This window comes from Mesoplodon densirostris, chromosome 1 (assembly GCF_025265405.1).
Source record: "Mesoplodon densirostris isolate mMesDen1 chromosome 1, mMesDen1 primary haplotype, whole genome shotgun sequence".
Taxonomy (NCBI): Eukaryota; Metazoa; Chordata; class Mammalia; order Artiodactyla; family Ziphiidae; genus Mesoplodon; species Mesoplodon densirostris.
The window spans coordinates 46245174-46369981 of NC_082661.1; the positions used below are offsets into that span (position 1 = coordinate 46245174).

General features: G+C 39.7%; 2 protein-coding genes across 5 annotated transcripts; both read left to right on the forward strand.

Annotated features, from left to right (window-relative positions):
• The first annotated feature begins 35828 nt into the window (after positions 1 to 35828).
• On the forward strand, positions 35829 to 68471 carry UBE2D1 (ubiquitin conjugating enzyme E2 D1). Of its 3 annotated transcripts, none has more exons than XM_060102742.1 (7): positions 35829 to 36076; positions 59990 to 60053; positions 60147 to 60178; positions 62716 to 62793; positions 63854 to 63959; positions 66768 to 66861; positions 67604 to 68469. In XM_060102742.1, the coding sequence occupies exons 1-7, from the start codon at positions 36053 to 36055 to the stop codon at positions 67647 to 67649; spliced, it is 444 nt and encodes a 147-aa protein (XP_059958725.1). In that variant the 5' UTR covers positions 35829 to 36052; the 3' UTR covers positions 67650 to 68469. The 3 variants fall into 3 exon arrangements, with proteins under 3 accessions (XP_059958725.1, XP_059958736.1, XP_059958719.1); XM_060102736.1 differs by lacking the exon at positions 35829 to 36076 and adding an exon at positions 36086 to 36245 and having other exon boundaries at positions 67604 to 68471; XM_060102753.1 differs by lacking the exon at positions 60147 to 60178 and having other exon boundaries at positions 36060 to 36076; positions 67604 to 68470.
• Positions 68472 to 89208: 20737 nt separating this feature from the next.
• TFAM (transcription factor A, mitochondrial) lies at positions 89209 to 102676 on the forward strand. 2 transcript variants are annotated; one of them, XM_060102765.1, is made up of 7 exons: positions 89209 to 89427; positions 90000 to 90118; positions 91372 to 91442; positions 91856 to 92005; positions 95450 to 95545; positions 100526 to 100582; positions 102421 to 102676. In XM_060102765.1, the coding sequence occupies exons 1-7, from the start codon at positions 89327 to 89329 to the stop codon at positions 102547 to 102549; spliced, it is 723 nt and encodes a 240-aa protein (XP_059958748.1). In that variant the 5' UTR covers positions 89209 to 89326; the 3' UTR covers positions 102550 to 102676. The 2 variants fall into 2 exon arrangements, with proteins under 2 accessions (XP_059958748.1, XP_059958759.1); XM_060102776.1 differs by lacking the exon at positions 95450 to 95545.
• The last annotated feature ends 22132 nt before the right edge of the window (positions 102677 to 124808 follow it).

The window sequence follows — 124808 nt, forward strand, 5'->3', positions numbered from 1 at the left end:
AATTTAAAGTAAAAGTTCTATTTCTAATCATCATCAAAAGGATAAGTAATTCAAAGGATTATGCTGAAACAACTAAATAGCCAGCTGGGAAGAAAGAGTCATTTTGGATACTTGCCACTATCTGAAATCTTACATTAATTGCTAATCCTCCTCCAAAATGTAAAGATGGTGAGAGGCTACAAAGTTCTGGAATAAAAAACAGGACAATATATTTTCATTCATGAAGTGGGAAAGACTTTTGTAACACAAAACACAGAGCCATCATTTTTTACTTCATTTTAAAAAACAAAAAAACTTTGCATGACAAACACCCAATAAATAAGATCAAAAGACAAACAAGAAACTGGGGATAGGCATAATGTTTGAACAGACATGTACGATGTTGTCAAATTTTGTATTAACAAAAAAGAAATGCTTTTTAATCTCACAGTAAAAATATTGACAAGAAAATAGAATTCTACAGATTCAGGAATTGGGGTAACTGTGAACAGGGAGGAAGGAGTATGACACTAAAAACAAGAGGATATATTAAACATCTGACTAGGAAGCTATAGACACCCCTCACCAAATTCCCTGCAAGGCTTTTATGGGCAGGTGACTGTTCCTCTTCCCCTCCCCCAACTCTCTGAAAGATGACTTGAGATTTACTCTGAGGAGAGGTCGTCATGAGTGGGCACTGGACTCCAGGATCCTAGACTTGGCAAGGGGCTGGGTTAAAAACAGAAGAGTTAAGTTGAAATCTGTATATTAATGGGGAGACCTGCAGCCCCTTTTCCTGATGGGTTGCTTATAACTCCTTTACATGTCCCCTCCCCACCTTATTCAGCTTGGGATGCTATAACAAGAATAACCATAGACTGGGTGGCTTAAATAGCAATAATTTACTTTCCACAGTACTGGAGGCTAAGATCAAGATCAAGGTACTCTGGCAGATCTGGTGAGAACCCATTTCCTGGTTTGCAGATAAACATCTCCTTGTTGTATCTACATATGGTAGAGAGCCAAAAGACAGGACTCTCTTCCTCTTCTTATAAGGACTCTCATCCCATTATGTCTCCATCCTCATGAATGAATTACCTCCTAAAGGCCCCATCTCCAAATGCCATCACGTTAGGGCTCCAGCATATGAACTGGGGGGTAGGGGTGGACACAAACATCTGCTTCATAGCACCACCCCAGCTCAGTAGAATAATTGAGGGAAAATACTGACAACTGTAAGTAAATAAATAATCTTAAAGTAATACCCATGGGTCTACAAACACTGCTTATACACTCAGAGGCTGAAGCCAGCCTTTCAGTACCTCCTCTTAAATACGAACCGATAGCCAATGATCACCAAGCCAAACCAACAACAGAGAAATCATTCGGGAGTTAATAGATGCATTATAAACTCTAAGACAAGTACATGTGATACAAGAAGAGAAAAAGTTATGTGTGGCTCTGCTGTGCATAATATTTACCTGGTTACAATGATTAAACCATTAATTTTGATTTTACCAAAACTGGTGGGAAAGGACAACCGTTTTCTCTTCAGAACCTTGTTGTATGACTTGACTATTAAAACTACGTTCAGATCTTGAATTGAGCTGTTTCGCGCGGCGCTTCTGCTCGTGGTGTGAGGTGTTGGCACAGCCACATTACATGAAGAACTCTGGTCTGAAAGGCTGGGTGAAAGCCTTTGCACGCAGCACCCTACGAGCAAGTAAAACTAGACTGTGCACAAAGGAAAAAAGGAGCCAGCGAGCGGGCGGGCGCGCCCTGCAGAGATACACGAGAAATACAGCTACACGTGGAACAACTCCTACAGAACACGTACTGAACGCTGGCAGAAGACCCCAGACCTCCCAAAAGGCAAGAAACTCCCCCACATACCTGGGTAGGGCAAAGCAGAGAGATTCCCGCACAGAGGAGCGGTGCCGAGCGGCACTCACCAGCCCGAGAGGCTTGTCTGCTCCCCCGCCGGGGCGGGCGGCGCTGGAGCTGAGGCTCGGGCTTCGGTCAGAGCGCAGGGAGAGGACTGGGGCTGGCGGCGAGAACTCAGCCTGAAGGGGGCTAATGTGCCACAGCTAGCCGGGAGGGAGTCCGGGAAAACTCTGGAGCTGCCGAAGAGGCAGGAGACTTTTTCTTCCCTCTTGGTTTCCTGGTGCGCGAGGAAAGGGGATTAAGAGCGCCGCGTAAAGGAGCTCCAGAGACGGGCGCGAGTCGCGGCTGAAAGCGCGGAGCCCAGAGACGGGCGTGGGACGCTGGGGCTGCTGCTGCCGCCGCCAAGAAGCCTGTGTGCGAGCGCAGGTCACTGTCCGCACCGCCCTTCCGGGAGCCTGTGCAGCTTGCCACTGTCGGGGTCCCGGGATCCAGGGGCGGATTCCCTGGGAGAAGGCACGGCGCGCCTCGGGCTGGTGCAACGTCACGCCGACCTCTGCCGCTGCAGGCTCGCCCCGCACTCCATGCCCCTCCCTCCCGCCCGGCCTGAGTGAGCCAGAGTCCCCGAAGAGGCTGCTCCTTTAACCCTGTCCTGTCTGAGCGAAGAACAGACGCCCTCCAGCGACCTACACGCAAAGGCGGGGCCAAATCCAAAGCTGAGACCCAGGAGCTCTGAGAACTAAGAAGAGAAAGGGAAACCTCTCCCAGCAGCCTCAGAAGCAGCGGATTAAAGCTCCACAATCAACTTCATGTACCCTGCATCTGTGGAATACATGAATAGACAACAAATCATCCCAAATTGAGGAGCCAGGAGTCAGTGCTGTGCCTCTGAGGTGGGAGAGCGAACTTCAGGACACTGGTCCACAAGAGACCTCCCAGCTCCACATAATATCAAACGGCGAAAATCTTCCAGAGATCTCCATCTCAACACCAGCACCCAGCTTCACTCAACGACCAGCAAGCTACAGTGCTGGACACCCTATGCCAAACAACTAGCAAGACAGGAACACAACGCCACCCATTAGCAGACAGGCTGCCTCAAATCATAAAAAGTCCGCAAACAAACACCCCAAAACACACCACCAGACGCGGACCTGCCCACCAGAAAGACAAGATCCAGCCTCATCCACCAGAACACAGGCAGTAGTCCCCTCCACCAAGAAGCCTACACAACCCACTAAACCAACCTTAGCCACTGGGGACAGACACCAAAAACAACGGGAACTACGAACCTGCAGCCTGCAAAAAGGAGACCCCAAACACAGTAACATAAGCAAAATGAGAAGACAGAAAAACACACAGCAGGAGAAGGAGCAAGATAAAAACCCACCAGACCTAACAAATGAAGAGGTAATAGGCAGTCTATCTGAAAAAGAATTCAGAATAATGATGGTAAAGATGATCCAAAATCTTGGAAATAGAATAGACAAAATGCAAGAAACAGTTAACAAGGACCTAGAAGAACTAAAGACGAATCAAGCATCGATTAAAAACACAATAAATGAAATAAAAAATACTCTAGATGGGATCAATAGCAGAATAACTGAGGCAGAAGAACGGATAAATGAGGTGGAAGATAAAATAGTGGAAATAACTGCTGCACAGCAAAATAAAGAAAAAAGAATGAAAAGAACAGAGGACAGTCTCAGAGACCTCTGGGACAACATTAAACGCACCAACATTCGAATTATAGGGGTTCCAGAAGAAGAAGAGAAAAAGAAAGGGACTGAGAAAATATTTGAAGAGATTATAGTTGAAAACTTCCCTAATATGGGAAAGGAAATAGTTAATCAAGTCCAGGAGGCACAGAGAGTCCCATACAGAATAAATCCAAGGAGAAATACACCAAGACACATATTAATCAAACTGTCAAAAATTAAACACAAAGAAATCATATTAAAAGCAGCAAGGCAAAAACAACAAATAACACACAAGGGAATCCCCATCAGGATAACAGCTGATCTCTCAGCAGAAACTCTACAAGCCAGAAGGGAGTGGCAGGACATACTTAAAGTGATGAAGGAGAAAAACCTGCAACCAAGATTACTCTACCCAGCAAGGATCTCATTCAGATGTGATGGAGAAATTAAAACCTTTACAGACAAGCAAAAGCTGAGAGAGTTCAGCACCACCAAACCAGCTTTACAACAAATGCTAAAGGAACTTCTCTAGCCAAGAAACACAACAGAAGGAAAAGAACTACAATAACGAACCCAAAACAATTAAGAAAATGGGAATAGGAACATACATATCAATAATTACCTTAAATGTAAATGGACTAAATGCTCCCACCAAAAGACACAGATTGGCTGAATGGATACAAAAACAAGACCCATATATATGCTGTCTACAAGAGACCCACTTCAGACCTAGAGACACATACAGACTGAAAGTAAGGGGATGGAAAAAGATATTCCATGCAAATGGAAACCAAAAGAAAGCTGGAGTAGCAATTCTCATATCAGACAAAATAGACTTTAAAATAAAGACTACTAGAAGAGACAAAGAAGGACACTACATAATGATCAAGGGATCAATCCAAGAAGAAGATATAACAATTGTAAATATTTATGCACCAAACATAGGAGCACCCCAGTACATAAGGGAAATATTAACAGCCATAAAAGGAGAAATCGACAGTAACACAATCATAGTAGGGGACTTTAACACCCCACTTTCACCAATGGACAGGTCATCCAAAATGAAAATAAATAAGGAAACACAAGCTTTAAATGATACATTAAACAAGATGGACTTAATTGATATTTATAGGACATTCCATCCAAAAACAACAGAATACACATTTTTCTCAAGTGCTCATGGAACATTCTCCAGGATAGATCATATCTTGGGTCACAAATCAAGCCTTGGTAAATTTAAGAAAATTGAAATTGTATCAAGTATCTTTTCCGACCACAATGCTATGAGACTAGATATCAATTACAGGAAAAGAGCTGTAAAACATACAAACACATGGAAGCAAAACAATACACTACTTAATAACGAAGTGATCACTGAGGAAATCAAAGAGGAAATTAAAAAATACCTAGAAACAAATGACAATGGAGACACGACGACCCAAAACCTATGGGATGCAGCAAAAGCAGTTCTAAGAGGGAAGTTTATGGCAATACAAACCCACCTTAAGAAACAGGAAATATCTCGAATAAACAACCTAACCTTGCACCTAAAGCAATTAGAGAAAGAAGAACAAAAACATCCCAAAGTTAGCAGAAGGAAAGAAATCATAAAAATCAGATCAGAAATAAATGAAAAAGAAATGAAGGAAACGATAGCAAAGATCAATAAAACTAAAAGCTGGTTCTTTGAGAAGATAAACAAAATTGATAAACCATTAGCCAGACTCATCAAGAAAAAAAGGGAGAAGACTCAAATCAATAGAATTAGAAATGAAAAAGGAGAAGTAACAACTGACACTGCAGAAATACAAAAGATCATGAGAGATTACTATAAGCAACTCTATGCCAATAAAATGGACAACCTGGAAGAAATGGACAAATTCTTAGAAATGCACAACCTGCCAAGACTGAATCAGGAAGAAATAGAAAATATGAATAGACCAATCACAAGCACTGAAATTGAAACTGTGATTAAAAATCTTCCAACAAACAAAAGCCCAGGACCAGATGGCTTCACAGGCGAATTCTATCAAGCATTTAGAGAAGAGCTAACACCTATCCTTCTGAAACTCTTCCAAAATATAGCAGAGGGAGGAACACTCCCAAACTCATTCTATGAGGCCACCATCACCTTGATACCAAAACCAGACAAGGATGTCACAAAGAAAGAAAACTACAGGCCAATATCACTGATGAACATAGATGCAAAAATCCTCAACAAAATACTAGCAAACAGAATCCAACAGCACATTAAAAGGATCATACACCATGATCAAGTGGGGTTTATTCCAGGAATGCAAGGATTCTTCAATATACGCAAATCAATCAATGTGATACACCATATTAACAAACTGAAGGAGAAAAACCATATGATCATCTCAATAGATGCAGAGAAAGCTTTTGACAAAATTCAACACCCATTTATGATAAAAACCCTGCAGAAAGTAGGCATAGAGGGAACTTTCCTCAACATAATAAAGGCCATATATGACAAACCCACAGCCAGCATCGTCCTCAATGGTGAAAAACTGAAACCATTTCCACTAAGATCAGGAACAAGACAAGGTTGCCCACTCTCACCACTCTTATTCAACATAGTTTTGGAAGTTTTAGCCACAGCAATCAGAGAAGAAAAGGAAATAAAAGGAATCCAAATGGGAAAAGAAGAAGTAAAGCTGTCACTGTTTGCAGATGACATGATACTATACATAGAGAATCCTAAAGATGCTACCAGAAAACTACTAGATCTAATCAATGAATTTGGTAAAGTTGCAGGATACAAAATTAATGCACAGAAATCTCTGGCATTCCTATATACTAATGATGAAAAATCTGAAAGTGAAATCAAGGAAACATTCCCATTTACCATTGCAACAAAAAGAATAAAATATCTAGGAATAAACCTACCTAAGGAGACAAAAGACCTGTATGCAGAAAATTATAAGACACTGATGAAAGAAATTAAAGATGATACAAATAGATGGAGAGATGTACCATGCTCTTGGATTGGAAGAATCAACATTGTGAAAATGACTCTACTACCCAAAGCAATCTACAGATTCAATGCAATACCTATCAAACTACCAATGGCATTTTTCACAGAACTAGAACAAAAATTTCACAATTTGTATGGAAACACAAAAGACCCCGAATAGCCAAAGCAATCATGAGAACGAAAAACGGAGCTGGAGGAATCAGGCTCCCTGACTTCAGACTATACTACAAAGCTACAGTAATCAAGACAGTATGGTACTGGCACAAAAACAGAAAGATAGATCAATGGAACAGGATAGAAAGCCCAGAGATAAACCCACGGACATATGGTCACCTTATCTTTGATAAAGGAGGCAGGAATGTACAGTGGAGAAAGGACAGTCTCTTCAATAAGTGGTGCTGGGAAAACTGGACAGGGACATGTAAAAGTATGAGATTAGATCACTCCCTAACACCATACACAAAAATAAGCTCAAAATGGATTAAAGACCTAAATGTAAGGCCAGACACTATCAAACTCCTAGAGGAAAACATAGGCAGAACACTCTATGACATAAATCACAGCAAGATCCTTTTTGACCCACCTGCTAGAGAAATGGAAATAAAGACAAAAATAAACACATGGGACCTAATGAAACTTCAAAGCTTTTGCACAGCAAAGGAAACCATAAACAAGACGAAAAGACAACCCTCAGAATGGGAGAAAATATTTGCAAATGAAGCAACTGACAAAGGATTAATCTCCAAAATTTATAAACAGCTCATGCAGCTCAATAGCAAAAAAACAAACAACCCAATCCAAAAATGGGCAGAAGACCTAAATAGACATTTCTCCACAGAAGATATACAGACAGCCAACAAACACATGAAAGGATGCTCAACATCTTTACTCATTAGAGAAATGCAAATCAAAACTACAATGAGATATCATCTCACACCAGTCAGAATGGCCATCATCAAAAAATCTAGAAACAATCAATGCTGGAGAGGGTGTGGAAAAAAGGGAACCCTCTTGCACTGTTGGTGGGAATGTGAATTGGTACAGCCACTATGGAGAACGGTATGGAGGTTCCTTAAAAAACTACAAATAGAACTACCATATGACCCAGCAATCCCACTACTGGGCATATACCCTGAGAAAACCATAATTCAAAAAGAGACATGTACCAAAATGTTCATAGCAGCCCTATTTACAATAGCCCGGAGATGGAAGCAACCTAAGTGTCCATCATCGGATGAATGGATAAAGAAGATGTGGCACATATATACAATGGAATATTACTCAGCCATAAAAAGAAATGAAATTGAGCTATTTGTAATGAGGTGGATGGACCTAGAGTCTGTCATACAGAGTGAAGTAAGTCAGAAAGAGAAAGACAAATACTGTATGCTGACACATATATATGGAATTTAAGAAAAAAATGTCATCAAGAACATAGGGGTAAGACAGGAATAAAGACACAGACCTACTAGAGCATGGACTTGAGGATATGGGGAGGGGGAAGGGTAAGCTGTGACAAAGTGAAAGAGCGGCATGGACATATATACACTACCAAATGTAAGGTAGATAGCTAGTGGGAAGCAGCCACATAGCACAGGGAGATCAGCTCGGTTCTTTGTGACCGCCTGGAGGGGTGGGATAGGGAGGGTGGGAGGGAGACGCAAAAGGGAGGGGATATGGGAACATATGTATATGTATAACTGATTAAATTTGTAAAATTAAAAAAAAAATTAAAAAATAAATTAATTAATAAATTAAAAAAAAAAAAAAACTACGTTCAGACAAGTCACTGGAAGTCCAAGTCAGTGTGAGAGGAGAGGGGGGAGAGAGGGAAGAGACTAAGATACTTTAAAAAGAGACAAAAGGACTGAAAAGGACAAACACAATTCTAGATGTCACTTTGTAATTTTCAGTCTCAACTGTGACTTTATAATTAGTCTTGACTTTGGGGTACTCATGGTGCCCTAAAGATTGTGGACTTGAAAATCTTGTTACAGTTAGCACATTTAAGATCATGTAATGTTGCTGAATACAAGATCTGGATACCAAAATCGATTATATTCTTATAAACTAGCAATAAATAATTACAAAAATGCCAAGAAATAAATTTCACGAAAGATGCAAAGATCTTTATGGGAAAAAAGTAAACCAATCTCAGTGAAGAACACATAAGACCTAAGTAAACTGGGACTACAGCATGATCAAGAATGGTAAGAATTGCCATCTCAACAATATCAATTTCTCTCTCAAACTAATCTTTACATTTAATGCAATTACAGTTGAAATCCCTACGGGTTTTTTCATGGACTTTGATAGGCTGATCCAAAAATTCATATGAAAAAGTAAAGAATAGGCAACATAGTTTTCAAGGCAAATAAGAAAGGGGCAGGAAAGCAAAACTCATTATGAAGCTAGAGTAATCAAAGCAGCATGGTTTAGTGTGAGACAAGAATACCAGAAAAAGAATAGATAACCCACACCAGAGCTGCGTATAGATGGGCAGGTGACAGAGCAATTGCCTAACCACATGGAGAAAGATAAGACTGGATTTCAGTATCATTCTGTACAAAAAGTCCAGGTAAATTAAAAACTAAATATAAAAGGCAAACTTTAAAATGTTTAGAGAAAAATACAGCAGCCTATTTTAGTGATGTTGAGATAGAGATTTCTTAAACAAGACCCCAAGAGCACAGACCCTGAAGGGGAAGATCTGATTACATAGATCACACAGATATTTGATTACACAGATATTTTAAAATTTCTGTTTCACAAAAGACAACCCACGTAGTATCCAGAATATATAAAGAATTTCTACAAATTCATAAAGAAAGAAAAGATTGAAAAATTGGCAAAAGATATGAAAAGTCAATTCACAGACGAGGACACCCATATGATCAATAATTAGGTAAAAGTTGTTCAATCTCTTGAGTAATTAGGGTAGTGCAGATTTTAAAATAAGTTGACATTTATCAGATTATCAGAAAAGACTGATAATACTAAATGTTGGGAGAGAATGAGGGAGTGTATGTTGGCACCACCAGCTTGGAGATCAGTCAATTTGGAAATATTGAGTCAAGTCGAAGATGCTTATACCATTATCCAGCAATTTCACTTTTGGAATTTAACCCAGAAAAACTTTTACTCAATTGTAAGATCCATAGAGCAAAAACTCTCAGTGACACATTATTAGTAATACTAAAAAATTGAAACAATCTAAATGTCCACTGACATGAACTAATGGATAAATTGTGATATATTTATCTCTAAAATACAGCAATTAAAATTACTTAAGCTCTATTTGCAAGAAAATGAATAAAACTCAAAAATATTTTTGTTGAGCAAAGAAAAGAAGTAACATAGTGTGATACCATTAATGTACAACTTGAAGACCCAAACCAATATAGCTAACATTTTAATATCTATAGACACATGAATTGTATATCTAATATTATATAACCAATATTATACACAGCTATGTGTTCATAAATGTCTAATAAAGTTATAAAAGCATGCACTGGGGTCACACAAAACTTCAGCAGAGGAGCTACCTCTTCAGAAAGAAGTAAGGGAATGAAATGTCTTTAACTTTACCTGTAATTTAAACACCACAAAATATAAACATTCATTATATCTGGGTGGTGGGAATAGGACTGTGGATCTTTTATATAATTTTGGTATTTTCTGTATGCTTAAAATATGTCATAATTTGGGACTTCCCTGGTGGTCCAGTGGTTAAGAATTCACATTTCCAATGCAGGGGGAGTGGGTTCGATCCCTAGTCGGGGAACTAAGATCCCACATGCCACGTGGTGTGGCCAAAAAAAAAAAACAAAGTCATAATTTAAAGAGAGAAGCAGACAAGCTTAATCTAGTACCAAAGCCTTAGTCATCTCTAGGAAGGAAAGATTTTAAGTAACACATGATGTTTCTACTCACATTCTTCATTGAGCCAAGTCTCCACTCTCCGCATGGGCTCATGACCAAGGGTTGCTGGGAAAAACTGGTGGTGAAGAGAGGGAAAGAGAGAGGGAGTGAAATTCTGTAAATATAAACAGAAAGTACAGTTTCTTTAAAATTCTAGGAGACATAGTGGTGCAGGGCATGGGTGGGCTAATTTTTTTTAATATACTCTTTCTTTTAAATATTTTATTTTTCATTTTGTAATTTCCATTTTTATTTTTATTTTTATTTTGGCTGCACTGGGTCTTCATTGCTGCATGTGGGCTTTCTCTAACTGCGGTGAGCAAGAGCTACTCTTCATTGCGGTGCATGGGCTTCTCAATGCGGTGGCTTCTTTTTGTTGTGGAGCACGGGCTCTAGGCGTGCGGACTTCAGTAGTTGCAGTGCATGGGCTTCTGTAGTTGTGGCATGGGGGCTCAGTAGTTGTGGCACACGGGCTTAGTTGCTCCGAGGCATGTGGGATCTTCACGGACCAGGGATCAAACCGTGTCCCCTGCATTGGCAGGCAGATTCTTAACCACTGTGCCACCAGGGAAATCCCATGGATGGGAAAAATTTTTTCTCATATTTCTTTTATGATTCCTGGTATGTACTAAGGTTGTGAAAATAGACAGGAGCCTTGGTAATGCAACTCAAGGCCAAGAAGGAGACAGACATCCTTTCAGCACATTGGAGCTATGTTGGCAGGAGGCGGCCATGGCTCACGGGCCCAGCCGCTCCGTGGCATGTGGGATCTTCCCAGACCGGGGCAGGAACCCGTGTCCCCTGCATCGGCAGGCGGACTCTCAACCCCTGCGCCACCAGGGAAGCCCAGGAGGCTAGTTTTAACAGCACAAAAGAATAGCTTTTTTTTATTTGGCTTGCAGGATCTTGGTTCCCCAACCAGGGACTGAACCCTGGGCCCTGGCAGTGAGTCCTAACCACTGGACCGCCAGGGACTTCCCAAGGCTAGCCTTCTTTTAGGTACTCCATCCGTCTTCCAGAGCCCAGAGTCGGCCAAGTGAGAGAGGTTTTTGGACAATATGAAGAGATTGGTCATGCAGAATGTTCCTAGAGCTGGGAACTGAGACCATGTCTGAGCACTTTGGACAAGACAAATAGGCATATTTCATACTCTCCTGCACAACACACAGTGCAGCATTAGGACACTGAGGGCTGCAGAAAACACAGTGCCACTTAAGTGCTATAGGGATCCAAGATATCGGTGGTTCCTTTCGGGAGGTCTAGTGAAAGCAGAAGTAGCAGGGCTCACTGCATATGACAAGTACCCAGTGGAAGCAACTCTCCTGAGGGCACTGAAGGTAACAGCAGGATGGCACCAAGCCCAGTGACAATACTGGAGTCAGGGATACACAAATTATACATAGTGATAGAGGGTTTCAAATGGAGGACTGTGGAGGATACTTTGGGAGGTGGTGGAGGGGTTCTATTGCATGGAGTTGGGTGATGTCCATGCTCTTGTCTATGCTGAGTCTGTGCCCCTAAAGGAGCACTGGTTGTTTTCCTTTCTTATGCATGGTATGTCTTTGCTTCTGGAGTTTCTAACTTTGGGATGGTCCTTGTGAAATTTTTTTTTTATCACTTTATGTTTTATTTTTTCCTTGTGAAACTTTTTTATGGGATGAGCAAACTGTCAAACTGTGGATCAAGCTTTATCATACAGTGGATTTCCTTTAAAACCTGTGTGTGTTGTTGTTGTTGTTCTTTGGAAGGAAAAGTAATATAGCGTTTCAGTACTTCTTTTCAGGCAGCTCAAAACTGGAGAAGAAAACTGAAGAGGGGCATTTGGCCCAATGGCTGAGCTACTGGCCCCACTGATCCCAGGAAACTATAGTTAGAACCTGAGGGGGCTCCTGGGTGGGGAGACTGGCAGGGCTGATGTTCAGGCCAGGAAGCACCAGGATGGGCATTCCAGATGTTAAAATATTGAAATTCCTCTGAACCAGTTGGCAAATGGCCAGTGCCCAGAGGAGACCCCCAAGTGCTGCCCCAGCTTTCCTATATGTTCTCCCAAACTCCTCTTCCACCCAGTTCCCTGTAACCCAGAAATGAAATGGCCTCCACAATCCTGTTCCAACATTACAGTCCAAAGGAATTAATGACCAGAAAAAAGTCTCTACTAATTCTACTTCAGCATTTGCATCCTTTCCTAAACTTTGTTATACCCTCTCCTATTGGATAAACTTCTTTTTTCCCCTCCCTTTTGTACTTAATATGTAGAAGTAGCTATTACTTACTATTTCCCTACACTTATCTCCACCGAGCCTGTCTTCTCAAGATAAACTTCATTAGACTAACAAACACCCTAGGAACTGCTGACACCAGCCCTGGGATCTTTTTTTTTTTTTTTTTTTTTTTTAATATAAATAGAATCCTTTCAAAATCTGTTTTAAAGGGCAGTTATTTCCTTTTGCCTCATTTATTTATTTTTTACTTTTGCTGTGTTGGGTCTTCGTTTCTGTGTGAGGGCTTTCTCTAGTTGTGGCAAGCGGGGGCCACTCTTCATTGCGGTGCGCGGGCCTCTCACTATCGTGGCCTCTCTTGTTGCGGAGCACAGGCTCCAGACACGCAGGCTCAGTAGTTGTGGCTCACCGGCCTAGTTGCTCCGCGGAATGTGGGATCCTCCCAGACCAGTGCTCGAACCCGTGTCCCCTGAATTAGCAGGCAGATTCTCAACCACTGCACCACCAGGGAAGCCCCCACCCTGGGATCTTTTATTTGAGAAATGCTCAGCATGTAGGCTTCATCCTGTTTCTTAGAGGCCTTGGATCAGCTTGTGCAGCTCTTGAGGAGGGTTGAGTAAAAAAAGGAGGGAGAAGTTTCTCGAAGAAAGTGCTCCTCCCAGTCCCTTTCCTTCCTGTCCTCTCAGTTCTGCCTTATTCTCTTCACCAGGCCTTTTATTCTTCAGTTTCTCTCCACTAGGCAGAAGTTGTAAATAAAAGGACTGCCAAGCCCTGGGGTGCAGACTTGAACATGCTGGACACCTGGCCTTTAAAGTGTCCTTTCAAATAACCCAATTTCATTCCTTTTTATGGCTGAGTAATATTCCATTAGATCTAGAGACTGTCATACAGAGTGAAGTAAGTCAGAAAGAGAAAAACAAATATTGTATATTAACGCATATATGTGGAACCTAGAAAAATGGTACAGATGAACTGGTTTGCAGGGCAGAAACAGAGACACAGATGTAGAGAACAAACGTATGGACACCAAGTGGGGAAGGTGGCGGGGGGGTGATGGTTTGATGAATTGGGAGATTGGGATTGACATATATACACTAATATTTATAAAATGGATAACTAATAAGAGTCTGCTGTATAAAAAATAAAATAAAATTCAAAAATTCAAAAAAATAAAAATAAAGTGTCCTTACATCTCCTGTATCTGTTTGGAATAGCCTACTTCTGTTTTCTCTTCCCTTTTTAAATAATATAAGGAATGGTTTCTTTTTCCCTAGTTTATTCAGCTACTTTTCTCTATAAAATATTTTCTATTTCTAGGACAGGTGAATTTTATAAAATGCATTTTCCCCAAAATAGACACTAGGAATACTCTTTAAATGAATGGTGTGTGTTCTATCAGAGCCTGCTAAAATGGGGTCAAGTCTCTATTTAAAGGATTATAAAAGTGAAATAAAAGCAAAATTGAAATCTCCCTTTATTTTAATAGATTAAATGAAATATGTAAAGTCTTCCCCATCCCCAAATAAATAAGTAGATTTTCTTATAAGACCTAACCAGGACTTTAAATTTAATATCTAATGGTATTTTTCCCAGATGATATGAGAGTGAAGGACTCCTTTACAATCAGGAATCCTTTCATATTTGACCCTAGTTAACGCTAGCTGGCATTGCTAGAGAGAACCATTAGCTACTGATGCTGCCGCTGCTCAGCTGAGTACACAGTATTTAGAGGTGCCCTTAGAAGAAGCAGCTTGGCTACAAGGAAATTCCTAAAATTAAAATCTTCCACCCTGGTTCATTATTTTTATACCCATTTTACTGTAAGTGAAGCTCAGAGAGGTTAAATAATATGCCTCAATTCACGTAGCTGTTAAGTAGAGAAGTCAGGATTCAAAGCCAAGTCTCTCTGACTCCACAAATCCAAGTGTTCCCACACAATTCCATTTTTCACTCAATCCTAGACAAAGATGCATGCTAAAGTTATTACTTGCTGTATTTAAAGAAGAGAGAGAGCATTCTGGACTAAGATTGGCAGAAAAGTCAGCTTAGTTCTCTAAAAAAGAGAGAAGAGAGTGAAGAAAGGAGATACTTTTTTTTTTTTTTTCTTTTGCGGTACGCGGGCCTCTCACTGTTGTGGCCTCTCCCGTTGCACAACACAGGCTCCAGACGTGCAGGCTCAGCAGCCATGGCTCATGGGCCCAGCCGCTCCACACGTAGGATCTTCCCGGACCAGGGCACGAACCTGTGTCCCCTGCATCGGCAGGTGGACTCGCAACCACTGGGCCACCAGGGAAGCCCAAGGAGATACTTTAAAACAAAGAAGATAATGAAGAGGAAAAAAAGGAACAGCAAGAGAAAATGCATAAGGTTATCTCTTATCTATTGCTGCATAACAGTATTATCAGAAATTTAGCAGCTTAAAACAACACACATTTATTATCTCACAGCTTCTGTGGGTCAGGACTCTTTATTTCAGGGTCCCATGAGGCCGAAATCAAGGTGTTGGCCTGGCTTTGGTCTCATCTCAAGGTTTGACTGGGCAAGGATCTGTTTCAAATACAGATGGTCGTTAGCAGAAATCAGTTCCTTGTGGCCTGTTGGACTGAGATCTTCAGTTTCTTGCTGTCAGCAGTTGCTGTCTTCAGTTCCTGGCTGGTTGTTGGCCAAAGGCCACTCTCAGTTGCTTGCTATGTAGGCCTCCCCAACATGGCCTTTGCTTCATCATGCTATCGAGATGGGCATTATACCTCATATAACGCAGAAGTGACATGCTGTCACCTTTGCAGTATTCTGTTCATTAGAAGCAAGTCACAGGCCCTACCCGCAATAAAGGGGAAGGGATTACACAAATGCATCAATACCAGGAGTTAGGGATCATTGCAGACCATCTTAAAGGCTGTCCACCGCAGGGAGAAAGGAATTTTCGGTCTCCAGACTCTAATTTGCTCTCTATAAGCCCAAAAGACGGAATTCCCTGGCGGTCCAGTGGTTAGGACTTTGCGCTTTCACTTCCGAGGGCATGCAATCCCTGGTCGGGGAACTAAGATCTTGCAAGCCAGGCAGGGCAGCCAAAAAAAAAAAAAAAAAAAGCCCAAAAGAAATCCCTGAAACCAACACCTCCTAAAATTATTTCCCCATTGCTTCACCTGCCAAATGCATAATCATCCTTCAAAACCTAGATCAAATATTTATTTAATGATGAACTTGGTTGTTTTTTCATGGTACCCCATCCATATGTTCTATTATTCCCTCCTTTGTGGTTCCATAGTGTTTTGTTCAAACCTTTAATAGAGATAGCACTTAACAATTATTTATTATTACCTGTTTATATGTCTCTTATATATGTCTCTTCCAGATTCGTCCTATTCATTGAAATAATACCAGAATGTAGGCAAGTGCCTGTTACATTGTAGAGCAGCAGTTGGTGTTCACTGATTAATTACTATATTAAATATCTTAAACTATAATAAGTCCTAGAGAAATGACATAGACAGTAAGTACCATAAACATTCAGAGGAGTGAGAAGTTAAATTTATTTCGTATTTAACTATGGATATTACAGTTGGATCAGTGGGTGAATAGTACAAGGAAAACAAGTTTAAGCTCACTATAAAGAGAAGTGTTGGACTTCCCTGGTGGTGCAGTGGTTAAGAATTCACCTGCCAATGCAGGAGACACGGGTTCAACCCCTAGTCCGGGAAGATCCCATATGCCGCGGAGCAACTAAGCCCATGCGCCACAACTACTGAGCCTGCGCTCTGTAGCCCACGAGTCACAATTCCTGAAGACTGTGCCCCTAGAACCTGTGCTCTGCAACAAGAGAAGTCACCGCAATAAGAAGCCCACGCAGAACACAGGCAGTAGTCCCCTCCGCCAAGAAGCCTACACAACCCACTAAACCAACCTTAGCCACTGGGGACAGACACCAAAAACAACGGGAACTACGAACCTGCAGCCTGCAAAAAGGAGACCCCAAACACAGTAACATAAGCAAAATGAGAAGACAGAAAAACACACAGCAGGAGAAGGAGCAAGATAAAAACCCACCAGACCTAACAAATGAAGACGTAATAGGTAGTCTACCTGAAAAAGAATTCAGAATAATGATGGTAAAGATGATCCAAAATCTTGGAAATAGAATAGACAAAATGCAAGAAACAGTTAACAAGGACCTAGAAGAACTAAAGACGAATCAAGCATCGATTAAAAACACAATAAATGAAATAACAAATACTCTAGATGGGATCAATAGCAGAATAACTGAGGCAGAAGAACGGATAAGTGAGGTGGAAGATAAAATAGTGGAAATAACTGCTGCACAGCAAAATAAAGAAAAAAGAATGAAAAGAACAGAGGACAGTCTCAGAGACCTCTGGGACAACATTAAACGCACCAACATTCGAATTATAGGGGTTCCAGAAGAAGAAGAGAAAAAGAAAGGGACTGAAAAAATATTTGAAGAGATTATAGTTGAAAACTTCCCTAATATGGGAAAGGAAATAGTTAATCAAGTCCAGGAGGCACAGAGAGTCCCATACAGAATAAATCCAAGGAGAAATACACCAAGACACATATTAATCAAACTGTCAAAAATTAAACACAAAGAAATCATATTAAAAGCAGCAAGGCAAAAACAACAAATAACACACAAGGGAATCCCCATCAGGATAACAGCTGATCTCTCAGCAGAAACTCTACAAGCCAGAAGGGAGTGGCAGGACATAATTAAAGTGATGAAGGAGAAAAACCTGCAACCAAGATTACTCTACCCAGCAAGGATCTCATTCAGATTTGATGGAGAAATTAAAACGTTTACAGACAAGCAAAAGCTGAGAGAATTCAGCACCACCAAACCAGCTTTACAACAAATGCTAAAGGAACTTCTCTAGGCAAGAAACACAACAGAAGGAAAAGAACTACAATAACGAACCCAAAACAATTAAGAAAATGGGAATAGGAACATACATATCAATAATTACCTTAAATGTAAATGGACTAAATGCTCCCACCAAAAGACACAGACTGGCTGAATGGATACAAAAACAAGACCCATATATATGCTGTCTACAAGAGACCCACTTCAGACCTAGAGACACATACAGACTGAAAGTAAGGGGATGGAAAAAGATATTCCATGCAAATGGAAACCAAAAGAAAGCTGGAGTAGCAATTCTCATATCAGACAAAATAGACTTTAAAATAAAGACTACTAGAAGAGACAAAGAAGGACACTACATAATGATCAAGGGATCGATCCAAGAAGAAGATATAACAATTGTAAATATTTATGCACCAAACATAGGAGCACCCCAATACATAAGGGAAATATTAACAGCCATAAAAGGAGAAATCGACAGTAACACAATCATAGTAGGGGACTTTAACACCCCACTTTCACCAATGGACAGGTCATCCAAAATGAAAATAAATAAGGAAACACAAGCTTTAAATGATACATTAAACAAGATGGACTTAATTGATATTTATAGGACATTCCATCCAAAAACAACAGAATACACATTTTTCTCAAGTGCTCATGGAACATTCTCCAGGATAGATCATATCTTGGGTCACAAATCAAGCCTTGGTAAATTTAAGAAAATTGAAATTGTATCAAGTATCTTTTCCGACCACAATGCTATGAGACTAGATATCAATTACAGGAAAAGAGCTGTAAAACATACAAACACATGGAGGCTAAACAATACACTACTTAATAACGAAGTGATCACTGAAGAAATCAAAGAGGAAATTAAAAAATACCTAGAAACAAATGACAATGGAGACACGACGACCCAAAACCTATGGGATGCAGCAAAAGCAGTTCTAAGAGGGAAGTTTATGGCTATACAATCCTACCTTAAGAAACAGGAAACATCTCGAATAAACAACCTAACCTTGCACCTAAAGCAATTAGAGAAAGAAGAACAAAAACATCCCAAAGTTAGCAGAAGGAAAGAAATCATAAAAATCAGATTAGAAATAAATGAAAAAGAAATGAAGGAAACGATAGCAAAGATCAATAAAACTAAAATCTGGTTCTTTGAGAAGATAAACAAAATTGATAAACCATTAGCCAGACTCATCAAGAAAAAAAGGGAGAAGACTCAAATCAATAGAATTAGAAATGAAAAAGGAGAAGTAACAACTGACACTGCAGAAATACAAAAGATCATGAGAGATTACTATAAGCAACTCTATGCCAATAAAATGGACAACCTGGAAGAAATGGACAAATTCTTAGAAATGCACAACCTGCCAAGACTGAATCAGGAAGAAATAGAAAATATGAACAGACCAATCACAAGCACTGAAATTGAAACTGTGATAAAAAATCTTCCATCAAACAAAAGCCCAGGACCAGATGGCTTCACAGGGGAATTCTATCAAGCATTTAGAGAAGAGCTAACACCTATCCTTCTGAAACTCTTCCAAAATATAGCAGAGGGAGGAACACTCCCAAACTCATTCTATGAGGCCACCATCACCTTGATACCAAAACCAGGCAAGGATGTCACAAAGAAAGAAAACTACAGGCCAATATCACTGATGAACATAGATGCAAAAATCCTCAACAAAATACTAGCAAACAGAATCCAACAGCACATTAAAAGGATCATACACCATGATCAAGTGGGGTTTATTCCAGGAATGCAAGGATTCTTCAATATACGCAAATCAATCAACGTGATACACCATATTAACAAACTGAAGGAGAAAAACCATATGATCATCTCAATAGATGCAGAGAAAGCTTTTGACAAAATTCAACACCCATTTATGATAAAAACCCTGCAGAAAGTAGGCATAGAGGGAACTTTCCTCAACATAATAAAGGCCATATATGACAAACCCACAGCCAGCATCGTCCTCAATGGTGAAAAACTGAAACCATTTCCACTAAGATCAGGAACAAGACAAGGTTGCCCACTCTCACCACTCTTATTCAACATAGTTTTGGAAGTTTTAGCCACAGCAATCAGAGAAGAAAAGGAAATAAAAGGAATCCAAATGGGAAAAGAAGAAGTAAAGCTGTCACTGTTTGCAGATGACATGATACTATACATAGAGAATCCTAAAGATGCTACCAGAAAACTACTAGAGCTAATCAATGAATTTGGTAAAGTTGCAGCATACAAAATTAATGCACAGAAATCTCTGGCATTCCTATATACTAATGATGAAAAATCTGAAAGTGAAATCAAGGAAACACTCCCATTTACCATTGCAACAAAAAGAATAAAATATCTAGGAATAAACCTACCTAAGGAGACAAAAGACCTGTATGCAGAAAATTATAAGACACTGATGAAAGAAATTAAAGATGATACAAATAGATGGAGAGATGTACCATGTTCTTGGATTGGAAGAATCAACATTGTGAAAATGACTCTACTACCCAAAGCAATCTACAGATTCAATGCAATCCCTATCAAACTACCAATGGCATTTTTCACAGAACTAGAACAAAAAATTTCACAATTTGTATGGAAACACAAAAGACCCCGAATAGCCAAAGCAATCTTGAGTACGAAAAATGGAGCTGGAGGAATCAGGCTCCCTGACTTCAGACTATACTACAAAGCTACAGTAATCAAGACAGTATGGTACTGGCACAAAAACAGAAAGATAGATCAATGGAACAGGATAGAAAGCCCAGAGATAAACCCACGGACATATGGTCACCTTATCTTTGATAAAGGAGGCAGGAATGTACAGTGGAGAAAGGACAGTCTCTTCAATAAGTGGTGCTGGGAAAACTGGACAGGGACATGTAAAAGTATGAGATTAGATCACTCCCTAACACCATACACAAAAGTAAGCTCAAAATGGATTAAAGACCTAAATGTAAGGCCAGACACTATCAAACTCCTAGAGGAAAACATAGGCAGAACACTCTATGACATAAATCACAGCAAGTTCTTTTTTGACCCACCTCCTAGAGAAATGGAAATAAAGACAAAAATAAACAAACAAACAAAAAAAAAGAAGCCCACGCACCACAACGAAGAGTAGACCCCGCTCACGGCAACTAGAGGAAGCTGACATGCAGCAACAAAGACCCAACACAGCCAAAAATAAATGAATAAATTTATATTTTAAAAAAAGACATCACATAGTTTAAAAAAAAAAGAGAGAGAAGTGTTACTGATAAAACGACCCCAGGAGCTGATCTTTTCCCAAACTTACTAGAGTTTCTTGTCATAACAGATCATTGGTCTGGGAATTCCTGTAGTTGTTGAAGTATGGGACCAAGTGACCCTTTAACATATTTTCCAAACTTCCAGTCCATAACTTTATAAAGTTACTGGGCTTTTGCTTCCAACTAGCATGTCATCTGTATTTTCTTCTTGGGTTTGATATATAAAGCGATCTTTTCTTGGAGGACATGATGAAGGAGCTGGAAGTAGAAAGAGCTCAGAGTTTTTTCAGCAAAGCAAACTCTAGCCTGCATGCAGATGATAGATTCATAAATCAACTATACTTCAACAAAAATTTTTTTAAAAAATGATCGATTCCCGCTACATTATGTATCCTGTCTGTTGGGGAGGGTCATGGGTTCAGGAATAAGAATTCCCATTTACAAATGAGGTAACTATCTGGCTAGGTTTGCACTAACCATTTGGTGCAGACAAGGAAAGAGGCAAGAAGAGGAAGACAAGATACCAGATGCTTTGACCTGTGTCTCAATAGAAGGAAAACAGAGAGGTCTTGAGTCTAGGTTGGTAGGGACCCACTGAAGTGGTTTTCAGCAGACAAAACTTGAGAGATAAATACGGGAAAGAGATTATAATGAACCTTTTTCAACAAACCCCATCCCCCTACCTTTTCCTGTATAATCTGCTTCCCCTTTCCTGGCCCCTAAACTGCCCCTCTCCCCACGAGCTTTCCTCTCTGCCCCCCAAGAAGCCCTTCTTCCTCACTGGTTCTCCTCCAAAATCTTCTCTCTCCTCTCTGTTGCCAGCCACCAAACTTTTTCTTAGCTGATCACCTTGATTGTGCTCATTTTCTCAGTGTACTTACCCAAGCTTGACCTCTGTTGCTGGAGTCACCTGCCTGTCTGAAGTCTGGGACAGCCAAGACCGCAACTTTGCCTGTCCCAGATTTCTCACAGCTTTGAGAGGGGCTTTGGAAAAAACACAAAAGGCCTCTTCTTTCAAGATTTCCCTGTACTTTCCACCTGTGTGAAAGTGGGTGTTTTGGTGCAGGAGCATTTTTTTTCTTCTCTAGTCTTTGCAATATGTCCCCATTTCTCCCCCTCAGTCCTTTCTCTTGCTCATTGTTTTAAGTTATGCATTGCACACAGCACAGGCTCCAGCAATATGGGCTGAAATGAATTGAATGCACTTTCATGGTAGGCTGCTTTGGTGGACCCAGCAGAGAGCACAAAGCATTAATGGATCAATCTTTTGTTTCTACAAGAAAATAATTTGGTTGCAGATAAGTTAAAAACTATTAATGCCAACCTCTATGAAGGAGACTTTGTCACTATTTTTAAATATTAAAAATTCAGGGCTTCCCTGGTGGCGCAGTGGTTGAGAGTCCGCCTGCCGATGCAGGAGACACAGGTTTGTGCCCCGGTCCAGGAAGATCCCACATGCCGCGGAGCGGCTGGGCCCGTGAGCCATGGCCGCTGAGCCTGCGTGTCTGGAGCCTGTGCTCCGCAACGGGAGAGGCCACAACAGTGAGAGGCCCGCGTACCGGAAAAAAAAAAAATTCATATACAATTTGATCCAGAAACTCCACTTCTAGGAATTTATCCTAGATTTACTTACACATAAGCAAAGGATATAGTTTTAAAGTTGTTACATGATGCACTGTTTGTAATGGCAAACCAAAAGAAACAACCTAAGGGTTAAAGACGATAGGATTCAGACAATGAAATAAAATGCTGCCATTAAAAGAAATAAGGCAGATCTTTATGTACGGATATGAAACTCTACAATATATGTTAAGTTAAAAAAAAAGGGTGCAGAAGAGTATGTATATGCTTTATCCATAACTATCTTTTCTGTGAAATGTATATTTGTGTGGGTGTATATCTGTGTGGATATGCATATACATATAACTAAAAATCATAAAGTTTCAAGAAAAATCAGTGCAAAGCTTTATCCATGGCTACTATGCTCGAAATATTTGTTACATTGAATATAGTGGCATGAGCTTCTGAAATCCAAGCCCAAACTTGAAGATGACTGGAAATGGTTGGTAGGATTTTGCCTCAGTTATACAGGTAAACTAAAAGGATATGAACTTTTTTTTCTTCTGTAAGCAGGTCCCTCTAAATCAATTAAATTCGTCACTTAGAATCCTGACAGTCAAGGAACAGACCCAGCTTTTCAGCTTTTCACATTTCCTCATGCAGATTCCTCTTTCTTTTATAGTTCTGTATATAAATACTCCCAGGCCCTGCTCAATCTTTTCCCCATAAAGCCTTCTCAACTGCGAGACCCCCTAATGATGGCTCCATTTTTTGACCCAGTAAAGGTCTTGGTCAGGTCTTTATGGGCACTTGGCATAGATTATTTATATTATTTTATCTTTTTATCTTCATTTATGGGTTCTGAATTCCCAGTTAGGCTGTAAACGTCTGCAGCACAATGCCTCTCATTTGGGGTAGACCTGGGTTCAAATCCACTAGTTGGAAACCACATGTTACTATGTAACTTTGTTTACTTTGCTAAACCTCTCTAAACGTCACCTGTAAAATGAAAATAATAAAACCTACCACAGGGAGTTGGGCTGATTGATTCAAGCAACACATGCAAAACTGCCTGTCCTAGCATCTGACACATCTGAGTACCAGATGTGAGTCATGCCCTACCAGGTTCTCACCGAGTAATTTGCAGGAAGTCATTAGTATATCTTTATTTATGGTAGTATAGGTTTTAAAAAAAAGAAACCAGGGGCTTCCCTGGTGGCGCAGTGGTTAAGAATCCGCCTGCCAATGCAGGGGACACGGGTTCAAGCCCTGGTCTGGGAAGATCCCACATGCAGTGGAGCAACTAAGCCTGTGTGCCACAACTACTGAGCCTGTGCTCTAGAGCCCGGGAGCCACAACTACTGAGCCTGCATGCTGCAACTACTGAAGCCCGTGCTCCTAGAGCCTGTGCTCCTCAACAAGAGAAGCCACTGCAAAAAGAAGCCTGCGCACCGCAACAAAGAGTAGCCCCCGCTCACTGCAACTAGAGAAAGCCTGTGCACAGCAATGAAGACCCAACGCAGCCAAAAATAAATAAATAAAATAAATAATTTTTTTTTAAAAAAGGTAATTTTCAAAGATGATCAATGTAGTGATCAAATATCTTGCTTATCTGACATCCAGAGCAAATCATTTTATTGTTGTTGCTTTTAAACACCTTCTATGTTACATGACAAAATTAGCTTCAGTAATATTGTAAAAGGGAATAAATAATAATAATGGCCAGAAAAGAATGCAGATGGAGAAAATTTTCCTTTATTTAACTTCATATGTATAAGCATGCTGGTAAAAATTAAAATTTAAATATTTCAATAAAATAAAGAAAAAAGCATCAAGCTTTTCAATTACTTTAATGTATTTCTTGAAAGAAAGGAAACATACCTACATATTGTCTGTGGCAGAAATGAATAATATTACATCTTTTGTTTTGGGGTGTTGGCTTAGAAAAATTTGTCAATGACCATCAAATTGGACCTCCTTTGTATCTTCACATTCAATAGATTTGTGGATCTATCTTCAGAGCAAACAACATGTTTTAATAATTTTAACTTGGAAAAGTTTCTTTCACACAAAGAAACAGACACACAAAGAGTTAGGGAAAGTCTTAAACATGAGGATAAATTTGGAAGAGTCATAAAAATCAGATTTAACAAGAAATTCCAGAAATTGCAATATGCTTCAAGTCTTTGTCTTCAGGAATGATTCTAGAGGCTTTCAAATGTCTCCACAATTGAAAATTTTCTATTAAAGTGTTATTTTTACCAGAGATTACTTTTTCTGTAATTTAGTAAAAACTTCCAAAGTTTTGCATCTTATAAAAAAAAATCTGAGGAAATGACAGAATAATAGTAAATATTGGCATTTTTTTGATCCATTACTTTAAAATGGGTGTCCAGTGCTTGTAATTGAAACATTGACTTTTGATTTTTTTCTAGCAATGTAAGAACAGAATCTTTCATTGTTTCTCTTGGCATTCTTTGAACTTTTATTCTTGTTTTAATGTAAATGTCCCATTTCTTTACATTTTCTTGTTGTATAGCCTTCTCAATTTCTATGCACAGATCTTCAGGGAGCAATTTCAAAGCTTAGTGTTTTTTCCATCAGATATTCAACTCTGATTCTTGCTGTTTACAAATATTTTCATATCTGATTAACTTCATCTAAGAATTTCATACCAGAAAAAAGATAACAAGAAACATACTTACATCCATCATTGTTCATTTTGAATCTACAGTTTAAATGTAAGAATATGTAAATTACAAGCGTTGGAGGCAAAAACTGCCCAGTGACCTAAAACAATTCTTGATCATTATGAACTTATTTTCAAAATGAATCCATGTAGCTAAATTCCACTGGGTCAGAAGCCAACAGTATAATTGGAAATTCTCCAAATTAACCTCCATGTAGTATGCAAAGCTATTAAAGAATTAGTAATAAAAATGTGCTAATCAGAATCTTACATATGCATTACTAAAACCCAAGTGATGAAAATGTTCTAAGCTCAGATTGTGGTGATGGCTGCACAATTCTGTGAATATACTAAAAATTATTGAATTATATAAATAGGTGGATTTTATGGTAGGTGGATTATATCACCATAAAGATGTTTTTAAAAACTCAAGAGGAACTGCAGTGATAGTATAGAACTTACATCAATGAATGATTTTTGAGGGTAGGAGAATTTTATCAATGACATTGTTTAGAATTGCTGGCTGTTTTGTATTATTCTTAAATTCTCTACAATGAGCCCCATATAGTCTGTACCCAGGGTGAACATCTCCCTTGGCATGACACTGGATCAATTAATTCATGTGTTTATAATTCTATGTAATGTAATTGTCATTAAATTTTACTCCTTTAGGCTCTAAACTCGGGGCAGCTGTATTATGGCTGCCCAAATGCTAAACCACACAGTAATCCAGGGGATTGTGGAATCTAGCATTAAATGACATTCAGGGATGACTTTGCAGTTTCTCTGCCTCTGTTAATGAATTTTCTGTCATGTAGTTCCTCTGTCTCTCTCTCCCACACTCTCTCTCCCTCCTTTTCCCCTCCCCAGCATTCCGTGTTAAGGAATATCTGAAAATTATTCCAAGAGGCTTAATGTTCTTAAACCTGTAAGTTTTCTGAGACTTTTTAACACCAGCAGAATAAGGTGATTTTCTTTTTTAAGGTATGAAGGCTGCAGCATCTGTGTAGCTACAACATCTACATTCACACTAATTCCACCTCCTTTTCTTGCAAAGGCAAAAGAAACTTCAATACAGACACCAAACGTTTGTTTTGTTTTGAGGTGGGTGGGATGTTAATGTTAAGATGTGACTCAGTTTTTTCCTATCCCCCACTCGATTGGTGGGCTGCAGAGACTTAAGAAATTAACCAAATAGCAGACACTTAGGTAAGTGCACCTTTATGGGATGTTTTTGTCAATACCCAGACACTGTGGCTCTCTTTCCCATTTCTACACAATTGCCCTCTCCCATTTCCCAACAGGCAAGCATCAAAACAGCACAGTTATCTCCTAGCAAACAAAGGGCCTCTGCCCAAAGTCTCACACTTCTTCTCCTGGTCAAATGTGTTTTGTCTTCACTATTTCCCAGGCAGCTGAACTCCTTTTACTTTTAAGTCTTACAAGGTGGATTGCTCCCTCATTTTCAATCTCTCCTCATTTCTTACATTTCCTGATCATCTAATGATAGAGTGTGTCCCTTTTCTTCAGGACAACAGTGGATGGAGTTCTCTCACAAATAAAAGCCAGAGAGACAAGTGTGCAAAAGGGACTGGCTCCCAGAGGTGAGTCACCCTCCTGCTCTGTCTGTAATAGAAGGGTTGGCAGAGTGAATGCCAAATCCCATCCTCTGAGAGATCAACTGTTCTCAAGAGAGGGGGGTTATTTGTTGGGGGAACATATACATTTAGAAAAAGCATATTATAGTGCAGTGGAAGGCAGTAAAGTGCCACGGCTAACAGCATGGCTATTTGCTCTATTACTTACAGGTTATGTGACCTCATGAAATAATTTTTTCTCTTTAAATCTCAGTTTCTATATATGTAAAATGGGGCTAATAAGTATTTCCTTAACTGAGAGGCAGACTTTTTTGTATTTTAATGTTTATGTTTGGGACATCTGACAATCTGTGCTGTTTTATATTCTGTGTATACTAGTCTATCTCCTAGGGTTGTTAGGAGGCTGAAAGGTGATTGTGTGTAAAGTGCAGTTCACTGGTGGGAATTCTTCCATGATAGACGTTTTTAAAAAAAATATTTCTTTATTTGCCAGTGCCGGGTCTTAGTTGTGGCACGTGGGATCTATTTCCCTGACCAGGGATCGAACCCAGATCCCCTGCATTGGGAGCACAGAGTCTTAGCCACTGGACCACTAGGGAAGTCCCCATGACAGACTTCTTTTCTTCAAGAAAGTAGGCAGGTTAGAATCTGTGGGAAGATGAAATATTATTTTTATTGTTGGGACATGGGTTTGTGTATGTGGGAGGCTTTATCTTGCTCACAGACCTTCATGTTGGGAAGAGCTCACTGAGATAGGTCATCTCTGCTCCAGGAAACACTTGCCCTGCAGCTTGAATGGGGCTGCAGGATCTACATCCAAGATAGTTCCCCAGATGCAGGGCATGCTGTTGTTTTTAATTTTTATCTTTAATATTTATCTTATTGAGGTATACTTTATATACTATATAATTCACCAATTTAAAATGTACATTTCAGGGACTTCCCTGGTGGCACAGTGGATAAGACTCCTTGCTCCCAATGCAGGGGGCCTGGTTCAATCCCTGGTCAGGGAACTAGATCCCATATGCATGCTGCAACTGAGTTCACATGCCACAACCAAGGAGCTCTCGAGCTGCAACTAAGGAGCCCGCCTGCCACAACTAAGACCCGGTGCAGCCAAATAAATAAATAAAATTTTTTAAAAATTAAAAAATAAAATAAAATGAAATGTACATCTCAGTGATTTTTAGTGAATTTACTGAGTACAACCATCACCACCACCCAGCTTTAGAACATTTCTTTCACCCCCAAAAGTTCCTTTGTGCTTATTGACAGTTCATCTCCACTTGCACTCCACAGCCTAGGCAACCACTGATCTGCTTTATTTGGTCTTTATAAATTTACCTTTGTCGGAAATTTCACATGAATGGAATCATGCAATATGTAGGTCTTTTGCATATGGCTTTTTTCACTTCACATAATGCTTTTGACGTTTAGCCATTTTGTAGCATGTGTCAGTAGTTTGTTCCTTTTTATTACCTAATAATATTCCATTGTATGAATCTACCACACGTAATTTATCTATTCACTAGTTGATAGACATTTGAAATGTGTCCATTTTTTTGGCCATTATGAATAATGCTTTTATGTACATGTCTTTTTGGACATATGTTTTATTTCTCCTGGGTAGATTCCTAAGTATGAAACTGCTGGGTCATATGGTAAAGTTTATGCTTTTGTTAAGAAACTGCCAGTATATTTTTCCAAAGTGGCTGTACCATTTTACGTTCCCACCAGCACTGTGTAAGAGTTCCAGTTTGTCCCCACCATCTCCAACACCTGTCTTTTTAATAAGTTGTCTTTAAAAAAGTTGTGGTTAAAAAAAACACATAAAACTTATCATCTTAACTATTTCTAAGAGTACAGTTCAGTAGTGTTAAGTATATTCACATCATTGTGCTCTATACTCATTAAACCAGGTGTCCCCAACCTGGTCCGCGGCCTGTTAGGAACTGGGCGAACAGCAGGAGGTGAGTGGCAGGCAAGGGAGCGAAGCTTCATCTGCTGCTCCCCATCGCTCCCCATCGCCCGCATTACAGCCTGAACCATCCCCCATCCCCTGCCACCGTCTGTGGAAAACTTGTCTTCCACAAAACCAGTCCCTGATGCCAAAAAGTTTGGGGACCGCTGCAGTAAACAACAACTCCCCATTCCCCCTGCCTCTTAGGCTCCCTATTCCCTGGAAACCACTATTCTACTTTCTGTTTCTCTGAAATTGATACCTCATATAAGTGGAATCACGTAGTATTTCTCTTTTTGTGACTGGCTTACTTCACTTAGCATAATGTCCTCAAGATTCTTCCATGTGTCAGGATTTCCTTCTTTTTCAAGGTTGAAGGCATGGATTTTTTTTTTAACACCTTTATTGGAGTATAAGTGCTTTACAATGGTGTGTTAGTTTCTGCTTTATAACAAAGTGAATCAGCTATATATATACATATATCCCCATATCCCCTCCCTCTTTCATCTCCCTCCCACCCTCCCTATCCCACCCCTCTAGGTGGACACAAAGCACCGAGCTGATCTCCCTGTGCTATGCGGCTGCTTCCCATTAGCTATCTATTTTACATTTGGCAGTCTATATATGTCCAGAAGGCATGTATTTTTAAAGGCTAAGGAGTGCTACATTTATCAACCTTAGGGTTAAGCAAAGTCTCTCTTTCAGTCCTAGGTGCAGGGGAGGGAAGGAAAAAGAGAAGGAAAGAGGAAGGAAGATAGGAGAAGTATATGGTGGAGGAAAGTTTCTGAAAAGGAGAAAGAAGTACATAAAGGAATTAGGGACACACACTTTATCCCGTTTTGCCCAGGGTGAGCCCAACCACCAAACTCCCCTTGGCAGTCAGAAGTAATCGCCTTCCTGCCTTTCACAAGGCAGAAGTATATATATATATATATATATATATATATATATATATATATATATACACACACACATACATATATACATATATATAAATACATACACATATATATACATATATATATATATGTATATATATGGTCTTCTTGGACAGACTGATTTTTGGAGTCCTGCAGCTTTAAATTGATTATGCAGTTGGCTCTGCATTTACTGCCCATTATTAGATCCTGCTAGGCTTTGCAGAAAAGCACATCCAGCCATGATTCATGGCACTTGGGAATGAGTTTGTTTGTTGAAAGGCTGTATCATGTAGACTTGTTCAACAACTTTTAAAGCATTAACATGCTTAATATTGTTTAAACTGGGGAGCAAAATTACTAACATCCCTCTTTCTCAGTAAATTGTCATATACTGTCCTGGATTACTTAGAGAATTTACAGAGTGGGATAGTCATTTATTGCCTCTAAAGAATAGTCTTTACTATTACATGGTAATATCAAATGGAAAATGCACAACTGTTGTAAAATAGAGCAAAAATTCTCAGAGCAATGAAGCATGGGGGTGGAGTTGAAAGGCTCCATCTAGAATATTTATATCATAGCCTAATATGACAAGCCATATCAAAGAATGAAGGAACTAAGCCTCTGAAAATGCTTGTGGAGAAGCAAGAGATTTCCTGGCATAGGAGAAAACTGTTAAATGGAATTGAGAAAAAAAAAAAAGAGAGATCTGAGAAGGAAGAACTCTGCAAAAGAATAGAACACATCTAATCAGGGAATAAAATTCTCTCTACATATAGCTTTCTGCTCTAGGGCTATCACTGCCTTAATTTTTTTTTTTTTTTTTTTTTTTTTACTTACTTACTTGGCTGCACCAGCTCTTAGTTGCAGCACCTGGGATCTTTTTAGTTGCAGCATGTGGGATCTAGTTCCTTGACCAGGGATCGAACAGGGGCCCCCTGCATTGGGAGTTAGCCGCTGGACCACCAGGGAAGTCCCTGATGTAATCTTTTTTACATTAAAAGTTTGAAGCGAGTTGATTAGTGACATTTTCTTACAGAGATATTTTTTTCATTTTAGAGAAGAAAACATGAGGGGAGACTGCTGTATTGTCATTGTTGCTTCTTTAAAAAAATTTTATACAAACGAATTCATGTATATTTATATAATTTATCAAAAAATTTTCTAAATGAGGGCCAAGTCAGTGATTTTCAAGTACTAGAAACCATTCTTCTTACAAACTCTAAAGTAGAATCCAAACAATAGCAGCTGACATTTTTCTGAAAAGCGCCATGATCCCCTCACTGTGCTAAGTGCATCACGTGCATTACCTCGTTTCATTATATGAGGTAGGTGTTATTAAACCAACTTTTATATGAGGAAACTTACCCAAGTCCACTCAAGACAGTTTAGAAAAACAGACACATACTGAACTGCTCCAATTATTTTTGGGGGTGAGAGGTGCCAGGCCTAGAGCCTCAACCACGCATCTGCCCTCACTCCCTTCTTGTCCTACCTTCCACAATCCCAGTCCAAACTTCTGGGACTTCAGTGAAATACCACTCTGCCTCAGACTGGACTGTCAGCAGCTTGTCTGCTGGGCACTGTGCTAAAGAATGAGATGACTCAGTTGCTCTGTTTTAGAAGAGTTCTAGCTACCCAGATGTGGTTAATTTTATGTGTCCACTTGACTGGGCTAATGGAGGCCCAGATAGCTGGGTGGGTGTGTGGCAGTGACCACTAGACTGAGTAAAGAAGATCCACCCTCCCCAGTGTGGGCGGGTGTCATCCAATCCATTGAGGGCCCAAGTAGAATGAAAAGGCTGAGGAAGGGCAAATTCTCTCCCTCTCTTCTTGAGCTTATATATCCATTTTCTCCTGCCCTTGCACATAGGAGGACACAGGAGCCCCGAGACTCCAGGACTTACTCCAGCATCTCCCTCTTTCCCTCCTCTTTCTCAGGCCTTTGACCTCAGACTGGAAGTTACATCATAGGCTTCCCTAGTTTTCAGACCTTCAGACTTGGACTGAATGTCACCACTGGCATTCCTGGTTCTCCAGCTTGCAGGCGCCATATCATGGCACATTTCAGCCTCCGTAATCATGTAAGCCAATCCTCATAATAATCTCCTCCTACATAATCTATGTACTGTATACCCTATTGGTTCTGTTTCTCTGGAGAGTCCTACCTAATACACCAGGGCTGCTCAAAACTTTATTAAAACAGATTATGACTGGAACCACAGAAGGCGTTTCCTTCTCATATCTCATCAAACAAACAGAAACCAAAAAATGTTCAAACATTCTGCTTGCTGTTCAGTGCTCGAAATTGGTTTTAATTAACCGTTTAAAAAATAGGCTACAAAATAGACAGAAACACTTTTGAAGGAAATGTAGGTCCTAGAAGGGTACACATAACAGAAAACACCCTTAAAGGAAGTACCTCCTGAAAAGTTTATGGTTGGTTGCACAACCTTTGAGGCTGTCTGCTCTGTGCCCTTCTTAAACCATGGTTCTGGCCTAGTTTCAGGCAGAAGCTACCTCAACACTGGGTTCTAACCCTATGGAGATTTACTTGGGGACAAGGAAATTCATGCTTCAAACACAGGCCCCAGCCTGGGAATGGTGCCCTTGAATCGTTTGGCCTGTAGCTGGACAGAGTTAGCGGGGGAGGGGGTAAGGTTAGAATCTGTGAGCCAACAAGCCAGACAGCTATTCTGGAAATACTTTAAAAGGAAGAATGCTTGAACTACATGTGTGCCAAACACCTGTTCTGAGCCGTCCCAACTCTCCTGACTGGGTTTTGCCTCCTGGTGATTCTGGTTTTACAGTTATGGGACAGTAGAATCAAAGGGGAAAAGGCCCTCCTGTATCTGAAGACCATGGTGGCCTATATGCCCAGAACTGTCCCAGGACAAATGAGAGCTCTCATCAGCCCCAAAAAGCACCCACAGGTCAAAAGAACTGGGAGCATTTGAGTGGGGAGGCCCTCTACGAAGGCTTTTGACAGCACAGCCACAAAGAGAAAACCAAAAGGAGCTCTTATATTTGCAAAGACAAACATGTCTGTATAGAGAACAGGTGGAAGAGAAACAAAACTGGCTCTCAGCGACTGTTCCCAGCAGTACCTGAGAAACAGGTAACTTCTATTCCAGAGAGAGCAGAGCTGGTGGTGGTATTCCTAGCAGGGCGGCCTCTCTGCTCACCTCACTCAGCCAGGGCCAAGTTCAGCGACTACAGACTCCGGAGTCCTGACACATGCCCTGCTCCATCATGCCACACTCACCAGGAATGCCTGAATCTTTTCATCAAACCCTTCCTTTTCACTCTACTCTGAAAATTTCTGGCCAGATCAGTGTGTCAGTTTCTCCAGGGTCTTCATAAACTGCCCAGATGGTTGCTTTGAGTCTGTCAAAGACTCAGCACATTCCACCTGGTCCCAAGAAGCTCTTCAGTCACCTCTTTTACTTGCTCAGCAAACCTCTCCAGAGACTTCTCCAAATGTCTTAATTCCTTAATTCAACTTCTTCCCCTGGACCATTCTTTTTCCCCATTAACATCATCCAGCAACCATTCTGTCTTCCAAGTGCTGAGAATGGCTGCTCCATATCCTTAAATATGAGTTTCTGAAAGAAGCGCAATCCCTCTCATAAAGTCTGTATCATTTGAGTTGGGTTTGTCAGGTGCAGGGTGGGAGGTCGTTCTATGCAGAGAGAATGCATTGTGCAAAGACATGTGACATTAATTAACTATAATGTGTGAGCTAAAGACGGAAAGGAGGCATTTAGGGACAAACTGAGATGGGTATTTTGCAGTAAGCTGAGGCATTGGACTTCCATGATACAAACCAATAGAGGTTTTTAAGCAATGGAGTGATTTGACTACTGCGTCTTTTAGCAGTATGTAGGATAACGTGGAAGAGGGAGAAATTAATGCCAGTGTCCTGGCCTTTTGAATGAAATTGCCCTGACTGTAGCCTCTGCGTAAGTGTGTGTTTTTGTAATCTACGGAGTGATGATGGACTGTCCTATCAGGACTGTCCACTTAATGACCCTGCAGGTTTTTTCTGGGCTTCCTGGTAATGAGCTACCTGCAACTAGTGCTTCCCCGTAGTGGGAGCAGCTGAGCATGGCCTCACTTCCTACATGATACTATCCAAATTCTATCAGCTTGGGAATGCAACTCCCCAAAGCAGCTGATGCCCAAGCTCAGACTATTTCTCCCCTATTTACAAGGACACTCTCATGCTTGCCCTATAAAAAGGAAGAGCAATGTTTGGGGTAGGGCTCCACTTTCTGGAGCACAAAGATGGTGCATCAAGCTAGCCCCAATACACCTCTCTACAGGATGATATGACCTTGCTGGTGTGTTTCAGACACCTCTTTGCCCCACAGTACTTCAAACTTCCCCCAGCTGATTTGACCATGGGTGGCCAACTAACCCAAGTCAATCTATATATACTTTGCTCACTAGCTGAAAATGTATAGCCTGGAGTAAAAAGATGAGTTGTGTCAATGGAATTCTTCCTTTTAGGGAGATAAATAGGGAGTACCAAAAGGCTTGGCCATTTAGCAGCAGGAGCAGTTGCTTGAAGAGTGTCGAAAAGTGGGCTAAGGGTGGTGGGAGCCTTGTACAAGAGAAGTTAAGGCGGAGCTGGAAAAAGGAGGGCAGGCCAGCGTGCAGAGAGAAGCGAGACCTCAGGGAAAGGAAAGTAAGAGAGTAGCCAGGCTCCAGACCAGTTTTAGTTTTTATGTTTATTTTGGGTGGGAGGGCGGGGAGGGGGAATGACAGGCTTCTAAATTAAGTTTCAGATTCCATTATTATTTCTACCATTCTTTCACGATCCTATTTCCCTAGACATTTTCTTTTAAGTTACATGAATGGATTTTTGCTCCTTGCTCTTTGTAAGCCTTTAGAATGCTATGGTAGCTATTGTTCTGGACTTCCTGAAAAGCTTTCCTCCAGCCCTCACCTGGTAACACATTCTGATTCCTGGCCACAGGGTAGGAAGGTGCACATGTCCAGTAGACTTTTGGACATAAAAGGCTGAAACTGGGGTGACAGTTGGTTGGAAAGACAGATTTTAAAGGCATCATCATATAGACAAAAACAAATAAGGAAATAATTGTTATACAGCACTTTCAGCATATTAGGTACTGTGTTTGGAACATTACATTAATATCAGTGAATTCTTACAATAACATATCTAGAGATTATTATCGCTTTGGACATGAGGAAACTGAGGCTTAGAGAGTTTATGTAGCTACACGGTCACACAGTGGTAGGGGTCAGAGTTGGGATTCCACTCCAGGATAGGGGGTCAATCTACAAAGCCCAAGCTCCTCCAGCCGTGCTGGGTGGCCTCGCAGGACATGGGAGGACACGAAGTCTACTTTCTAGGAAGATAGTGATGGTGAGAGATCAGGGATTGGAACTCCAGGGCACTCTAACTCCTGAGAAGAGGAGCTGGTAACAGAAAAGAGCAAGTCAGAGAAGTAGAAGATCCAACCAACCTGGTGCTCGGGGAAGCGGGAGGCGGTGAGCGTTTTGAAAAGCGAAAGGGTAGCCAGCAATCAAATGGGTCAAAAACATCACAGAGGAAAAGGAGTGAATTGGATTCGGGAATTAGAAGCTCAAGCTCAACTTTGGTGAAAACCGAATTCTGCTGCTGAAAGCAGAAGGCAAGTTTTAATGAGCACACAAGTTCATAAGAATTGGGGGAGTGAGGAGTGCGAGTAGACTATGTGGGTTGAGCAGGTATTGTACTGCCAACGGAAAAGAGGGAGCCAAGAGTGAGGACGAAGCTCAGAATTCAGAGTTCCAAGGAGGAGCAGACATGCGAGATTAGCGTCGGACAGAAGAGGCGCCTTTTGAAACAGAAACTAAGGAGGTAAGTAAGGCGTCATAACTGGAATGGGTCTGTGCATGTGTGAGAAATTTAGGCAATTCATATATTTGAGAACAGTGAAATCTGTAAAGGTAAAAATAACGAGACGAGCTGTAGCACATATTCGAATCCGGTACATGTTTTTCGAGCTAATTTGTTTTCCTCATTTTACAGATTGGGAACTCCAGGCTCAGTACCTTGATCAAAATCCAACTGCAGGGACCAGCTCCAGAGCCGGCAGCTCTGAGCCCATGCTGTGGGTCGAGGTCAGCGGTGAGTACCAGCCCGGCCCGGGGCGGCGGCCGAGCAGGGCGCAGAAACTACACTTCCCAGTGTGCCCGGCGGGGCGGGGCGGGGCGGGCGCAGGCTCCTTCCCAGAAGCAAAAGCGGAAACAAAAGAGTCTCGCCGGCGTCCCCGCCCGCACACTCGCGCACACTCGCGCTCGGGCGCCCTAGGAAGAGGCACCGGCACCCGGAGCGAGCCAGAGAGCGGCGAGCTGGGGATTCACCCGGCTGAGCCAGCCGAGGAGCCGGCGAGCCGGGCCCGCGACGACCTCACGCCCCCGAGCCCCGCAGCCGCCCCCAGCTGGCCGGTATCCCCGCCGCTCTCCCTGACCCATGGCGCTGAAGCGGATTCAGAAAGTGAGTGCCGGGGCCAGGCCTGGGGCGGCGGGTCGTGCTTCGGCCCCCTGCCCACGCTGACCCCGGCGGTGGCCTCGAGAGACGCGCCGGGAGGGAACGTGAAGGGAGGATGGGCCGGGGCGGGGACCGGGAACCAGAGACGCCGGCGGGGCCAGCGGGCACCCGACAGGTGAGGTGGGAGCAGCGGCAGGTCCTGTGTGCTGGAGGTGCGTGGAGGCAGGGGGCCCGCTGTGCCCTCGCGCCGGAGCTGAGCCCCGAGCCCAGGCTGGAGAGCCTCCTTGGTCTCCAGACCTTCCCGCAGTCTGTGCTGCTCGGTCACTGCTGGATTTTGCCCTACACCCGGCTAGGTTTGGCCCTTGTCATGCTGCTTTCTCCACGCTGTTTCTTAAACCCGTCCTCTTTATGTGCTTGCCTCTCCGGGCTCTCGGGAGGGCCTGGGCCTGCAGCCTTCCTCCGCGGAGCTGTTGGGTTTGTTCTTTCTCTCCTCTGCGGTTGGCTGTTGCTCAGATGCCCGAATGGGGTGGAAAAGCTCTTTTGGGGCCGGGAAACCAGGAGAAACCTCCTGCCCCTTCTATTTTGGTGCCTCTCCTGCTGCCACTTTAGGTCACATAGCTGTAGTGAAAACATAGTTGCTGATACACAACAAGATGACCTCCTGGCTGTGATTCATCGTGAGTCAAGCCAAGCAGGTTTTTTTTCCCCTCGTGATAAACTTATATGTAAAGTTTGAGACACAACAGAAGCTGCTCCAAATTAAATTGTTTGATGCTTTGACACATGGCTATAGAATGAGGAAGAAATGTGTATGTTCATTAAACAAATATTTATCCATCCCAACTCAGTGTTAGGAATTATCTTCTCTTGCATAATGTTTATTGCTACCATCTCTAATGTGAACATCTTACAAAACTGAGGTTGGGGCATTTTCTTTCTCTTCACTTTTATTTCTTTTTGGGTTATCTCGTCTGTTCACTGACACAAGTTTTAGGTTTTTACTGTTATGGTTCATGTGGAGAACACTGAGAATTTGTTTTTTTTTTAATGGGTAGTGCGTTCAGCAAGTTAAACCAACAATGGACAGCATGTTTTGCAAAGAATTTCAAAAGAAATCCTACCAAAAATTTGTGTCAACTTTTTCAGGCATGAATCCACAGAGCAGTGATAGAGATGTATACATTGTATTCTCGGTTACCCTTGGTGTCACTGGTACAGAGGACAGCAACTTTCAGACCCAGCCAGTTTGCCGGGGGTGGGGGAGAGGTCAAATACTAAATCTGTGAAATACTGTTATTTTTTTGTGCCTTTTAAGGTTCCTCTCACTACAATACACATAGCTAATCATCAGCATTTATTGATTAATGTGTTTTCTGATTTGAAGATAATGCAATTACACATTTTTTTCATGTAGATAATTCTAATTTTGAAGCCACACTGAGCATCTTTGCCATGCCTTGTGTACTTATTAATGATGATGTAATGTTGGCTCACATTTGAGGTAAACACATTCTTCCAAGGAAGTCTTAAGATTCCATTTCCTTCTTCCCTAGTTGTGAGAATTTTCACAAGACTTTGCACATCCAGTAGCTTTTAAATAGCATAGAATTTGTCCACAGTAAGTAGGCATTCAAAGAAAATTGACACTATTTGTAAATATACTGGGCAATTATCAATCACCATGCTAAGCCAACATTTTTGGCTTATATTTATAATATGGCATATATGAAAATCATATTTTTAGTAGCTATTAGTTATTACTAGTTTATAACAGTTGTCTGTAAAAAAAAAAGAAATTTGGGATCACATAATATCTTATCTCTGCATATCAATCTTTGGCTTTTCTTCTCTGTTATCAGAAAAGTTGACCTATACAAATCTATTTTCCAGCCATTCTTTCAACTTCAGGAGGCATTTTATTTGATTCCCCACTTTTCCTCTTTCTTTACCTACCTCCTTGACTAGGAGCAAATTCCAGGGGAGCTGTGCTGTTTGCCATATGAACAGTTAAGTTACAAAGCTGTCTTTGATATCATCAGTTTACAGATTCTTTCTGAATCTTGCATGCTTCAGAAAGAATACACGTAATTAACTTTCGGCCTTTCTTTAAAAATGTAATAAAGTAACACTGTCAGGTACCTTCCAGGTCATTGGGTTGTGATTTTCCTGTACCTACAGTGGCAAGCTTTAGAACTGTGCAGAACCTTAAAGAACTCTGCAGGAGTGGAGTGGGGTGGAGGGCAGGGGAATAGCTTATAAGCAGTGGTCCCCAACCTTTTTGGCACCAGGGACCGGTTTCGTGGAAGACAGTTTTTCCATGGGGGGTGGTAATGCGAGCGATGGGGGGTATGGTTCAGGCTGTAATGCGAGCGATGGGGAGTGGCAGATGAAGCTTCGCTCGCTGGCTCATTGCTCACCTCCTACTGTGCGGCCTGGTTCCTAACAGGCCATGGACCGGTATCCGGTCCGAGCCTGGGGGCTGGGGACTCCTGTTATAAGGTAGTGTATCAGAATCACCTGTGGGACATTTTCAGACTGTCCCCACTGCTGTAAATGGAGAGATGTTGAATCCCTCAGATGTGCTGGGGTGGAAAGAAGGTTGTGAACCACTGACTGACATTCTAGTCTACTCTCCTTATTAGAGAAGGAGCTTGAGGTTTGGAATGGAGTGCTTTGTCCAGGTTAATCTCTTAAGAAGTGATTTGGCATGTTTTTAAAAGTTCATAACTTCACTTCATCTGAAAAGATTAAAGATAGTTGAATTAAAATTGTATGAATATACAAAGCATGTGGATATGAGTGCTCAAAATATATTTTTATGCTAGAGTATGCTAAATGATTTAATACTCTGATTTAGACATCCAATGCCAGTTTTGCATTTCGGCTCATAAATTTACAGACCCATGCCCTATTTTTAGACACAATGGAAGATGTTGTCACAGTCACCTGAATCACTAAAGGGAAAAAACTTGAACAAAGTCTGAGGAAAGATCCCCTAAAACATGTCTGAAAAAAGAGGGCAGTTTTTCAGCTGGACATTTATTATTTTCTAGAATTAATTTTGAAGTGTTTATTCTATGAATACTCTTTTAATACCTTGGTAAACTTTTTTTGGAAATCATTTTTTAAAATAATTAATTAATTAATTTTGGGCTGCATTGGCTCTTCATTGCTGCGCGTGGGCTTTCTCTAGTTGCAGCGAGCTGGTAGCTACTCTTTGTTCGGTGCGCGACCTTCTCATTGTGGCGGCTTCTCTTGTTGTGGAGCACGGGCTCTAGGCTCATGGGCTTAAGTAGTCGTGGCTCGCAGGCTCTAGAGTGCAGGCTCAGTAGGTGTGGCGCATGGGCTTAGTTGCTCCGTGGCATGTGGGATCTTCCCGGACTAGGGCTCGAACCCATGTCCCCTGTGTTGGCAGGCAGATTCTTAACCACTGCGCCATCGGGGAAGTCCCTGGAAATAATTTTTTTTAATTATAAATGTTATATCACAATACTGAATGTCTTGAAAACCAGAAAGGGAAACAAAAAAAAAAAGGAAATTCTAACACAGTTATCATCTTAGTATATTTCCCTCTAGATTTGAGTTTTGTTTTGCAAATATAGCAACACAGATGACTATTCCTCAGTGTATAGTTCTGCCGCCAAAATGGAATATTTGTATTTTTAATAGTCAATTTGACTTAAAATGTATATATAAATAGAAAATACTTTATAAGTGTTCTGAACTGTTGAATTTTTTGATTTGTACACTTCTGCATTAAACTATTTTATGTCAGTCTAGAAAACCTTAGGATACTTCAAAAAACAAACAGAAAAAAACCCCCAGCCCTTTGTGGATGGAGCATCAAATGGGAGAAGAAGCTCTGGTTTCTGTTCCTGGCTCTGTGACTTACCAGCTTGTTTCCCTATCCATACAGTGATGCTGCTGATAAGTACAACCAGCATGTATAATATATAATGGTTCCTCTGTGCTAGATACTGTATTAAGTGCTTGACATATATTAATTGATTTAATCATTAGTGGGCCCAAGAGGTAGAAATGATTATTATACCCATTTTACAGACGATAAAACTAAGGCATAAAGATGTTGAGTAATGTACTCAGAATCACATTCTGTAATTGTAAGTGGCAGCACTAAGAGTCCAAACCAGACAGTTGGCTCCAGAGTCCCTGCTTTTAACTATCTCAGTATATCCAGGTAGACTCACATCTTCTATCTATTGTACTTAAACTGAAGGACATAGAGTCAAATGAGTTTATGGATGTAAGTGTTTTGCAAACTGGAATATTCTGTACAAATGTAATGTGGTATTATAATTAAGACCTTGGCATATTTAATCATTTTCACTGATGCATCACTCAGCTTGTTGATTATGCATTGTAAGTTTTTGCTCTGAGGTAATGTGCACTAGACCGGTTAACATGGTAAAAGAATAATGTAACTTTGTTCATCTTTATTCCATCACTTAAAATGTTTCTCCTCCAAAAGGATTTAGAAAAATTGGTGTAACTCATAAATGTTCTGTCAAAAGTATCATTTTATTGTGAGGTTTTCATTTGAGAAAATGGTTTACGAATTGATCTAGCTATTTAGTTCCTATAATGGCTTTGAAGAGTAGTCAACAGTTCAGATTACGCAGATATATTAGAAAGACTTTCAGATTACAAGATTAAGTCTAAGACTCCAGGTTCCTTCAGTAAAAAAGGATATGACTTCTAAAAACATTTTAAAAAGAAAGAATACACTATTCATGCTTCTTGGTAGATAAATGGTTTGCCTTGAGATGAAAGGAAGAAAGTGTTCTTTTTCTAAAAAGCCACTGTATGCATTTTTCTGCTTTTAAATCTTTGTAATTAAGTTCAGTCTTCCTTTTGCTGCCAAGATCATATACTTTTCTTCCTTTATCACAATAAAGGTGTAAAAAGATTAGATAACCTGTCCTAGTTTAAAAGTTCTGAGGTTCCTTCTCTGTGGAAATAAATAGCATAGATCTAATAAGGCTGTTTATGCCTGTTTTAGGAAGCCAGGCACATGTTATAAAAACCAAACCTAGCAGGATGTGGGATCGCTTCCAGCAAAGCAGAATAGCATCCTTATTCATTTTAGTTCCCTGAAATACATGTAGGAAACGTATTTAATGAGCACCACTAATCAAAATGATCAGCCTAATACTTTCCATCAAACTGAGTTAATGGTTGTCTGTAATGTATTAGCTCCCCCCACCCCTTTTTTAAAAAGTGGGTAAACTAATGCCATGTGTAATTTAAAAATTAAGTATTGAGATACTTGTCCTCTCTCCTCTTAACCCTGTATGCTGGATTAAAAAATACTGGAATATATAATATAACCCAGATTTGCAGGGTTTCAGGATTGGAGGGGTCCGTAGACCACCTCAGAACAAATGAAGGCCAAACAGTTTCTGATTCTGGCCTGCTTTGATCTAGATGGCCTCTGAGAAGCTGAGGGTTTTTTTTTTTTTTTGCATTTAATTTGGTCTTGGGATGAATCTGTGAAGGTTCAGTTACATACATTAGTCAGTAGTAAGAGGCTCCTGTGTTCCAGGAGTTGTCCGTAGTATGGGGAGGAAACCATCCTGAACAACTCCATCTAGCACTGCCCGTTGGATCACACCATGCTCTGCAGCTTCCTGTCTTTCCTCTTTCTGGATGTTTCCCCCACTGTTCTGTATTCATATTATCCTGTTTGCATGGCTCTTCTCCTTCACTGACAGCAGATTGCTTATTAGATTCCTAGTCTTCTTTCAGATTTAGGAAAGCCTTTCTAACTGGGGTGAGGTGGGGGGGTTGTTCCTTCACCTTAAACTTCATTAGCAGTAAAATTAACCTATGGTTCTCACTCCAGGTGGCCACCCTCCTTTTGTGAGCAGTTTGGATTGCTCTAGAGGTAACCCAGCAGACTTGGTGGCCTGGGCTCATTGTTCTTCTCTAAACCAGTAAAACTCTTTTTTTTTTTAATTTGTTTTTTAAAAAATGTATGTTGATTACACTATTTTTTAAAATTAATTATTTAATTTTTGGCTGAGTTGGATCTTCATTGCTGTGTGTGGGCTTTCTCTAGTTGCGGCGAACTGGGGCTACTCTTCATTGAGGTGCACAGGCTTCTTATTGCAATGGCTTCTCTTGTTGCGGCACACGGACGCTTAGAGCACGCGGGCTTCAGTAGTTGCAGCACACGGGCTCAGTAGTTGTGGCTCACGGGCTCTAGAGCACAGGCTCAGTAGTTGTGGCACACGGGTTTAGTTGCTCCGCGGCATGTGGTGTCTTCCCAGACCAGGGCTTGAACCTGTGTCCCCTGCATTGGCAGGCGGATTCTTAACCACTGCGCCACCAGGGAAGTCCCATAAACTAGTAAAAGTCTTGCTGGTGTTTTTGCTTCCCCCAAGTTTTGATGTGTTGTATTTTCATCTTCATTTAGTTAAAAATATTTTCTAATTTCCCTTTTGTTTTCTTTATCGAGTCTTGAGTTATTTAAAAATATTTATTTCCTAAATAATTGGAATTTTACAGAGCTTTCTGTTATTGATTTCTAATTTAATTCCATTGTGATCAGAATATCTGTTATTATTTGACTCCTTTAAAATTTTTGAGGCTTGCTTTATGGCCCAGAATGTGGTCTCTATTTTTTACTTACACAATGATAACGTCCTTCCGGTGTTCAGCATAGCTTTTCAATGAACAATGTTCAGTAACTTCTAGTGTTCATTTTGCCAGTGTCTGTTTGGTGTCTGGTAGAGCCTAGGCTATGTTTAAGGAATGAATGCCAAACTAAGACATTTACACCTTGCCAGTGTCTTAGTGTCTTCTCGCACTTCTATGAGCTTTCAGAGCAGGGGTGACAAAAATCAGTTTGGGGGGACACAAACTGCATTTTAAAAAGTGGAATAGAAAACATTAGTGCTTTGGGTATAGTAATGGTGTTGTTTCATGAAATCTTTGTTTTAGTTATGTATATGTATTCCTCTGCGTGTATGTGTTATGGTGTACTAGGTTGTGGTATATAATGTTTTTCTTATTATGACATGCTGTAAGGAAAGTTTGAAAATCACTGTCCCATAGCATAAGATCTTTAGGTAAAATCACTATTGTCAAAAATACATGTCATATACATATATGTGTACATATGTATATAGAGAGAAAACAAATGAACCTATATACATACATACAAGCACACATACACAGATATAGATTCACACACGTTGTAAAATGTTCTAGTCTTAGAACGTTTCTGTTTGATACAAACTGTCAATGCTCCTTGTTTTCTACTACAAGTAGCAGCATTTTATAGTCACTGATGTACAACTGCAGTATTCAAGAATAGTACTGGGTGATATTAAGAGAGATTAATTACTTAATTATGAAAATACTTATAAAGTACCTATTATGTGCCAGTTATTAGGAATAGAACTGTAAGAAGGTAAATATTTGGTACATATTGGTAGATAGGTTTGTGTTTTAAGTGGGTTTTGAGAAATAGGCTGCTACCTTTTTTCTTTTTCCCTGAAGCACCATCTTTCTTGGTTACTGTGAAATAAATAGTAACTTTTGATATTGTAGCATTTAAAATGTTCTGTGTTGCATGTTCCATCGTGTGTCAAAATTCTATTATGTATGTAATTTCCTATCATGTTTTTCTCGCCTTTCAGTGTCTTTGAACACAGACCCTCTCAAAGCTTATGAAGTAATGTACATTTCTAACCATTTATAAGAAAGAAGGCTCCTGGGAAAAGATAATAAGAATTCCTTTTCATTTCTTCATTTGTCACACTTTTGTTTCTCTTGAGCATGACTGAAAAATGTGCAAATGGCCTTCATTCAGTACTGGAGTATTGTTGGCTCCAATGTCGACTGAAAATAATGTGCTCTAGTTATTACAGCCTTGAGGTGAGTATTGTTTTGGAGTGGGAAGAGTGCTGGAGTGGAAGTCAGATGGTCCAAGCCTGTGTCCTGGCTTTGGCTTTGTGACCTTGGCCAAGAAACTCATAGTCTTTATTTTCTTTATCTAGAAATATAATGAGTTGAACTAGATAACTTCTGTGGTCTTTTCTGACTTACAATTTTAAGCACATCTAAATAATGTTATTTGCTGTTTTCCTTTTGTCCAGCAAACAGCAAAAATGGTCACAAAAATAAATATTGAGCAGTGACACTGTGCTCTACTGCTGCATGAAACTTGAGTTAAAATTATGTTTATTTTAAATTGTCAGAATTGAAATAAATGTGGGCATCTTAATGTATAATATAAGATGAATGAGTCTCTAAAGGTATATTACTTTTTGATTAAAGAGCATTTATTTGAGATGCAAATAAGATGTATTTCTGTTTTTGTATGGGCAACATAATGTGCTTTTCTAATTCCATTTAGCATCCATCTGTTTCAAAGGTGTCTTTTGTACTTAAAAGATTATTTTATCCACATATTTAGACAGCTCCCTTACACAACTGCTTTACATGTAGTAGATTTTTTAGATTCAAGTTAATGCACTTATGGAGCACCTTATGTATATAAGGCATATACAAAATGTGATAAGGAGATATATGGAAAAGCAAGGTATAACCAACATTATCTAAGAAATTTTAAACTAGTAAGGTTATGAGATGCACCATAACAACTAGGTAGACTTAGGAAAGTGCCATAAGGAAAATACAACATTTGAGCAGGAGGGGAGTCAAAGGTGGGAGAGGCCAAATTTATTTGGGGGAAATTAGGAAAAATTCTACGGAAAAGGTGGAATTGGATATAGGTTTGGAAGAATGAGTAGCATTTTTTAAGACGGGGAAGCTAGGTTCATAGAGGAAGCTACAGAAATGAAGGCACTGGAAAGTACATGGCTTGTTTGGAAAGGAACAGATAATCATGCTTTTGGGAAGCATTCAGAAAATAGTAGACCATAAAAGTTCATACTGTGGAGGGCCTTGAAGACCCATGCTGACAAATGTGTACTTAATGCAGGAGTTGGGGGATGCCATTGAAGATTTTTGAGTAAGGAAGAAACATTCTTAATCCTATTGCTAGATATACATTCTTGCCCTCATAGAACACAAGATTCTTTACTGTTTGTAGTTATAGATTTGTAGTACATCATGAAAAGGGAAGTACAAGAGTGCCATGGGAATATAGCAGGGACCCTTTGGAGGGTTCAAGGAAAGCCGCCCTAAGGAAATGATGTTTAAGATGAGACATGAGAGTGAAAGTTGGGGAGGGGGTGGTGATTAGGAGTCTTCTATCTGAAAGGAAATCATATTTGAAACTAGAGGCAAGACAGCATTTGGGGGAATTGAAAGTCACTGTGACTGGTGCAGAGAATGTTGGGGGAAAGTGTGGGGCTAGAGAGCAGTCAGATCCTGGAAACCATTTTAAGGATTTATAAATCTTCTATTAAGGCTAATGAAAAAACATTGAAAGGGTTTGACATGGTACTTCAAGAATATGATTTTGACCACAGTGTGTTGGTAGAGAAGTAGGAGGACAACAGGTCAGTTAAGATAGCATTACACTTGTTCAAGTGAAGTCCAGGAGGGTCTGAGCCAGCCTGGTGGCAGAGGGCATTTAGAGAAGGGGATATGTGAGGAAAATTGTGGGTGTTTGTACCACCTGGCCTTTTTGAATTGGTCTGACCCACCATACCTCCCCCTGCTTGGCCTTTCTAGTCAGATCTCTAAGGCTCAGTAATCTGGGCAGTCTCTTCAGACCCCTCCATCTACTGACCAGTTCTTTAATAGTGTCTCCCCGGTTCAAACCTTTGGTTTCTTATCCTGAAATGTCTCTCCTCTGGCTTTTCTCCAACTCTTCTGCCCTTTGGACCTCAGTTTTTCTATAGGATGGGCCTCCTTCTGGGACCCTTTCAGTGGGAGGACCTGGACTAAAGGAGAATCTAAACAACTTGGTACTGATTCGTATAGATGATGGGGCATGAAGGGAAGAAGGAATCATGGTGATCTCAAGGTTTAGAGTTTGGGTTCCTGGAATAAGTGCATTTTTACCATAATACTTCATAAAGTAGATTCAAATACAATTTTTTACTGGGATACCTTGGATTTGTCTAAAATATATTTTTATTTATGTAATTCCTATGATGGAAATATTACATATAAAGGGAGGTTATTGAGTCTTCCCTTTAAAAGGAAGCCATGTTTTAAATTACAGGCAAGGTAGCATTTTGGGAAATTGAAAGTCATATTATGGCTGCTCTAGAGAGCATTGGGGGAAAGTGGTTTCAGATCTGAGACATTGGGTAGATAATGTCCCTAACCTGACCTCAAACATTTATTCTAAATTGTGCTCTTTATAGTTCAGATTTAATAAATATTACTTTGATGTGGCAAAGTCAATAGTGTCATTGCTTTCTTCATCATCTTCCTTTTGTGTGGAATTTGGCTGCATTATCATCATTATTTTTAATAAACAGTCTTTGCCAGAGATACCTGATCCAAAGAGACAGCGAAGCAGCCAGGACCAGTTTATTGAAGTGAATTTGGTTCCTATAACTTAATTAATTGAATGTCATCAGCATTTTGAAGTCTTCAGGAAAGAATCTTCACAGTTTAAAATAAAGATTTTTTTTTTTTTTGCGGTACGCGGGCCTCTTGCTGCCGCGGCCTCCCCCGTTTTGGAGCACAGGCTCCGGACGCGCAAGCTCCGCTTACGGGCCCAGCCGCTCCGCGGCGGCATATGGGATCCTCGCGGACCAGGGCACGAACCCGCGTCCCCTGCATCGGCAGGCGGACTCCCAACCACTGCGCCACCAGGGAAGCCCCAGTTTAAAATAAAGATTTTTTAATTCAAGGGTTTAGAGAGTTTCTGTATTCAGAGACATTTCTGAGAATTGTTTGACATCTCCCTATTGAAATAGCTCTAGTCAACTGGATAAGGAGATCAGAGTCTGAATTATAAGCCCATGAAGTGTTTATTTACAGACAAACCAATTATAGCTCATATATCCCTTTAGAGACAACATCAAAAATGCAATCCAGTAAGAAACACTGTCTTGTTTTAGAAGTTTTGATATAAAGATAGTTGTGTCACATTAATTAATTGCCTGTTGAGCCAGGATTTTTTTGGGGGGGCATTTATTTTAAGAGCCAGGATTTTTGAAATAATGCTTTCATGTGCTTTGGATTCAGTAATTTAGATTTTGGACTGTAAATCAGTCACTATGCATGGGCTGTTTAATGTCGTTTACACACACCCAGTGGGGTATATATTACATCTGTTATGGAGATTTAGACTTTCTGAATGTTGAAACTAGAGAACAACAAAGCATTTTCAGTCTGGTCAGCACAATTTTTTAGAGAATATTTACTGCATAGTGTCATATTAAGTATGATGGTAAATAAGGAAACTGAGTTGTTAGCTTTCCTTCTCCACTGTTCAGATTGGCCTGTTACCCTTCGGGGAGCTGAGAGATTAATGCAGGCCTCTCTGCTCTTACATTCCCTTCTTTGTTTCCTTTTATTTGTTTACTTTCTTTGAATTAGGCTGCCTCATCTACTTTTAGATTTTAAGTCCCCTAGAGGCAGGGACTGTGTCTAGGTTGGTTTTATGGAGAACACTCAGCATATTGTGGGGATGTTATAAACATGCCATCTGTGCCAATTTAAAATTCACTTTCAAGCCTCTCAGTACTATTCTTTGTGTCTAGTTCGATATAGAAATCTGAACTAGACTAGAGGTGCTTAGCCATGTAAGGCTATATGAATTCCTTAAGTACATGTTTTTGTGGACTCATAGTGCCAGTCTAGGGACACTATCTAGATAGGGACAATATCTTGTAATCTGCCTTTCATTATTGTATCTTGTATTTTTATTTTGAAATTTAATTAGTTTTTTTAATGAAATTTAATTAGTTTTTTTATGAGTGTCAGATTGGAATAGAAAACTGCTTCATTGATACAGACTGTCTAGGGGCATACTTTCACCATATTGATGATATTTATTGCATGGTCTATGTTTAAGTATAAGATTGGTTTGTTTTAAGCTTATTTTGTCTAAAAGGAGAAGACAGAAGTTAAAACTATGTATTTCAATTTTCCATTTTAAAAAGCCACCGGAAATGAAATTGAAAGATACACAAAATACATGTATGCACACAGCGTGTTTACTATAACGAGTTTTTTTCATATATGGAGTTGTAGCTAGTCTCATTATTTGATAGCCATCTTTTTTTTTTTTTTTTTTTTTTTGCTGTACGCGGGCCTCTCACTGCTGTGGCCCCTCCCGTCGCGGAGCACAGGCTCCGGACACACAGGCTCCGCGGCCATGGCTCGCGGGCCCAGCCGCTCCGCGGCATGTGGGATCCTCCGGGATCGGGGCACGAACCCGTGTCCCCTGCATCGGCAGGCGGACTCTCAACCACTGCGCCACCAGGGAGGCCCGATAGCCATCTTTTACATTATATGATCTCTCTCTATGTAACTGGCAGTAGAATTGCTGGGTCATGTTCACCTTTAATGATTACTGTCAGATTTTTCCTCTTCCACCTCTTCCTCTTCCCGTGACATATGAGAGTTCCAGTAGCTTCACATCTTTGTCAACATTTGTACTTTTCTTCTTTTTTTATTTTCACCATCCTTTGGAGGTTGTAATGACATAGTATTTTGGTTTTAATTTGCATTTCCTTGATGACTAATGAAGCTGCAGCCCTTCCCATATGCTTGTTGGCCATTTGGATACCCTCTTTTGTAAAGTGTTTATTCAAGTCTGTCTTTGAAAAATTGATCTATAGGATTTTTTTTTAACATATTCTGGATGTGAGCAAAAAAAAAAAGAGTTCCTTTTTTTTGTATAGTTTGAGGTGGGGGATGTCAAGGTTCTTTTTTTTTCCTTTTCCTTTTTTTAAATACATTTATTTATTTATTTTTGGCTGCATTGGGTCTGGCGAGTGGGGGCTACTCTTCATTGCCGTGTGCAGGCTTCTCATTGCAGTGGCTTCTCTTGTGGAGCACAGGCTCTAGGCATGTGGGCTTCAGAATTTGTGGCACATGGGCTCAGTAGTTGTGGCTCTTGGGCTCTAGAGTGCAGGCTCAGTAGTTGTGGCGCACAGGCTTAGTTGCTCCGCAGCATGTGGGATCTTCCCAGACCAGGGCTCGAACCCATGTTCCCTGCATTGGCAGGTGAATTCTTAACCACTGCTACACCAGGGAAGTCCCTTTTTTTTCTTTTTCTATATGGGTACCCAGTTGACCTAGCACCACCTATTGAAAAAATTTTTCCTTTTCCCTCCACTAGAATGTCACTGTGTTCACTTTTAATTTTTGAATTCCAAGTTTGCCATTTTCTTTCCATTTTCACCACATTGATGAAGTTAAAATAAGTGCTCACGGTACCACTCAGATGTCAAACACCATCACTTTTGCTTCTACATCAGAAGTGCTATTTGTTTATTCAAAACAGTGATAATATCCTAAATTGGGTTTAAAGGATATGCTGTCCATTTTTAAAATGTGCAGCTTTCTGTAATGGAGCTTTGTAGAGCCCCAGGGAGCACCACTCACATTGAAATCTATGTGAATGGCGCCCCTTGGAGTTGGCGCACATGGCCTGTGGGGCAAATGCAGCAGCCCTGAGTGCTGCTTGTAATAACTGGCAAATTATAAAAAAAAACAAAAACAAAAACATGATCTTGGGACTTCCCTGGTAGCACAGTGGTTAAGAATCCGCCTGCCAATGCAGGGGACACGGGTTCGAGCCCTGGTCCGGGAAGATCCCACATGCTGTGGAGCAGCTAAGCCCATGCGCCACAACTACTGAGCCTGCACTCTAGAGCCTGCAAGCCACAACTAATGAGCCCATGTGCCACAACTACTGAAGCCCGCGTGCCTAGAGCCCGTGCTCCGCAACAAGAGAAGCCACTGCAATGAGAAGCCCGCGCACCCCAACAAAGAGTAGCCCCCGCTCTCTGCAACTAGAGAAAGCCAGCATGCTCCCAGCAATGAAGACCCAATGCAGCCAAAAATAAATGAATAAATTAATTAATTAAAATAAATAAGTAAATAAAACATGATCTTTTTCTATGCTCCAGCAATCCACGTTTTAACAAACGAGGGTTATTTGTGTTCGAATACTGTGGTGTGCCACAAGTTTAAAGGAGTGGAGTAAGAAAGAAACTCTGAGGCATCCATGTGGCTTTTCAGAATTTCCCAGCTCTTACAACCTTTTAATGTTTCATATTTGAGTTTATTTTTTATTTAGAAAGTAGTTTATTAATTTAACAAAAAAGAAAGAAAGTAGTTTGTGTCAGTCAAGATATTTTATACCAGTTCCTTCCTAGATCACACTTCTGTCCTAGGAGAAACTTTCTTTCTAGGACTCCCTTGAGTGATCTAAACTTTAATGAACACATTCAGAAGGTGAGCCTTGAGGCTCGTAGCTACTCTTATATGTGTTTTCTTGGAGGCACAACTACTTGTAAGTTTCTAAGGATCCAGAGAACCTCTTTCCTATATCTTTTAAACTATTGGGTTGACCAAAAAGTTCATTCAGTTTTAAGTAAAAATAAAAGGCACGTTTTTCATTTTCATGAAGAACTTTATTGAACAAGGAATTCACTAACCGAACGAACTTTTTGGCCAACCCAATATATCTTATAAAGTTACTTTTTTCCACAAATAAATTCTCCTTGAATTTCATGCCCCAGTTCAATCATCAACAAATGTGCCTGACTAGTGACTTGTGAGGATTTTTATTACTATCATAATCGTATACCATTAAAATAAATGTTTAAAACATTGGAGTTGGGACGAGAGTATAAAATCAGAGTCATGATCCCTATTAGAAAGGATGTGGAAGTGCTTAATAAACTCCTGCTATAATTAGTTCAACTGGTTAAATTGAGCTTGGAACAAGTAAGAAAAAAACCCCTCAGTCCATGCCACAGACTGCAGCTCTGAGTATGCGTAGCTCTGTCACCAAGCATTGCCAGTGTTTGGAAGACAGCTTAACTTTGAGACTAGGTCAGCTCAGCACAAACCCCTAACTCCTCTTGGAAAAGCAGCCCAAAGCTATGTCCTGAAAGTAGGTCAGCAGCATCTTAAATAAACAATAAGGATGGCATATTTAGAGTTTTGAGGTCTTCTAAATCAGAAGAACCACAACAAAAAAGACTCAAAAGAATTTTGTGTGGCTTTGGACACTTTGCTAGAATATCATAATTCTGTAAATTGAAAATAGTTGTGGCAGTGGCATGTGTTTTTGATACCTTAATGATTAATATTCTTTTGAGGTTCATTTCTAGATGTTATTATATGTTATTTAAAAGGCCACCTCAGTCTTTTTTAAGTGACCTTCACGATTCTCTCTTAACACCTGTTATTAAGATTTTTTTTATTATATGCAGTCCGCATATCTACATAGGGGAGTAATTAATTCTGATTCTATCGCCAAATCTAATCATTTACATTTTTAAAATAAATTTATTTATTTTATTTTTTTATTTTTGGCTGCATTGGTCTTCATTGCTGCGCGTGGGCTTTCTCTAGTTGCTGCGAGCAAGGGCTGCTGTTCATTGTGGTGTATGGCCTTCATTAGTTATGGCTCACAGGCTCAGTAGTTGTGGCACACGGGCCTCAGTAGTTGTGGCTCGCAAGCTCTAGAGCGCAGACTCAGTAGTTGTGGTGCACGGGCTTAGTTGCTCCATGGCATGTGGGATCTTCCCGGACCAGAGCTCGAACCCATGTCCCCCGCGTGGACAGGCGGATTCTCAACCACTGCGCCACCAGGGCAGCCCCTGCATTTCTAAAAAATAGAAATTTGAGATATCTATGCTCTGCTGATCACGCTATTCCTTTTTTTTTTTTTTAATTGGAGTACAGTTGCTTTACAATGTGTTAGTTTCTGCTGTACAGCAAAGTGAATCAGCTATACGTATACATATATCCCCTCTTTGTTGGATTTCCTTCCCATTTAGGTCACCATAGAGCACTGAGTAGAGTTCCCTGTGCTGTATGGTCGGTTCTCATTAGTTATCTATTTCATACATAGTAGTGTATATATGTCAATCCCAATCTCCCAATCCATCCCACGCCGCCTTCTCCCCTTGGTATTCATATGTTCTCTACACCTGTGTCTCTATTTCTGTTTTGCAAGTAAGTTCATCTGTACCATTTTTCTAGATTCCACATATGTGCATTAATATAGGATATTTGTTTTACTCTTTCTGACTTACTTCACTCTGGATGACAGACTCTAGGTCCATCCACATCTCTGCAAATGGCACAATTTCATTCCTTTTTATGGCAGAGTAATATTCCATTGTATATATATACCACATCTTCTTTATCCATTCGTCTGTTGATGGACATTTAGGTTGCTTCCATGTCCTGGCTATTGTAAATAGAGCTGCAACGAACATTGCAGTACATGACTCTTTTTAAATTATGGTTTTCTCTGGATGTATGGCCAGGAATGGGATTGCTAGATCATATGGTAGTTCTATTTTTAGTTTTTTAAGGAACCTCCGTACTGTTCTCCATAGGGGTTGTATCAAGCTATTCCTTAAATTGTATTGTTTAACTCAAACAATATCAGGCACCTTATATGAAAGGCATTGTTCTAAGTATTGTGGAGGAATTCATGAATAAATGCAAAAAAGTCTTAGTTTTAAAATAATATTCTGGTAGAAGAGGAAAGGGAAGGAGAAAATTAGAATTTCTTGAGCATCTATTATACATGCCAGGTATTAAGCTAGTTACTTCACTTATGTGTTTTCATTTAATTCTCAGTATAGTTCTTCCAGTGATGTTCCCATATGAGGCACTTGAGCAAGAGGTTAAGTGAGTTGCCCAAGGTCACATAGCTATAAGGGTCAGTAGCAAGGCCAGGTCTGACTCCAAAACTCATATTTTTAAAGTGGTCATTGAGAAGACAGCCACTGTTAAGGAGAATGGATAAAATTTGGGCACAGGGAGTTAGAAGGAAGGTTATTTTCAGAGAAGGAAAATTATGAAGGTCAGAAAACTTTAGCCATGTACAGGGAACATCCAAGTACGCAGGCTAGACCTGACTAGATGGTTCTCAAACTTTTTGGTCTCGGGACCCCCTTATATTAAAAGTATTGAGTGCCTCAAAGAGCTTTGTTTGTATAAGCTATATGTATTAATATTTACCATATGAGAAATTAAAACAAATTTAAAAATATTTAGTAATTTAAAAATAACAATAAACCCATTGCATATTAACATAATAACATTTTTATTAAAGATAACTGTATATTCCAAAACAAAAAAAAGTAGAGTGTCATTGTTTTATACGTGTTCAGATCTCATTATAGTCAGGCTTATAAATGACAGTTGAATTCTCACATCTGCTCATGCATTCAATCTGTTACAGTATCAAATATTCTTAAACTGGAAAACTCCACTGTATACCCATGAGATAACTGAGAGTGAAAAAGGCAAATATCTTAGTTTTATTATGAAATTAATTTTGACCTCACAGACCTCCTGAAAGTGTTTTAGAAAACCCAAGGGCATTCTTTGGAGAATTACTGGGGATGTTTGTGAAGGGGAACCCAATTGAAAGTGTAGGGTTAGGACTAGATCATGAATAGAGTTGGTTGAGTTTGGTCTTTAATAAGCAATGGGGAGCCACTGACATTTTCTAAGCAGAAAAATGAAATAAACCGCGCTGTGCTTTTAGAAGATTGTTATGCAAGTAATTCATAGAGTATTGGGAAGCAATTATAGTTGAACTGTAATTGATTTTTGAAGTAATGTAATAGGTATTAAGGTAGAATATATTATACTGTTCCTCTGACAAGATGAACTAGAGAAAGGGGAGTCAAAATAAGCGTGGTGACTAGGAGACTAATAATCCCATTAATAAATATAGGGAACACAGAAAAAGAAGCAAGCTTGGGAAGGAAAATAGTGAATTAAGTTTTGGAATATGTAAAAAAAAGTTTTACATTATTTTTTATTCTGAAATAATTTTAGTCTTACAGAAAATTTGCAAAAATAGTACAGAAAGGTCTCATATATCCTTCACCTAAATTCCCCTAATTTTTACAATATATATAACCATTGTACATTTATCAAAATGAGGAAAGTAACAGTGATACAGTACTGTAAGCTAAACTACAGACCTAATTCAGATTTTACCAGTTTTTCCACGTTCTTTTGCTGTCCAAGGATCCAATCTGGGATCCCACATTGGATTTAGTTGTTGTGTCTCCTTAGTGTATATATATATATATATATACATACATATATATATACATATATATATGTATATATATATATATATCCTCTAATCTGTGACAGTTCCTCAGTCTTTCCTTGTCTTGCAAAAATTTTTTTTTAAAAAGAGAGAAGATGCTTATAATATATGTAGTGGGGAAAAAACAGTGTCATTTCATCTGTCTTAAAATGCATAAGAACCTGAGTAAAACCATTATTTTTTCTTTAAAAAGTTGAAAAAATTATTGTAAAAAATTGAAACAGGGCTTCCCTGGTGGCGCAGTGGTTGAGAGTCCGCCTGCCGATGCAGGGGACACAGGTTTGTGCCCCGGTCCAGGAAGATCCCACATGCCGCAGAGTGGCTAGGCCCGTGAGCCATGGCCGCTGAGCCTGCGCGTCCGGAGCCTGCGCTCCGCAACGGGAGAGGCCACAACAGTGAGAGGCCCATGTACCGCAAATAAATTTAAAAAAAAAATTTTTTAAATTGAAACAATGTAAAAGACATAAATAAAAAGTGGCAGCCCACTGCCAGATATAACTACTGTTAATAGTTTGGTGTGTATTCTTTTATTTTCTATGCATGTATATAGTATTATGGGATCTATTGAGCATACTTCTGCCACATATATTTTTCACTCAAAAACTATATTATTTTTGTACAACGTTCTTTGATGTCAACATATACATATCTCATTCTTTTTAGTGGCTGTAGTATCTCATAGTATGGTTATGTCATAGAACCATTCCCTTATTGATGGGCCTTTAGGTTATCCCCAGTCTTTCATAATTATACAAAATGCCTCACTAAACATCCTTATATATATATCTTTGTCTGTTTGGATGATTATTACTAGGAGGTGAAATTCCTGCATCAGAGATCATATACATTTTCCACTTTCACAGTTATTGCCAAATTTCCCTCCAAAAGGTTCTATCTCAACTAACACTCCCTCCAACAGCAAGTGACATGCTTATTTCCCACCAAAGCCATGGATGGAGGTATTCTAATACGGTGACAGTGGTTTGGTTTGGGTAATGTCCTTATGGGTGTTTGACTATTTATACATTGCTCTCTCTTGTTTTTCCCTACAAAGCACTGTTTTGCTTTGTTTTGCTTTTGTAACACACACACACACACACACAATACTTAATTAAAAATGAATGGTTTTAGAAAGAGAAAAACAAATACCGTATGCTAACGCATATATATGGAATCTAAAAAAAACGGTACTGATGAACCTAGTGGCAGCGCAGGAATAAAGATGCAGACAAAGAGAATGGACTTGAGGACACAGAGGGGGAAGGGGAAGCCTGGGACGAACAGAGAGAGTAGCATTGACATACATACACTACCAAATGTAAAATGGAATGCTAGCGGGAAGCTGCTGCAGAGCACAGGGAGATCAATTTGATGCCTTGTGATGACCTAGAGGGCTGGGATAGGGAGGTTGGGAGGGAGGCTCAAAAGGGAGGAGATATGGGGATATATGTATCCATATAGCTGATTCACTTTGTTGTACAACAGAAACTAACACAACATTGTAAAGCAATTATACTCCAATAAAGATGTGGAAAAAAATGAATGGTTTTAAATGCTTTGTCTTTGAGACCTTTAACTGTTAATCAGCATGGGATAAATTGGATCTTATGAGGATCTTATGGACTTGAGCAACTTGTATAATTCAGTGTTAATTCTTGAAGAGTGGAGAGAAGAGCAAAGGAAGAGATTACTGATCCTAGCATTTCCTTTTGAAATAACATAAGAATCATTAAATTATTTTTAGTACTCCATATGTGGCTGTGATGCTAGAAGTAGATAAATAAGAATGCCAGTTATGGTAGAGAAAGCATAAATCAGGTAATTGGGTGATTTCTGAAAAACTTTGAGTAAACTAAATCAAAAGGGAGAAGTATAAGTGGTCCTTGATTTCTTGGGTTTGTCTAAAAGTATACTGGCTTCTGAATAGACTAAGAGCAAAAAGGTGGGGTTTTGATTTGTTTGGTTATAGTTTTTGTTTGTTTTGTATTTTCACCTCCTTAGCACAACTCATAATTTTTCATTTTTCAAATTTAAGGTCTGTATTTTTGTAGGCAGGGGAGGGTGTGTATTGTGCCTTTTGTTTTCTGTTGGTCATTCTGTCTGTGCATATGCACCATAGTTTCAGTTGCATATTTCCAAACAGTGTAATAGGGCATATTTCCAGACATTTTTTTTTTACTTTTTATTTTATATTGGGGTTTGGCGATTATCAATGTTGTGATAGTTAAAGGTACAGAGCAAAGTGACTCAGCCATACATATACATGTATCCATTTCTCCACCAAACTGCCATGCAGGCTGCCACATGCAGGCTGCCACATAACATTGAGCAGAGTTCCATGTGCTATACAGTTGGTCCTTGTTGGTTATCCATCTTAAATATAGCAGCAGACACATATCTTGATAAAAAGAACATTAGAAATTTAGACCCTCCTAAAAAAGTCTAGGATGCGTAAGTTTCCTCACCAAAGCACTTGTGTCAGTATTAGTAGTAATTTAATGATTGATGTGACTATTAAGAATGTTTGATGTACCATCAGCTGCCTCTTTCCTATAAGTGAGCTTTAAATAGACAACTTAAGAACCTGGCCTTGGCTTCACAGAGAACATGGTCCTGAGAAAAGGAGAAAGGCTGTGTGAGTTCACTGCCCAGAGCCCAGGCACGGAGCTTAGCACGTCCAGCTCTGTGCTCCCAGCTCTTCACTTTTTCTACCCACCTGCCTTCCTTTTAAAAATTAAAACAAAGCTTTTAAATTCTGATTATGATGTACATGTATAATGTATAATATATGATATAATATATGTTCACTCTAAAACAAGTAATAAAGTATTGAAAGTGATAAATGACAAAGTAAAGGCAACTGTAATCCTCAGAAAAAAAAAAAGAAAGAACCTGGCCTTGGGACTTCCCTGGTGGTCCAGTGGTAAAGAATCTACCTTCCGGGCTTCCCTGGTGGCACAGTGGTTAAGAATCCGCCTGCCAATACAGGGGACATGGGTTCGAGCCCTGGTCCGGGAAGATCCCGCATGCCGTGGAGCAACTAAGCCTGTGTGCCACAACTACTGAGCCTGCGCTCTAGAGCCCGCGAGCCACAACTACTGAGCCCGCGTGCCACAACTACTGAAGTCCCTGCTCCTAGAGCCCGTGCTCTGCAACAAGAGAATCCACGACAATGAGAAGCCTGCGCACCGCAACAAAGAGTAGCCCCCACTTGCCGCAACTAGAGAAAGCCCTTGAACAGCAACGAAGACCCAGTGCAGCCAAAAATTTTTAAAAATTAATTAATTAATTAAAAAAAAAAAAAGGAATCCCCCTTCCAATGCAGGGAACATGGGTTCGATCCCTGGTCAGGGAACTAAGATCCTACATGCCGCGGGGCAACTAAGCCCATGCGCCACAACTACTGAGCCTGTGTGCCTCAACTAGAGAGCCTGTGTGCCACAAAACTACAGAGCCCACACGCTCTGGAGCCCACGCATTACAACTAGAGAGAGAAAACCCACACGCGAAAACTAGAGAGAAGCCCCGTGTGCCACAATGAAAGATCTTGCATACTGCAACAAAGATCTTGCATACCGCAGCTAAGACCCACGGAGCCAAAAAAATAATAATAAAATTAATTAATTAATTAATTAATTAATTAATTTTGAAAAAAGAACCTGGTCTTTGCAGCAGTTCAGTTGTTAGATTTTATCTGTCTCATTCTTAGGTCTAACTTCTATCAAAAGGTAAAATCAGGACACAGAAATATAAGAACATGATAATGAGTATTTTTCTATACTATTTTGAAGGGATTTGAAAGAACAGTCTGACATTTGAAATTTGAACACAATTCAGGGCTGTTCCATGTAAAACATGGTTTTGGGTTTTTTTATTAGTAAACAAAATAAATTTGTATGTATTTATGTATGATTTACTCGCATATACATTACTCCGTAAAATACATACATGCAAATCATTACAGTTTTTTAACCACAATTAGAGATTATTTTCTTTTTCTTAATTATATTTAATTGAAGTGTAGTTGATTTACAATGTTGTGTTAATTACTGCTATACAACAGTGATTCAGTTATACATATATATATGTATATATAGATATATACACACATTTTTTTTAAAATTTATTTATTTATGGCTGTGTTGGGTCTTCATTGCTGCACACGGGCTTTCTCTAGTTGTGGCGAGTGGGGGCTACTCTTCATTGCTGTGCGTGGGCTTCTCACTGCCGTGGCCTCTCCTGTTGTGGAGCACGGGCTCTAGGCGCGTGGGCTTCAGTAGCTGCAACACGTGGGCTCAGTAGTTGTAGCTCACAGGCTCTAGAGCGCAGGCTTAGTAGTTGTGGTGCACGGGCTTAGTTGCTCCGTGGCATGTAGGATCCTCCCGACAAGGGATCTAACCCATGTCCCCTGCTCTGGCAGGCAGATTCCCAACCACTGTGCCACCAGGGAAGTCCCTACACACACATTCTTAGATATATATATTCTTTTCTATTATGGTTTATCATAGGATCCTGAATATAGTTCTCTGTGCTATACAGTAGGACCTTGTTGTTTATCCATTCTATATATAAAAGCTTACATCTGGGGCTTCCCTGGTGGCAATCCTTAATATGGTGTATATTGTTCTCAGTTTTCTACCTACTCTTTCATCCTCATCTTATGCCACTCTACCTCACGTTACTCATTTCTCCCAAAACTGACTCCCACTCATCCTTTTGATTTCAGCTGAAATGTCACTTTCTCAAAGACATTCCCTTATCTTTGTAACTAAATTAGGTTCTTCAGTTCTAATATGTAGTCTTTTATATTGAATTTACACCTTTCATAGTTGGTGGTGATCATTTCCTTCCCAGCTGAAGGTAAATTATTTCCCTAAAGTCATAGAGCTAGTTATGGTAGGATTGGAATGCCAGCCTAGGACTGGCCAACTAAAGCTGTGCCATTTCCATGATCCTTCCTTTGCTTCCTTGAGAGCAGAAAAGAGCATATGAATCAATGTGCTAGCCTTTAAAATATGGCCCAACTGCTCTCCTTTCTTTCCATTTAACCTTCATGTTGTTCCTTAAATATCCATCTCTCTGTGAGCCTTCACTCTCCCAAATTAGACTATTAACTGGTTGAAGTAGGATCTGTTTTTTATATATTATACACCTAGCATTTACATAAGTTACCCTGCATATGATACTCAAAAGTAGTTTGTCTTAGAGATGCTAAAGAAACACAATTTTTTAATCCATTTAATTTTTTCAGGGTTTGGAGCTATCTCATGAAGGAATTTAATACCTCATTCCATACTCTACCCATCAGTGACAGAGTATATTTTATTTATTTTATTTTTTTTATTTTTATTTTTTTTGCGGTACGTGGGCCTCTCACTGTTGTGGCCTCTCCCATTGCGGAGCACAGGCTCCGGACGCGCAGGCTCAGTGGCCATGGCTCACAGGTCCAGCCGCTCCGTGGCATGTGGGATCTTCCCAGACTGGGGCACGAACCCATGTCCCCTGCATCAGCAGGCGGACTCTCAACCACTGCGCCACCAGGGAAGCCCAACAGTATATTTTATGTGTCCATATTGTGAATAGAACTGCTTAAAATGATTTTTAAATGAGTAGTTTGTGTCTTAATGGATTATTATGCTTGTTTCACTGGAAAAGAATTAACCTTAAGTATTTTTGCTTTGCTTCAGGAATTGAGTGATCTACAGCGCGACCCACCTGCTCACTGTTCGGCTGGACCTGTGGGAGATGATTGTAAGCTTTGCTCTCTTGCTAGGATTTTGCTACCATTAATAATACAGGTTTGAACACTTGTTAATGACTCCAAAACTCCTTTGTTTGTTTCAGTGTTCCACTGGCAAGCAACTATTATGGGGCCTGTAAGTATGATTCATTTGTGTGAAATTAATCCCCTCAGCCATCCTTCATTCTTGGCATTTCACCTTTGATCAGATGTTTGTGGCTAGGGTTGAATTTTCTTGTACTCTGAATCACTCAGAAAGCAAAATATGAGTAAAGGATTTATGATGATTTTCTAGTGCCCTGGTGGCAAATACTTGCTAGGAACACGTTTACAATACTTTGCCAAATCCTTGATCATTATGCATAATAATGAATCACCCACAATTTGCAACCAGGCTGCGTGTTTATCTTTTTTTAAACACAGAAAGTCAGTTGTTCAGAACTAAGTGTAATTACTCTTACATCAACATTTTAGTAGGTTAGAAATAAGTCTAATTAACCCAATAATGGAATTCCTACAAGTAACAAGTACCGATTTGCAATAAGTTTCATCACTGTTCCTGTGTGTGAGAGGAACGGATAAAATATTGCAGTGGCTCTATTGTTGCCACATCATGAATTTGCCTCTTTTGTTGCATTGTCCTGAACTCAGAATTACCTGCTATTCTATGACTGGCTTCTCTTAATACTTATTACCTTTGTTAAGATTATTTCTTTCTACACCTGAGAAGCAGTTATGACTTTTCTTTCTGTGGGCAAAAATCTGATTGCATAGAATGGGCACTGACGGCTCAAATCTACTTTCTGGGTAAAGACTGCATTAGTAACATGTTTCTGTTAACATCATTCTCTCCTCCCTCCCTTGAAAGATCTTTATCTAGTAAGGCATAGTGTTGGGTTTTTTTTTGGTTTTTTGTTTTGTTTTTGCGGTATGTGGGCCTCTTACTGTTGTGGCCTCTCCCGTTGCGGAGCACAGGCTCCAGACGCGCAGGCTCAGTGGCCATGGCTCATGGGCCTAGCCACTCCATGGCATGTGGGATCTTCTTGGACTGGGGCATGAACCCGTGTCCCCTACATCAGCAGGTGGACTCTCAACCACTGTGCCACCAGGGAAGCCCAGCCATAGTGTTTTCAGTCATATTGCCTCATGCTTAACTTTTAAAAAATACAACAGTCGGGCCTCCCTGGTGGCGCAAGTGGTTGAGAGTCCGCCTGCCGATGCAGGGGATACGGGTTCGTGCCCCGGTCTGGGAGGATCCCATATGCCGCGGAGCGGCTGGGCCCGTGAGCCATGGCCGCTGAGCCTGCGCGTCCGGAGCCTGCGCGTCCGGAGCCTGTGCTCCGCAACGGGGGAGGCCACAACAGTGAGAGGCCCGCATACCGCAAAAAAAAAAAAAAAAATACAACAGTTATTGAATTTACAGAGCAGGAGTCCTGAGCAAGCGTCTTAAATTACTAAATTGTTTTATTAAGTTAGTTTTTTAAAGGGTGAAGTGCAACATATTTATTTAACAACTTAATAAGAATCTAGTTATTTGATTTTCATTGCTTACCAAAAACCTTCAAAATAATATCGTCTCACCCTTACCATTTGAACTATAGCCCATCACAAATATTTCTCAGGTGAATCACATGTAGCAAATGGTTACAATTATGTTACTCATACCCTCTTTATTGTAGTAATGTAAATATGCCACTCAATAATATAATTTGAACACCTAAGAAGACCATATCTGTTGATTGCAATTAACTTACATTTTCTACGTTCCTTATAATTTTTGATGAACTAGAATTAAACTATGTGTATAGTAAGAATAATTATATGGTACGGTCCTCTAATGTATATGTAGAAACTTAAGGAGGAAGTAATGATAGCCTTGCTATTATTACCAAAATGTTAATATACATGATACTTTTAATTATAAATGAATTAAAATAGAATTTAAGGTATTTTTGCTACTTTTTTCCCCCTTTTCCCTTTTTCTAATCATCCTTTTTTTTTCCTTGCTTGTAACATTATAAGTATTTCCTAATTGCTATAAAGAGATATGGCCAAACTTAAATTCCTCTTGTAAAGTTGATTCCTAATTCGATAATTCTATGAAACTGAATTTATCTAGTTTTATTTGGGGCTTTTTTGCATTTACCACGTTGTTTTGTAAACTGTTACTAAGTGAAGATTTGAGGTCTAAATTACATAACAGTGTCACTTAGCCTTTTCTTTTCATAAGTTGGTCCTTTCAGTTCATCTCTATTCTTGCCCCTTAAAAGACCATGAGAACTTAAGCTTTATAATTAAGAAGAAAAACACTAGCCCCAACCCTTTTCTTTTATACTGATTACTGCTACAGAAAATTATTCTTTTCTCAAAGCAGTCTTTTGTGTTTACTGATCTTTAACAGTCTATACTCATAAACAGATTTGTTTGGGCAAGTCACACCACTCCACTGTGTATGTCCTATTTTTGTTTTGTTTTAAACTATGATGTTGGCATGATTGGTGGAAAGTCTTCCTTCATGCCTGCAAAGAGAAACCTGTTTTTAAGGTAAATGATTTGAACTTATGACAAAATGATGGCATTTTTTTCAAACTGGTATGTTTGGAGGGAATCATCTTGGGTTACTAATAATAAATATAGTAATCAAACACTGATGTGATTATTTTGTAATTTCAGCCTGATAGCGCATATCAAGGTGGAGTCTTCTTTCTCACTGTACATTTTCCGACAGACTATCCTTTTAAACCACCAAAGGTATTTTTATTTTTATGATTGACATGACTCCTGTGTCAGGGGTTTTACTCTCTATCCAGAGGTATTTTCATGAAAAGACCGTGGGTAGGTTAGCATGTTCAAACTGTTCTGTAAAATCAATGAATCTAAAATATGCTTTCTTACTCAAATATTGTATTATGTCTGTAAACAGAAGGCAGTATCTGTTAGGCTAGAAATTAGCTTCCCTACCTGTCTTTCCCTCTGCATTAGATATGTGTAGTTTGGGAAGTTTTTATGGTCAAGAGTTAGACTCTTCCATTCAGGGTAATATCTTTCCTAGGCTGACCCTTCTTTCTCAGTTTTTAAGTATTCAACAAACATTTATTGAGCACCTACCATGTTCTTTTGCATTGGGGAATACAAAAGTAAATATGACATAGTCCTTTTATTTAGTGTAGGAAAGATTAAAGCACATTCTTATTAAATTTAGCTTAGATCTAAAGAGGAAACCAACAAATGATGGGGGTGTCAATGAGGGAGAAAACCATTAACAAATTCTGTCACTGAGGAAATAATTACTTTAGATTTTTAAAAACACCTAATTAACATTATATATGAAACGATGTAACAACTCTCGTGGAAGATTAGAATTCTTGGTGGATTTGTTAGGGCAGGTAATAAGCTGGGGCCCCTCAACTTTCCTCTGGAATAAGGTCAGCAGTCTATTTCTAGATCCAGGTGTCAATTGATAATCAAATTAAGAAAAGGATTGCTTCGAGGGTTGATGAAAGCCATGGTTAATTACTTCAGGTGCTACTCAACCAGTCATACCATCTATTACAGACTTATTTATCACACTTTCCAAAATACTCCTGAATTCCTTGGGGTTGGGGAGAGCAGGAAACTGACTTTGCTTTCACATTGTCAGTAGCTAAAACTATGTGCACATAAAGTAGATGCTCATCCAATTTGTGTTGAATACATTTCTCCTCTAAGATCACATAAAATTGAGGACATTTTACCCTAGAGCAAATTGGTTCTGTTTGCTTTCATAGTTCATGGATTGTCACAGTTTTGTTTTGTTTTGTTTTATGTTTAGATTGCTTTCACAACAAAAATTTACCATCCAAACATAAACAGTAATGGAAGTATTTGTCTTGATATCCTGAGGTCACAATGGTCACCAGCTCTGACTGTATCAAAAGGTAATTTCATTTATCAGATTTACAACAGTTGATAACAGTGAGACAGGAAAAATACAGCAGCAATATCTTAGGGACCAAAGTTTAGAAAAACCAATCTACTGTGTTTTCTTCTGCTTTGCTTTTGCTTTGCTTTGCTTTGCTTTGCTTTCATAGCTTTTATATTACTCTTGCTTGGGGTTGGATGGACAGATCTAAATGATGAAATGAGAGAGATTTAAAATGTTAGAACTAGGAATTTGGGGATAAGACTGTTGACATTTCGTCCCTTTAGTTTGGGCCTTATCTTTAAAAAGAAAGAGACAGGGACAGAGAGAGAGACACAGAAGTAAAAATAAGACTTTTGGACCAGATGTCCCATTCATTAAATGGAATTATTTATGGACATGATGAGTAAAGCTTTACATTTTACTTCATCTCAGAGGAAATGTCAGATTGGCAGATAAAGTAAATGATTTAAAATGAAAGACAGGAATTCCCTAGCAGTCCAGTAGTTAGGACTCCACGCTTTCACTGCCGAGGGCCCAGCTTCAATCCCTTGTCGGGGAACTAAGATCCCACAAGCTGCATGGTGTGGCCAAAAAAATGAAAGACATATTTCACACTTTAGAGTAATGTAGTATATATAGCATGTTAGTCTAAACTTCAAATAATCAATAGCATCATTGTAAGGACTGATACATAATCCATGCAGATTCTCAACTTTCACAGTTGCATAGCATTATTCTTTGCTAAATTATGAGATGTGTATATAGGGCATCTGAAGCCGTTTGTTTCATTAGCTAATGTTATTTGCTTTGCCAGCCTCTTAATTTTGTCTTGTTTCTCTAACAGAAGAGAGCCCGAGTTATTGTTTTGAGTTAGAACCATCTACCCCTGAAAGTAACTTGGTAGTTTTCCCTTTTTATAAAATTTAAGAAAACTGTTTCTCTTGAAGGATTTGGGGGAGGAATCCATGGTCATTAAAAAATTTTTTTTAAATAAATGCTACCTGAATATATAACTTGTTTTAAAAATTGATAAGGTTTAGAGGAAGCAGTGTCCATAGCCATGATTATTTCAAGTATTAGATAAGTAACAGCCCTTCAGATCGGTTAGTTATTCATGAATGGCAGTTTTTCTGATCTAACATATCCCTATAAAATGTTAATGTAGATTCTAGTGTCCTTTTAAAAATCTTTCACATACTATAACCATTACACACTAGATATAGGAAAGATACTGTGTCATAGGGTTTTTCAAATTAATATTCTCTTTCCTGGAATAGGATCACAAAATGAAATACATTTAGCATATGCAGCTAAATACTTAGAGAGCGCAGACTGCCAGATGTTGAACACTTACCTTCTGCCATTGGTAGCTTTTTATAAAAAATAGTTTTGTTAGCTTCTAGAAACTGTCCTTTAAGGACAGTTTCAAACAGCCTCAGTTTCCTCATATGTCAAATGGGGATTATAACAGTATTACCACATATGGTTACTATGCAACTAGCACATAGTAAGCATTCAAATGAATGTTATATATTGTTATCTTTTTCCTTATCTGAAAACATTTGATTTGTGTGCATAATAGTGAAATCAGGGCACAGGGCTCTTGGCAGCAGGAGTGGGGAGATGAGGAACTTCCCTCTTGCCTATTTTATAAAGTAGCTTATATTTTCTTTATTTGTACATTTTTCATTTTTTAATATTTTAAATGTCTTATTTCGCTTTTTATCATGAGTTTAGTTTGAAAACTTTCTGGAGGTGTGAGCCCAGATGACTTACCCAGTTGGTTTAATATACAGGCTTGAAATTCCATTGGGCAGATGAAAGATTAAAAAGATGAATGAAATATTAGTTTTTGTTAGCCCGTAGCACCCCCTTTCCAAGTCATTTAAGAGTCATCTCTGCCTTCCTTATAAATTCACCTTTGGATTTGTAAGAGTAGGAAAAGATAAAGGAACATAGTAGAGGAAGGTGAAGATGGAATGTTGTTCCAAAGATTCCACGTATCCCCTCAGAAGTGATGGCATGGAAGCAGACAAATGAGGAACCAGAGTCCTTGTTTCCTTCTTTTTCAGATACTTAGTTGTTTATTTTTTTAAGTGTAGCTATTTGCATTAGTATTTTGATACAACATGCAAGAAACGACTACTATAATTTATCAATTTTCATTTATATTTAAAAATATACGTTATGTAATGATAGCTCTGCCTATTATTTTTAAATGCATTTGCTACAAATAATGTACATGGAATAAAAAAAATTCATTGAAAATGATCTTACAGATCTTCCTTCTTTAGCTCTAAGCCCAAGTAAAACACTGCATGAGCTTCATCTCCCAAAGTAGTTTGAACTGTTAACTGTGATTTGATTGCTTTACCTTGAACTGTTTAGGACACAGATTTTCTGCATTAAAGTAGAATAAAAAGTGGACAGTTTTCTTATTAAAGTAAAAAAAATATCTAAGAAACATCTAAAGTTAGGATGCTATTCTAATATTTTTCCAACTATGTACTATCCGGGGTATATGTGTGTTACCTAAAAAATATTTTTGTAGAGAACTCTTGAGTTTAAAAGTTAATAGCTACTTTGGAGGTTCACATTTTTAAAATAAATAGAAATTCAAATAGAATTTAAAATTGCAAAAGTGATAATAATTTTGTATTATATACACTGTATGGTAATTTTGTAATTTAAAAAATTAATGTGTTCATCTTGGTTTTTTCTTTGTAAGTTTATTGTCTATTCAGTACAATTATTTTCACATGTGTAATTCATATAAAGTAGAAAGCTCACTACTTAATATGATGTTCTCTTTTAAATCTAGTTTTATTGTCCATATGTTCTCTGCTTTGTGACCCTAATCCAGATGACCCCTTAGTACCAGATATTGCACAAATCTATAAATCAGACAAAGAAAAGTAAGTGTTTGCTTATATTAATTTCTATTTGGGTGCATTTCTATGTAGTCTGCCAAAACAAAAGTATTATCAATGTATTGAAGTACATTTAATTGTGCTTATTGTGTTTATGTTAAGTTTGTTTATCTATCCAGTGGAGTAAACCTTTCTTTTTAAATTCTATTACTCCTTTTACAAAAAAATCTCATCCCTTCCCACTTGTTGTTTCATCCTTTACTATTTAAAAGTACTTGTTCTGCGTTTACATAGTATGCATGTTTTTTTAATAGTAACTATCAAACTATAATTCTAAGTAGTAAATTTAAAATTTAAAAAGTTGATAATTGGAAATTACTGAATATCATATTCCTTACCTTCTCCCAGGAAAAGTTATCCTTAACTACCCCTAAACTGTCCTAATTTTCAAGGTGCTACATCTTGCTGGCACCATTGATTCATTTGCATTTTACAGATAATGACCATTCAGGGTTGGCATTTACAGATTTGTATTAGAAATTGATTTCTTTATTTCGTTGTGTATAACTTAGGTACGTTTTCTTATAGGTTGTAAAGAGATGCATTAGTTTAAAAAATCGCTCACGTTTTCTGTTTTATTTATGCATGAACCTAAGTCACATTGACCCAATAATTGGTGTATGTATAATTATTGCAGTTAAGCATAAAAAAGGTATACAGTTTTACATAGATCTTCTAAAAGATTTAATTTGTATGTTTTTACTATATCCCTTTTGTATGTCTACAGATACAACAGACACGCAAGAGAATGGACTCAGAAATATGCAATGTAAAATCAAAAAAATTTTCATATATACCAGAGTACTGTAAAATCTAGGTTTTTTCAACATTAGCAGTAAATCGAGCACCGTTTACTGTTTCATTGTACCATGAAATCCTTTGATTTTTACCCATTTTAAATGTATTTCTGAAGCAAGACAAAACAAACTTCCAAAAATATTCTTGAGACTGTGATGAGAGCATTTATCATTTTGTATGCATTGAGAAAGACATTTATTATGGTTTTTAAGATACTTGGACATCTGCATCTTCAGCTTACAAGATCTACAGTGCATCTGAAAAGCAACCAAATTATTTTTTGCTGAAACTAGATGTTTTTACATGAAAAATACTGTATGTGTTGTCTAAGATGTCGTCAGTTATATAAATCTGTATTCAGATTTCATTCTTTGTTAGCTCACTTTATAATTTGTATTTTTTTACTGTATAGACTAAATATATTCTATTTACATGTATGTCAACTCGTTACTTTTTTCCTGTGAACAGTATTGAAAAAACCCAACAGCTGATAATGAAATGAATTAACTGTCCGTCTCCCTTGTCTTAGGGTATTCTGTAGATTGATTGCAGATTCCTTAAACCTGAAATGATCTTTACACTGTAATTCTCAGTATACTGATTATGGAGAAACACTTGTTTTGATTTTGTTATACTTGACTTAACTTTATTACAATGTGAATTAATTGCACTGCTAAGTAGGAAGACGTGTAACTTTTATTTGTTGCTATTCACATCTGAATTTTTTTCTGTATAGGCAATATTATATTGACACCTTTTACAGATCTTAATGTAGCTTTTTCCATTTAAATAAAATGCTTTTTCTACTATTTGTCTTGATTACTTAAAAAGATAAAAAATTACTTTATAAGTAAGGATCAATACTCTCTATAAAATTTTGCATGGAAATTAATTCCAAATTGTAAGGATGAAGTCTGTTGTATTTGGCACTAATCACCATTAATTATATAAATTTTATTGCTTTAGGTTTGTATTGATATCTGTTTACTAAATTGTCAATCTAGAGGATGATATACACTGGTCCGTTGTTATTGAAAATAATTTAAGATATGTTGGCATTTGTCTTGGATCACATCTAAAATGAATTATTTTCTAAGGTACTGAGATGAATGTAAGACAGTGTCACCTACATTGAAGAAAAGTCTTTATAGACCTGAAGAATAATTAGGTTAATTCATTCAAATGCCCCTCTAGATATAACTGACGTTGTATTTCTTAACATTTTAAAATCTAGAATTTCTAAAATAGAATTTTAATGCCATCACAGTTTGAAAGAGGACATCCATTTTTTACTGTAGAAGTTATACAGAAAATTCTAAAATGACACTTTCCCTCTGTCTTATAAATTGTCAGTTAAAATTATTTAAATGAGCAGGTTATCTTTGCAGATTTTAAAGAAAGCTAGAAAGTTCTAAAGTTTTAACTTGGAAGAAAAATGTCTCTAATTATTAGCATGCTTACCAAACTTGAGTGTCATTTTTAAGAAGAGTTGTAGCTCTTCTGATTATTTTAGTAGCTGTATAAGTGTACAAAAATCTGTGATGGGTGTAGTCATTAGCAAAGAATGTAAATCACTTAAGTATTTTTACCATGGTTCATTATTATAAAGCACAAAATAACCCATTGTTAAAAAATGTGTTTTTATAAATGAATGTAAAATAATTAAATGAATTGTGAAATGGATGTTTAAGAAAATATAGGTTTAAAAAGTAACTATATTAAGTGATGTCTTGAAACAGCCATATCATGAAGAATACTACTATGTTATTATAAGCTACATTGGCCCAGAATTTGAACACTCAACATCATTAGATTTAAGTATTTAGTATATTTTGATAATAAAGGGTTTTGTTTCTTGAATATCTTTCACTTTTTAAAAAACTTTTGTGTGGCATTTATTTTTGGAAATGTCTTTTTTTTTTCTGTATTAAAGTTTTGAAACTTGCCTAACACTCTAACTCTGTTTGCCTTTGCTTACATCTGAATTGTACAATTGTACAACCACTCTCTTGAGGAGTGAGCACAAGTTCTCATAATTAATTAAAAAATCTTAGAAGTTCAGCAGTGGCATAATGATCAGCCAGATCAGTATTTTGGGTTTGTTGTTTTGTTTAATTCTAACAAAGGGTATATCAGTTGCCTAACTGTAAATCCGAAGCCAAGGACCTTCCTCCATAGATCAACCATTAATTTAAGGACCTCCTGGGAGTAAGGAAAATGGATAGTCTTTTGGAGTTTTACGATCCTACCTCTTGAAGTCTTGGATTCTGAACACTCGTAACTGCCACATACAATAAATCCATGATACAGGCTGTAAGGGGTAACCTCACGCTCATCCCCCCAACTATCTCTAATTCCCGAACAAGCTTTACACGTGCATGTGTAAATCATATACAATTATTCATTTTTGCTTTACGTTATACCCCCACCCCTCCATGAACTCTGTTAGGGAAAATTTTAAATTTACTTTGTCAATTAAGCAATTTCAAAGGATCAAAAGGTATTAGGTGAGAAACACAAACACAGAGCACCAGGGCAACCCTAAGAGTTAATATTCAGAAGGGTAACCTTTGGGACTTCCCTGGTGGCACAGTGGTTAAGAGTCCGCCTGACAATGCAGGGGACACGGGTTCAAGCCCTGGTCCGGGAAGATCCCACATGCCGTGGAGCAACTGAGCCCGTGCACCACAACTACTGAGCTCACGTGCTACAACTACTGAAGCCCACGCGCCTAGAGCCCGTGCTTCGCAACAAGAGAAGCCACCGCAATGAGAAGCCCGCGCACCGCAATGAAGAGTAGCCCCTGCTTGCCGCAACTAGGGAAAGTCCGTGCACAGCAACAAAGACCCAATGCAGCCCAAAATAAATAAGGGTAACTTTTTTTTAAACTTAATAAAAACAATACCACATGTAGTTTTTCATTTCTCATTATTTTATCACAATGATATGTTTATCTTCTTTGTACATGATTCTAGTCATTGATGTTTCACAGAATCCTCTCTCACAGTTCTGTATTTTTAAGGTGGAAAGATTGGGGAAATGAATTTTCCTCTTGGGTTAAGAGAGATTCTTGGTGAAGCTATTTATATCCTATTTGTTGGTAGTCAGTTTGACCTGGATTCAGAGTCCAGTCCAATGTTTTAAAATTTGAGTTCTGTAGTAGAATCATTGGTCCTGTTACTCATTTTTATTAGGACTAGCCATGGAAAATGTGATTAATACTCTAGCCACGGCCATATAGCTTCAGTGTATTCAAATTGTTGACTTTGGTCTGTTAAGATACAGCACTTATCTTTTTTTTTGTTTTTTGCGGTATGTGGGCCTCTCACTGTTGTGGCCTCTCCCGTTGCGGAGCACAGGCTCCGGACGCGCAGGCTCAGCGGCCATGGCTTACGGGCCTAGCTGCTCCGTGGCATGTGGGATCTTCCCGGACCGGGGCACGAACCCGTGTCCCCTGCATCGGCAGGCGGACTCTCAACCACTGCGCCACCAGGGAAGCCCCACAGCACTTATCTTTTTAGTTGACTTTGGTCTGTTAAGATACAGCACTTATCTTTTTAGTTTGTTTAAATCTTTTGTGGTTATTACTATAATAAAATAACAAGCATGAATTTTAAAAGTTTACTTCTAGCACTCTATCAATGTAAACTATGCCGAAAATTTTCTTTAAAGCAGAAGTTTAATTGCAGTTTAATAGCCCTAAAATGTAATGCAGATTATTCGTGAAAGTTCTAATTTTTTACGGTGCTTCTCTTTGTTCTAACAGTTGTGTTGTACAAACAGGGCAGCGGGTAGAGATTCATCTAATTTCACTTGTAAAAATTCATCTGTGTAGATAACTAGTCATTTCTGAAAAAAAATTTTTTTTTGTACTGACATCTGCCAACTCCTAAACTGTATATTGATACACTTTGACCAGGAGTTTTTTCAGTAGTAGTGATAACTGAAAATTTGTGGACAGCTGATGTTTTGGGTAATAGAAATAATTTGTAACACAATAGTGTATTGGTGATAACCTAATAGTGTTTTATCACTTATTTGTATCATGTTACATTTAAATTTCTGCTCTCACTATCCTGTAATATATGTAAGAATGTGGTTTTAAATTGTAAATGAACTGAACTAATAGGAGGAGGGAATATTCACCTAAAAGTTCTAGTACTTGGAGGCATTTTTGTATTATAAGATACATTTTTTTAAAAAACTTAGCGCTCTCTTAGGTTCTATTGTTGTAGAGGGAGGAATGTGCCTTTCTTACCCCAGGAGGAAGTTGCTTTTATTATGATGGCACATGTACAAGTTCTGAGCTATGCTTCCTCATATCATTTGCTTGCTTTTGTTAAAATCTTTTTAGTGCAAAAGATCACTGTGAGTTGCATGTAAGATTTTATTGTAAACTTAATATACATATTGTGGGGAATAGTTGTGACACCACTTGTGTAAGCACTCCTGATACACCCGTTTAGGTGGTCCAGTGACCACGCACACGTTCAGTGTGTCAATAGAAGAATTCACCAGACTAAGCATATGTTCATACTCACAGCTAAGATTTATTATAGCGACACAGCAAAAATATACAGCTCCCTCAGTAAGGGGAAAAGACAGATCATGAAGGAAACCATGAAGCTCTCTCTGAAGGGGCCACACAGAGCTCACTCTCCCTCCATCAGTGAAATGCAGGAACACAGGCACAGTGTTTCTGCCCAGGGAAGCCTGTTTGAAATGCAAAGTTCAGGGGTTTTAATAGGGGCTAAACCATGTAGGCACTCTTTGCCCACCAAAACTCCAGGCTCCCAGAAGGTAAGCAGGTGTTCACTGAAATCGCATTGTTTATTTAAAAAGTCTAGTCAGGCTAGCATAGCAGATAGAACCTTATATCACATAGGGAAAGTTTTAAAAGCCATATTCCTTGATGCCAGCTGAAGGCCAACCTGGTAAGCCCTTCTAAAAATCAGGCCCGCACTATTCGTTGAAAAGACTGTTCTTTCCCCTTGAAAAGGTCTCTGTACCCGTCGAAAATCAACTGACCCTAGAGGTTTTTTATGGACTCTGAATTCTGTTCTAATGACCTGTATGCCTCATGCTAACACCAGACTACATTGATGACTGTAGCTGCATAGTAACTTTTGAAATCAAGAAGTGTGGATTTTCCAACTTTGTTCTTTTACAATATTGTTCTGACTATTCACATCCCTCGTGATTCAAAATGCATTTTAGGATCAGCTTTTCCATTTCTTCTGCTGAGATTTTCATTGGGATTTTATTGGATCTCTAGGGCAGTTTTGGTAAAGTTGGCATTTTTGTCCTGGTTATCTATGGCTGAATGACAAACCACCCTCAAGTGATATAAAAGAACAGTTCTTGCTCATAAATTCTGTTGGGTTAGGAATTGGAATGGGGCGCAGTAGGGAGGGCTTGTCTATTCCATGTACTTAGGGCCTCAGCTCAGGTGATTCAAATGGCTGGAGGCAGAAATCATTGGGAGGCTTCTGAGATGTTGGCACCTGGATGAGCACTGTCTACTAGAGCACTTATTAAAAGCCTTTCTAGGACTTCCCTGGTGGCGCAGTGGTTAAGAGTCTGCCTGCCAATGCTGGGGACACGGGTTCGATCCCTGGTCCGGGAAGATCCCGCATGCCACGGAGCAACTAAGCCCCTGCGCCACTACTGAGCTTGTGCTCTAGAGCCACAACTACTGAGCCTACGTGCCACAACTACTGAAGCCCGTATGCCTAGAGCCCGTACTCTGCAACAAGAGAAGCCACCGCAATGAGAAGCCTGTGCACCGCAATGAAGAGTAGCCCCTGCTCGCTGCAACTAGAGAAAGCCCGTGCACAGTAACGAAGACCCAACGCAGCCAATAAATAAATAAAGAAAGAAAGAAAAAGAAATTTATATGAATAAATAAAAGCCTTTCTGTGTGGCTTGAACTTCTCACAACATAGCAGCTCAGTGCCAACAGGCAGCATCTGGAGAGCAGGTCTACCAAGAGAAGGAGGAGAAAGTCCTATGACCTTTTATGATCTAGCTTTTCATGTCACATAGTGTCACTTCTTGTGTGAAGCAGTAAGAAACCCTCTCAAATTCACGAGAAGGGAACATAGACTCCCACTTCTCCATGAGAAGGAATTTGGGGTCACCATCACATCTTACTGAATCTTCCAGGAATATATAGATCACTCAGTGTACTTAGGCTGTCTTTAATTTCTGATTGTTTTGTAGTTTGCTGTGCAGAGGTCTTGTACATTTTTCATTGGAGTTATCCCTTGGTACCTTATTTTTTAAACCTTGCTTTCAGACCCAGAATGTGGTAAATTTTGATAAATGGTCCATTTGCGTTTGAATATAATATGAATCTGTTATTAGGTGCAGAGTTTATATATGTGCCAATTCAATCAAGTTTGTTAATTGTGCTCACAGTATTTGATTTTTCTCACAGCCATTATGGGTGATGTGTGCAAGTTTCCCGTTTATGATTGTGAAATTGTCTATTTATTAGTTTATATTTGCTGTAAAGATTTTGAAGTCATTATTGGATACACACACACACACGCATGCACAATACGCTCATGAAATTGTGATGTTTTACTGGCAGAATGATCCCTTTCTCATTAAGAAATGTCTGTGTTTATCTCTAATAATGCTTTTGGCTTAAAGTCTAATATTAATATAGCTTTCTTTTTGGCTAGTATTTGCAGTGTATATCTGTCTCTGTTCTTTAACTTTGGGCCTTTCTGTGTCTTTTTAAAAATGTCTCCTGCACTCATTATAGTGAGTTTAATAAAACCATTATTTGGTTTTATTTGATTTGGTTTTTATCCAATATGACAATTTTAGTATTTTAATTGGAGTATTTAGTCCTTTGCATTTAATGGAATTACTGATGTTGGTTGGGTTTCTACCTACTACGTTCCTGATTTATTTATTTATTTACTTACTTACTTGGCCACGCTGCGTGGCTTGAGGTATCTTAGTTCCCTGACCAGGGATTGAACCCAGGCCACAACAGTGAAAGCGCCGAGTCCTAACCACTGGATTGCCAGGGAATTCCTGTGCTGATTTTTTTTTAAACCATGTTTTATTTTTTCCTCCTTTCTTGCCCTCTTTTGGATTAATCAATTTTTATAATAGTCCCATTTTTTCCCTCTAATAACTTGTTAGGGAACTTCCCTGGTGGCGCAGTGGTTAAGAATCTGCCTGCCAATGCAGAGGACAGGGGTTCGAGTCCTGGTCTGGGAAGATCCCACATGGCAGAGAGCAACTAAGCTCGTGAGCCTAGAGCCTGTGCTCGGAAACAAGGAGAAGCCACCGTAATGAGATGCCCGTGCACCGCAACGAAGAGTAGCCCCCCACCCACCACAACTGGAGAAAGCCCGTGCACAGCAACAAAGATCCAATGCAGCCAAAAATAAATAAATAAATTTATTTTAAAAAATAACTTGTTAGTTCCATATCCTTTTATTTTTTTTTTTTTATTTTATTTTTTTTTTTTTTTTGCTGTACGCGGGCCTCTCACTGCTGTGGCCTCTCCCGTTGCGGAGCACAGGCTCCGGACACACAGGCTCCGCGGCCATGGCTCGCGGGCCCAGCCGCTCCGCGGCATGTGGGATCTTCCGGGATAGGGGCACGAACCCGTGTCCCCTGCATCGGCAGGCAGACTCTCAACCACTGCGCCACCAGGGAAGCCCACCACATCCTTTTATTTTTTATGTGTGTGATTACCCTGAATTAAAAGATCCATCTGTCTTATTAAGTTTAATATAAATTATTACTTATGCCATTTTCCCAGTAATGTAAGAACCTTAAACTATTTGGGCCTTGTTACCCCTTTCCCACTTTTTGCATTATCATTATGAAGTTTGATTCTACATGTATGTTAAATTCCACAAGACATTAATATTCTTATTTTGTATGTTATTGCCAGTATACTGACCTCCATATGTACTTTTCCAGTGGTCTTCATTGCTTCTTGAATTTTCATGTTTCTATCTGAGATCATTTGCCTTCTGACTAAAGAACTTCATTTAGTATTTCTTTTAGTGCAGGTCTTCTGGTGACAAATACTTTTTTTTTCTTGAAATGTTTTTATTTTGCTATCATCTGTATAGGATATTTTCTCTGGGAATAGAAGTTAGCTTATTTTCTTTCAGCGCTTTAAAGGTATCATTCCATTGTCTTTGGATTCCACAATTCTGTTGAGAAATCACCTGGTTTTTTTATTGTTACAGCTTTAAAAAGTGTCTATTTTCTCTACTTTTATTTTTAAATTTTAATACTTTTACTATGATGTTACAAGGTATAATTTTCTTTGTTTTTATCCTGCTTGAGGTTCACAGAGCTTCTTGATCTGTAGGCTGATATATTTTCATGAGTTTTGGAAAATCTCAGCCCTTGTTTCGTCGAATATTGCCTCTGCCCCATTCTATTTTTCCCCTTTAGGACTCCAGTATAAAATGTATTAGACCTGTTTCCTAACCCATTTTCTGTGTTTTTCTTTTTCTTTTTTCCTCTGTGCTTCTGTTTGGAAATTTTATTTTCATCTTTTTCCAGTTCACTAATCCTGTCTTCTGCATGTGCAATCTGCTCTTAAACCCATCCCCTCAATTTCAGATACTGTAGTTCATTTCAGATTGTCTTTCTCAGTTCTAGAACTATCATTTGATTTTTTAAACATATTTTAGTTTTCTATTATGTTCCAAAATTGTTTATTTTGTCTACGTTTTTTTTCTATTTTTTGAAGTACTTCATCACGGTTATTTTAAAGCCTTTGTTAACTTCAAGGAACTGAATCACCTGTGTGTGTGCTTTTACACGTTTATTGAAAGCCAGACATTGTGTATAAAAACTGTAGAGTCTCTTGGGATTGTGTATAAAAACTGTAGAGTCTCTTGGGACTTCCCTGGTGGCTCAGTGGTTAAGAATCCGCCTGCCAATGCAGGGGACATGGGTTCAAGCCCTGGTCCGGGAAGATCCCACACGCCATGGAGCAAATAAGCCCGTGTGCCACAACTACTGAGCCCATGTGCCGCAACTACTGAAGCCTGCGCGCCTAGAGCCCGTGCTCTGCAACAAGAGAAGCCACCGCGATGAGAAGCCCGTGCACCGCCACAAAGAGTAGCTCCCGCTTGCCAGAGTTAGAGAAAGCCTGCGCGCAGCAACGAAGACCCAATGCAGCCAAAAAAAAAAAAAAAAAAAAAAGAAAAAAAAACAACAACAAAAAAAAACTGTAGTCTCTAGATGATGTTCTCTTCCACCAGAGAGGGCTTATCCTCTCCTCTGCTAGACAAATAGTGTGCAGAGATGATCACCTTAAGGCAATCAGGGTCTGTGCTTAGTTGAGGCTGGTTGCAGTTTCATCAGATTCAATCTATGTCTGGTTTACCCTTGTTCATAGTGCACAGCCCTCTAGGATTGTCTTTGTTTTCTCAGACCAGAGAGACTGCAGGAAATTCCACTCTGCTTTTAAATAGTATTTTTGATTCATAGTTTTAGCTTCTTTCTTCTTAGAGCTGCAGAATTTGGCAAACATCCTGAGGGGGCAATAACCATATGTTTGAAGTCTTTCAAATCCACCATTTTGTCACTTCTGATCTGTGCAACCACCACAAGTACTACTATTTTTTCTGTCATGAATAGCCGCTCTCTGTCAGAGATCAAGCCTGAATTCTCAGCCTTACACCCCATCCAAATCAAGTGCCCCAGGTAAAAGGGGGACTGTAGATCATTAGTGTCAGTTCTCCACTTCAGTCTTACTGTGTTCTTTGGGGACCCTGTCCTCTGGCAGGCCTTTGTCTTAACAATGCTACAAGACTGCAGAAAATTATACCATGTTTTCAAAAGTTTAGTTCTTTAGCTTCTTTACCAATATAGCTTAAGATTCTGGTACATATCTTGAGAAAACAAGTTGCATGTTGAGGTCCTTTAAGTTTCCAGTTTTGTCACTCTAGCACTGTGCAACCACAGAAGGCTCTGTTAGTTTATCTGCCCCAGCAGTGGTCTGCTGCCTGTGCTAAGCCCAAATTCTCAGCTCTAGCCTGTACTCCAGGAGAAGAATGAGTGCAAATACTCAGAGTTGATCTTTGATATATTTCATCCAGTTCTGATTTTCAGTAGGACCACCTATCTGGAAACAGGTATCCCTAACCTCTTCATTCTTTGAATGCAGTACTACTACAACCTCCTATCTTTTTCCCTACCCTCAGACTGCCCTCAAATTAATCATCCTCAGAAATGTCAAAGTATTCCATCTAACTGAAATTTGATCTTGTGGGTTATCATTTAAAAATATTTAGAATGGGGCTTCCCTGGTGGCGCAGTGGTTGAGAATCTGCCTGCTAATGCAGGGGACACGGGTTCGAGCCCTGGTCTGGGAGGATCCCACATGCTGCGAGCAACTAGGCCTGTGGGCCACAACTACTGAGCCTGCGCGTCTGGAGCCTGTGCTCCACAAAAAGAGAGGCCGCGATAGTGAGAGGCCCGCGCACCACGATGAAGAGTGGCCCCCGCTTGCCACAACTAGAGAAAGCCCTTGCACAGAAATGAAGACCCAACACAGCCATAAATAAATAAATAAATAGATAGATACATAGATAGATAGATAAGCAAGCCAAGCATTTGAAGCCCTTTTTCTAAAATATATATATATATATATATATATATATTTATATATTTATATATTTATATTTAGAATGTTTAGGAACTTCCCTTGAGGTCCAGTGGTTAAGACTCCGCGCTTCCACCGCAGGGGGGCACGGGTTTGATCCCTGTGGGGGAAATAAGATCCCGTGTGGCATGGCCAAAAAAAGAGGTTTAATATTTCCCCACAGCCTCAAGAGTGGTTTTGCAGAGGAGTCTGGGAAAGAAAATGGAGATGCTGGGAAAGAAAATGAAGTGGAAGTGAATCATACATTTCTACTTCAAACAGTGATGCTCATTTTTATTGGATTTATATATGCGTCCTATGGTTCACAGGTTCATTTCCTTGGTTTAAATCATCAACCAGAAGAATAAAGTACTAAGTCCTTAAGACTCTTGTGATCAGATATGGCTTGCATCTCCAGATTCATTTTCCACTCTCTGCCTCCCACCAAAATTCCTGCAGTTCCCATCGGCTCCCAACTTCTTCCACTTCCAGTATAGAGTGGTGCTTCTCAATCTCAGACTTTGGTCAAACTGTTCATGGTGCCTAAAATGCCCTCTTCAATCCTTTAACTATCTCTCCCAGTGCCGATATCTTCCCTTTTGTTTTCCCAAAGGTGGTGCTAAAGCTCAAGTTTGGGGTTTTTCTCTGGCCTGCAGATTCTGGCTGGCTTTCTGTGTGTGCTCACTAGCCATATGCCAAAACTGGCTTTCATTGTTGCCAAAAACTCAGCCTCTGTTCACCGGTGCCGAATAGAAACGCAGAGAGAGAGCTCTGGAGGAGTAGAAAAGAGTAGCTTTATTACTTTGCCAGGAAAAGGGGGACATAGCCGACTCCTGCCTTGAAAAACTATGTGCCCCAACCCAGGAGGATTTGATGAAGAGTTTTATAACAGTACTTCCCAAGAGTGGGTTTGCTGACAAGATTAGGGGGTGTGCAGGGTCTCAGGTGGTCTCCTAATCTTGAGGAGCTTCTCTGGTCCCTTTAATCTGGCCTCACGTGATCTCTTGGCTGCTCCTTCCTTGATTAGCAACTGTTCAAATCTGCCCTTTGGAACTCAGGGAAGGTCACGGAGGCTGGAGTCTTGCCTACAAGAAATGAGGGACAAAAAGAGGCCTCAGGGCCCAGGAGCCCCACAGGGACCCGCTCGGTTTCATCACTAGTGTTGTCAGAAATGCATGCAGGGAGCTGGACACGGAGTGGGGGGGCGTGTGGGGGGGGGCATGTGCATGTGCACGAGTTGTGCCAGGAACTGGGGGTGCTCGTGGACCAGTTGGGGGGGACCATGGGTGATGTGTCCCCAGCAGCTATGGTTTCTTGATGGAGTCCACAACATAGTGTGAGCCGTGTCCCATTAATGCCCTCCAAGAATTCTATCCCAGCCTCTTCCCACTCCCCAGTCCTGAAGTTCACGATTCAGTACTATGGACGCGCTGAGAGAGAAATGAGCTCCTTTCTGTGTTCCCCACAGTTGGGGAGGCCAGGTGGTCACTCACACACTCTCACTTTCCCTTGTTAGAGGTATCACAGGCTCAGAGGATCTCTTTTGGCCCTAAGCTGTGCTGTCTTGGGGGAGGGTTGATGCAGTAAAGTCAAACTATTTCTTTTACCTTCTCCGATGTGTCCAAACTTGTATTTTTTTTTTTTTTCTTCAACATTGTCCTGGAAGTTCGCTGCTGGAAACCTGGACTTCCACAATGGCTCTTTCATCCATAAGTGATTGTCTAAGACAGTGTTTTGCAGGAGTTCCTGGGCTGTGGCTATGAGGGGCTGGAGCCAGTTCATGGACCACTGCAGGGTCCACAGCCAGGACCAGGACCATGTTCTGTATGTCTATTACCCAACGCACAGGTGGGCAAGATTCCTCCCAGATCCCTTGGCAGAGATGCTCACAGCTCTCACAAAGGCACTTCTGTCCATGGATAGATGCCAAATTTTTGTTGGGGGCAGGGCACAAGCAAGGGTCAACTTATTCAGCCATAGTGCTGACATCACTCTACCCCCAGTGTGTATCTTTATAAGTGCCCTTACCATGCTGTATTATCAGTATCACTAACCATGAGATCCTTAGTGTTTATCATTTTTGACTCCCTGGGACCTAGCACAGCACAAGAGCTCAAATATTTATTGAATAAATAAATGAATGAACTGGGCCTCAGATGATACTTAGGATTTTAAGTGGCATATTTAAGTGGGGAAGGCATATATTCAAGTAAGAGAAACCAAAGATAATAAAGTAAAAATAAGTGAAAATGGCCTTGGTCTGTGTGCAATTAATCAGAGAAAAGATTAGGTGGAGAAGGCAGATTAATTAGATGTGAAACCTTGATTTGATGGCCTGTAAGAAATCAGTGTTTTTTTTTTTGAATTCTATTTTATATTTTTATACAGCAGGTTCTTATTAGTTATCTATTTTATACATATTAGTGTATGTATGTCAATCCCAATCTCCCAATTCATCACACCACCACCCCACCCCCCTGCCACTTTCCCCCCTTGGTGTCCATACGTTTGTTCTCTACATCTGTGTGTCTATTTCTGCCCTGCAAACCAGTTCATCTGTACCATTTTTCTAGGTTCCAGACCAGTGTAAGTTTTTAATCAACAAAATGATGTAATAAAAGCATGCATTTGGGGCTATTTATTTAGCAGAGTGTAGAATTGGAATTGGAATAATCTGTCATACTAGAATCCTCGGAATCATTCTTGGCTTCCACCTGTGAATGAAATCCTGCTGATTGTACTTAGAAATGCCTTTGGCATATGAGCCATGGCAGAATCTTATTTCAGAATCTCAACCTCTTTCTTGAATCATAGCAATAACCTCCTAATTTACCTCCTTCTTTACAGTCTCCTCACTTCCATCACTCTCAGTGCTCCAACCAAAGAGGTTTTTCTAAAAATGAGTTTAAGCTGCCTAAAAAGTTATTTGTCCATCTTTTGCAAACAAACTCCTCAGCATATTACACACAGCCCTTCACAACCTAATGCCACCCAACCTCTTTAGACTTGTCTCATACTACTCCTTTTCACACATATTTTGTCTTCTTAAGGACACCATGCCCTCATGCATATCTGTGACTTGCACATACTGTTTCCTTTTTCTGGAAAGCACCTCCACCCTTCCTCACTTGAAAAAAACCAGTTCAAATGTCACCTACTCTATGAAACCATTCCCTACTCTCCCAGCAGATTTAAAAAGATGGATCATGCCTTAGTCACCTTTGTATTTTTAGAACTTATTGCAGTATCTAGCATAGTACTGGCTTCTACTAGGAATGGAGGGTTTTTTTATATATATATTTAAAATGATAAATATTACCGTTGTATTTTGGAAAAAAATGTAAAACAATACAGGTCTATATAAAGTAAAAATTGAGTACCATCTACTCATTCCTGCAATACTAAGGTATAATCACCATTAAACCCAATTTTGTGTGTATTATTTTGCACACTTTTTATGCATGCACACACATGCATATGTTTGTGTATAGTTTTAAAAAATTCAAGCCTGAATGACTGAATGAGTGAGGAATTAAAGGAACTTCAGATGTTATTTTTAGAAACCCACAAATTAGTTAAATAAGTCAAGAAAGAGCCTTTTTTTAAAACTGTTTTTAAAAAAATATTTATTTATTTGGCTGCGCCGGGTCTTTGTTGCAGCATGTGGGATCTTTATTGCGGCATGTGGGATTTTTCAGTTGTGGCATTTGAACTCTTAAGTTGCGGCATGTGGGATGTAGTTCCCCGACCAGGGATGTGGGATGTAGTTCCCTGACCAGGGATCGAACCCAGGCCCCCTGCATCGGTAGTGTGGAGTCTTTCTTAACCACTGGACCATGAGGGAAGTCCCAAGAAGGAGTCTTTACAAGGATAGAAAAGAAACAATAAAATGTAAGGGAATATTAAAAACAAACAAACAAACTGGGAATTCCCTGGTGGTCCAGTGGTTAGAACTCCACGCTTACGCTGCAGGATTGCACAGGTTCGATCCCTGGTCAGGGAACTAAGATCCTGCAAGCCGAACAGTGCAGCCAGAAAAACAAAAACAAAACCAAAGAAACTATTGCAACCTCATGACTGAATTGCCTATATTACGCTTACATAGAGTCAAATATAATTTCAAAGCTGCAAACTGTGGATTCATAGGTGGAAATTTTTAACAAGATGCAACAAGGAAGATAATCCTTCCTATATATCTCTCTCTGAATACCAGTTTTCATACCTGTACAATACAAATAATTCCACTTTGTAGGATTTATGAAAGGATTAGAAGCAAAATATATTAACATGCTTGCCATGTAGTTGAGTGATAAATTATAATTATTACCATTTGTATTGATCCAGTGTTTTACAATGTGAGGGCAGACAATGTAGGTTATCTTGTTTATTAATAGCATTATTCCCTCAATATAATCATTCTGAATTTCTTCCACTCTTTAAGTTGGCTTTCAGGAATATCCAGCAATATGAATTTGGGTTTTATAATTTGCATAAAATTACAGTTATCCTTTTTACTTGTCCTTCCTCCTGCTGACTCATAGAATCAGCTTTAAAATAGAAAACCTATATTTATTTTGCATAATACTGCTATAGCAATGGCTAAAAATAACCCTGATACCCTCTTAATAATTAAGGTTGTATACCTTGTTCTAATTGAGAAGTAATTCATAAACTAAGTTAGATATCTGGGAACTATTAATATGCAATAGATCTTTCTTTAGAATTTTTCTCTCCCTTCCATCCTTTTGTATACTGTTGGTTTTTTGTTTTGTTTTGTTGTGTTTTTGTTTTGTTTTTTATGTTTTGGCTGCACTGTGCGGCATGTGTACTGTTTTAAAAGGCAAACTGCTGTGAGGTGATAATAGACCCTAAGTGAATGAAAATGGTTTGAAGGAAAAAATTATACATGTAGTTTTCTTCACATACTTTATTAAAATCTTGATTTACAGGAAAGCTAGGAGATATTCAGATTATAATTTTTTCCTTATATTGCTGCAAAGAATTGTTATACTTTTATAATTTGTGTGTGTTTATACTTTATTTCCCCAAAGTGTAAACTTGTTGAAACAGGAACGATGTCTTATCCTTTTTGTACCACTTCCAATGCCTATCACAGTGCTATTTAATTGCTGATGAGTACATTGTCTTTAGATGTGGTGTTTACAGTATAACCATATTTCTAGAAATATATTTTACTTATGAGTTCAGAATTACATCTATTCCTCATGCTAAACCTACTAGGTGTTTGTTCCTATTGTAGCTGGATTATTTGTCCATTATAATTACAAAAGCAAGACTGCTTTCTCTTAGGAATATTTTTTTCTTCAAGTGATAACTATGGATCTAACTCTTATTCACCAGGGAATTATCGTGGTCTCTGACTGCTGCTGCTGCTATCTATTGGTGCTACTTTCAGCTTTACTAGTGTGCAATATCAATAAACCATGATCATTGCTTTCATATATATTTTCCCAAATTTTACATTGCTCCCATCTACACACATAACTGTCCCTCCTATTGGCAAGTGACACTTCTAACAGGTAGCTGCTATTTTCTGTGGTGCCAAATTTGTATATAAATAATTTGTGCAAAAGTAATCTTTTTACATTTTTAAATCTCCCTCTCTCTCTTTCTCTCCCTCCCTCCATCCATCTGTCATGCTCAATATACTATGCTAATATTATAGGGGACAGAGAGAAGCATAAGACTTAGTCTTGTCCTCAAGTATAGCTTATCATCTATTGAGGAAAAAAATATGTACACATAAAAAAAGATTAACAACCAGAGGGCTATATGATATGTCACAAGTAAATAACATGAGTTCACATAGTCTAGAAGATCCAAGGAAGATATTTGGGGCTGGAATGATGTGATGTGTTGACTGAGTCTGAGGGATAGTCTGATATAATGGGAAAAGTGCAAGACAATAAATTGGAAGACCAGGTGTTCATTTCCACATTTTATTAACTATTGTAACATTGTGACATGGGCTTTCTGAACTTAATTTCCCTCATTTGTAAATTGGGAACCATGATCATGATAATACTTGCTCTGTCTACTTCCTCAATTCGTGAATCATATAATCAAATACAGTTATATAAAGATGTTCTGAAAACATTAAAGAACAATTCCAACCTAAGTGTGTGTTGTTTTAATTTTTCATCACCTACCATAGTGTTTATGCTCAAAACATCACTAATAATTAAGAAATGTTAAAAGTTCAATAGGAAGAGAGGAGCAATGCTGGTATATAATTCGTATGTTATTTAATCGGGAGAGGAAGTGACAAAATAAAAGACAGGGCTGTGATGCAAATATGACTTTTTTGTTTGGATACAATCCATACTACACCTATAATTATTTAGAAGCTAATAATAAGTGTTATGAATAATGTAAGGATAATGATAACCACTGTTGGGACTTCCCTGGCAGTCTAGTGGTTAAGACTCTGTGCTCCCAATGCAGGAGGCACAGGTTCCATCCCTGGTCAGGGAACTAGATCCCACACGCCACATGGCATGGCCAAAAAAAAAAAAAGATAGCTATTATTTATTGAGCTTTTACTCTGTGCCAGGGACTGCAGTAAGAACTTTTTATACACTCTCTAATTTAATCTTCATAATAATCCTAAGAATCAACTATCACTGTTCCCATTTCACAGAGGGGAAAACTCTGGGACAGAGAGATTGTCATTTAGCAAAGGTCACACAGGTAGTAACAAGCACAGGATTTGAACTTAGATCTGTCTAACTTTTTTTTTTTTTTTTTTTTTTTTGCGGTATGCGGGCCTCTCACTGTTGTGGCCTCCCCCGTTGCGGAGCACAGGCTCCGGACGCGCAGGCTCCGGACGCGCAGGCTCAGCGGCCATGGCTCACGGGCCCAGCCGCTCCGCGGCATATGGGATCCTCCCAGACCGGGGCACGAACCCGTATCCCCTGCATTGGCAGGCGGACTCTCAACCACTTGCGCCACCAGGGAGGCCCCTGTCTAACTTTTAAGTCTGTATGCTTATCCAGTAATTTCCATAACTTTGGCATATCACACAAAATGCAATGGTAAACTCAGAGCCAAATTGAAGTGCTTTGGTGTATTTATTAACAGACAAGAAGTGGATATTTAAATAATAAACTATTTCAAGCAAAGGTGAAGTGAGGAATGAAGCTTTAGAGGGAGGAGAAAGGCCAGTTCATGGAGGACTTGTATGCCATATATGAGAATTTAAACTTGATTCTGTGGGTAATCATGAGCCATTGAAGGTTTCAAGTACAGAAATGTGATCATGCCTGCCTGGCACAGAGTTGCTGCTCCATTCATACTTCATGAACAAATGAATGAATGGGATTTGCTTTTTAGAAGGACTGACCTGGTGACAGTGTGAAATATGGTTTGGAGGGAAGTAAGACTGAAAGTAGGCAAACTGGGGACTTCCCTGGCAGTCCAGTGGTTAAGAGTCCACGCTTCCACTGCAAGGGCCATGGGTTCAATCCCTGGTCCGGGAACTAAGATCCCACATGCTGCACAACGCAGCCAAAAAAAAAAAAAAAAAAAAAAAAAAAAGAAAGAAAGTAGGAAAACTACTGTAAGATTTTGGGAAAAGATAGCAGAGCCGTTGTGAACCAGTGGCATACAGGAGCTGACTGGTACTGGCTTAAAAAGCCAATTATATATATCTCTTCCCAACTTCAGGTTCAGTGACATTCAGTTGGTGTTTTGAAATCAGCCATGCGAGTATTTATTTACACCATAGATCTCAGCAAACACTACAAATTAGGGCTCTCTTTTCGGAGAGCTGATTTACCAACACACTACTGGCCTGATCAAAAGCTATAGCAGGGCCTCCCTGGTGGCGCAGTGGTTGAGAGTCCGCCTGCCGATGCAGGGGATACGGGTTCGTGCCCCGGTCTGGGAGGATCCCATATGCCGCGGAGCGGCTGGGCCCGTGAGCCATGGCCGCTGGGCCTGCGCATCCGGAGCCTGTGCTCCGCAACGGGAGAGGCCACAACAGTGAGAGGCCCACATACCGCAAAAAGAAAAAAAAAAAAAAAAAAAAAAAAAAAAAAAAAAGCTATAGCAATGTGATGGAAGAGTAGGAAATACTTACTAGAGGGGCTAATGAAATAGAATCAGCAATACTTATCATTAGTTGGTTGGTGGGTGAGGAGTGTGAATGAGGGAGATTATATAATAGTTTATCAAGTTATTGGCTTCCATGATTCCGACGGGATACTGGTGCCTCTTACCAAGAGAAGGAGTTCAAGATAGGGGAAAGATAGTGAATTCTGTTCAGGGAAAACTGAGGTATCTGTGAAACATGATGGTAAAGATGCCAGTGGCTATATATTGGGGCTGGCCAAAAAGTTCGTTCGGGTTTGCCGTAAGATTTTACGGCTACGGAAAACTTGAACGAAATTGTTGGCCAACCCAATAGATGTGAGAGTAAAAGGAGAGGTCCGGATTCAATATGAAATAGGGAACCATGAGGATGTAACTGATAGTTGAAGTCAGTTGGGACTGAAACACTGGGAGCAGATGAAATTTGAAAACAATATAAAGGGATAGAACCCTGGAAAAGTCTTCAAGTTTTATAAAGTAAATATACAGGAAGCCATATGCCTTTTTGTTCAAAGACAGTGTGAGTAAGTAGGCAGAATTATATTTTCTGTGTAAATGCTGAGTTTGGAATAGAATTATCACTGCAATGTATATGAGTTTTAAAGAATATTGGAATCTGATGAAAACAGAAATGTTATAGGTCAGATTTATAAGAACTTTATAGCAAGATTTATGAAAATGACACTTTAAAACAACAAAAAGCTTTTTAAATATCCAAAAGAAGTTTAACTTTATATCAAACATCTGAAAGAATAAAAACACTCTAGAAAAATATAAAGAAAAATTATTTCAGAAATTAGCTAAAATGTAATTATAAGGAATTCTAGCCTATACTTACCTCTATCTCCTTTTTTTGTGGTACGCGGGCCTCTCACTGTTGTGGCCTCTCCCGTTGCGGAGCATAGGCTTCAGATGCGCAGGCTCAGTGGCCATGGCTCACGGGCCTAGCGGCTCTGCGGCATGTGGGATCTTCCCAGACCGGGACACGAACCCGTGTCCCCTGCATCGGCAGGGGCGGACTCTCAACCACTGCGCCACCAGGGAAGCCCCTTACCTCTATCTTGACACTGTACTGCAACTCTTCCTTTCTTTGCCTCTGCCACTAGTTTTCACTGCAGGTGGGGAGAATGCTGTGTCTATTTTTGTTTGGGGCCTTGTACATAGTATGTACTCAGAAAAAGACAAACAATAAAACCCAGCCCTGTTTCTTCCATGACAGGGTGAGAGGTTTGAACAGATGACCTGGAAGGTCCCTTTCAATCTGGAGAATCTGTGAAAAGGAAGACCACTTCCTTTTAAGTGCTTACCACTTAAAAGAAGAAGTGGGCTTAATCTTTTATGGCACCGAAGGACCAATGTTTCAAAGCTACAGACTCTCAGCTCAATATTACACTGGTAAGAATTTTCTAACAAAGCTATCCAACAGAGGAAAGGCTGTTTCAGGAGGTGGCTATCTTTGAAATAAATGGAACGTGAGAGCTAGAAGGACCCTTCCATAGCTTTAGTTTAGGTCTTCCCAATCTTCTTCATGCCATTGTCCACATGGAAAATGGTTGTACAGCACATCTATCAATATCTCAAAGAAGGACTTCCCTGGTGGCACAGTGGTTAAGAATCCGCCTGCCAATTCAGGGGACACAGGTTCGAGCCCTGGTCCGGGAAGATCCCACATGCTGCGGAGCAACTAAGCCCGTGCGTCACAACTACTGAGCCTGCTCTCCAGAGGCCATGAACCACAAGCACTGAGCCCGCGTGCCACAACTACTGAAGCCCACGCGCTCTAGGGCCTGTGCTTCACAACAAGAGAAGGCACCGCAATGAGAAGCACGCGCACCGCAACGAAGAATAACCCCCTCTCACCACTAGAGAAAGCCCACATGCAGCAACGAAGACCCAACACAGCCAAAAGTAAGTAAATAAAATAAATAAATTTATAAAAAAAAGAAAAAATCTCAAGGCATACTTGTCACACGTTCTCAAGGGCTTTGGTTGGGAAAACGCTGACGTAGTCCAGCGTCCTCAGCTGCAGTGGGGGAATTAAATCCTAGAGAGGGGATGCGACATTTCCAGATTGATCGTTAATGCTGAGGCTACAACTCTAGTCTCCGGACAACTAACTAGCCAAAGTCTCCTCCCCACAAATTAAGCAGGGGTTGGATGTCAAGCTTGAAGACTGTGTCAGCGGTAGTCACAGTGGATGGGGTGATGGTCCGGATCGGTATTGCTTTAATGTGGTCCCATTACCACTGGCATTAGAACTTGTTAAACCTTGAGGAACCTGGGACCCACACAGACATACTGAATCTGGCTCTGCTGCAAGGCCTGGGAATATCTGCATTTTAAGGTTTGCAACCATGCCCCACCCCCTCCTCGGCAGTAATTTTGGACTCTGAACTCCAGCTCCTGCTTGAACTGAGGGACTCCGCTGGGCGCGTAGCACCCAGCAACCTGACCTCAAAGAAGCGTGGGCGGCACAGCTACACTGTGGTAAAATTGTCTGTTACGTACTAGTCCTTCCCGTCGTCACAGGCCAGCCAGTACCGTGTCCGGGTGAGGCCACCGCCGTGCCTCCGTCAGCCTCCTGGGCCAGCGGCTGAACAGTCTGCGGAGGGCGGGCTGCGAATGGGGGCAGAGGCGGCTCAGCAGTGCCCCCTCGAGGCACTGCTGAGCCGGGCGGCGGTTTCCCTTCTCCGCCCCCGAGTTCCTCCTACTTCTTCCTTGCCCCGCCCCCATCCAAACCGGATGTTATCCGACGTCCCATAGTGCCTTGCGAGTGGCGGGCCTGATAGCAAGTTTGGTGCTGGCGCGCGTGTTCAACTCGTCCTTGTTGGAGTTGTTTTATTGTGCCCGGGCGCTCTACGAGATTGGGGCCTGGTCAGTGCTTTGTCTGCGGATGCAATGGCGCTTCTCCGGGGCGTGTGGGGCGTGCTGAGTGCTCTGGGAAAGTCAGGAGCGGACCTCTGCGCGGGATGTGGCAGTCGACTGCGCTCTCCTCTCAGGTAGGACTGCTCTCCTGCGCCTCCGGAGGCGGCAGGGTTCAGAACCCCCTGGGGTTGGAATGTAGACGCTTTTCTCCGCTTTCTGCCCCTCCTAAAAGGTTAGGGCCGAGTTGGCCCTGTGATTCAGACCTCGACCTTGCCACGGGGATGGTGGCTTTGAGACCAGGCCTTACTGCATCAGTACCCCGTGCCTTGCTTCCGGCTACCTTCCCCCTCCTCCCCTCCCCTTTTTACTGTCTAACCTTGGAGCACCTGGTTCAGTGTCCCCTACGAAGTCGCTCCAAGAGTCTCCTGCCTTCATCTAGGCATTAAGGAGGCGGGGCCCAGGAGCTGGAGTGTACACGCTTTCCTCCACTGTCTGCCCTTCCTAGGAGGTAAGGGCTTTGAGACTTAAGTTTTGCAAGCTTTTGCCTCTGGATAGGACAGGATTTTAAATGTCATTATCTTTCTTGTCGAAGGTGTCAGATACATAGCATCTTGATGACATCTTGTTTGGCATCTGTGTTCAGATCCTTACGAATATGGGCACTTAAATGCTTAACATTGGTTATTTTCTTTTTATTTGTATGTAGCTTTGCGAATGTACCAAGATGGTTTTCATCTAACTTCATTGGTTATCCAAAGAAACCTATGACTTCATACGTTCGATTTTCTAAAGAACAGCTACCCATATTTAAAGCTCAGAACCCAGGTGAGGAGTTTGGGCTATATACTCTTCTTTGATGTTATAAAGAGGCCACTAAGCAGTTAAATTGGAAACTTGATTTTCACGACCAACGCATCCAGTGAATGCAGAAACATAACGATTCTGTTTGATGTTCTGTAAAATAGGAGGTATAACATATTTTTTTACCAAATAAAAATGCTTTAAATGTAATTGAGAACTAGTGAAAGGTATTTTTAAAATAGCATGCAGAGTGGAAAGCACCCAGGGAAGAGGATGAAAAAGCTGAATTTTGGGCCTTTTTGCCATTGGCCCAGAGGACCATTGATGAATCATTTTACCTTTTGCTTAGCCCCTGCTTCTGCCAGTGGGAATTATTTATAAAGTTGCAGTGAAATAACTTATGTGGACATGTTATGTAAACTTTAAAGCTCTACACAAATTACTGTTAATTTCAGGAGCTTTTTCACTGAAAGTTCTTGAGTTCCTGAAAATTTCCAGTTAGGAGGTTTGTTGACTTCCTAGAAAGGGTGTGGGTCTTTATTTAGGTTACAGTGTGAACATAATGACTAAATTAGTAATTGCTGACCTTTGCTTATGATTTCTAAAGCCTTTTCACATGCAGTACATCACAGGGCACTTGTGAAAATCAAATGAGCTGTTAGTCTTACATTATAAAGAACTGGTTTAAGAGACATGCTTCAGTACTCACATCTTTTAAAATGTAGGAGTTGAAACTAACAAGTGGTTTGTTAAATCATTTTTACCCTGTCATTCCAGTTAAGATGAGGAAGGCAATGGGGAATAATGAATTGGTTTTAGTATAATTTAGTTTGTTTGCAAATGGTATTTCTGTAATTGATATACAAGGTGGTGTTACATGAATCAAGACTATATTTTGTTGTTTAGTCAGGTTTAGTGAACTTGATCATTCCTGAAAGACTTGAAAAAAATGTTTTGATTGAAATGTGAAGTAAAAAGCTTGTAGACACTGATTATGCAATGACTTAAATAGTAATCAATTTCTGAGGACCATTTTGGTGGTAATAATCCCTAATTATTAGATAACAGACTTTAACAGTGTTAGAAAATATTAAATTATTTATCGTATTTAAATTAGTTGGTTAGAGAAAAGCTAAATCATTGTATTAAGTTGTGTGTGGTATAGAGGTATCTGTAAAAATACTTAATTTTAGAGCTAATGGATTATGCTTTGCTTTAGAAATTGATCCTGAGACATAAAATTGTGACATCAATTTTTACTTTATTTCATTTCACAGATGCGAAAAATTCAGAACTAATTAAAAAAATCGCTGAGCTATGGAGGGAACTTCCTGTTGCAGAGAAAAAGGTAAGCATGTAAGTTTTCAACATTGCTGACCAGTTATTCTGTAGTTAAGAACAATTGTCATGTCCTTTATGGAACCAGATGACCCAGAGTTTTTTTTTTTTTTTAACATCCATTATCTACAAAGGAACTTCATATGTTCTGATCCACATAAATGATGAGAATATGGATGTATGGGAGTGGTGATGAAGGGTTGGCAGCAATTTGAAGTTGAAGGCTAATTACTGGACTGTCACCTCAGTAATCATGTATATGAAAAATACGTGACTTATAAATGTGATCCGAGAGCACATTTTTCACTTGGTGGTTCAGTCTGTCTTTACCTGAAGTCATGCAGTTGTCTTTCCCTGACAGGTGTGCTATGTTTAATTAGTCAACAAGTTTATTGACTTCTTATATGAGTTTTCTATTTATAGATATACGAAGATGCTTACAGGACAGACTGGCAGGCATACAAAGAAGAGATAAACAGAATTCAAGAACAGCTAACTCCAAGTCAACTGGTATCTTTGGAAAAAGAAATCATGCAGAAACGTTTAAAAAAGAAAGCGTTAATAAAGAAGAGAGTGAGTATCATTGAAATATTCTTTTCCTTTGGCAAATAACTGAAATATATGTATCTATGTGTATAGGTGTTTTTGTCTTATTTTAATGACATGGTAGAATGTCATCAAGTGTACTCTAGTTAGGAAAAAATTGGATAGTTCCCTTCTGCCACTAGAGCCACTTGCCTTTCAGTCTGCTTTGGAAACCCTTTTTGCTACTTCTGGATGCATCTACATTTAAGATATATAGTTAGGACTGGCATGAAAGCTGTAGGAACAGAGTTATGAAACAGCCAAATCAGGAATAGCAAGAATCTTGCTTCTGGGTCTTGTCTAGAATAACCTACTGATTTGAATTGTTCTATAGGTAATGGTGAATTTGATTCTGAATATTGCTGAAGAGACTGAATTAATTAACTCTACAATGTTTAAAAAGTGCCTATTGTATCTAATCAAATAAGAAGTGCCTTTAGGATGAAATCCTGTTTTTCCTCATTAAAAAAAACCCCACGTTTCAAAATTAGTGGTTTCCAGCTTAAGGTATTAATTCATATAAATTCCACTATTTGATAGTTAGACTACATCTTTCTGTAGTATTAAGTGTGAGGTGGAGAACTTGCTGGTCCAGTACATATACAATAGAAAAGGGTCATCAGAGTTAAAACTATTTCTCTGGAAAAGTAGATTCTAGCCTTTAATGTGAGGTGCTAGGATCTTTCTCCCTAACCCTAATGTCTTAAGCCCTCCTAGCACTCGGGTTGAGGACTCATCCAATTTCATGTCAGTGATAGTAATCTGAGACTGCTGATCCAATTAGAAAAAGGAAGCCAGAAAAGATACTAAGAGTGGGAAATAACAGTCTCTGCATAGGGATGGTACTTGGTAAACTAGGGTTTACTCTCCCTTTTTTGCTCTCCCTTTCTCCTTAATGCACCCAAACCAGTATTTAGAGTGGGGAGGACCAGAAATGAGGATTGGGCAGATATAAGGGGTTTCCTAGTTAAATATTTCTTCTGTTCCTTTCTCTGTTCTCCTCATATTCCCATTACATGTGTGTTATACCTATTGTAGTTGTCCCATGGTTGTTGGATATTCTGTTATGTTTTCTTTTCTTTTCAGTCTTTGTTCTCTTTGCTTTTGGGTTTTCGAGGATTCTTTTTTTTGGCTGCGCCATGCAGCTTGTTCCCTGACCAGGGATCAAATCCGTGCCCCCTGAAGTGGAAGCTCGGAGTCCTAACCACTGGACTGCCAGGGAATTCCCTCTGTTAGTGTTTTTTATCTCTGGCACTTTTTTAAAAAAAAAATGATTGTGCACTTATTTTATTTATTTATTTTTGGCTGTGTTGGGTCTTCATTGCTATGTGCAGGCTTTCTCTAGTTGCGGCGAGTCGGGGCTACTCTTCATTGTGGTGCGCGGGCTTCTCACTGCTGTGGTTTCTCTTGTTGCAGAGCACAGGCTGTAGGTGCGTGGGCTTCAGTAGTTGTGGCATGTGGGCTCTAGAGCGCAAGCTCAGTAGTTGTGGCACACGGGCTTAGTTGCTCTGCGGCATTTGGGATCTTCCCGGACCAGGGATCGAACCCATGTCTCCTGCATTGGCAGGTGGATTCTTAACCACTGCGCCACCCGGGAAGTCCCTCTAGCACTTATTTTTGGTTCTTAGGATTTCCATCTCTGCTTACAATGCCCATCTGTTATTGCAAGCTGTCTAGAATCCTTAGCATATTAATCACAGTTGTTTTAAAATTCTGGTCTGATAATTACAGCATCCCTGCCATGTCTAGTTCTGAGGATTGCTTTGTCTCTTCAAATTAGGTTTTTTGCCTTTTAGTATGCCTTGAAATTTTTTCCTGATAGCTGGACATGACGTGCTGGGTAAAAAGAAATGCTGTATATAGGCCTTAGTAATGTGGTAAGGCATGGGGACAAGGGAAGCATTCTACAGTCCTGTGATTAGGTCTTGGTCTTTTAATGAGCCTATGCCTTGGCACTGTGAAGTTCACAAGTGTTTCTTAGTTTTTCCTCCCCTTTGTAGGTGGTACAGGATGGCTAGAATAAGCTGTAGTCAGGTATTTCCTTTCATTGAAGTCAGTTAGGCTCTGATAGTGTACCAGCAGGTTAGGTTCTGATTAACTAGTTTCCCCTGAGGGCAGGCCTTGTTAAGAATAATAAAATGCTCAGGCATTTCAAAATGTTTCCTTTTCCTCTCATCCTGCTGAAAGCAAGAGGGGATTTTTTCTTGATATTTACTGTTGGAATCTGGTCAAGTTCCTGGGGATAAACCTCACAATGTGAGGTCCTTCCTATGACTGGGTAACTCTCAGAGTTGTCCGCATGGAGCCTCCAGCAGTTTAACTGCAGTTCAGTTTCCTCCCCGGCACTGGTTTCCGTTTCTGAGTCTCTGCTCCGGTAAGCCTCGACTCCCTGTGTTCACCCCTCTGTGTCTGTCTCTTCAGTCTTGGGGGCAGCAGTTTGCCATGTGTCCTCTCTTATGTGCATCCAAGAGGAGTTGTTGATTTTCCAGTCTGTTCAGCTTTATCTTTGTTAGGATGGAGTGGTGATTTCCAAACTCCTTACATGTGGAACTGGAAACCTGAAGTCTGAGTGTTTCCATTCTTTCCCTCTGTTGGAATTTTTCTTTCCATTAGAATCCCAGTTCCAACTAGTTAGAGAGTAGGTGAGAAGTGTGGGAACCAGGGAGTTGCAGGTGAAGCACCTAGGAGAGAAATCCCTAGCAGTAGCTCTAGAAACAAAAGGGGAAATGCATAGTTAAGTTGTAAAATGCCTAGTTTCCTGACTGAGAGGTTCAGGGCCAAGAAAGTGATCTCTACTTGTAAATCAGAGAAGCCCTACTTTTACTTATGAATGAAAGTTGGGTTTGTTATTGACTGTAACCAAATTGCCATTAAAAGCTCCATCATTTTACAAATTACTATTAAATTCAGCAACTAAATAAGTTAAGATGATGCAATATCTTTCATTAGATAATGCATCCCCCTGACCCCTTTTGATACCTAGTAAAAAGAATTGAAATTAACATATCTGTTGAGGGTTAAAGGTTGAGAGACATGCAGGGAAGGAAATGAAATGAGAGATTATTAAACAGATACTCTAATGTTCTTGAGTTGTGGTGGAGACATGTAGTGCTTTGGCCAAGGAGATGGTGGTGTACAAAAAGATTTTGTACATATGTGCTCAGTTATTCAGTTCATGGAGACCATGAAAATAATATGTAAAGGAAATGTTTTTGTATGAAAAATAACTCACAAAATCTATTGGAATTTTCAAACAGTACTATAAAAATTCTGACCCCAAGAGGGAACAATCACATACTTTATATAAGAATCATAATGTTCACTTTAAAGAACATTCTGTAATGCATAGTAGTGAATAAAGTTTTTCTGTAGGTGAAATTAAGTCTCATAGAGGTTAAAACTTTATCTCACTCTTCCATTTTTATTACTTAGGAGTTAACAATGCTTGGAAAACCGAAAAGACCTCGCTCAGCTTATAACATTTTTATAGCTGAACGCTTTCAGGAAGCTAAGGATGGTACATCACAGGTAAAACAGAGCTGTGTTTATTTTAAAAATTTTTGTTTATTCTAATTTTAAAAATACCTAGACAGGAAATTTTAGGGGTGCCACATGTCACATGGTGAAGAAAAGTGGTAAATTACTATAAACAAATACTATATACAAATAAGGCCCTCTTTCTTGTATCTCTTTTAAAGAAGAATCCTTTTTCTTACCACATACAAGTAATTTGAATATGTAGTTGCCTATATATATATATATATAGAGAGAGAGAGTCAACTTTTAAAATTCAAAAAAACATATAAAATTTTCAGCTTTATAGGGTTGTTAAAGTTCTGGAGACTTCTTATCCAGCAGTTCTTAACTGTTTTACAGTCACTGGGAAAGTAGGGTTGAGGTGTAATGTTTTGTACTGGGATTTGAGTGTAACCTATGGCTTCATGTTACATCCTTTAATAAAATTTTAGTTTTGCCCACAGGAATGTATTACACATGTGAATGTCATATGAATGTGCAGGAAAAAAAAAGCTTGTCGTTCCTGCTGTGGCTTAGTGTTTCGTTTATTTCCTTCTTAGAGGCTCCAAATTGACAATTGTATTTTTCCTTTTATAATAAGCCATGGTACGAGAAGTCGGTTCAGATTCCTAATTCTTGTCAATCTGAGATGAAGGTGTTTTGCCACTCCGTCTCTTTGGGTTACTTAGATCATTTTACAAATCCTGTTGAACATATGATTAAATAATATATATATGTGATGTACTTTTTCCTGGCTATATACTTTTACTGATTTACTCCCCTTGGGATTTTAAATTTAGTTTCCATGGCCCTGCATTACTGAAACAGCAAGCCTATTTATTTTTTTAGTTGGAATTTGCTCAGTCACTAACTTACCTTGGATTTATTGATAGTCTTCTTATTAGTATAAGAAGGTTATATGCTTGAAAATCCTGAATCAGTGGTTCTCAACTCTGACTGCATCTTGGAATCACTTCAGAAGCTTCATGGCTGGGCCTTATCCCTGGAAATTAAAATTAACTCAATTATATGATTTTTATTCATGTAAAAAATACATCCTCATAGTTTAAAGAATCAAAATAAGGCTTGTTATGAAAGATACTAGTTTTACCGTGCTGTCGTATTCCTTACTCCAGAATTAATACATTCTGTTTTAGTCGATTCTTGTGGTATTTACCTCCATATCTCTAAATAATGTTCTGTATCGTTACTTCCTGATTTTTTTTTAATTCTAAGCATTACATATATTTTAGGCATTACCTCTCACTATTTGATGAGCATTTAACTCTTTCTTATTCTGCTGTTCACATTTCCATCATCCTACCTCCCAATATAGTTATCATAATTTTGTTTAGATCAATATTGAGTACTTAACATTATTATGATAATGTAGACCATATTCTTGGCTGAGGTGTTCCATTTGCTATGATTATTTTTCCTTTCTTGCAAAACTTTCCCTGAAATTGATGGTCTTGTTTTTGTATTTGCTTATTTTTTTAAGTACTATCCATAATTCCACCCAAATTCTTCAATATTCACTAGCTTTGAGTACATTTAGATGCATTAAATATTCTGTCAGTTTCAATCGGAACCTCTGATTTGTTCCAGTTTGGTTGTTGCCTTCTATGCTTAGTGCATAGCTGACATCCTGGATCTTCATCATCATCCTTGTGGTGCTTTTGCTTCTTCTGTTGTCTTTCTTGGTTTACTGATTCTATTACAGCATCTCCCCCAGTAAGAGTACATGGGAGATTAATGTTTTGAGTTCTTGCATGTCTAAAAATGTCTACATTTGTTTGACAGTTTTACTTGACATAGAATTCTAGGAAATCATGTTCTTTGAAAAATGTTAAAATATTGTTCCTTTCTCTGGTAGCTTTTTAAATTGCTTTTGAGAAGTATAAAGCCGTTTTGATTGTTGGTCTTTTGACTGTGATCTGTTTTCTTTTTTCTCCCCTCCTCTTTTTTCTTTGTTCTGACTCTCTGGAACTCTTATTGTTTATGCATTTTCTGAACTGGTCCTCTAGTTTTCTTAGCTTTTCTGTATTGTTTTCTCTTGGCCTTTTTTGCTTTTCTTTCTGGGATATACATTTTCACTTAATCTCCCTGTTTTCAGCATGTTACCATTGCCCCAACTGTACTGGGTATCCACAGAGTAACTATTTTACCCTTTTAAGAGGATGAATATCATAGCATCTGCCCATGGTGGGGACTTCATCTCTTTTTTAAACAGACTTTCAGTTGATCCTCATGTTTTAGCCCGACCTTCACCTCTATTTTATACCTGTCTGGTGCTGTCAAATTCCCGAGCTACTTGAGAATTCTGCATTGTAAATCAATTTGCCTTTTACTTTTTTGGGTTTAGTTATCATTTCTCCACCTGCTTTTCAGCTTCCAAAATGCTGTGTTGGTACTGCCCTCTCCTGTTGTCTTTGTCCATGTGGTTTTTATGCCTTAAGAAATTTTAGTTTAATTAAAAAAAAAAATAAACCACAGAAATGTATTGCTTACATTTCTGCAGGTTAGGAAATCCAAGATCAAGGCACCATCATGGTGAGGGCCCTTTTCTGGTTCATAGCTGGCACCTTCTTACTGTGTCCTCACATGGTGGAAAGGCTCATTTAATGGGGTTTTAGGAAGCAACAAAAGTAAATATCTTTCCATCCCTTTAATTTCTTTTCATGATTTATTTTTTTAGGTGAAAGATTATTCATGCAACTTCACAAATTATTGTTTAACGCATTGAGTGTGAAACTTTATGGATTAAATATATTTTTTGAATTTATTTATTTTATTATTTATTTTTGGCTATGTTGGGTCTTCGTTGCTGCACACAGGCTTTCTCTAGATGTGGCGAGTGGGGGTTATTCTTTGTTGCAGTGTGCTGGCTTCTCATTGCAGTGGCTTCTCTTGTTGTGAGCACGGGCTCTAGGCGCACGGGCTTCAGTAGTTGTGGAGCATGGGCTTAGTTGCTCTGCGGCATTTGGCATCTTCCCGGAGCAGGGATCAAACCTGTGTCTCCTGCATTGGCAGGCGGATTCTTAACCACTGTGTCACCAGGGAAGTCCCTATGGATTAAATATAAGCAAAAAGATATGTTATGAAAGAATTGAGAGCATTAAAGCAATTCTTTCCAAAGCTAAGAGAACAGTTATTTAGTAACCATCCCTGAATATACTGAATGTGTTTATAAGTTTAAAATATTCAAAACATAGGCTCGGATACTATCTGGTACCTCATTTTTTCTTAATAAGAAAATAAAATTCAGTCAAAGTTCTGGTCAGAATAGTAAAGTTCATTGTTTTAACTCTACTTCTCCTTAAAATCACTGATGATATTCTCCTAGCTTTAAACAGGTACTTTTCAAACCATATCCCTCTTTCCCTTACATTCTCCTTCTCCTATCCCTCTGTCTCTTCTCTGCCCGTTATTCTCCACCGACTCATTTTTCCCTTCTGTCTTTGCTCTCTGGTAGCAACAGCACAAGCTGTGTGAAGCGTACTCACTCTCCTCTCTGCCTCTCCTCCCGCTATGGGATCCCTGCATCCCTTTAATTTTATAGATGAAGAACCAAGCCTAAGGGAGGTAATACGACTTTTTCCAAGTCACATAGTTAAGTTCAGCTAAGTAGAATAAGAACTGGTGTTGTATTTTTCCTATGACTACACCTAAACATGTTGGCACAAATTTTAGAAGAAAACATTAAGCTACAGAGAGGAAATAAAACACTTAGTCTTTGAAGTTAGTCTATGACAGAATGTAGTTTATACTTGAATATTAATGTTTCTGAATCCAAAAAGATAAATACCTGTACAGGAAAAGGAACCATCAACAAAATGAAAAGTCATCCTACCAAATGGGAGAAGATATTTGCAAATGATTTAAAGAATTCATACAACTCAGCAAAAAAAAAAAAAAAAGAAAAGAAAAAATCTGATTAAAAAAATGGGCAAAGGATCTGAATAGACATTTTTCCAAAGAAAGACGTAGAGATGGCTAACAAGTACCTGAAAAGGTGCTCAACATCACTAACAGGGAAATGTAAATCAGAACTACAATGAGATATCAGCTCATACCTGTTAGAATGGCTATTGTCAGAAAAACCCAGGAAATAACAAGTGTTGGTAAGGATGTGGTAAAAAGGGAACTCTTGTGCTAAAACACTAACTCAAAAAGATATATACACCCCCATGTTCACTGAAGTATTATTTACAATAGCCAAGACATGGAAGCAATCTAAGTGTCCATTGATGGATGAATGGATAAAGAAAATGTGTATATGCAGTGGAATATTATTCAGCTATCATAAATAAGGGAGTTTTGCCATCTGTGACAACATGAATGGTCCTTGAGAGTATTATGCTAAGTGAAAAAAAATCAGAGAAAGACAACGTATAATCTCATTTATATGTAGAATCTTAAAAAAAGAGTTCATAGACATAGATAACAGATGGGTGTTTGCTAGAGTTGGCGGGTGGGGATGGGGGTCAAAATGGGTGGAGGAGGTCAAAAGGTACAAACTTCCAGTTATAAATAAATAAGTCCTGGCAATGTAAGGTGACAGTGTATGGTGACTGTAGTAAATACTGTACTGCACATTTAAAAGTTGCTAAGAGTAGATCCTAAAAGTTCTCATCACACACAAAAATTTGTAACCATGTAAGGTGATGGATGTTAACTAGACTTACTTTGATCATTCTGCAATATATACAAATACCTAATCATTATGTTGTACACCTGAAACTAATGTTATTTGTCAATTATATCTCAGATTTTAAAAAGATACCTTTTAAAATACCTTCATACCATTAATTTTTGTACATTTTAACAGTTTAATAATTTTTACTTAGAAAAAAATGTTAAGAATTGATGAATCTTTGCTTGTGATTCTTGATATCTGAGTGTTTGTTGTTGGAATGAATAATAATAAAACATTTTTCTTTAATCATTGAAATCCCTATATCTGGTACTTAAAGATATGTTGTTTTACAGGTAAAGCTGAAAACTATAAATGAAAGCTGGAAAAATCTCTCCATTACTCAAAAGCAAGTAAGTAGTATGGTTTTAGTCTCAAGTGTCTAGTTAGAATATCTATGAGAATATGTTAGAGCAAGGCTTGATTCATGTGAAAGCAACCTTATATTACACAAAGTATTATAAAATTATTTTCATATTCTTGGAACCAATTTGGCTTTTCTCTTTTGGTAGTTTTTTTTTTAATTGGCTTCATTTTATTTTATTTTTAAAGATATTTATTTATTATTTTTGGCTGCGTTGTGGCACACGGGAACTTTCGTTGCAGCATGGGCTCTTCATTGCAGTGCACGGGCTTCTCTCTACTTGTGGCGCGGTGGCTTCTCTCTAGTTGCAGCACGTGGGCTTAGTTGCCCTATGGCAGGCATGTGGGATCTTAGTTCCCTGACCATGGATTGAACCCATGTCCCCTGCATTGGAAAGCAGATCCTTTTATTTATTTATATATAAATAAATACACACATACATACATTACATAAATTTAGGCTGCGTTGGGTCTTTGTTGCTGCTCGTGGGCTTTCTCTAGTTGCGGTGAGCAGGGGCTACTCTTCATTGTGGTGCACAGGCTTCTCATTGTGGTGGCTTCTCTTGCTGCGGAGCATGGGCTCTAGGCACGTGGGCTTCAGTAGTTGTGGCGCACAGGCACAGTAGTTGCGGCTCGCAGGCTCTAGAGCACAGGCTCAGTAGTTGTGGCGCATGGGTTTAGCTGCTCTGCGGCATGTGGGATCTTCCCTGCCCAGGGCTCAAACCTGTGTCCCTTGCATTGGCAGGCGGATTCTTAACCACTACCCCACCAGGGAAGTCCCTGGTAGTTTTTTTTGTTGTTGTAATTTATTTATTTTTGGCTGTGTTGGGTCTTCGTTGCTGCATGGGCTTTCTCTAGTTGCGGCGAGCAGGGGCTACTCTGTTGCGGTGTGCAGGCGTCTCATTGTGGTGGCTTCTCGTTGTGGAGCACGGGCTCTAGGCATGCGGGCTTCAGTAGTTGTGGCGCACAGGCTCAGTAGTTATGGCTCACGGGCTCTAGAGCACAGACTCAGTAGTTGTGGTGCACGGGCTTAGTTGCTCCGCGGCATGTGGGATCTTCCTGGCCCATGGCTTGAACCCGTGTCCCTGCGTTGGCAGGCGGGTTCTTAACCACTGCGCCACCAGGGAAGCCCCTGGAAGGCAGATTCTTAACCACTGGACCACCAGGGAAGTCCCTGGTAGGTTTTTTTTGTTTTTGTTTTTTTGAATTAATTTATTTTTGGCTGCGCTGCGTCTTCATTGCTGTGCAGGCTTTCTCTAGTTGCGGCGAGTGGGGGCTACTCTCTGTTGCGGTGTGCAGGTATCTCATTGGGGTGGCCTCTCGTTGCAGAGCAGGGGCTCTAGGGCATGGGCTTCAGTAGTTGTGGCGCATGGGCTCAGTAGTTGTGGCTCACGGGCTTAGTTGCTCCGCAGCATGTGGGATCTTCCCGGACCAGGGATCGAACCCGTGTCCCCTGCATTGGCAGGTGGATTCTTAACCACTGCGCCACCAGGGAAGCCCCCTGGTAGTTTTTGACTGCAAATAAAATTGGTATTTAAAAGTGTCACTCAACTTAGTGTCACCGTATCCAGTGATAGTCACACCCTGCCCCTGTTCCTTTTCCATACTCCAAGCCCTGAAATTGTAAGAACTTCATTAATATTTAAAATTTTTATCTCTTACCTTTTTTCATCTAATTTTTATCTCATGAAAACATTCGTTTCCAATCCCCCCCTTATACATGTAGAATAGTAAGGTAATTTCTAGAGTATATATAGGAAAGCATTCCAGAAATTAATTGTAAAGATTCCTCTAAAGAAATCTTTTTAACAATTACACTTTTTCTCAGGTATATATTCAACTTGCTAAAGATGATAAAGTTCGTTATTATAACGAAATGAAATCTTGGGAAGAACAAATGGTTGAAGTTGGACGAGATGATCTTGTACGACGCTCAGTGAAATACACAGCAAAATAGTGACCCTGAGAAGTATTAAAATAGAAGATTGGATTATGTTCATAATGGATAGACACAAGAAACCAATTAGGTCTCAATACCCAAAGCTGTTGTAAAATTAAAATGGATAAAAGTTGGTAAACATTTATATTTAATTTCTTTTCTTTAGCCCATTGACTTTTGCCAGCCAATTCAGTACATTTTGTATTGGTGTCTTGCTTTGGAAAACCCAAACAGATAAGAGTTCATGCGGAATGTATTTTGTGTTTAGGAACCACTGAGCATCAAAATAATCCATGAAATGTAACCGTGAATCATTTTACCTTTGATAAAGGTAAATCAGACTGTGAAGTTTTTTTATACTCTATGACTATGGAAAGAATATTCTTGTTTCCTTATATTATGGAGGCAGGAGTTTCCTTTTCAAAAGTGTCTCAAAGTTTGTAGAAGCCGTAATGTTCTGTGATATAATTGTTCGTTTTTAATAGAGCATCGAGAACTCATGTTGGCAAATTCCAAATTGTAGGTATAATTCATATTGTAGTCAGAGTTGACCGTTGTACATGCAAGAGATTTCTGGTGTCAGTTGCAACTTTTATAAAAGGGATAGAGAAATTTATAAACCTTTTCCTCATTATCTTTTTTCCTAAATTAAAAACTAAAAAATTATGTACCATATCTATGCATATTGTTTTATATTGCATAGAGTAAAAATTTAAGTGTTTCCTAATTATATATTTTAAGGTGAGACATTCATTGTACAGCTTTCTGGGTTTTTTTTTTTTTTTTTTTCTTTTTTTAAAGTAGGAATTTGTGGGCTTCCCTGGTGGCGCAGTGATTGAGAGTCCGCCTGCCGATGCAGGGGAAACGGGTTCGTGACACGGGTTTGTGCCCCGGGCTGGGAAGATCCCACATGCCGCGGAGCGGCTGGGCCTGTGAGCCATGGCCGCTGAGCCTGCACGTCCGGAGCCTGTGTTCCGCAACGGGAGAGGCCACAACAGTGAGAAGCCCGCGTACCGCAAAAAAAAAAAAAAAAGTAGGAATTTGTATTCTGAATTATTTTTTCTCTTATGTGAGTATATTTATCCAGAAAGTAGAGAACTTATTTGGTATAACTTTTAAAATGAGAGATCTAAAAAAACATAAGTCTCCTGTCTCTAGATTTGGAGCCTGTAATTTTTAAACATTTTGCGTAACATATAGAAGCCTATGTATGGGACCCAGCTCTGGCCTGTTGGCGAAATCCAGCCCACTGCCTGCTTTTCATGGCCTTGTGAGGTAAGAATTGTGTTCACAATTTTAAATGGTTAAAAAAAAAGAATATTTCAAGGCACATGAAAATTAATGTGAAATTCAGTGTCCATAAATAATGTTTTATTGGAACACAGCCATACTCATTGCTTATGGCTGCTTTTGTGCAACAGTGACAGAGTTGACTAGTTGTTACAGAGATGGATAGCCTGCAAAGACTGACCTGTACAGTGTGGAATGAGATGCTCTTAAATTATTTGCTATGGCTCAGTAAAATAAACCTTAAGAATTTGCCAGTTAGCATATAAACCTTACCATCCTTTAGCATTTGTTTATCCTCTTAGGAGAGTCAGGCAAAGGTTTTCAAAATCCTCACCAGCTTTTTGAGCAAAATATTCAAGTGTCATCATCAGTTCACAGGAATAAGATAACTCAAAATTTATATTATACAAAATATTATGGCAAAAAATTGTGTATTCTCGATCTCCAGAAACAAAGATTTCTGTAGTTTGTGGATAGAAAATAAGTTAAAAGTCATGAAAAAATGACTTTTTACATACTGAATTTGGCAAAGGTAGGGACTGTAGAGAAAAATATAGCTTAAGAGAAGCCTAAGATTTAAATATATGAAGCTGAGTGTGTTCAGACAACTTTCCCCTGTGGATAGGAATACAGGACTAAGTCTGCCATTAGGTAGATAGGCACCGTGGGTCTGAGGCTAGAGTATTTTGGGGAGTAAGGGTTAGGGAAGAAAAGGACGTGTGGTAGTGTCTATCACAAGCTTTTCTCAATTAGGTTTCCAGGAGAGAATTAAGCCCTAATTCCCTATGGCATCTAGAATGGTACTGCTTTTATATCATCCTCAGGAGAATGGAGAAAATAATCACTCAGATAATTTACTGTGTTCTGTGCTTCAGATGAGCCTAGGGAGCAGATAGGAGTCAGTGTTTGTAATGAATATTATAGAATGGGTGAGGTAGAGAAATGAGTTATGTAAACACCTGCAGGACAAGTGTAGTATAAAACACATCTTTGCAATTACTTTCTGAGCTCTTTTAGCATTTAACTACCTATATCATTTTATACCAAACACATTCAGATCTTATCCTCCTGAATATACTGGGAAGTTCAGTGTCTGGTAAGTTCTTAAATATTTACATCTTAATATAGGGAAGAAAAGTATGAAACAGTGTAAGGAGCTAGAGCAAAACCATTTTATGATAATATTTTATTTGTTTTTCTTTGTTTCTAAAAGAATGTCATCATTAATACTTTAAATATTAGGATGATCTGATTTCACACCTTCTTAATAAACTTCAGTACCTGTTGAAGATTGGCATGCCATATATCAAATGCCATCCAGTTTAACAATGTACACAAATATTCTATTGTTATAAAGAATAAGAGCTTATATCAATAACCAGTGGCCAGTCATATAACACCTTACTTTTTAGACTTTTCTTAAATTGACCCAACAAAGTAATTGCTGTGAGAGCTAAAGAATAGTGCCAGGGAAAAGATGCTGAGGAAATGAAAGCAGTGTTTATGCTTTTCTGAGCAGTTGGTCATAAAGAGATGTTTATACTTTTGTTCATTAGAGTACTGGTATTAGATATTTTGAAATAAATTGATGATGGGTATGTGTGTAATTATTTTACTTTCTGATGTTTAAGGGATATTATGTGCAGATTCAGCCTACTGTAATCATGTAATTTTGCTATTGCTTTTGGCTAACTCCTTTTTTGGAAATGCCACTTTCTTTTTTTAAATAGTTGGCTATGAATGTGTATATTTAAATTTCTGAATTAAAATGATATTACTACAAGTAGAGTTAAAGTAACTAGAAAACTTTATTGATTTTTCTGACATTTACTGTACCTAAAATTAATCGCCACCAGGTTGTGCTAAAGCAGCAGGAAGTTCTTACATAGTTAAGTAGTAAGTATCCATTATTTCTCTTAATTTTCTCAATCTTTTTACTATAAGAATTCTCTCAAGAATACTCTCTTACTTTCCTCTCCTCACAGCCACTCTCCCTTCTTCTTTTCAAAGCTCCAAGTTCTTACAGACAAATTTGAAAATGTTAGAAGCACAGACTGTATGTTTTGAAATTTTAAAGCAGTAATACTTTTTTTTAAATACTTTTTTTTAAATTGAACCTTTGGGAAGAATAAGAAATGAACATATTTAATACTTTGAATTTGTAAAACTTTCCAAACATAAAGTAAAACTATACAAAGCTAGTATCATCAGTCTCTCACATTGTTCACAAATAAAGTACTTTTGGTAATTGATTAAATCATTGACTATATTTAATGGAAAATACATGAAACATGAAACTATTTTCTAGCACATTAAAAAATACTAAAAAAAAATTTTTTTTTTTTACTAGCTAAGAAGCTACATACTTAAAATTGACCCTAAACAAGAATTTTAAATTAGCTAAACATTTAAAAATCACACTAGGGCTTCCCTGGTGGTGCAGTGGTTGAGAGTCCGCCTGCCGATGCAGGGGAGGCGTGTTCGTGCCCCGGTCCGGGAAGATCCCACATGCCATGGAGCGGCTGGGCCCGTGAGCCATGGTCGCTGAGCCTGCGCATCTGGAGCCTGTGCTCTGCAACGGGAGAGGCCATAACAGTGAGAGGCCCACTGCAACAAAACAAAACAAAACAAAACAAAAACACCCTAAATGTCATTTAAATCATCATTACATAATGGTGTCTGATTTACATGTGATGTGCAAAAAAATAATTAAATTTACTTTTCTGCCTGTATTAAAATTTATCCAATTTCATTTCTCCACCCCCACAAGTCACGTATAAGAGGAGAATAAGGAAGGCAGTATAGTTGACCTTTGAACAGTGCAGGAGTTAGGGATGTGGTCAAAAATCCATGTATAACTTATAGTTGGCCCTCTGTATACGCCGTTCCTCTATATACGCAGTTCTGCATCTGTGGATTCAACCAGCCGTTGATTATATAGTACTGTAGTATTTACTGTTGAAAAAATTTGCATATAAGTTAGACTCACAGAGTTCAAACCCATTATGTTCAGGGTCAATTATACAGTTCTGACACAGTGACTTTACTGTAGAGACTACCAACCATCACCCTTCACATTAAAAAGTTGATTGGTTGTACCCAACTCTAAGATTCTATTTAAATTATTTGTTTGATCTGGAGACAGGGTGGGATCAAGATGGAATAGGAAGACCTTGAACTCACCTAGCCCAATGAACACATCAAAAATACAACTATGTATAGGGCAATTCTTCGTGAAGGAGACCTGAAGACTAGCAGAACAGCTCTTATACAACCAAGGCTGTTGTACACAGAGTCTGGTAGGGAGGAGAAGTGTCCTAGCCAGGATCCGCATCCCTAGCTGGTGATCCAGAAGATTGGATGTCACAGGCTTCGGATTGTTTCTAAGGAGCAAGGAATTAACACCCCATATGAAGCATCCCAGTCGTGGGGTCTGGCACTAGGAAGACAGCCCTCTTAGTTGGTTTGAAAACCACTGGGGCTTACTGAAGGGCTGTAAGAAACCGAGACTCTGCTCTTGAAGAGCACATACAGATTTGCTCCCAGTCCCAGCACAAACCAGCAGATTGAAAACTGGTGCTCTGGCCAGCCTGCCAGGACACCCCAGGGTACACTCCAGTCCCACCTGAACTGGCACCATTCCCCATTAAGGTGGAGACTGCCATTGCCAACACACATGTATGCACTGGGAAAAAAGGAGAGCCAGCTCAGAGGTGAAACTCCCCAACACCTTGGCCACAACCTCACCTCTGACCAAGGCAAAGACTGCCACCACAATTGCAAGTGTGCAAATGTACTAGGGAAAGAGCAAGCCAGCCTAGAGGTGGGGTTCCAACCCCTTGGGCCCTGACCCCACCTCTGACCAAGGTGGAGCCTGCCATTGCCATCACGCGTGTGTGCGTGTACTGGAGAAAAAGCAAAGCCAGCTCAGAAGTGCTGTTCCAACCCCTCAGCCCCAACACCATCCCTAACCAAGGCAGAGACTGCCATCATGCCAGGAAGAAACTTAACTCCCTTAGGGTTCCTGCTCCAGCCCCTTGGACTTGGTCCTGCTTCCCAATAGGGTGACAACCACCACTGAGCGTGGGACAAGTCCCAGCTCACAGCTCTATTCCCTTGGACGCTAGCCATACCTCCCATCAAAGCAGCTGCCATCAGCACACACCAGGAGAAGACATGGCCTGTGTTCACTTCAGATCCAGCTCCCACCAAAGCCACTGGGCTAACACAGAGTGAGTGCATAAGGATACTCCCACAGAAGGACATGCCTACAAGACCATAATAGGTAACAGTTTCACCTAATTTCATAGAGACAAATAGAGAAAGTCAAAATGAGAAGACAGAGTTATATATTTCAAATGAACAGTCGGGGGGAAGAATCCCACGGGGGGAAAATGAAACAATTTACCTGATAAAGAGTTCAAAGCAATAGTGAAACAAAAAACAACAAAACACACACACACACAAAAACAGAAAACACACACAAAAAAAACTTGGGAAAAGGATAGAGGAACACAGTGAGAAATTCAAAGAACTATGAAACATGAAAAAGAACCAGTCAGAACTGAAGAATAACTGAAACAAAAATACATTAGAAGGAATTAACAGGAGATTAAGTGATAAAGAATAATGCATAAGCAATCTGGAAGATAGAATACAGGAAACCAAATCAGAACAGCAAAAAGAAAAACTTTTTAAAATGAGGATATTTCAAGAGACCTCTGGGACAACATCAAGAATACAAACATTCACATTATATAGGGGTCGCAGAAGGAGAAGAGAAAGGGGTTGAAAATGTATTTGATGAAATTATGGCTGAAAACTTCCCAAACCTGAAGAAGGAAAAAATGTCCAGGTACAGGAAGCACAGAGTCCCAAACAAGATGAATCCAAAGAGACCCACACTAAGACATCATAATTGAAATGACAAAAGTTAGAGAATCCTAAAGACAGCGAGAGTAAAACAAAGAGTCACATACAAGGGAACCCCCACAAGGCTATCAGCTGATTTTTCTGAAGAAACTTTGCAGGCCAGAAGGGAGTGGCATGATATATTGATTAAAGTGCTGAAAGGGAAAACCTACAACCTAGGATACTCTACCCAGCAAGACTGTCATTCAGAATTGAAGGAGAACTTCTCAGATAAGCAAAAACTAAGAGTTCATCAGTACTAAACTAAGTCTAAAAGAAATGTTAAAGGGTTTTCTCTAAATGGAAAAGAAAAGGCTACAACAAGAATTTATAGGAAAGGATAAATCCCACTAGTAAAGGCAAAATACAGTAAAGATTGAGGATCAAGCTAGTATGAATAAACTAGTATGAAGATTAAAAAACAAAAATTGTAAAATCAACTATAACTACAGTAAACATGAAGGGATAAACATGAAGATGTAAAATATGACATCAAAAACCAAATGTGGGGACTTCCCTGGCAGTTCAGTGGTTAAGACTCCATGCTTCCACTGCAGGGGGCACAGGTTTGATCCCTAGTCAGGGAACTAAGATCTCACATGCTGCGTGGTGCGGCCAAAAACAAAACAAAACAAAAGAAAAAAACCAAAAACGTGGGGGAGGGGTGTAAAATGTAGATCTTTTAGAATGTCTTTGAACTTAAATAACTATCAGTTTAAAAGCAAGTAGAGAGGGCTTCCCTGGTGGTGCAGTGATTGAGAGTCTGCCTGCCGACGCAGGGGACACGGATTCGTGCCCCGGTCTGGGAAGATCCCACATGCCGCGGAGCGGCTGGGCCCGTGAGCCATGTCCGCTGAGCTGGCGCGTCCAGAGCCTGTGCTCTGCAACGGGAGAGGCCACAACAGTGAGAGGACCGCGTACCGCAAAAAAACAAAAACATTTGTATTTCCACTAATAAACTCAAATTATCTTTGCTTTAAAAAAAAAAAAAAAAAAGCAAGTAGATATAGGACTTCCCCGGTGGTGCAGTGTATAAGAATCCACCTGCCAATGCAGGGGACATGGGTTCAATCCCTGGTCCGGGAAGATCCCACATGCCGTGGAGCAACTAAGCCCATGTGCCACAACTACTGAGCCTGTGCTCTAGAGCCCAAGTGCCGCAACTACTGAAGCCCATGTGCCTAGAGCCTGTGCTCTGCAACAAGAGAAGCCACTGCAAGGAGAAGCCTGTGCAACCACAACGAAGAGTAGCCCCCACTCACTGCAACTAGTGAAAGCCTGTGCACAGCAAAGAAAACCCAACAGCCAAAAATAAATTAAATCTTAAAAAAAATTCTTTAAAAAAAGCAAGTAGATATAGTTCAACATATATGAACCCCACCGTAACCACAAATCAAAAACCTACAATAGATACAAAAAAAACTGGAAAGGAATACAAGCATATCCCTAAAGAAAATCATCAAACCACAGGGGAAGAAACTAGAAGAAGAAGAAAAAACAAAGAACTACAAAAACAACCAGAAAACAAGTAACAAAATGACAATAAGTACATACCTATCAATAATCACTTTATCTATCATCTATCTATCTATTTTGGCTGTGCCACGAGGCATGCGAGATCTGAGTTCCCTGAACAGCGATTGAACCAGTGTCCCCTGCAGTGGAAGCGCAGAGTCCTAACTACTGGACCACCAGGGAATTCCCTCAATAATCACTTTAAATGTCAATGGACTAAAGCTCCAATCAAAAGACATAAGGTGGGGACTTCCCTGGTGGTCCAGTGGGTAAGACTCTGTGCTCCCAATGTAGGCAGCCCGGGTTCGATCCCTGGTCAGGGAACTAGATCCTGCATGCATGCCGCAACTAAGAAGTCCACGTGCCACAACAAAGACCTGGTGCAGCCAAAAAAAAAAGAGGGTGTCTGATTGGATTAAAAAAACAAGACCCATCTATATGCTGCTTATAAGAGACTTACTTTCAGAGCTAAAGATGCACACAGACTGAAAGTAAAGGTATGGAAAAAGATAGTTCTTGCAAATGACAAGAAAGCTGGGGTGGCAATAGTCATATCAGACAAAGTAGACTTTAACACAAGGTCTATAACAAAAGACAAAGAAGGGCATTATATAATGATGAAGGGATCAATACAAGAAGAGCTGTGACACTCATTAACATACATGCACCTAATATAGGAGCACCTAAATATATAAAGCAAATGTTAACAGACATAAAGGGAGAAATTGACACTAATACAATAATAGTAGGAGACTTTAACGCCCCACTTACATCAATGGACAGATCAGACAGACAGAGAATCAACAAGGAAACAGTATTCTTAAATGACATGTTAGATCAGTTGGACTTAATAGAAATCTATAGGACATTCTGCCCCAAAACAGCAGAATACACATTCTCCTCAAGCGCACATGGAGCGTTTTCCAGGATAGATCATATGCTAGAACACACACACACACACACACACACACACACACACACACACAAAAGCCTCAACCAATTTTAAGAAGGTAGAAATTATATAACCATTTTTTCAAACCATGACTATATAAAAGCAGAAATCAATTACAGTAAGAAAAATGGGAAAAACAAATACACGGAGACTAAAACAACATGCTACTAAAAAAAACGGGGCAATAAAGAAACCAAAGAGGAAATCAGAAAAACCTGAAGACAAATGAAAATAAAAACGCAACTTTCCAAAACCTATGGGACTCATCAAAAGCAGTACTAAGAGGGAAGTTTACAGCAATAAAGCTCTACCTCAAGAAACATGAAAAATCTCAAACAACCCAACCTACCATCTAAAGGAATTAGAAAAAGAAGAACAAAGCCCAAAGTCAGCATAAGGAAGGAAATAATAAAGATCAGAGAGAAAATAAATAAGATGAAAAACAAAAGTCAGTAGAAAAGATCAATGAAATTAAGAGTTGGTATCTTGAAAAGATAAACAAAATTGATAAACATTTCACCAGATTCATTATTAAGAACAAAAGAGAGAGGGCCCAAATAAAATTAGAAATGAAAGAGAATTTACAACTGATATCACAGAAATACAAACAATCATAAGAGAATACTACAAACATATGCCAACAGAGTGGACAAGTGGATAAATTCCTAGAAACATACAATATTCGAAGACTGAATCAGGAAGAAATAGAAAATCTGAACAGACTAATTACTAGTCTGAAATTGAATCAGTAATCAAAAAACTCCCAACAGGGACTTCCCTGGTGGCACAGTGGTTAAGAATCCGCCTGCCAATGCAGGGGACACGGGTTAGATCCCTGGTCCGGGAAGATCCCACATGCCATGGACAACTAAGCCCATGTGCCACAACTACTGAGCCTGCGCTCTAGAGCCTGCGAGCCACAACTACTGAGCCCACGTGCCACAACTACTGAAGCCTGCGCGCCTAGAGCCCGTGCTCTGCAACAAGAGAAGCCATTGCAATGAGAAGCCCATGCACTGCAACGAAGAGTAGCCCCTGCTCACCACAACTAGAGAAAGCCCACGTGCAGCAACAAAGACCCAACACAGCCAAAAATAATAAATAAATTTATTTTTTAAAAAAACACCCCCCCCCCAAAACTCCCAAAAAGCAAAAGTCCAGAACTGGATGGCTTCACAGGGGAATTCTACCAAACAATTTAAAAAAGTAATACCTATCTTTCTCAAACTATTCCCACCTGCCCAAAAAAACCTAAAAAACAAAAAACTGAAGAGTAAACACTTCCAAACTCATTCTATGAGGCTAGCATTAATCTGATACCAAAACAGACAAAGACACTACAGAAAAAGAAAATTACAGACCAATATCCTTGATGAACATAGATGCAAATACCCTCAACAAAATATTAGCAAACTGAATTTAACAATACATGAAAAGAATCATATATCATGATCAAGTGGGATTTATACCAGGGATGCAAAGATGATTCAACATCTACAAGTTGGTCAATGTGATACACCACGTTAACAAAACAAAAGATAAAAATCATATGATCCTCTCAATAGATCCAGAGAAAATATTTGGCAAAATCCAACATCCATTCATGATAAAACCTCTCAACAAAGCTGATATAGAGGGTTAACCAAGGAGGTGAAAGACCTATACTCTGAAAACTATGAGATACTGATGAAGGTAATTGAAGACGATACAAATAAATGGAAAGATATTCCATGTTCATGGATTAGAAGAATTACTATTGTTAAAATATCCATACTACCCAAAGCAATCTACAGATTAAATCAAACCCATAACATTTTCCAAAGAACCTGAACAAATGACTCTAAATTTTGTATGGAACCACAAAAGACTCCAAATAGCCAAAGCCATCTTGAGAAAAAAAGAACAAAGCAAGAGGTATCACACACCCTGACTTCAGACTATACTACAAAGCTCCAGTAATCAAAACAGTATGGTACTGGCACAAAATCAGAAACATAGATCCATGGAACAGAATAGAAAACCCATAAATAAACCCAAACACATATTGTAAATTAAATTATGACAAAGGATGGAAGAATATACAATGGGTAAAATACAGTCTCTTCAATAAATTGTGCTGGAAAAACTGGAGAGCTACATGTAAAAGAATGAAATTTGAACATTTTCTCACACCATGTACAAAAATAAACTCAAAATGGATTAAAGACCAATTTAAGACTTGAAACCATAAAACTCCCAGAAGAAGACATAGGCAGTATGCTCTTTGACATAGGTTATAGCAATGTTTTTTGGATCTGTCTCCTCAGGCAAGGGAAACAAAAGCAAAAATAAACAAATGGGACGTTATCAAACTTAAAAGCTTTTGCACAGCAAAGGAAACCATCAACGAAATGAGAGGGCAATCTACTGATTGGGAGGAGATATTTGCAAATGGTATGTGTCATAAAGGGTTAACAGCCAAAATATCAATATATACTCAGACAACTCCATATCAAAAAAACCCAAACAACCTGATTAAAAGATGGGCAGAGAAACTGAATAGGTATTTTTCCAAAGAAGACATACCGTTGAACAACAGGCACATGAAAAGATGCTCAGAATCACTAATCATCAGGGAAATGAAAATCAAAACCACAATGAGGTATCACCTCACACCTGTTAGAATGGCCATCATTCAAAAGACAAGGAATAATAAGTGTTGGTGAGGGTGTGGAGAAAAGGGAACCCTAATACATGGTTGGTGAGAATGTAAATTGGCACAGCCACTAAGGAAGATGGTGGAGGTTCCTTAACAAACTAAAAATAGAACTACCACATGACCCAGCAATTCCATTCCTGGATATATATCCAAGAAAAGGAAAACACTATTTCAAAAAGATATAGGCACACCAATGTTCATTGCAGCATTATTGACAATAGCCAAGATACGGAAGCAACCTAAGGGTCCATCAACAAAGGAATGGATAAAGAAGACATGGTATATATATACAATGTAATACTATTCAGCCATAGAAAGAATAAAATTTAGCCATTGCTTAGTTAAATAAGTCACAGAAAGACAAATATTGTATGTTTTCACTTATATGTGGAATCTGAAAAATAAACTAATGAATATTACAAAACAGAAACAGACTCACAGATACAGAGGAACAAACTAGTGGTTACCAGAGGGGAGAGAGGTGGGAGGAGGGGCATGATAGGTGAAGGGGATTAAGAGGTAAAAACTACTAGGTACAAAATAAATAAGTTACAAGGATGTAACTTACAGCACAGAAAATATAGCCAATGTTTTATTATATGAGGTATAATCTACAAAATATTGAATCACTATGTTGTACACCTGAAAGTAATATAATACTGCAAGTTAAGTATACAGAGGAAAGATTCATAATTTTAAGTCCTTTTTAGTAAATACAGGGGACTATCATTAGGTGTATGGTGGAAGTAACAGTAAATTCTGGCATCTTTTTTTTCAGGCAGGCATTTTAGTTTGTGTGTGTGTGTGTGTGTGTGTGTGTGTTGGGGCAGGGGTGGCAGGGTTGTCAGGGATTTCATCCTAGGGACACTGCCTTATGCTGCTAGAAGCCTTGCTAGAGTTTGGTTGTGTCTCTGCAGAGGCCTGGATGGAGTCATTACATACAGGAAGTTTTGCAGTTCATAGTAACCACAACAGTTCTTCACCAGGAGACAAAGAGCCCATGCAACTACAACTCTTGCTGTTTCTGCCTGAATCGAATAACAGATTTGCAGTGACCAGTCACCAACAGACTTTGAAAGAAATGATGTGACTGGTCACTGATCATGGTGGGCATCCATTATTAATGTAATGGTTTGTAGACTGAAGAGCTAGCAGGCAAGTTTGTAGTACTTTATGGGATTTCTCACAATTAATATAAAGTAGGAACTGAAATTTGAATTGTGTTATTGGGGAGTGGTGGTGTTTTTTTTTTTTTTTTTTTTTTTTTTTTTTTGCGGTATGCGGGCCTCTCGCTGTTGTGGCCTCTCCCGTTGCGGAGCACAGGCTCCGGATGCGCAGGCCCAGCGGCCATGGCTCACGGGCCCAGCCGCTCCGCGGCATATGGGATCCTCCCAGACCGGGGCACGAACCCGTATCCCCTGCATCGGCAGGCGGACTCTCAACCACTGCGCCACCAGGGAGGCCCAGTGGTGGTGTTTAACCAAACCATGTTGGATGAAATTCATGCATATCTGAGCCCTCCAAAGGGTTGCCTGTCAAGTACAGTGCTGCCACATTTTATGGGAATGTAAATTGTGCAAATTTAAAATAATATGAATAAATATTTGAAAGTTGTATGTTATGTACAACGTTTAAAATAGTGCAATTATCTTAAAATTTTAAAAAATGGTTGGGAGTCACAGAATTTCAAAACTCTTAAACAGCAAATTGAGGGCAGTGTTTGTTATTATTATATGTAGTTGCCTTTAACACACAAAATTTAACTCTATGCTGTGTCAGTCTCCTATAAATGTTGTGAATATGCCTTGAAAGTTTTGTAAAGGATCTGCTGACTTGTACTGCTATTTTAATATTCAGTGTTGTTAAAATTCCAAATCTTTTTTTTTAACCAACTAACCCAAATATTCATAGGAGTGGTGTTAATGCTTGTGCTGTAGAACATGCCTGAAAGTTGATAACTCTGGAACAGAATTATGTTTTTAATAAAATTAGATTTTGATGCACTGTGCAGTTGGATGGTAGATAATAGTCTGGAATACTCAGAAAATATGAAGCAGAATTAAAACAAAATTTCTCTGTCCTATTTGTAGATTTATGCTTTTTGAGAATGCCCTTTACACTTTTTTCCAATGGGAAAATTAGTACTTGATTATCTAGTGATTCTTAAGTGAATCTTGCCATGTCTACACTTATACATTCCTCACATCACTACTATGTGGGTTTTGTTGAATCTTGGATTAAAAAAGACAGCTTTAAAAACTTAACAAAACTTCTGTAGCAGACACTCTCAGGACGAGAAATTTGAATATGGACTTGATACTAGATGCTTTTTTTTTTTTTGGCTGCGTTGGGTCTTTATTGCTGCGTGCAGGCTTTCTCTAGTTGCGGCGAGCGGGGGCTACTCTTCATTGTGGTGCACGGGCTTCTCATTGCGGTGGCTTCTCTTGTTGCGGAGCACGGGCTCTAGGTGTGTGGGCTTCAGTAGTTGTGGCATGTGGGCTCAGTAGTTGTGGTGCACAGGCTCTAGGGTGCGCAGGCTTCAGTAGTTGTGGCTCATGGGCTTAGTTGCTCCGCAGCATGTGGGATCTTCCCAAACCAGGGCTCATGTCCCTTGCATTGGCAGGCAGATTCTTAACCACTGCGCCACCAGGGAAGTCCATGGACTTGAATATTAGATGCTTTTTTTATGGTTAAATTTTATAGGTGTGATAATGGTATTGTGATTATGTAGGAGAATGTCCTTACTCTTAGAAGATACATGATGACACACTCAGGGCTGAAGTTTCATCGCAAGTAAAGACACATCTAGATAAAGCAAATATGGCAAAATCAGCTATTGACTCTAGATGAGATATGTCTGCTCACTGAATCTTTCAAATTTTCTATTTGTTTGAAATTTTTGATAAGGAAGAACTGGGAAATATATTGACCAAAAAATGTTTATATCATTTACTGAAATATTGCTTGAATATCCCATTTGTGTAAAACGTCAGATAGTTGTGCATATTATCTAAGGGAGATGAGGCTGTGTGTGATAACCTGTTTTTTTCAGTTTGTGTGTATTTTTACTCATCTAACAATTTTGTGTATTGCAAGTGTCAACTGAAAAAGAATGCACAACCTAAAAGTTGAGAGTTATGTTTTATGAGGCTGACATTCTTAGGACTTCAAGCTGGGGAGGCAGCATCTCAAGTAACCCTGAGAAAACTGCTCTGAGGAGGCGAGGGGGAAGCCAGGATATATGGAGTTTTGCAACAAAGGGCAGGTAGTCAGAACAAAAGATTATCGTTAATAAAAAAAAAAAAACAACTAGGTATCTCAAGTTAAGCAATTTAGCGCTTTTCTACGTATGGGAAGATGCAAGAGTCTGGGCTCACTGAAACCATTCCTTTGATACGCACCTCAGCGATCTGGGGCCAGTATCCTATGTTTTCTCATCCCGAGTTTCCTCAGGTCTCACTGTGGGGAGTGGCTGCAATCCGATGGCTGCTAGATGGCAGGTTTTCTTTGTTTCCTTTCTAAGTTCCCTCAGGGCTCACCGGCTCACCCTCGGAGGTGGCTGCAATCGTTGATGACTATGACCGTTGATGACTATGACATCCTTTGTTTACTGACATGGCAGGCAATATTCCATTTCTCACAAGTAATTTTGAGAAGCTGGCATCATCACACTTTATCATGATTACTACTACCGCCAACACCACCAGCACTGGGCTGCTGTGCCTTCCTGGGAGAAGCCCTGCTACCACCAGGTTTGTTTTCAAAGATTGCACCGCGGGTCTCTTCTCTGGTCTTCTCTTCCACCCGCGTCAGCGTCTGGGCTAGCGCAGCAACCGCCTCACACCGGCTCCCTGGCTGCGATCAAAGTGGCTCAGGTCCCACCCCCAGCTCCGGGGCGGGGCTCCAGCTGCGAGGCCGGTCTTGGGTAACACCTTCGGGGTCGACAGGCGCTCTGGCGCATGCGCCGCCCTGCGCGCAGCCTCAGTCGGGGTGCGGCGGGCACTGGAGCGCGGTTGGCGCTTGGCCGGTGCGAAAGGCGGCAGAGCTTGAGGGAGGGGCGGGGTTCAGGCCCCTATCCCGGCCAGCGGCAGCTGCTGCAGTGGCTTGTTCGAGACTGGTCCTTGTGCGCTTACCGGCGCCTGCGGGTCCCCAGAGAGGCCGCTGTAGTGTTGGCGGCCACTGTTCTGATGCCGCCGCGCACTCGGTGAGGACGGCAGGGAGTCCTCGCCCTCCCACTGTATTAGGCCCGGAAACTGACTCAGAGTGGCTAGCGAGTGCCTCAAGACCGCAGAGGCGGCGGAGGAGGCACATCCACATCTGCTTCCTCCCTAAAAAACAATTCTGCCTAAACGTTGTGCCCGTCCCTGCAGTGAGCCAAAGGACATCGCTGTCAAGTATAACGTGGACTCTTTTCTCATGGGGCACTTGTATTTCTGGGATTCTTGGTGTCTCTTCGGGGGTCTGGGATCATAGTTCATAATGGTTAGTTCTGGGGCTGGTATGAACTGTCCAGCCTGTGTGTTTTCAGTGGTTCTGATTTGAATTTACTGAAGGACCCACCCAAGATTTGGGGGCACAGGGTGTTCCAAGATTTGGGGCGCTCATATAGGTTCCAACTAAAATGATTTTGTCCCTTACGTTCAGGTCCTGATTCCTAGGAACAAAGCCGATCTTGTGAGGTAAAGAGGAATCCCACCTGGAAGATGGCTCATATGAGTGGAGACCTTCCACCAGGGCTGCAGAACAGAGGAGGATCAAGGCCAAGAAAGAGCAGACCCTAGATTTGCACAGCCGATTGCACTATGTGATCCTTGTGCTCCGCAAGCCCCCGTCAGACTTTGAGAACCTGAGGTGTGAGCCAGGTTTCAGGAGAGGGAGCTGGGCTAAGGCAAGGGGCAAGTCTGCCCAGGAAATTATACTTCCGAGAGAGCGTAGTCTGGGGGAGAGAAATACCACCTACCACTAAGAAAACTTATCTCAGGCCTTCCTAACAGCCTTTGACTTCTTTCAGATTCTCTATTCTTTCCAGTGCCTGAGGGGGCCTCACCCTATGCCCTTTATCACACGTGACATTGAGAGACGTGGATGCTTCCTCCATCCTGACTTCACAGACACAGGAAGTAGTGAAGGAAAGAGCTTCCTGGACTACTTGTTTCTGCCTAGGAGGAAAGATGAAAACCACTGAGCCCAAGAGGATGAATGACCAGGTCATCCCATTCGTAGCAACCTAGCCAATAGTCAGATTTTCCGACATAGTTGTCAAACCCAGTTTCTATTAAAAGACTGAGAAACTACTGCCAAGGTAGTTCAGGACCAAAAGATGTTCTACAGGAGGACATTTTATCCCACTAGTGTGTGGAGCTTATAGGTAGGAGAATCCAGGATATGCAAGGCAGATCAGATCTCTTGTGATCTATTCTATCTTCTTCCAGCCCAACTTTGTAGTTCACTACATGTTTCCTCGATCCACAGAAAATGAACAGATCTCAGGTGGTTTGTTTATTTTTTCCCTCCTTTGTTTACAGTGTCTTACATGAGACTTTTTAGGGTTAGTAGGTTAGAATGGAAATACAGAAATAGATGAAAGTCAACTTCAGGGATAATATGCAGGAACACATCAGTATCAGGATAAAGTACTATGCAGATATATGCAGGTTATATGCTATTACTAGACTATTCTGTGCTATCGTTGACCAAATTTGTCTGATTTTTCTGATAGTCATAGAAAAAATGCAGATGTTCTTTATTACATGATTTTCATTGGCCCTTAAAGAAATCATCATGTGAATTCCTCATGAGGCATTAAGAATTCTTAAGAAGATGTTCCTTTCCTAATCTTCCTGTAGATATCATAGTAAATAATCTTTCAGTGATTATGGGAAATGGATGCAGCCAGCTGCCTGTAATTGCTCCTCAGGGGAAGCAGGACACTTTGTGCCAAAGGAGAACTCAGTCAACTGAGGTTTCCAGGGGCTCCTCACTGTGGTCTTGTAGACCTCTTCCTCATGGTCCCGCTTGATCCAGGCATAGAACCAGGGATATCTGCAAGAAAGAATGGATTATGTCACCTTCAGATAATCTCTAATATTATGTATAGATTGTGCAGCAGATAGATTAAAGTTGTATTTTCTGGCACACGCTTCCCCAGTGCCCTTTTACGTTTCAAACTGCATCACTTGTTGGATCTGTCTGGTAAGGGACACCGGTGACCTTATTATGACAAATGTCATTGATCTTATAGTATTTGCCTTAATTGAGCATTCTATCCAGTTGACACTCGTGTTCAGTCCCTCCTAGTAAGTGTTGATTGGTTTCTGGTCTCTTCCTCTGTGATGATTTCTTCTCTGTTTTCTCCATGGAGTCTTCTTCCTCTTCTTGCCTCTTATTACTGCTTCTCCCAAGGTGTCCATTATTGGTCCCCTATTGTCCTCACTCTCCTGGTCTTGCTGAGTGATCTCTTTTCCTGTCTGGGGATGCATCATTTGCTGGGATGCTTTCTGGCTCTCCAGCCCAGACCTCTCCCCTACCTTAGACCCAAATGGCCAACTCTCTGCTGGACATCTCTGTATAGCTCTTCTAAAGGCCCGTCATACTCTACAATCCAAAAGGAAGCTGTTATTAACAGCTCCCCCCACTTTCTCCTTTATTTCCCATCAAATGTTATCACCAGCCAGCCCATCATCCAGGTGAAAAACCCAGTATCTATTTCTAAGTGCTGTCCTTTACCTGCTACCCGCACATCCAGTCAGTGATCAAATCTTGTTACATTCAAGTTGTTAATATTTCTTTCTTTTTTTGAAATTGAAATAAAGTGCACACAAATCCTCGGGGTACAACTTGATGAATTTTTCATATGCGCTGCAGCTGGATAGCTATCACCCAGCTCAAGATAAAGGCCATTTTCTGTACCGCAGGAGGCTTCTTTTCTTTCCAAGACTGTACTTGCCCACTCATTCAAAGGTGATTATTATTTTGACTTCTGTTATCATATATTAGTGTTGTCTCATTTTAGACTTCATACAAATAGAATCACGTAATATATAATCTGTTACGTCTGACTCCTTTTACTCAACATTATGTTTGAGGTCATCCATGTGTAGCAGTAGTTTGTTTTTTTCCCCATGGTATGAATATACCAGTTTATCTATTGTGTTCTGAAAGGATATTTGGGTTGTTTACAATTCTGGCTTTTGTACACATTTTCACTTGAATCTGAGGGATAGAAACCTAGGAGTGGAATTGATGGGTCATAGCATGCATACATATGTTTAACCCTGATAGATCCAGCCAAACAGATTTTACAGAGTAGTTGTACTGCTTGATACTCCCGCCAGCGGTATGTGAGAGGTTCTCTTGTGCCATTGCCTTGTTAGCATTTGGTATTATTTGTGAGGTTTTCTTTTTATTTTTTCTTTTTTAGTATTTGGTGGGTGAGTGTAGTGGCATCTCATTGTGGTTTTAATTTGCATTTCTCAGATTGCTGATCATGCTGAGGATCTTTTCATGTTTTCTAACCATTTTGATACCTTTTTCTTTAAAACGTGTATTTGTTTTGTTTGTTAAAAAAATTGATAGTTTTTCTGTGCTGTATTAACTTGGATGTTTATTCTAGATATGAGTCCTTTGTCAGATATGTGTACTACAGATATCTTCTTTAAGTCTGAGACTTGTTCAGAATTTTAATTAAGTCCAGTTTATCAATATTTTCTTTAATGGTTAGTGCTCTTTGTGTCCTGTTTAAAAAAATTTTTGCCCATCCGGAAGCCATAAAGGAATTCTCTTATATTCTCATCTAAAAATTAGAATTGTTTTAGCTTTCACATTGAAGTCTATGATCTATTTTGAATTATTAGATACATATACATAAACATGTACATATCTTTTTTTGAGCTATGGCTAGTCAGTTCCCACAGTACCATTTATTGAAAAGACCTTCCTTTCCCCACAGAATTGCAGTGGTGTCTGTTAGAAATCAGGTGACCATATGTGTGTATCTCTTTTTGGATTCTTATTTCTGTTGCAGTTGCCTCTTTGTCTACCCTATGCTAGTACTGCCCTGCCTTATTATTTTAGCATTATAAAAAGTATTCATATCTGTGGATATAAGTTGTCCACTTTTGTTCTTCAAGATTTACTGTAAGTACTTTAAGTCCTTTGTATTTCTTTTTTTTTTTTTTTTTTTTTTTGCGGTATGCGGGCCTCTCACTGTTGTGGCCTCCCCCGTTGCGGAGCACAGGCTCCGGACGCGCAGGCTCAGCGGCCATGGCTCACGGGCCCAGCCGCTCCGCGGCATATGGGATCCTCCCAGACCGGGGCACGAACCCGTATCCCCTGCATCGGCAGGCGGACTCTTAACCACTGCGCCACCAGGGAGGCCCAGTATTTCTTTTTTTAAAATTAATTAATTAATTAATTTGGTTGCACTGGGTCTTAGTTGCGGCAGGCGGGCTCCTTAGTTGCGGCTCGCCATCTCCTAAGTTGTGGCACACGGGCTCCTTAGTTGCAGCAGGCAGCCTCCTTAGTTGCAGCTCCAGGGGCCCTTAGTTGAGGCTCGGCACCTCCTTAATTGTGGCACATGGGCTCCTTAGTTGTGGCATGCGAACTCTTAGTTGCAGTGTGCATGTGGGATCTAGTTCCCTGACCAGGGAATGAACCCAGGCTCCTGGCATTGGGAGCGCAGAGTCTTATCCACTGCGCCCCCAGGGAAGTCCCAGTCCTTTGTATTTCTGTATAAACTTTAAAATCATCTTGTCAACACCCTGCCCCCCTTCCCACCCCTGCCCTGGGAATCTGCTGGAATTTGGTATTGCACTGGATCTATAGATTGATTTGGGAGTTAGGTTATATTAATATTGACTTGAATTTTCAATTCATCAACTCATGAACATGGCATTTCTCTTCATTTACTTAGGTTTCCTTTAATTTTTCTCAGGAATGTTTGATAATTTCCATGTGTACATCTTTTACTTCTTTTGTTAGATTTGTTCTTAGGTAGTTGAAAATTTTTCTCCCTATTTTGGCGTTGCTAGTATATATAGTCAATTTTTGTATTTTGAACTTGTTTTCAGTGACCTTACCATTTATTAACTCTAATATTTTATCTGTAGGTTATTTTGGAGTTTCCTTCCACACAATTATGTTACATGGATGTTTCTTACTTTTTTCCCATTTAAAAACTTTAATTTCTTTTTCTTTATTGCTGTGGCTAGGAGCTACCATGGAATAGAATAGTACATACTTGTTTTCATCCAGTCTCAAGGGAAGCTTTTCGATATTTTATCATTTAGGATGATACTTGCTGTAACAGTTTTGGTAGACGTTCTTGGGGAAGTTTCATTCTACTCCTGGTTTGCTGAAAGTTTTTATCATCCAATGGTGTTGAATTTAATTATTGAGTTGATTGTATGGTTTTCTCCTTTATTCTTTGAATGGATTGATATTAACATACTGATTGATGTAATTCTATTAATGTTTTGATTTTCAAGTGTTAAACCAGCCTATTTTTCCAGGAAAAATTCCCACTTGGTCTTGATATTCTGTCATCTTTTTTTTCTTTTTCTTTTTTTTTTTGCGGTACGCGGGCCTCTCACTGTTGTGGCCTCTCCCGCCGTGGAGCACAGGCTCTGGACACGCAGGCTCAGCAGCCATGGCCTACGGGCCCAGCCACTCCGTGTCATGTGGGATTCTCCCGAACCGGGGCACAAACCCGTGTCCCCTGCATTGGCAGGTGGACTCTCAACCACTGCGCCACCAGGGAAGCCCAGGGGTTACTCTTTTTTTTTTTTTTTTTGCGGTACGCGGGCTTCTCACTGTTGTGGCCTCTCCCGTTGTGGAGCACAGGCTCCGGATGCACAGGCTCAGCGGCCATGGCTCACGGGCCCAGCCGCTCCATGGCATGTGGGATCTTCCCGGACCGGGGCACGAACCCGCATCCTCTGCATCGGCAGGCAGACTCTCAACCACTGCGCCACCAGGGAAGCCCCAAGGGGTTACTCTTGATTGCGGTGTGCAGGCTTCTCTTGTTGCAGAGCACGGGCTCTAGGCATGCAGGCTTCAGTAGTTGTGGCTTGTGGGCTCAGTAGTTGTGGCTCACGGGCTCTAGAATGCAGGCTCAGTAGTTGTGGCGCACGGGCTTAGTTGCTCCGTGCCATGTGGGATCTTCCTGGACCAGAGATCGAACCCGTGTCCCCTGCATTGGCAGGTGGATTCTTAACTGCTACGCCACCAGGGAAGTCCCCCTTATTTGTTCTTTCTTTCTTTCTTTAGCTTTCATTGAATATAGTTGAGAATTTAGAATTTTTATTTTCTGCCTTTAATTGAAAAGGGCAGAAAATTGACATAAGAAGACTTTCCACAATTATTAGACAAATCAGAAGATGAGTGTAAAGAGATAGGGAGAATTACTCTAGATTCTAATAACGGTGACTGATTGTATAAGTGAAATTCAGACTAAGTTTTTTTTTTAAATTTTATTTATTTATTTATTTATGGCTGCATTGGGTCTTCATTGCTGCACGCGGGCTTTCTCTAGGTATGGCGACTGGGGGCTACTCTTCATTGTGGCACACGGCCTCCTCATTGCGGTGGCTTCTCTTGTTGCAGAGCACAGGCTCTAGGCACATGGGCTTCAGTAGTTGTGGCACGTAGGCTTCAGTAGTTGTGGCTTGCAGGCTCTAGAGTGTAGGCTCAGTAGTTGTGGTGCACAGGCTTAGTTGCTCCGCAGCATGTGGGACCTTCCTGGACCAGGGCTCAAACCTGTGTCCCCTGCATTGGCACGCAGGTTCTTAGCCACTGCACCACCAGGGAAGTCCCCAGACTGTAAGTTTTAGATGATATGCTAGATGAATAAAGATGTGCCTCTGATCCTGTTGTAAGAATAGCCTGAATGTATACTTCATTTAGGCACTACTA

What these genes read in the sequence shown, in the direction of transcription:
- TFAM (XM_060102765.1), top strand. Translation starts at nt 89,327, where the DNA reads ATGGCGCTTCTCCGGGGCGTGTGGGGCGTGCTGAGTGCTCTGGGAAAG. An exon ending in AAGCGTTAATAAAGAAGAGA is followed by an intron (nt 92,006 to 95,449) that starts GTGAGTATCATT and finishes TTTATTACTTAG; the next exon opens with GAGTTAACAATGCTTGGAAA. An exon ending in TCTCCATTACTCAAAAGCAA is followed by an intron (nt 100,583 to 102,420) that starts GTAAGTAGTATG and finishes ACTTTTTCTCAG; the next exon opens with GTATATATTCAACTTGCTAA.
- UBE2D1 (XM_060102736.1), top strand. Translation starts at nt 36,186, where the DNA reads ATGGGCCGGGGCGGGGACCGGGAACCAGAGACGCCGGCGGGGCCAGCG. An exon ending in ATCCTTTTAAACCACCAAAG is followed by an intron (nt 62,794 to 63,853) that starts GTATTTTTATTT and finishes TTTTATGTTTAG; the next exon opens with ATTGCTTTCACAACAAAAAT. An exon ending in AGCTCTGACTGTATCAAAAG is followed by an intron (nt 63,960 to 66,767) that starts GTAATTTCATTT and finishes TTTTAAATCTAG; the next exon opens with TTTTATTGTCCATATGTTCT.